The sequence below is a fragment of the Lycium ferocissimum genome, chromosome 2 (genome assembly GCF_029784015.1).
Source record: "Lycium ferocissimum isolate CSIRO_LF1 chromosome 2, AGI_CSIRO_Lferr_CH_V1, whole genome shotgun sequence".
Lineage (NCBI taxonomy): Eukaryota > Viridiplantae > Streptophyta > Magnoliopsida > Solanales > Solanaceae > Lycium > Lycium ferocissimum.
Genome location: NC_081343.1, coordinates 63,609,067 through 63,749,853, shown reverse-complemented (window position 1 = coordinate 63,749,853; position 140,787 = coordinate 63,609,067). Strand labels below are relative to the sequence as shown.

The following is a 140,787-nucleotide window of genomic DNA, read 5'->3' as shown; positions in this document are numbered from 1 at the left end:
TGAAGCGCAAGAATGCTTTCTTGCATAAGGTTGAGTTTGTTTTGTCTGCTTTGAGATTTAGTTTAGTTATAAGTTAATAAGGATTATTCGATGCTTTCAGCCTGTTTGTTTTGTCATGTTTATTTGCTAGTTCTGTTTTAGTTTGTTTTAAGTCAAGAACCAGCTGGTTTGATTTCATGGACAGTTTGATTCTACCTCTACGCAAAGTTGTAAGAATCATGCCTATAAGATATTCATATATGAATATACTCTATTCCATCTCTTGGGCTAATAATGTCCCCTGTCGCTTAGAAACAGCGTGCTAGATTTGGATCTCCCCCCATTTATTTTCAGTTTGTTATTTTGTTTCAAGAGTGAAAATAACCGTTTCGATCGCTACATAATGTCTTAGTTTGATTCAACTCTTCTATTTTGCATAGTTTCAAATTAGGGTAGCATTGTGCTTATAGGTAAAAATTGTCTTCTATTTTTGCTTAAGGAAATTAGCGTAATCGGTGTTGAATCTTTGTTTAACAAAATTAGTTTGTACTCTATTTGGATTATGTATTCGCGTCATGGTATTAACACTAATTTTGCTTTAAAGTAAGTTCGTGCTAGTGCGGCCTATACATATGTTTGAGTACGAGTTGTCATTAGTTTTTCAGCGTTGAGAATTGGATAAAAAAAAAATGTGCATTCGCCATTGGAGAACTCCGCTTTTGTAATTCTCAATTCTGCCTTTACCTCGCTTGCTATATGCTTCTTCTTTCGTTTTTTCTTCGGTTTGATATAGCCTAGATATGTATGCGCTAAGTCAAATTAGGAATCTTAAGCTTGCAATTATTTTCTTTCTTCGATACGCTCAAGTTCTTTGTTAGCAAACACATGTATTCTCTATTTTGAAAGAGAGGAAGTTTATATGGGTTCTTTGGTGTTTAATAAGATCGTATGAGACAGTTTGATACAATACTACTATTAGGTGGTTTTTCCCCTTTTTTAGTTGTTTTAGTCGATTGCTTGCTGTTCCGGATCACATTTCTGTCGACAGTTTAATGACTACACAATGCCATAATCACCTGAGACTAAGGCCCATAATAGATCAATCTAGTTTGATATAGGATGTGTATGCGCATTCATGATGACATTACATGGTCTTAGTAACATTTTGTCTAGATATCATAGTCGGTAAATACGCTTGGGCTATGAATACAATTGGTTTAAATATCCTTAAGGATAGATTTGGCTCCATTTGATTAAGTACTTACTCGTTATTTGTCTCGTCGATTCATTGTGTTCGTAAATGATGTATTACCCGTGATAAGAATGGACGCAATGTACAATTTTCTTTGTTTCCACCGTATCCGCCCATATGATGAAATCAAAATGATCTTGCTCCTATTCCTTCTTTGAATCTAATTTTATGTATTTGGCCTTATTTGTGGATTACATACTAATCTTTCCTTCATTTTTTTTATGCATGACCTTCGCATACGAGTCCTAGGGATTCGTCTTCCGCATTCGATGTTGGGCCGAGGCCCAACGAAATATCTCTTTCCCCTCTCGTCCGTCAAGATTCGCAACAACAAAATAAAGAAAGGAAATTTTGGGCCAAAGCTCCAATATGGCACAGTTGTTATATAATGAAATTCGAGCCCACAATTATATTTTCTCCTCTTTTACTTTTACTTTTAGTTTAACTTGTATTATGTAACTAACATTTTACTCTGTTTTGGGCTTCTTAGCTAGAATGAACCTTAATAGAACTAGTGGCTTAGTATTAGTATAACAGGTAGTTAATCTCACCAACTACAACCTTTCTATTTATATTCTAAACTATTTATAATATCTATGACATTTATTTGGGTAATTGATTTTCAAATAGTATGTCTACATGTCTTTAGGGTTAAAAGAATCACGATTCGCTCTTTACTATCTTAGGAATTTAAAACGTCGACGATACGCAAGTATTAAAAATAGTTCTGTAATTTTTCATATCGCAATAATCATTCAATGCAATTTTTTATCTAAAGTTCGCGTTTGTTGAAACTCCTCTACAAGTATTATTTTAAACAGCACTATTATACTTTCGTCTAAAGTCTTAACGACATTTATGAGTCATATTTCTAATAGCATTGGAAGTACTCTTTTATACAAATTATTATTTTCTATAAGTCTTATTTTAAACAGCATTCTTACATATCTACTTACAACTTTAGTCATATTCACAAAGTTACGTTCTTTTCTATAATACTATATTTACAATTAGTCTAATTAATTAACTCTAAGTCCGGTCGGATTAACCATTATTAATGGAATTTAGAGGGATGCCCATCTTTTCCCTTTCCTAGATTAGTAGAACTTTATTCTAGAATTTTGGTTTAGAGACTTTAAAATAAAATCAACTTTAGGTAATCACTTAATTAACCTTAGGTGTCCTAATTCACCATAAACAATTAGTGGCGACTCCTTAATCCTTTAAATAACCCTTAATTACCGGATGTTGTAAACTATTTGATTTTCGGTTAAAATAAGGTATGACAGTAGATTAATACATTGGGATATGTAGTTCCTATATGTGCGTGTACCTAATATTTCTTGTCGATTTTTATAATATTATTTATATTCTATTGATAAGCAACTTGGAAAAAAAATATCTACTTATTATCTTGAATACAATATTTATTTTGAATGTATAAATCTTTATTATATAGTCTTTTTCCAACAATTATTTTCACTCTCCAACCAAATATTGGAATAAAAATAATTATTTTCAACATAACTTTCGTTATATTAAATGTGTAGTAAATTTAATATGTGATAGTCGTGACACATATGTGATGGCAAAGACTTTTAAGTTAATTAGTTTTGAATTATGCGATGGCAAAGACTTTTAAGTTAATTAGTTTGGGAATCGAAATTCGTGCATAATATTTGTTTAGAACTCTATTTTGAATATGTGATATATTTTTAGTTGACCAAATAGCCAACACAACTACGATAAAATTAGACTAAAAGAGTATATTCGTTGACCACATATTTTCCTACAAACTTTACATTTTTATCGTTAACTTATGTATTTATGAAAAGAAGAACTTTAACTATTCATTTTTAGATAATCTTTTTTTATTTAACATATGTATTCATGCTTTTAAAATAATATAAATTAACAATTCACAATCATTTACAACTTGTTTGGATGGTTGTTACCTATTGTATTATATTGTGTTGTTAGTTTAAATACAATGTTTGCTTTGATTGTTACTTTAATTTTATTGTATCGTATCGTTAAATCCATTGTTGTTATGTAACGTAAAAGGCCCTATTTTACGTAACGACCGATTTGGTCCTATACGGACAACACAATACGATACATTATGAAACAATACATAACAATCATCCAAACAAAGTGTTAACAAAATAATAATTCATTACCAATCAACTTCTTTCAATTCATAAACAATATTTAACAACTAATTAATTCATAATCAATATTTAGCAAATAATCAATTCACAAAATAATAATTCATAAACAATTCATAAACAATTAACAAATTAACAACTCATAAGCATATAACATATTAACAATTCATAAACATTTAACAAATTAACAATTCATAAACATTTAACAAATAATGAATTAAACAAAAAAAAATCGGAATGAGTGGCAAAAGCCACCGCCAGTCTGATCAAGAACAAAAAAAAAAATTGATTTTTTTGGAAAAAATAACAAGGATTAAATGTTAAACATGCTTAGAATATAATGTACATAACAAAATAATAACAAAAGTTCATAGTAGAAAACCTTAATCGAAGATTATTTGTAGAGTTATTTTAATCGAGTTGTACGCCGCTTTTTTCCCAAAAATTTTGTTTTAATCTTTGGCCTTCGAATATACCGAATCTAAACTTTCCTAAAATAAATTTAATTTAAAATGACTTTTTGATGTGGGGACCACCTTCAAATCGCCTCCGATGGCGTTTTTAAAATTTGTTTTTGCCTTTGGAGAATTAACCAATGGTGGGCATTGGATTTTATAATGGGTGATATAGTGCGCTATAGGTAGAGAAAATTTAATTTAAGTAAGATAAGACTAACACCAAATCACTGGTCAAGAATACAGATTTACTACGCTAAAGGTAGTTATGTAACTTTTTTTTTTTTGTGGGGGTATTTTGGTTCAAAATATTTTTTTTTTGGGTCATTTTGGTTCCGGACTCGTAGCCACACATAGTAAAAAGGTACAAAGAGTACCATCTTTCTTGCCTCATCTCTTCTTAAAAGTCCTTTTTTTTTTTTTTGAATTGTGTCCAATTAAAATGCATCACATAAAATAGGATCAAAGCAATTATACTCGTTCGCTCCAAAAATAATAGTACTAATATGATTACTCGGTCATTAAGTTCTTTTTTCAAAAGAAACCTTGACCTCATAATACCCGTTGCCACATATTATGAGGTTTGGACTATTTAACACGTCACAATTGATCACCTTGTTTCTTCGTCCCATATTTCAAAGTTTATAAGTTGAACTTGAAAGAGCACCATCCATTAATGCATTCTAACATATTTTGTTCACTTTTTCGTTTATTTTTTTAACTTTTTAAAATGTTTTTTCGCTTAACATTATTTATTATTGTGTTCAAATAATTTGACTTATATTCTATGATCAGTAGAAACTTACGTTGATGGGAGATCAGCACCCACGAACTTAAAACCCTTGGTTCGCCACTGAGATCATTTATGACTAGCAAGTTTTTGATATTTCTTCGGAATTTTCTAATTAAATAATGAATATTTATCATTACGTATCTTTGAATGAAAGTTACAAGCAGGGGCAACTCAATGATATTTGTGGCGTAAAGCCAAATTTCATTGAGAGGCCTATATATATATATACATATATATATATATATATATATATATATATATATATATATATATATATATATATAGAGAGAGAGAGAGAGAGAGAGAGAGAGAGAGTTAAGAAAATAAATTAATCCGTAAAAGAGTTTGACTGCTATTTTGTTTCAACCCGAAGGTTGTGTGTTCGAGTCACCAAGGGAGCAAAAAGGAGGAACTCATGAGGGAGGGGTAAAAAAAAAAAAGCATGAGCAAGAATGAAATCAATGTGTTTTTAAAATAATTCAATACATTATCTTGTTTTTGAAATATGTAGATGCATAAAAAGAAAAAAAGAGCACAAGCACAAATATAAATTTGGAAGACATGAACTAAAAATGAAAATGTGATTTGCCTATATATTTCCTACACTTAAAGGCTAATTATCTCCACCCTTGAGTAGTCCTTTTCAGTCTACTTCTTTCTTTTTACAAACATTATTTATATATATATATATATATATATATATATATATATATATATATATATATATATATATTTATTTTTTTTACAAGATTCAATATTTATTAACAGAAAACTTTAGACATAAAAAGTACTCCCGTCTCAATTTATGTGATTCACTTTCCTTTTTAGTCCGTCGCAAAAAGATTGATACATTTCTATATTCAGAAATAATTTTACTTAAAAACTTCCCCTTTTACCCTTAATGAAACAATTTACAACTATACAATTTCAGACCATAAGTTTCAATTTTTTTTTTCTTAAACTTCATGTCGAGTCAATGGAACGGAGGGAGTAACAATTTTTGGGCGCCTCAAGCAAGTGCTTCACTTGCTTGCCCCTTGAGCCAGCTCTGGTTACAAGTAGTCCAAGCTCCTGAATAATTTGAACTAGCATGCTGCTCTTCTAAAATACCAACTCCGTTCAGTTATATGTGTAATGGCATCTGATTGATCATAGAACGTAAGACATTAGTCTAATTTGTGAATTATAGAAAAAATTAATTATCCGAAAAAATACAAAAAAAAAAAAAAAAAAAAAAAAACATAGTATTAGTTTGGATGAAGTTATGGATGATATAACAAAAGTATATGATACAATAACAATGACATATTTCAAAAGATTCCTTATTTTTAAAATTTCATGCTCAGTCAAATTATATCGTATAAATTGAAACAGATGAAGAACATTTTAAAAATGTTATAAGTAAAAGATATTACTCATAAATGCTACGTAACAAAAAACTTGCAAAAAAAGGAATTAAATTTTTATAAACATAGTGGCGGTAAGATTCATCTTTTTTTTTTTCTTTTTTTCGGTTGGATGTGTTTGTTTCATGGCAATTATGGCTTAAATTTTAGGAAGGCATAATATCACATTTGGTCTCTTAGTTATTGGTAATTGGTATACTCTGATTTTGGTCCTTGTAATATATAATTCAATATATTTAACTTTAACCTTCAATAAATTATAGTGTGCTTTTGGTCCCTTTAATTATATACAAAATATCTTATATTTGAACTACTTTAAAAGTATAATACCTTTCAAATATGAAGTAACAATACAACTTTAACATAATACATGAGTATTTAAATGGTTGAGCATTAAAATTCTAGAAATATGTGAAATTCATAAGCAAAGGAATCAAAGTGCATATTTCAAGTAATTTAGGGTTTAATATATCTAATTAAATAACACAAAGACTAAAATTAAGTTTTATCAACATTAAGTGACCAAAAAGAAAAACGTTATCAAACTTTTTAGTAAAGGAAAAATTAAAGCAGCTAGATTATATAAAGTAGTATTTTCAATCTCTCTCGCGCAACACGATGGCCGGCAGGTTCTGATTTATTTTTTGAGACTCCAAAAGAACTAAAAAAGAAGTAGAGAAGAGTCAAGATCTGTTGAAGATTGTGATCACCAACTTCCTTTGAACAGGAAAGAGTTGTAGTCTGTTATCTGTAGTATATTTCTAGAACTGAGGCAAGTTTTTGACACCGCAATAAGCCAATAACCATTCATTATCGCAACAATAACTTAAAATTTCTTAATTAATATTCTAAAAAATAATTCAAACCAACCCATTTTTCTCTAGGTTTCTCTCTATCAACATCTAGGTTGCTAAATAATATGTATGAAATTAGATCAACTACAAATCCTACAATTGGTGTCCTATTATTTAACAGGTGGTTTTTACTTCTCTTCCACAATGGCATTCCATAAAGTAATCACGTACTGCTGTTTGTTGATAACTAAAATTAGTGAATTTGACCGCGCTTTCCGTGGTATATTGCGAATTTGAAAATGATCTTTTGTAAGGTAAGTTAAAACAAATGAGAAGCTTATTTTGCTAGACCCGAAACTACTTTCCCCTATTAACAAACGATACCAAAAAACTAAAATGGATCATCACAATAAGTTAAAAGCCGGAGAAAATAATCCAAAGTAAAAATAATTGTCTTGTTGGATTGGATTTGTCCGGTAAAAAAGGAATGTAAAAATTAATTACACTAAAGACTAAACTTAACTAAAATCCTAATTTTGCATCTAGCATTTAGTTAACATGGAAATTTAAATATTCATTCAAATAGAAAAGTTTACATCAGGATAAATTATTGCATATCAAGTGAAAAATAAGACGAACTATTTTACCCCAAAATTATTAGTGCAATCCTATAAATAGAAGAAAATCAAAGGAGAAATAAAGAGAATAAGTGTAAATGTAAAATGCTAAGTGCAAAATAATTTCGGTTTAGTTTAAACATCATGTCTTAGAAAGGAAGATTATGTGTTAAAAGCTAAACGTGAAATTTAAAATCTAATTAAACTATTACAAAAATCAAATCAATTAGTGCACCTATTGGGAGAATTTGAATGAGTTACCATTAATATTATTAGACTAAACAACACTTCTTTCTATATATTAATCTCTTTATCTCACATTTAGAAGCTGTCAGAAAAGTAAGAATTGTTGATCGTTTTTCCTTGGGGACTTTAGATTTCTTATTATCAGATTATATTACTTCGAATTTTCACTTTTGCAAGTCTCCAAAAAAATATTAATAGGAATCCTTACCACAACTACGGCTTATTTTTTCCAATCTCTTCTCGATTACTTAGTTCCCTTTAGTAACATGAAAGAATTAATCCTTCATTTTCGGTTTATCATTGTTGCCGCCTTCTTAGAAGTTAAAAATGAGAGAAACACTGATGTTAATAGAAATTTAAGACTTTGGTACAAATATTTGTCTTTAAGCCATTGTAATAGTTAGGGAAGAGATCAGAGAAAGAAGATGAAGAATAGAAAAGAAAAAAAGAAAAAAAAAAACATATATTCTATTCATAGAGAGTGCCACGACTTAAAGTGTCAAAAGACATGAAAGTGACGGAGATTAACAATTGTTCAACTCATATGATCGAGAAAAAAGAAAAATCAAAAGAAGCACGCACATATACAATTGAAAAACCATAAAGGAATGGTGATATGAATTATATACCTTACGAATGAGAAAAATGTGGAGGAAAAAATCGTTCAACTGAAGGCACAACTGCAAGCAAAGAAAATCCTGTACATAAGGCTTGATACATGAAAAGAAAAAAAAAAAACTTATTAAACAAAGAGAACGTGAAAAAGAGGCACAAACCATTCATTATCGCAACCATAACTTAAAATTTCATAATTAATATTCTAAAAAATAATTCAAACCAACCCATTTTTCTCTAGGTTTCTCTCTATCAACATCTATGTTGCTAAATAATATGTATGAAATTAGAGAAATCCTACAATTGTTGTCCTATTATTTAACAGGTGGTTTTTACTTCACTTCCATAATGGCATTTCATAAAGGAATCACGTACTGCTGTTAGTTGATAACTAAAATGCTTTATTCTGATAACGACCGTTATTTTGTCATTATTTTCTCTAAAATTAAACTCGCTTCATTTATACCTAACGGCTATTTTGTCGTCTTTTTCACTTGGGGTCTAAATCACATTAGTTCGTTAATCCACTAGTTTACTTACCAAAATGGATAAATTTAACTAGTAGAAATATTTTCCATTGCAAATTTCAAACAATAACAAATCTGGATCATATTAATAGAAGTCTCAACAGACATTTGGGGTTTGGAGTTTAACATTTAAGAGAAAATTAATGGAAATATAACTAATAAAGATAGTAGATACTATCTCCGGTCCATTGTATTTGTCATGTTTGATAATTTAATGAAATTACCTTAATTTATTATTTTTAATCTCGATTAATACTATTATTTTCACCACATTTATTAGAGTAAAGTTTAAAAGTATCATTATCTCTTGATTTTCTAAAATGACAAATATTAATTTGGACCAATTATGTTTAGTAACCAAGACAACTAAAATGACCAGAGGAAGTATATAGTGTTTATTTTTAGCTTTCACTAATTTGATATCTACTGCTCCTGTTTTACTGATTGATGACTCTAATTAGTAGTGCCCAATCTTCTTAACTAGCATAGAAATTTTTATCAATATATACGTATATCGGCCGACCTGATATCCGAAATAGACATTTACTAAACAATTGTGTTTCTTAATAAATCAAACTTCCAATCTTGCCAGATATGATGTTTAAATATTTCTATGTTCATTTATTAATTTTTCGGTTATTAGATATGCATTTCATGTCTGAAAGCAACACTTACTCTACAAGTCACCTACATTTCTTGAAGCTAGCACATGAGATCGTAATGACGTTAAGTCCGCCTATTTTTTCTTCTAATTTTTTAATACAACATTTTCTAACATATCGGGTAGTATACTAATTATGTGCACTTTACTTAATTAGGAAATTAAGCTCCTTGCCTATATTTTATACTGTAGATATATTAAGCTGTGCTGACAACTCAACCATTATTGAATGATAAATATAAAGAATAAACAAAGAAAAAAAATATAGTTTAAGGATGGAAAATGACTCTAGAAGGGATGGGTTAGTGGACTTTCAACCACGTGAATTATCCTTTTCCAGTTAACATCATCTTTATAACCAAACGGGAGATAATTTTATTAAATACTTTAATCTTCGACAAGAATAACCAAACGTGATCCAATTCATAAAATATGAAATTTAGTGAAGTATGGCACAGACTATCAGTTGTATTGTACATGGTTTCATAAATTTGACAATTCCTATAGTGATCTTGATGATTATTTGTTACCTAAATTTAAAAACTACCACTGTGCATGACATGTGGTCTTGTTATTCGTTCCAAAATAAATTCATCTCATGTAATTAGTACATGGCTTTTCACACTCTTGCAAAGACATAAATCTATATTCATGAACATCACTTTGCATATTTATTTGTCTATAAATATTAAGCCCAAATTAATGATCATTTTTATTTGCGGTATTATTCTCTTTCAGAAATAGCTAGAGAAGTAAACTTCCAAACTTGCGGGTACAATAGAGTTCTTCGACATTTCAATTTGCAGAACTTATAAGGTTTCATTTATTATTATAACTTGGAGTATTGCAACTAAATGGGGAAAATGAAAACTATAGCTGAAAGCTTGAAACACATAGAAACTTTTTTTTTTTTTTTTGGATCGCTCACCAACTCGGCTGTTGGTCTTTCTCAAAATTTTGAATTGATAGTTCTTTACAAAACAAGCACACCATCTATTAGTAATATTCTACTTGAAAATATTTTATCAATATTTTACGTTATCCGGTTGTCAATTCTACACTCCCTCCGTCTCAATTTATCATTTTTAGTAGGCCCCAAAAAAACAAAAAAAAAAATGATGTTCTTCCATATTAATAACCATTTAACTTCATGCTTTTCATTTTACCCTTAATGAAATGATTTATAATGACAGAAATTTCTATGCTTATTTTAGACCTCAATTTTTATTTTTTTTAAAAAAAAATCATTTTTTTCTTAAGCTCCGTGCCCATTCAAACACTTTTACATAAATTGGGATGGAAGGAGTACATGTTTTTGCGCACATTATTAGTAGGACTAGAAATAAAAGATAAGTTGAAAGTTAGATAAGAAAACTTAATTACCAGATAGGAACAAGGTGTTGGCAGAGGACATAACAACGTGAGAACAGCCTGCAGACAACTTTGGAAAAAATAGCAATTCATTTCTTTCTCCTCCCACAAACCATAATTTTTTCAGTACAGTGATGGCACATCTGTCTTCAAGTTTCCATCAAACTGGCCATGATTTCTGGAGTATTATTGGTTCCCTTAACTAACTTGTTTCAACTTGTTTTTTCTTTAATATATTGTTCTGTAATTAATTATAGAAACATCTTGTTCAGCCAAAGAATTATGAAAAGTAAATACAAAAATTTAGGGGATGAAGAGCGACGAATCCTTATTAATATAGGTCACCAAACAGGTAACCAAGTGGTGAGTTGAAATGATCGGGATAATTTTACTCTTATTTGCCAATGAGTTATATTTAAAGTCAACAAAGTAAAGAAAAAGTCAAAGGTACAATGGCCTGTACTTAATCTTTATCAGAGTTGCTTCAGCCAGCTGGTTTTATAATCGCAATGCCAGAGCATCCTTTTGATTAGATTTTCTATTTAGTTGCATTAGGATATTATGTTTGGGGGAAGAAAAAATTACACCATATTCCAAGGTTTGCGGAATCTTATTGTTCATACCAAAACCTAGTAATATACTGTATGAGTTTGGATAGCAGCTCACTTAAGAAGTATTTTTCAACAAAAAAATTTCTGGCAGAAGTCAAAACGGTACGGTAGAGTAACAAAGAGCTTGGAGTCAAAGTACGCGTAGCGAAGACACTATATATTAAGTTCTCTAGAAACGACGTAGGGCTAAAAGTCCATTTATGTTGGTCTGTCGGTTGGGAATTTGGTTGTTTAATTCCTGTTTTTGATATAGAGTACATGGTTGAAAATTTTGGCATCGGTTAATACTTAATAGGACTGTATCATTAACAGCTGCTACATTTTCTGATTAGAAATTACAGATTCGACTTTTCAAAAGATGCCTACGTCAAAAAGTGAACAAAGGAAAAATAGAAAATGTTTACCCCAAAAAGGTACACTTCAATTTGTTTAGTGGTTGTTTAGTGGTTTAAAGGATACGTGAATTGATTTGTTATAGAAAAGTGTAAGATAGTAACAATCAATAATGAAATCAAGTAAGTATAAAGCAAGAACATAAAAAAATAAGCCTGAGCTATAAGAACTCGGAGGAATCTCTTAATGGGAATAACTCCGGATGAACAATTAAGCCTTGAAGAACACTTTGAATCTCATGCGATAAGTGGAATGAGATCATAGAGGGCTGTTGCTCCCAAACGCACACGCAAGTATACGTGGTCGTACAAGTAATATAGACGGTTAAGTCCAGATATCGATCCCACAGAGACTTAGATTCTACTGTTAAGCTAATTCAAATTCGGATGAAACTATTCAAGAAAGTGAAAATCAAGATGTTTGTTGAACTAAACTACAACTGAAAAGTAAACAATTTGTGATGGGTGTTTGTTGTGACTGGGAATATCTTGACAAAGATTGTAAGAATTATCAGATGAAAGAAAGATCTAGGGTGACGGTTGCTTTCGACAATCCAAGCTTGATCTTAGACAATTTCACCTATTTTATTTCGGGTTACTACTGACGGGTTAATTATGCTTTATGATATTCTCTCGAACTACTCACAAGCCCGTATGTTACTATAACGCCTATATCTCTATGGTCATCGAGGTAACAAGAACGCATTTATTTCTCCATATTCAACTAAGTAGTAATAAATGGTATATCTCTATCCTCGTAGCGAAACGATTAAATCGAACAAACTCTATTTATTCTTATTACGTACGTGAATTTCCTTTCTCAAGTTCAATTCGCGCACCACAGATAGTGTCTAACTATTGGCCAAATAATCAAACAATTAAGATCAAGAATAAATAAGCAACCCAAAATATGGAAAATCAATAGATAATAATTATCATCAAATCAACGTTTAAGTCTTTCGCCACAACCCTAGAATTAAGAAGTTGAGCTACTCATGATTCGATCATAGACAAAAGAATTCATGAATAACCTAGGGTTGAAAAAGATGAAAAAATAAAAGAAACCTAGAGAGAGAAAAGAGAACGGTGGCTTATAAGTCTTTGAAATAATCCAAGCACACCGTTTTCAGCTAATAAAACGTCTATATATAGTCTAGGGTAAAAACAAAAAATAAGGAAACCAAATCCTAGTCGAACCGGGAAAGCTGCGCAGAACCCCGCTTTCCTTCCGCATAGCGGAATAAAAGCGCAATGTTCTGAGGCCTCCCGCTTTCCCTCCGCGATGCGGAAGGATAGTGCAAGCCTGGTTCCGCTTTTCTTCCGCTATGCGGATGAAAAGCGAGACCTTCAGTTCAATTTTTTTCCTTTTAGTTCATCACTTGTGGTCTTTTACTCGTCACCTCGTGTAATCATCATATGCTCCAAAATCAATCACTTTTAGCCCGGTTTTCCATCATTTGTCTTCATCGTACCTATACACATGAAATACAACGACATAAGTTCAGATACGACGATTTCATCGTAGATTAAGCGACAAAAGTCATAAGAATAGGATGTAAAATGACACGAAACATAGATATTTGTGCCAAATATCACCACCCCCCACTTAGACTTTGCTCGCCCTCGAGCGAACACAAACCAACACCAAACTACACTTCTAGCTCAACTCATTCAAACAGGTCTGCAACGGGCTTCGGCTAGTATGGCTATCTCAAAAGAAAGATTTCAAAACCACTACAATGAGCGGAGTTGCGAAAGTCATGCCAAAGATTTAAAAACTTTCAAATTTTAGCACCAAGGACCACCTTCTTAAAAAAAAACACTTCACTTTTAAAACCAATTGACCCAACGATACCACTTTAAAGCATGTAAGCAACCTTATGATCAAGAAATCAACACTTCACCACTCTATTGCTAATTATGTGCCCGCACCAAAAGAAAGTTGTCCATATCTCTCAAGAATCACATATGTTTAAATCAATGGACCTAAAATCAATAAGTACGCTCACTCTCACAAAGAATATCACATGTAAAATACGACATACCATAGACTTGCCCGTAGTGTAATCACTCCACTAATACAAGTAAGACGAACCTAGAATCAAGTAAGACTTCGAGGGTTGTAATGTAGGCTAAGGGACGGGTAGGAATTATTTGGATAATAGTGACTAACCTCCTTAAGCACTTTAATACATATACTTCTATCATTCTTGCACAATTTCTTCATTAGCCCTTATTCAACACCGACCAACCTTTAAATTTCTCCCAATTCACCCATTTTCTTTGTTTAAGCACCACTCTTTTTTTTAAAAAAAGTCGCACAAGTTAGAAGGGAACTTTTTCGCTACTTTTTTTTTCGTTTTTTTTTTCTCAATTCCCAACTAACAAGTGAATTAGTTCTTTTCATTCGGTGCTCCCATTGTCTTCCTAGATTACAATTAACAACCATTTCCCCTCTTTATTTCACATCCCAACTTCCATTATACATGTAAATGATTAAAGTGCTCATAGAGTATTTGGATCAAAAATCAGTTTTATGGAACGAAGGGTAAAGGCTAATTAACTCGCTATCAAAGAAAAGGCTAAAGGCTCAAAAGGGTTAACTAGGGTGCTATTTGCAAGTTGGTGGGATAACTTTTTTAGGCTTTTAGTGACTAATCAAAGAAACGCCTCTATCATTTTCTAGGCTCAGCCGAACTTCATTTCGCTTTGTGAACACACAGGACAAGTTCTAGACGTTAATACCAAACATGGATTCACATGCAAAACCTTACTCACACATGGCACACAATCAACGCAAGAGGGATCCGGTTGTCCTCGAATCAAACAACAATGGAAAACAACAATGCCAAGTGGGTCATACGAGTCAAACAAAACCATTTTCAAGTGTTTTCAAGAAAAGTGATACAATTTCACGGCATGTTTTCACAAAAACTTCAAGATCACTCATATGCTAATACTTCACCTAACTCGTGCACCTAGCCTTTGAATACACCTATCCTAAGGACTAATTTTCCCTCAAGCAGGTTGTCATCCACCCGTCATTAGGAAAAGCCCTTTCTATGACTAAAGAAAAAATCTACCTATGCCCGGTTCAAAGGCCCCCCCTCGGGAAAGAACCGAGGCCATAAGAAAACCAAAGGGGGTGGATGATGAATGCCTACTAATGAGGGACTTGAGAAGTTATCAAAGAAAAATAAGGAAAATAAAATCTTTTTGATTTTTTTTCCAACTTTTTCTATTTTTTTCGACACTAAGATGCAAAACTACTAAAAAAAAATCCTAAGGCATACTAATCATCATCCGCAACCTCAAAACATGTTGATACAAACCAGGAACGTATTTTCCCACCCCACACTTAAAATTATGCAATGCCCTCAATGCATATATATTTGAAAAAAACAAGCGCAAGCAAAGTAAGAAATACTCCCTGGGGCCCACTAGGGCCTAGCTAAAGATGCTTTCTCATCATCAAGTGGGCGAATGACCCCACACTTAAAACTCGGTACGCTCGCCTTTCAACTTTGGGTACTCAGACTTCCCCTAATCGTCATGGCACGACATGAATCAACTTTTTCCTCCACCTCGAACTTATGAATTTCACCCCTAATTTTGCATCTAATTTTCTATCACGCTTCCGGGCGGTGTAAAAAAAAATAAAGGAAATTACAATAGATATCGTTCTCGAACTTCTTGGCCCTTAGTGAGGAATGTCGCTTTGTCTTTTCGGTGTGGCAAATTTTAGGATGTAAGACTCTTGTTCCTTATCTATACACTTCCTCATCGGCGTGGAAGGCTTGATTTCCATGTCGCCAACCACGCATAATGTAGAAAAATGTTTAGAACGAGGACCAACCCGCCCTAACTCTAAAACTGCATTATTTCTGATATCCTCACTTTCGTATACCTCCTCAACAATGACATCATCAACAAAGATCTGATCGAATGGTTCGAGTTCCTCTATCTGCTCCACATGTGGGCCACTATCCAAGGTAATATGTAGTTGGGCATCAGACACCTCAACCTTTTTATTCATTTGTGCCTGCAAGCCATGGATATCTGAGCCAAATTGGTCTATCTCTTGTCCGAGCTCAGTTCTACCTTCTATCAGTTGTGTAGCCATATTTGTAAGACCATCACGGAGAAACCCATGAAATTTCATTTGTTGAGCTTGTTTCGCTAGCCAAGATTGGCTCACTATCTCTCGCTTCTTCAAAGCTATCTAACGTGGGAACTCGCTCTCTTCTTTTCGTTTCGAGGTTCGTCTTGAGTATTGGCTAAGCCTCGTAACTTGTAGATCATTACAAGTTTCGGCCTCGGCCCGTATCTCTCGTGAGTTTGGCATGAATCCTGTTCTATGGCTTTCCACATTTTCGCGTTTTTGCTCTCTCGTTAACGCATCATGCTCCATCATTTGCTCTCCTATTTGCTTCATCATATCGCTAAGCCGAGCAAGACTTTCCGCATCCTCCACTTCGTTACTACTGTCAACATCACAAATAATAGGAGAATCATAATATGGGCTCGGGGATGGGAAGTAAGAGTTAGGACAACCATTCCAATGACCGTCTTGACCACCATATATATTACCAATATTCCACTCAAAAGATTGGGAAGGTGCACACAACCCATTCCCGGAAATATTTTGACACTGTTGCCATAAGTGGGGTCCTCCACAAATCAAACAAGGATCACCATAATAGGAACAACCAATAGTCGACCAATTTTTACTCCAAGATGCCATATCAAGCAAACTAACCAAAATATTAAATTAAAAATAAAATAAAATAATAATAAATAAATAAAAACTTGAATAGAAATTCAAAAATCCAAATTAGAAAAACAGTAATATTGCTAAGTCCTCGGCAGCGGCGCCAATAACTTGTTGCTCCCAAACGCACACGCAAGTATACGTGGTCGTACAAGTAATATAGACGGTTAAGTCCAGATATCGATCCCACAGAGACTTAGATTCTACTGTTAAGCTAATTCAAATTCGGATGAAACTATTCAAGAGAGTGAAAATCAAGATGTTTGTTGAACTAAACTACAACTGAAAAGTAAACAATTTGTGATGGGTGTTTGTTGTGACTGGGAATATCTTGACAAAGATTGTAAGAATTATCAGATGAAAGAAAGATCTAGGGTGATGGCTTTCGACAATCCAGCTGATCTTCAGACAATTTCACCTATTTTATTTCCTGGGTTACTAGTTGACGGGTTAATTATGCTTTATGATATTCTCTCGAACTACTCACAAGCCTGTAGATGTTACTATAACGCCTATATCTCTATGGTCATCAGAGGTAACAAGAACGCATTTATTTCTCCATATTCAACTAAGTAGGGCTAAAGGGTATATCTCTATCCTCAGTAGCGAAACGATTAAATCGAACAAACTCTATTTATTCTTATTACGTACGTGAATTTCCTTTCTCAAGTTCAATTCGCGCACCACAGATAGTGTCTAACTATTGGCCAAATAATCAAACAATTAAGATCAAGAATAAATAAGCAACCCAAAATATGAAAAATTAATAGATAATAATTATCATCAAATCAACGTTCAAGTCTTTCGCCACAACCCTAGAATTAAGAAGTTTAGCTACTCGTGATTCGATCATAGACAAAAGAATTCATGAATAACCTAGGGTTGAAAAAGAAGAAAAAATAAAAGAAACCTAGAGAGAGAAAAGAGAACGGTGGCTTACAAGTCTTTGAAATAATCCCAGCACACCGTTTTCAGCTAATAAAACGTCTATATATAGTCTAGGGTAAAAACAAAAAATAAGGAAACCAAATCCTAGTCGAACCGGGAAAGCTGCGCAGAACCCCGCTTTCCTTCCGCATAGCGGAAGAAAAGCGCAATGTTCTGAGGCCTCCCGCTTTCCCTCCGTGATGCGAAAGGATAGCGCAAGCCTGGTTCCGCTTTTCTTCCGCTATGCGGATGAAAAGCGAGACCTTCAGTTCAATTTTTTCCTTTTAGTTCATCACTTGTGGTCTTCGACTCGTCACCTCGTGTAATCATATGCTCCAAAATCAATCACTTTTAGCCCGGTTTTTCATCGTTTGTCTTCATCGTACCTATACATATGAAATACAACGACATAAGTTCAGATACGATGATTTCATCATAGATTAAGCGACAAAAGTCATAAGAATAGGATGTAAAATGACACGAAACATAGATATTTGTGCCAAATATCAAGGGCATGCCTGAAGATAAGCTCATTTCCAATTCCGATAATGAAGTGAGGAGGAATAACACCATTAGAACTCATACTGTTGAGAGTGCTTCAAATCAAGTTCAACAGAATGTCTCTTACTATAACAATTTGTCCCCTAGAAACCTGTTGATTCATGGTGGCAAGTTGTTCCAAACTGATCCCCTTGAAAGGATCAGCATCCACTCTACAAGTAATCCCTCCCTATAATGTTTCCTATGATTAACACAATATCATGGAACATTACAGGAATAGGGTCCCACGGATCTTTAGAAAGACTTAAAATTCCAATCTCAATATCACGCCCCTCTGATTTTCTTACAAGAACCTCGGGTGAATAGCAACAAACTAGACAAATTCAAAAGCAGATTGGGAATGCAATCTGATTTTCATAACTGCTCTAACAAAATTTAGTTGTTCTGGACTTCTGAGGTTGTGGTTGACATTATTCAAGACAGAGAACAACAAGTCCTCATCAAAATTAGTCATGACAATGATCCTGTATTCTTTCTCACCATAGTCTATGCAAAATTGTACTGAAAAACTAGAAATGAGCTATGGGACGATCTGAGGAACACTGTTGAGACTATCCAAGGGCCATGGAGTGTTACTGGTGACTTCAATGTAATTTTTTGCAACGAGGAAAAGAAAGGAGGTAGAAGACATGGAATGGAAGAGAACTTGGATTTTTTTTATCTTGTCTACATGGTTGTGGGCTCCAAGAAGCAGGATACACTGGTTCTGAGTACACTTGGTGTGATAATAGAGATCCACCTTCCACTATTTGGAAAAGGTTAGATAGAATGGTGTACAACTCTGAGTAGTTTGATTGATTTAATGTTACCTTAGTGACCCATCTTTCAAGAACTAGCTTTGATCATGCACCTTTACTCATCAATATCAATAATGAAGTCACTGATCCTGTCAAATACTTTAAATTCTTGAACGTTTCATTTTGATCATCCTGATTTGCTCCATTCAGTTCAAAACAGTTAGGGTCAAACTATCCATGGGAAACCTTTGTATGTTTTGCATCAGAAACTTAAGATGACCTGTAAAGATCTTAGTAACTGGTCAAGGCAGACTTTTGGGAACATCTTTGAACAACCTAAAAGACTGGAAGCTCACATGAGAACACTAAAGGAAAATTGTGTTGGTAACAATATTGCTAAGAATAGAATGGAACTTTCCAGATGTAGAGCTGAGTACACAAGATTCCTCAAAATTCAAGACTCCATCCTTAGGCAAAGGGCTAGAGTTAAGTGGTTAAAAGAAGGTGATGCCAATACTAGTTACTTCCATAGCATTATCAAGGACAGAAGAAGAACATTGACATTAAAAAAAATTATGGATAAGCAAGACCAATGGATTGAGAGCAATGAACCTATTGTTGAAGTAGCTAAGGCTGGGCATAAATACCAAAAATCGAAAAATTGGATCGAACCGGACCGAACCGAATTAGTTCGGTTTTTCAGTGTTTCAGTTCGATTTCATTTTTTTTTAATAACAAATTCGGTGTTTCGGTTCGGTGTTCGGTTTCGGGTCAACGGTTTTCGGTATTTCGGTTTAACCGAAGATTTACTACTCTTTTTTTTTTTTTGAAGATTTACTAATATTTTTTTTTTACAATGCTCAGTCCACTCTCTCAGGCCCAAATTAATGTATCCAAGCCCATCCCTATAGAGTATAGACCCACCCTAATTTCATTCACGTAACCTAAGCCATAACTTCATTTCGTCACTTCCTCATTCCTCTCTTCTGTCCTTAGTTTAATGAATTGATGAATTGCATTCAGTTTAATGATCAGCTTGATATCCATAATACAAAAGATTACATCACCAGTTTAAATTTTTCAGTATTCATTCTTAAATGTGATGTCTGTCCCGAATATAGCTCATATTGGGGCATCTTCAGTTGTTTGGTTTATGTATATCAGAATTTCAGAGCCTTTGGTAACTGTTCTTCATGTTGGCCTTTGATAGGCTTTATTCATGATCCATTTTATTGTTGCTTCTTAGCTAGTTTATATTATTTTCTGTATGATATCAACTTCTATGTCCTCTTATGTGTATTAAGTTAGGTAATAAAACAATTTGGTATTGGAAGTTAACATAGAAGTCGATATTTTGGTGATGATGTTTACTTATCTATAAGACTTCGTCATCTATATGAAGCATCTCATTTTGAAACAATCAATATAATAAGCATTCAATAATCAGTACTCTGCAGTCTGCGCAGAGCCACCAAATTAAATTGACCTTGTTCGATAAAATAATTATTAACTGATAAAAACGCCCACCCCTAAGTTACAAGCAGAAATTAGCCCATTTTAGGCCCATGCAGAAAAAACCCGAATTAGAAAATTCGAAACCCAACCGAACTTCAAAAAATCGAACCGAATCGAACTAATTCGGTGAGGTGTTCGGTTTCCACTTTCAAAAAACTGAAACCGGAAAATCGAACCTGTCACACCCCTAATGAGGAGTATGACGAGCTCCGACCCGTAGGTCGGAACCACCTGACTTAGTAGTTACTTTGAACATCACATACCATAACTCAGTGAACACCTGCACGCAGAAAAGACCTAACATAGAAATCTCCGATAATTCAACACATATGTACAAACGCGGACCGACAAGGTCGCCACAACATAACGTATATCATAAAGCCAGCAAGGCTATCAGAAAAACATCATGAACCTAAAACATGGCCGATAAGGCCATACATAATATTTACATCTCCCACTATGTCCATGAGCCTCTAAGAGTATACATATGAACATGTATTATACTAACAGAAAAGTACCAAAAGATAGCAAGCCCGGAGTAGTAGCACTTGCTAACACCGTCGAAGCCGGAAAATCCTATGCGGTTGCTCTCGATACCTCGTCGAGCACTCGCGGCAGATGAAATGCAATGTCCCGTGCAATGGGACGTCAATACGGATAAAAGTACTGAGTATGTAAGGCAGGAGGGTAACAACATAATTAGGATATAATGTAACATTAATAAAGGCAAAAGAAAAACCGAACATCTGGAAGTAGCACAAAATACAATGCATGATAAAATCATTGGTATGCTTATATATATATATATATATATATATATATATATATATATATATATATATATATATATATATGTACGTAACGTATAGTATCCATGCGGCCGTAAGACTCGGTGTTATATGTGTAAAAGCATGCCCGACCATTAAGGCTCGGTGTTGTCATCGTCCGCGTCGGGGCAATATTATAACATGCCCACTGCAGTGGTGTGCGCATTTACGCGCCATGCCCAGCCGACTATAGCGCGGCAGGGTGTAGTAAAATAGTGAAATACATTTATTTATATGTATATACCATGTATGAGAAGTCAATGATCTGACCTTGGCCTTTCGGAGTGATATAAGGTCGGTAGCCTCCGAATAGCTTATGGAATTCGTATCGAGTCCAAAGAAGTAATCGATGGTGATAAGTAAAATAATATTTTAAGAATCAATAAAATAAGAAGACATAAGATTTGAAATACAAAACATGGGAATGGAGTGGATTTGTTATGGAACGCTCGTGTTTATATTCTAGTTGGATTCGTGCCAAAGAAAGAGGGAAACGAACACCTTACATACCTTATCCGTCAAGCCACCACTTAAAGAATTCCTTACACCGATGCTTGCCCTTCACCCGAGCGTATATATTGAGAAATATACCTTTAATCATACTTTCATCATATTTCCATCAACTTATAAGCACTAATTATGGAAGACTAATTTGGGTTACGAAAAGTTGGGCAGCATCTCCCCTATATCATCTACTTCCTCCAAGTACCAAAACAACTCCCAAACAATACCAACAATATTAACAACAACATCCTCAATATTCTACAAGATAAATATGTATATTTTCATCCAAACTCTCTTCAAACCTCAACCCATAAGCCAACAACATCAACACAACAAACTATAAATTTTATTCTCGTAAATATTCCTAAATCAATGTTAATAAAGAGAGAGATTCAATAATTCATACCTTATCTTTACTAGAGTAGCAAGATCTTCAATATTTACTTTGTTTCCAAGCCAACTCCAACACAGAATGAAATTATAAACGAGACTACACGTTGTCAGGACCTTGATTAATACGCCGTAACTTGAAATTGACTCAAAATCCTCACCTTTTATGTGATATAAGAGAGTCTTGCTTGCTGAATTTTCTGAAAATTTTTAGAAGTTTTTGATGGAAAAAAAATGGGGTTTTTAACCTTTTTATAGTGGCTCAAAGTCGGCGATCGTAGCTTGGCAAATCTTGTAGCGACACCGTAGCAATCTTTGTTTCTGCTCTGTCAGCCTAAATTGTAACGTCCATAATTCTCTACTCCGATGTCCTATCGATGAGCGGGTTGTTGCGTTGGAAACTAGACTCGACGAACTTCATTTTAGGATTTTGAAACACCTTAAAACTCCTAATATGCATGAAGATATACCCCTCCAAAGTTGACCCAAAATTCTATCCTTGATTCTGCCAACTTTTTTTTTTTCTTTCAATTTTTCGACAAACTTATTTTCTTTGATTTGCTTGGTCCTAGAGTCTTCCATAGCTCATGATATGAACTTAAACCCTCGTAACCATGAGATAGGTGCATACAATCTCCCATATCCTAGTAAATGCTCCACGTCTACACTTAAACAACTAATGCCTAATAGATTTCACGTACAAGACTACGAGGTGTAACAGAACCGAACCGAAGAACCAAATGCCCATCCCTAGAAGCAGCTGCTAGGTTCTACCAGCACATTTTCACTGATGACATTCAGAGCATATCTCAAGAACCTATCAACATTCTACAGAGATACATTGTCAGGTAAGAAATTCCAATATTTTCTCCTTTTATTCCCAATGTCGGACCAACGACTAGGAATTCTTTACCATCGAGTTTTGTATTTTTTTCTTCCTCTCTCATTTAACCTATTTGTTTTATGGTAGTTTATACATAAATGAATTATGTGTCTAAGCATGCGGTGCCTAGAAGAATAACTTGGAGGTCAAGAAGGAGATATACAAATCAAAATGGTGGTGAAGTATGCTAAATTTTTGGTGGAATGGACATGTTCATTCAATTTCTGTGGCTATTTTCAAATGTTATATAGCGTTACATAAATATTGCAATATGTTTAAGATTATAAACTTGAAAAATCTTCCATTTATAAACTTAAATATCGAATCAAATCAACTACGTCTGTCACATGAAATGGAACGAGGAGTTGCAACATTAATTAGTAAAGAGTAAATACTCAGATTTTTCACTAAAATTCACTGAACATGTTCTTATAACACTTCAAAGACAAGAGTACGCATTAAGTAGTGTACACAAAGGACAAACACTAGTAAGTTAAAGCCCAAAAAAGAAGTACAAAAGAAAACAACTTTAAGGAAAACAAGACCACTTAGTTGAATTCCATGACTTGTCAAATAGATAGAGCTAGTCTCAATTGTAGCATATGAGGCAACTGCAAAACGGGGTCCAAATTTTTTAACCCGCAAAAAGCTAATTAAAGCACCTCAGTCCACAATTATGGAAACCATTAACCCTAAACAAAGTCATTATGACACCACTTCCAGATGACCATGATCCGCCAAAAAAGAGATCTGCAGACCTTATACTTATCTTCTAAACAATATTATCACTTAATAGGATATTGAATCGAATATATCCAAAGACCTTAATTAACTTCTAAAAAATCTTGAAAATCTTCTCTATGCTGTAATAGAGCTGGCCTCTTCTTTCATCATAACGGCACGGATTATATTCGAAACATGATTCGGTGTCATACTCAATTCATGATCCATCTGTAAAATTAAACGACAAAATATTAGAAAAATAAAGCATTTAATAGTTTAACAAATTTCAAAGGAGATTCACCTAAATAATCATTCACCAAATCACTTAAACTAAAAATTGCCAGTAAATGTATAATTCATATACAATATATCTGTGTAAGTGTGTATAATCAATGTATAAACTATGTATGTTGGTTAGGAAAAATAAATAATGAATTCGACAAGCTATTTGTGTTACGATCAAAGTTAATTAGTACCTGAGCAATAATGGTCATGTGGGAGGTGTAGTAGCCAAAAGGCATAACACTGCAACTAATGATAGAAAGATGAAGCTTCTCCACTTCGTTGAATATTTCCTTTATTATCCCAGTTTGCTTTTTGCAATAGATACTAATCATAAAATTACCATCTGAAACTCTAACTTCAATATCTGGAAATGATCGGTCTGTGCTAATACTGGAGATTTCGTCAGAAGACGAGGAATCGGCATAAGTGGAGACTAATCGAGGTCTCTTAACTGCAATCACTGGTTCCTCGCTACATTTCTTGGCTTTTCCCTCAAGGGTTTTTACTTGTTCTTCCAGTTGTTTTATATATTGGATAGCATCTCCGAGTACTGATGCTTTGTCCAACTGTTAAGAGAAGCACCCACAATTTGCAATCAGTCATAAGGAGGAAGACAATTTTATAGGGCTTGAGGTTAATCATATATACTATCCATATTAATGGTGGTTTATCATCATCAGAATAAGTTATGGAAACTGCTTATGGAACTAGTTTCTGATAGGATCTACTTTAATTAACTCGAGAATTGCATCTACATGAACTATCACAAAACCTAAAGCAAATTAATTTCAGTTTTTCACCCAAAGGATAAAATCAATAACAATGGAGAAGGGGGGCAAAGGAAGATTATTTTTTTGGTTCAAACGATAATACTGTTAATATTTATTTATGCATCAAAACAAAATACAAGTTCATTGCGGCACATTTGTTCATCCAAAATAGGGTCTTCATCTAATGCCCTAGCACAATTGTTCATCCAAAGAAGAGTCTTCTTCTAGTACCCTAGTGTTATTGCAGATTTATGCATCCTAGAAGAATAATTCCTATTTTCTCTATCATTATAGATTCATAGGTAAATACGAGAGGAACTGCTAGAAGAAAAAAGATTATTATAAAAGAGGTGCGCTTTGTACCTGAAATAGAAATATTAATTCAGGGATATGAAATTCTATTAATAAGTTGAGATAATATAAGATATGAAGCACTGCATCAAATGTTCTTTTATTTTTCAGCACCTGGAAAGATTCATTTGCTTAAAGTAGCGATTAACACAACAAGAAAAAGATTTACCTTTTTTAGGTTAGGAAGGAGGGTGGATAAAGCTATAAAGCGTTGGGTGAGCCGCTCCCTTCGCTTTCGTTCTGCAAGAACGTGGTCTTGAACCTGCAAACCAGTTCTATTGTAAATCTTCTTCTGCGTAGTATCACCAGCTCCTCCAAATCCTAAGACCTGGATTAGCCTTTGATCATCTTCGAAATTATTAGAATCCATAGGAACTGATGATGAAGAGGAGAAGTTAATGGTAGTTCCTGATGGCATCTCAGTTTTGACCAAGGTGCTCAAATTTTCAAAGTTGCTTTTGGCAACAGTATTGGCTGACACTGAACTAGAGTAGCTGTAATTAGAAATGATATTGGAGGAATGAGGAGGAGAAAAAGTGTAGAAGGGCTTATTGAAAGGCATTTCATTAAATGGGCTCATCATCTGGCTGTGATTGACAACAGTACTAGGATCATTCATGCTCCTTGTCTCCTGTAACATTGATTAATTTCAAAGATATTGTCACTATATAGGAACATAAAAACAAATATAATTAGCTCATTACAGACATAAGAGCTTTCGTTGTCGATCATACCATTTCATTCCACCATGTATCCATTCTCGGAATTAAAGTCGATCTGTCTCCTTAGTGATCAGTTGTATCCGAGGCTTAATTAGATCCTGCCGCAACGTTCAAATCACAATCAGCATCATAAATAGATTTGTATTTGGGGAAAATAGATGAGAAAATTAGGTCTCGTAAAATCGGCAAAAGCTTAATTACCTTAGTCAGAGAGCCAAAATGCTTTAGATCTCAACTGGAGGGTACTATGTCAGATGGTCAAGTTTAGGAATTCTTATGTCTTTATAGTTGCTTGAATGATTGCGTTGACTGCCAAAAATTTGAAGCAATATAAAAGAAAACAGGTGGAAACTCTCCTCAATTATTGTGTTCTCACTCTCTATATTACTTTAATGAGGGATATATGCTGCTATCACTACATAAAATAATATTAATATGATATAACAATAAGCACGAGTTAAAAGTTTCGATGGTGGAAACTTCTTCGTTTGATCAGATTGAATCTACTCTACTCTCTGTTGTTGCGTCAGTATTATCTTTTTGACCAGCTGCAGTTTTATGGGAATCATCCACCTTTACGTCACCACTAATTACGTTAGAAATGTCATTTTTAATCACTAAATTCTTAAATTAGTAGCACTTCAATTTTGAGACCAATCTGAATCCGAGTCTTTTGCGCGTCACGGTGGTCTGAATAAATTCGTTGACAATAATTTTGTTGATACTTGATAGCACTCGTTTGCTCTCTAAGGTTATTTGCTTCTTTTACAATATAACTTTGTCCTAATACTGGACCTTACAATTTCTTATACGTTCTCGAGAAAAGATAAAGATTATAGACAATTTCGTTATTACTAATATATTTTCATATCAATTGCATAGATTTTAATCGACTAACTTAACTAGTAAGATGATGTAAAATATTAGAATCCCTAAAATGAAAATTGTCCTATAAGTTGTAGCAAGGAAAATATAATGTTTATGTTCCACTTTATGGGGTCGGTTTAATAGGTAACGCTTTCTGGCATTAAGGGTGTGTTGACTACTGACCAGCCATGAAAGGATAAAGTAAAGAATGATACTCCCCATGTTTTTAAAAAAATGGTGTTTTAGATTTTTTATTTTATTTCAAAATAAGTGGTGCTTTAGGATTTGAAGAAGCAATTGATCTTATTCTTTCAAAATTATCTTTATTTATATAATCAAGAATTTAGCTTTTCTTTTTCTAGACATTTTTTAAAGGGTGTGCATAAGTTAAAAGAACAACTTATTATAAAACATAGGAGTATACAAATAACAGCTGAATGTGTCTTTAAGAAAATACAGAAAAACTTTGCTGTTAATTTAAGCATAAAAGTTTATTAATTCAATCATAATGACAAAGGAAGGGATTAATAGTGACTAGCGAGTACTGTGTTAGTGTGTTCACATGAGCATCGTATTGGGGCAAGCAACGTCATCAGACTAGAATTAAGTACGACCTCGTGAATCATCCTTCTCCAGTTAACATCACAGTTGTTCCAAGTGAAAATAATATTTTATATTCTTGCTTGATCCAAACGTGATTAATTAAATTCATCAACTTGCAAGCATAATACTAACGAAACATCTTCCATTACCCCAAGCACATATATCATTGGATAGAGCTACTAAAAGATATGAAGGAAGATGTGCAACTGATTCCCTCTCATCATTTACACTTTTGCTCCACTCTTTTTCTTTTGTAAGTCGGTCATCAACTTTTCTCGAAAGAAAAATCATGTTGATTAATTGTAGCAATATAAAATAAGCAAAGGGAAATTGGGATTTAAATCACTATTTCATATTAAAACAGGGAAGATTTGCAAAGAGTCCCAAGTCTTCTAGCTCTACTAGTTAATAAAAGAGATGGTGGTTCACCATATTCTTGTTTTCCCATGGTAACCTCCTTTTCGTTATTAGGGGCGTTATGCTTTCTTCTTATATTTGGGACCACGAAAGGAAGTTGAAACCTTTTAAAGTCAAGATAAATGGTCTAAGTTGGAGAGTTTAGTCAAATTGCAAAGGAGTCTACAAAGTTAAAGACACTTTTTGTTTTCCGAGAATTAAACTGCATGAAATTTGACTAACATTTTAAGATGTATTTTTTACCAAATTAATATGAGAAAAATTGCAACTTATAGTACTTTTCATATAGTTTTCATTTATATAAATTTTAATCTTAAAAATATTGAGTTAATCTAATTTAATTCAACTTTAAATTTGAAGTTTCAAGTTTCAATTTCGAAATCTATGGTCGGGAGCCTAAACTCCTAATTTTAGAGTTTTTGACATTTACAGCACATGCGTCTTGCAGCAAGGTTGTTTGTCCTTAAATTTAGGAGCTAGCTGCAAGTTCCTAAGAAGCAAGAGAAATCAAATTAAATGTTAGGCTGCCGATATATTTTCTATCTTTTTGTTTGTATTTAAAACTTGATTTTGGTTCATGATTGTATTTCTAACTTAAGGTCTACTCTTTCAAAGACACTATCAACTTGCTTATTTGTATTTAATGAGAGTGAATAGTCCTTAGCTCGTCAAATAAGACTAATGGAAGATTTTTCTGAATTGTGTCCATAAACTGTTATGCAAGTATTAAAAATGAAGGAATATATTAGTTATGCAGGATTTATTTACATAGAAATTTAGTTTTGTCACGTTTAGTTATTTCATATTTTACCCTATTATTTGGGTTTGTAAAATGACACGCAAACACCATATTTGATGTGTTGAATTTTATGTAAAGCAATAAATAGCTATGCTAATTTTAATACATGAATAACTCCCTTTCTAACCAGCAACAAAAGACCCCTTATATAGCCTAAATAAAAAGTACTTTATATGAATATTAATAAGGAAATATGCTTGATATTCGCTAATAAAATTAACCTATTTTGATTCGTTAAGTTCATCTAATGACTAAAAGAAATTGTGTAAACAAAGGGGAAGGGGGATAAAAGGTGTGAATCTTTTTCTTAAAAGTCAATACTCAATATCACATGGGTGTCTCCGTCAATAAAAAGGTTGTGATGGTTAAAGCTGGCTTTCACTGTATGCTAAGTCTTTTTGGCATAAATTGAGGCTTACCCGCTAATCAACAGGACTCTTGAGTTAGTAAAACGTAATTAGAGACCTTTGACTTCCTCGTAGCTTCACTAATTACGGAAAAACTGATCTTAATTAATTTTGAAGCCAGTACCATCACTAGAAAAAATAATTCTTTGTCTCATTTGCTACAGTCTAGTAGTTTTGTGATACTATACATATATTGCTGGAAGACAAATTATCGTTCACTCTAAAGAGTTGTATGAGTTTGGATAGCAGCTCACTTGAGAAGTACTTTCGAACCTAGCTAACATCCAAACGTTGAGGCTTGGAGTCAAATTAAAGTACGCGTCTAGCAGGTGACACCTATGAAGTGTTCTAGAAACTATAAAACTAAAATGTCCTTTGAATGTAAACACACAAAGAAAATTCTTGGATTTTTTTGTCGGTTGATATTCTGGGACGTTTGCAGTTTCGTCGATAAAATAGGAGTGTTCGAATCAAATACAAATGCCAAACTAAACTGATTAAAAAATTCAAATACATTTGGTTTGATTTGGTTCAGTATCGTTACTTAAGTTCTAGAAATATATGTGATTCTTTTGTAGATGAAGGTTATAGGATAGCAATGTACCCATTTTGTAGAATAGCAATGTACCCATTTTGTAGTTCACAAAAATACTCCTATCAACTAATTAAAGTAGAGACTTTCAGAGGGGTATTTTGGTCTTTTCGTCAAAATCCCCAATTTCCCTCCAAACATTAGACCCCAATCTTTCCTTGGCTCTCCATTGAAAGCTCTGGCGGGAAGCTCTCCAGCAGCTATGATTTTTTTGTCGTTCTATGGGATTTGTCCATCTCTGAAAAAGATTTTAAGGATCTCCTCTTCCATATCTAAAGGTAAGAACTTAAGTGTTCCTTTTCATCTGGTGACCAAATTATGGTGTAAAATGTTTCATTTGCTTGTTTATTTTTTTTGATAGAGCATGATACTATCTAAAAAAGTTAACTTTCGTTCAAAATTTTATTAACGTTCATCTTCTGACTGAAGAACGTAAATTGTAATGCTTTACATTTTAATTTTTCATTTTTGAAGTAATTACTTATTCTCGTCATATTGTTGGACAGAAAAGAGTATAATATATTAAGGTCACACCCCTTAGATTCAAAAATTAGAATAGGATATTTAAAATGCCTCTAGTTTCCCCTGCTATAGTGATTGCTTTATTGACTAACTCTTTCCTATTAATGGTTTTAAATAATGCAGATTCTTAACAAATTTTCATGGATTCTACAGTAGGAGTTTTAAGAAGTCATTGTCCATGTGGTGATAATGGGTGTTATGTTAATGAAGACATAGTTGTGGGAAGTACTGAAATATAATATGAAGAACTTCGGCACAAAAATATTGATATTAGTAACGGTGATTTGCACAAAGGCAAAGTATTTAATAGTGAAAATGAGGCCTGTAATTGCTATGTAAATTTTGCTAAAAAAGTTGGTTTCTCAATCAGACGTGACCGAATATTGGGAAGTGAAGAGCATCCTATGGGAATTTATAAGAGGGTTTATGTTTTTTCATCGAGCCAGTAGTCCTCGTTCTCAAAAGATTGCAGAAAAAGAACGACAACGAGATAGAAAATCCTCCAGATGCAATTGTAATGCCAAGATGTCTATTGCTAAAGATATGATTGATGGTATCCCTCGCTGGGTAGTGGTGCATTTTGATAATGTCCACAACCATCTATTATTGAATAAAAAGGAGGTAAGATTTCTTCCTGCTTATCGAAATATTGACATTATTGATCAAAAGCAGATTACACTTCTTGCAAAAGCTGGTTGTTCAATGAGCTTAATTAGAAGAGTGCTTGAGTTAGAAAAGGGTGTCGATGTAGGCCAATTGCCTTTCACAGAAAAAGATATCAGGAACTTTCTCCAATCAGAAAGTTCTACCAATATTGAATTTGATGCTTTGGAGCTACTAAAAGCATGCAAGAGTTTGAAAGACAAAGATGTTGATTTCCAATATGATTTCACAGTTGATACATGTCAAAGACTTGAGCATATTATTTGGGCATTTGGGGACTCTATTCATGCTTATGAACTTTTTGGAGATGTAGTTGTTGTTGATACTACTTATCGACTGAATCGCTATGAGATGCCACTAGGAGTTTGGATTGGTGTAAACAATCATGTAAATTCTACTTTCTTTGGTTGTGTTCTCTTACGAAATGAGAAAGCATCTTCTTTTTCTTGGGCATTAAAGGTAATACATAATTTTATTCTTCAAAATCTTCTCTTTAATTTTCTTAATTTATTGCTAATGTGTATTTATTTCGCAGAGTTTTGTACGACTTATGAATGGAAAACATCCACAAACCATTTTAACTGATCAAGATCTTGGTTTGACAGAAGCTATTGCTAATGAGTTGCCACATACAAAACATGCCTTTTGTATCTGGCATATTACATCCAAGTTTCCTACTTGATTTTCTTTTATCCTTGGTTCAAGGTATTTGCAATTTAAATCTGACTTCCACAAGCTTTATGAGCTCGGCAGCGTTAAAGAATTTGAACATCAGTGGGACGAATTAATTGCTAAGTTTGATCTTGAATCAGATAGGCATATCAAATTACTATATGCAAATCATGCATCATGGGCATTGCCATATTCGAAGGGATATTTTTTTGCTGGAATGACAACGACTAGCCGCTCTGAATCAATTAATGCTTATTTGAAGAGATTTTTACATGCCCGAACAAGTTTAAAAGAATTTGTTGAGCAAGTTGGGGCTGCTGTCAGCATAAGAAACTATGCTGCTGAAGAGGCAATGATGCGGCAAAAGTATTACAATCCTCAAATTAAGACTTTCATGCCAATGGAGAAACATGCATCAAAAGTCCTACCTTTTGCCTTTAAGTTGTTACAAGATGAGATGATACTTTCTGTGGAGTATGGTCTATTTCCAAATGCTGATGATTCATATATTGTGCGACACTATAGCAAAATGGATGGCGGACAATCCGTCTATTGGAATCAATTAGAGGAAGTTGTTCAGTGTTCTTTTCAAGAGTTTGAATTTTCAGGAATTTTGTGCAGGCATTCTATTCGAGTACTTACCGCTCATAACTATTTCATGTTACCTGAGAAGTACTTGTTGGCTAAATGGAGACAAGAAAATTCCTTGGTTTTAAAGTTTACTCATACGATAAACTCTTGTAGTGACGCTAATGAGTTCCCAAGTTTTCAGTCCGTAATCAAATATTTGGGTCTTGAATCAATGAAGACAAAAGGGCGTCTTGAATGTGCTAAAAGAGAACTAGAAAGAGTCCTACAAATTGTTCAATGTCTTCCTGAGAGTGAACACACCAGTGAAGATCACGAATATGCTATTTCTAGTCAATCCATGAATGACAAGTCTTCAGATGACGATTTTCAGATTGAAAATCCCCAACAATCTCAGACAAAAGGAAGAAAAAAAAAAAGGAAAAAGGCCAGTTGGTGGCATTGAACCAGCTAAACGACCAAGGTATTGCCACGTTCCTAATTGTGGTGGAACAGGTCATGACTCAAGAAACTGTCCACTCAAAAGGAAAACGATTGAAATTTCAGTATCTCAATCTCCCAACAAGTAAGTATTAGTTTCATTATGTCTTATTCTTGCTAAATTACTAGGTATTCATAATGTGTCTGAAAAAAATTAAAAAATAATTTATTTGTTGTAGGATACCAAAAGGATGGAGAAAGAAGCTCTGAGGTGATCCAGCTATCAGAGATCCTTTTGCTTATTGGAACAACAGATACTGTATATCATTTTTTGTTGCTTATGACCTTTTGAGTTATGTAAAGATACAACAATGGAACAAGCCATTATATATCAGATCACAAAATCTTTTTGCACATCAGTCTTTGGAACAAACAATGAATATCCTTTATTACATTGAACACAATTTAGATGAGTACAAGAGGAGGGGGACATCGAGCCTAACCTCAAATAATTTGTTAAAAGAACGTCTATCTTCTTACAAAATTGCCTTCTTACAAAATTGCATGACCATGCTACCTAGTTTCTATAGACAAAATCCTGAAGAAGACTCCTCATTTTACAATTCATAAGTTAAACCATCTTATCATAACTATTGAACAAGGGGATTGCTAGGGCACTTCTTGTGGATCTTTGTAGCAAAGATAGGCTATGTATGAATCTCAACATGTCAATCAGGATATACTAGCTTCAACACCTCTTCTCTTGTTAAAATTCTCATTTTGTCCCAGCTCTTGTGGCCTTTCTGGTAAGCTTATCAGGAGGAACTGGAGCACAAAAAAAGACTCAATATATTAGCACAAGGAAGAATCACAATCTATTGTACAAAATGTAAGTTAATTAATGTCTCAGACTCAGTTAAGTTTATCAGTTAAAGTTAGTTTCGGAAAGAAAAATATGTGTGCCTCAATTCTAATTCTCAAAGTTATGCGAGTAACTAATGGTGTCGAGCCATCGTCCTAGTGTTTGCTTCTACTCATGACCCTAACCTTACATTGTTGTCAGTTTTTAAGAATTCCAGCAAACGAGTGACCAAATCCAAGATGCTTATATCTCAACACCTACCCTTTCATTTCCATTAGATAATGAGGAGCTAATGATATCTGAATTCATCTGAGGTTTATTAACTTGTGCTTCCAGCATTTCATTCTTTTTACTAAGTTCTTCCACTTAAGCTTTCAAAGAACTTAAGTATTCTAGTGTACTCGAAGAACTGATGCTTTGTCTTTCTGCACAAGAAACTAACATGATGAGTTTGGAGATACGCTACAATGTCTTAAGACATAATTACGTAATTAAAATCGTAATTTTTATAACAGCTTAATCTTTTAGATTAGATGGTCGACACATACTCGATTCAAGTTTAGCAATCTATTATGTAAAAGGAATATGCACGTACATGCGATGTGAGGAAGTGCATTATATACGTAAATATCAAATTACTTCAATTTATACCATGAACACAGAAAGATGAATGATGAGTTAGATATATCAACTACTTCAATTAAGTGCAAACAGAGGCTTTATTTTGCTTCAGACAAATTGTGTCTTTAATATCAAATCACTAAACTTTTTTAATTGGATAAGAAAGGGTAAGGGAAAACTAAAAGAAGGCTTAGTTGATAACTCACACTAGGACTCAATAAATCCACAACAAAAATACAAATCTAAAAGTACTGGAAAAGACTTTTTTTCAAAAGATAAAAGAAAATGAAGAGTATTGAAAAATTAAGGGAAAGAGGGGGTGAAAAACTAATAATATATTAAATTTGGCATTCCGATTCCAACATACCATTGTTGGAAGTTAATACCCTTACATGTTTCCAACAAAAACTCCACATACCATTACAATATTTACCGTAGAATAATAATTGAAACTACAGAGTAAAACATGATGCATTCAATAAAGAGAATCACCTGAACATACATATTGAAACTCTCATTGTTTGAGTCGAAAAGACTCGCTTGATTCTGAATTTTTCCCAAGCTTTTCTAGATATTAGAATTTGGGGTGAAACATCGAAGGAAATCGGGGATGGGGGTATGGGAGATTGGGGTCTACGAATTTGGAGGAAAATTAGCAGAGGAAATCGGAGATGGGTATGGAAGAGAAAATCGGGGATGGGGTATATGGAAGATTGGGTCTGCGAATTTAGAAGAGAATTAGGGATTTTGACGGAATTAGGGATAGCAATTACTCATTTGCTAACTATCAATAACCAACAAAATGGGATGGAATTATCAAGATATAAAGTCGAATTGAGTGCTTTATCAGTTCGAATTTTTAGCTTTGATTTGGCCATGGACTATAGAGAAAGGAAGGAAAAAGAAAGAGGATGAGGGAAAAGAAATACATGAGGAAAACTGGGTTTTACTTTGTAGCAGAAAGACAAAAAAGTCCCTTTCATCATTCTTGTTTAATGTATTGACAGGGGTAACTTAGGAAATTAAAAAAATGGGTAGGTTGCTAACCTAAAACTTTCATGTTGTAGGATAGCAAGACTCTCTCTCTCTATATACATATATATATATTTTTTTTTGGGTAACTAACGATTGTTAATTACCAAGTGAGGTACTTACGAAACCATAGCAGATGTCAAACTCTATCTGCTATCTAACAGGAAAAGATACATAGAAATTATGGGTAGATGTTAATAGAGCTATTATCAATTTATCATGCATCAATCATATAATAATTGACTCTATCGTCCACGAGAAGTTGATCCATTAGTTCTCTGATATGGAGATTTCAAATATAGATCATATGGTCGAAAATTCATTGAACTCTTACATCACATAAATTGACCTATAATTTTTTTTTATCCTAACTCTAGTAAAGAGAAGTTGGCTTTTATATTTATGTGATAAGACAAAATTGAAAAAATCACAAAAATCAAGTCGACTAAACCGATATAATTGATTTGATTTTGATTTTGGTAAATTGAACCAAATCGACTCATGACAATTGAACACCCCTAATGAAGACTATTTCAATTTCAACTCGAGAGAAAATGATAAAAAAAATATCGTATGTTTGTAGATAGGTTTAGAATAATTACTTAAATAGACGCTTTTCATATTTTACGTCCTTTAAATTTGCTAAATGTGAATATTATTATTTTTGTTTAATAATAAGTGTAAAAATAAAACTGCAGCAGACACCGATCATGCCTCAACCCTTGCTATTCTCTCTTTTGCCGTAATTGATCGAGTTCGAAATGAATTCTTCATACTTATTTAATAAATTTCTAATATACTTACAGAAGTCGAGCCATAAATATTGAATTTAATTCAGATTTTACTACATGAAGAAAGTGTAAATGTAACAATATAATACATTTTGCACAAAACAAACATTAGTTAGTTAATTAAATCACAGAAACAACAAAAGAGAAGGAAAGATAAAGACGGTCATGGTCTGTAGCAGTCCCCCAAAGGAGAACAAAGTTAAAAAAAGAAGAATCACTTTAGTGGAATTCCATGACTTGTCATACAAGAGGAGCTAGTTTCATTTGTAACACGTGAGGAAATTGTAAAACGTGATCCAACTTGTAGCCCACAAAAATGCAAAGCACCTCATGATGGACCCACACATGACCCACCAAACGATATTGATCCACAAAATGAGATCTGTAGACCCCGACTCTAACCTCTCTTCAAAACAAAAATATAATCAATTCCTAATTTTATTGATGGAAACATATGCAAAGTCATTTGCTTCTAGAAATCTTGAAATTCTCTTCGTTGTATAAGAAAGCTGCTTCTTCCTGGCCGTTGATGATGAGCTTCATTATAGCTCCACCTATTCTATTCGCATCATTTTTTGTTGTCATGCTCAATTGAGTTTGATCATCCATCTGCTCAAAAAATTTGCGTTCAAAATATCAGAAAACATTTTTACTTAATTATATGTAATTACAGTTAAAAGAAAAAAGTAACTAATTATTTGCTTTATTTTCTTACTAAATCAGAATTGCTATAGATAATTTTCTATTATGGTATAAAATTACTTTACACCTTAACTTAAACTCAATGCTAATATAAGATAATTAAATTAATATAATCAGAACAAATTTCAAAGGGTTAAGTTAGTACCTGGGCAGTAATTGTTATGTAGGTGGTGTTGTGGCCAAAAGGCATGACACTGGTGCTAATGATAGAGAGATTGAGCTTCTCTATTTGGCTGAATATTTCCCTTATTATTTCGTTTTGCTTTTTGCAACAAATCCTAATCAGAACATTCCCATTTGAAGCTCTTACTTCAATATCTGGGAATGATTCATCTGTGCTAATGTTGGGAATTTCAGATCCAAAGGATGAGGAATCGCCATTATTGGATATGATACGTGCTCTTTTCACTGCAACAGTTGGTCCTTCGCTATATTTCTTGGCTTCTTCCTCAAGGGTTTTTACTTGTTCTTCCAGCTGTTTTATATACTTGATTGCATCCCCGAGTACTGATGCTTTATTCAACTGTTAAGTTTAACAATCAACCAAAATATACGTGTTAATCTTAATATAGCTATGAAATTTAATTTCTCTCCGAACTGGGGTAAGATTATAAAGCCTTAATACATCATGAACCTTTATCTTTTAATTTCTATACATCCTGAAAGTGATAGTGTACAAAATAATTTACGCAGAGCAGTATCTCACAAGCACTAAAAAGTAGTAATTGTATGCGATTGTCCATAAGAAGTGCAAGACAAGTTCCATATTACAATATGTTATGGTGGTAGTAATTAAAATTATTACTCAATCAATGTTTTGTTAAATCCTTCATTTTAATTAGCCCACATGCATCAAAGAGGCAATAAATTTAATTAATTTTAGTGGCGATTCACATTAAAAGAAAAAAGGATTTTACCTTCTTAAGGTTAGGAATGAGGGTAGATAAAGCTATAAACTTCTGTGTAAGCCTTTCCCTTCGGTTTCTTTCAGCGAGAACGTGGTCTTGAGCCTGTAAACTGCTCCTACTATAAGTTTTCTTCTGAGTATTATCACCAATACCATATCCTAATTCCTGGATTAGCCTTTGACCATCTTCAATATCATCCGACGAGAAGTTTATGGTAGCTTCTGATGATGGCACCTCAGCCTTAACTGAGCTTAGGTTCAAAATTTGAAGGTACTTTTTGGAAGCAATAGTAGTTGCTGATGGCGAGTTGGAGAAAGAAATACTAACAGTAGTACTGGAGGAAGAAGGAAAAAAAGTCTTTTGTTGTGTTTCCTTCACAGAGCTGCAAAACTCAGCCTGAGAAGGTTGAATAGTACCACTGTAGGTGCAAGAGGAGAAAGGCAATTCATCAAATTGGGTCATCATTTGGCAGTGATTGACAAATGTATCATCATTCGTGTATATAGTCTCCTGTATTGATCATTGCAAAAGAAAAATAATCTCACACAAGTACTTAAAATCAAAATCAAAGGGACTTTAAAGCAATAATTAAGAGCTTTTATCTTACCATTTCAGTCCACCACTTAGCCGATGAAATGTCCATCTTGGGTTTAGATTTTGCCGATCTATACATAGATTCCAATCACCATCAGTATCTAATTACATAGATATTTGGAGAACATATATAAAGGGGTTCGATCATAAGCCATAAGGTCTCTTAATTAAAAAGCGGCGGAAGCTTACCTTAATTAGATCAAAAAGTTTTTTCTGTTTCAGTTGGTGTCTGTCAGATCAAGTGCAGGAAATTGTTGTGTCTTTATACTTTTACTTGATTGAATGATCGCGTTGACTGCAAAAATAGGCAGAAACGAAATTAAAGATACGGAGTTTAAGAAATATAAGGAATCTTGCAGTTCTAACTTAAAGATGTTTGTAATGTACTCTGTCTGTTCACTTTACTAGTCCACTTTTGACTTTTCACACATCTTAAGAATTAAAAATGAAGTATGTATTTTAATATAATGCTCATATTAATTAGTATATAGTCTCATTGAACTTAAAGAATGATTTTGAAATGAATAATTAATGTTAAGGGTAAAACAAGAAAAAAAAGTTTGTCTTTACTTGTTATGGTAAAGTGGACAAATAAAAGGGAAAAATTTATTTCTAATATAGTGGACAAGTAAAAGTAAACAGAGTGAGTATTAAAATGTTCTTTGAATTTTGTAATTTTATACTTGTCATGTATGGTATTTGAATTGTCAACTTACTAAATAGAAAAAAGAACTATTTTTGAGATAGACCAAAAAAGAAAAGTAAGACACTCAAATTGAAAAGGATGAAGTAAAAGAGAACAAAAATTGGAATATCCCTCAATTATTGTGTTCTCTCCATCTCAATGTTTATTACAGTACTTGTTTGGAATACTTTCCTTAAACGTACATTATTTCTCTCGGAATACTTTCACAACTTTAAAATAATACTACAAGTAAAAAGCACGTGTGAAAAGTTTCGAGGATTCAAGCATCTTTCTTTCGGATGCCATTGTGGAAAACTTAGGAGTAAAGGTTTCAAATTTGAACCAATCTTAATCCGCGTCTTTTTCGCGTTGCAGTGTGAATATTTTCGTTGCTCCCCAAAACAATATGGACTTAACTTATAGTATAAAGAATTATTATACATTATCAGTGGATTTAAACATGTTGTGTCAAGCGGACTGTCTTATGTTTTTAGGTTAATACTAATCTCGCTTGCTATAAATAGCTTATTTGTTGAAGTGTAGAAACAACCCATCTAAAAGATTAAATTGTTAGAAAGAAAATAATATTATTTATTTGATTATGTTTTCAACATGCCCTATAATAATGTGCAAACATATTCTTTTTTCGTGAGTCAAACAAATAAAAATCCTATTTCATAATAAATAACGTAACAATGAGACTCAAACCCATGACTTCATTCAGTATTTCAGACTTCATATGTCAAAATTTGGAAAGAACAATATTATCAGTCCATATGTTAATCTTTCAAATTATAATTGATTATGTTGCCTATTGTTACTTAAACGAACAAAATAGAAAATCTGACATCTTCAAGAAGCCAAATTATATGTATGCATGTTATGCTGTCAATCTCCTCCAATCATATGGCCGGCTGGTTTTAGATTTGTGCCAACAAACGTATCTTTTGAGGAACTTAATAAGTATTTAGTTTTTCGCAACTTGGTATAAGCAACTGAGCTTTTCAGGGAGACAAAATACAAGAGAACCTTGGCCATGATCTTTTGAAGATCTTCACCACCAACTGCTGTTGAACAGTGTATAGAGCATTATCTGTAATTTATTTCTTAAAATGGGGCAAGTTTAACTAAATATGTTTATGCTCCATTAAGTTTCTTACTATGGCAACCAAATCCAAATTAAGAAGTTGATTAATATGCTAAGTTAGTAATTAATTCACACCAACCATAGGATTCTCTCTAACTACATCCGTTGACACTAGTATGTCGTCAGAGCAAGCAAATGTACTCCCATGATATATATGCTGATAGCTCGAGATGAGTCCGGAGCCAAAATGGCTTATTTTTGCAGCCATTAGACAAAAATGGTATGCTTTTTTTTTTTTTAAGACCAAAATGGGTATTTCGTTGGATAACCAACGAAATACCCACACAGCTTACTGTTCATGGCCGAATTATTTCAATCAATTTTTTTTTTTTTTGCATTTCGTGATATGTCCAACGAAATAGCATTAAATTTTTTTTTTTTTTTTTTTAATTTGGTTCATATAAAAAACGAAATTTAAAAAAAAAAATTGTCCTATTTCGTTGGACATTTCACGAAATAGGATAAATTTTAAAATTTTTTTTATTTCGTTTTTTAAATTCTTTTTTTTTTATTCCGTTTACACAAAAAGGAAATAGGAAAATCAATTTTTTTTTTGCATTTCGTGATACGTCCAACGAAATAGCATTAAAATTTTATTTTTTTTTAATTTGGTTCATATAAAAAACGAAATTAAAAAAAAAATTTGTCCTATTTCGTTGGACATTTCACGAAATAGGACAATTTTTTTTTTTATTTCGTTTTTTAAATTCTTTTTTTTTTATTCCGTTTACACAAAAACGAAATAGGAAAATCAAATTTTTTTTTTTTTTGCATTTCGTGATATGTCCAACGAAATAGCATTAAATTTTTTATTTTTTTTTTAAATTTGGTTCATATAAAAAACGAAATAAAAAAAAAATTTGTCCTATTTCGTTGGACTACCAACGAAATAGGATAAAAAAAAATTTATATATTTTTTATCCTATTTCGTTGGTAGTCCAACGAAATAGGACAAAAATTTTTATTTTTTTAATTTCGTTTTTGTTATGAGCCAAATAAAAAAAAAAAATTAATGCTATTTCGTTAAGCATTTCACGAAATGCAACCAAATTAAAAAAAATTATTATATTTCCCTATTTCATTTTTGTATAAACGAAACAAATTTTTTTTTTTTAATTTCGTTTTTTGTGTAAACGAAATAATTTTTTTTTATTTCGTTTAGCAGAGCAGCAAGGGTGGCCAAATCTTCTTATTTACCATTAGCAGAGCAGCAAGGGCGCTTCTTTTAACAAAATGATCAACAAGATTTTTAAAGGTCAAGCGAACCATGGCAGTAACAGGCAATCCACGGGCTTTCTTCGATAAACCATTGTAAGACTCAGAGACATTTGTCGTCATAGCCCCCACCTATAACCACCGTCCTTATACAATGTCCATTTTTCCTTCGGAAGCTCGCTTAACCACATATGCGCTGCAGGTGACAAAGTTTTGATTTGTTGCATCCTCATTTGTATTTCTTCTTCTGGTGCTCTGTAGCAGCCAACCACATTAGCTTCTCAAGATCAGAGTTAAGAAACTTTTTGTTAAAGTTGCTTTTTAAATGTCGAACACAAAATCTATGATGTGTGGTGGGTGGGTAACCATTCATGTGTCATTACACATTGCAAGATCCCTTGGTGACGGTCGAAATTAGTCCAATGCCTTTTCTATCACAAACAACATGTCTCCATAATAAACCGAGAAACCAAGTCCATGACTCATAGCTCTCACGTGCAACTATAGCATATGCAAGTGGAAAAATATTTCCGTATGCATCAATGCCAACAAGAATCAACAATTTCATCTCATACTTACCATAGACATGGGTGCCATCTATTGAGATGACCGGCCCGCAACTTTTGAATCCATCGATACTTGGTTTAAAGGCCCGGAAAAGATACTTGAAGATGTGTTCGCCTTGCATTGTAGTTGACTCGTGTGTCCACTCAACAATAGTGCCGGATTGAAATGTTCTAGGGCAGCCATGTATCGAGGCAATGCCCTAAAAGAACCTTCGAAATCACCATACACCATCTCAAAAGCTTTCTTACGCCCTTTTTGCGCTTTTCTATAACTAGGAGTATAGTGATGAATGCCTTTTATAGTTTCCGAACAAACTTAATATCGATTTGTGCATTGATCATAACATATGGTATCAACGAAGTAGCAATGATGTTGCTATTCAAATTGAAATGATCCTCCGTATAATCATCCGTATCACAATTATGTGGCTCAATCATTTTTCACGCTTTCCACATACCACTTCCGATCAACGAAAAACGGATCATCCAACTACAACCTTCCTCATGCCGCTTGCAAATAACCTTCCAAAATGTACCTTTGGCTTGATCTGTTTTATATTCTTTTTTGTGGGCTATATTATAGAGTCTCACCGCACCTTTCATTTGTTTCTTGTTGTGAAATAACATACCTATTTGCATGTACAAGAAAAAATATCAATTCTTAATTACACCAATTAAAATCACAAAATTCAAAAATAATATATTATTAAAAAAATTAGTCGCACCAAACTAACCTGATTTGATAACTTTAGGATTACTGGAATTCCAAAGTGCAGCTCGAACAGACCCGTTATCTCTCATGTATGCAAAATCTTCCGGTTCTACTTCTTCTGTATTATCCAAATATGGGATCACATTTGAATGATAATTTACACTAACATTCGGGGGCCGCAACATCTTCATCGAATCGTCACCGTCGGCGCCAGACGATTGATCATCGTCCGTCCCTTCATGATCTAATGGACTATCGCTATCCGACTCATTTATTATATCATTAGCTAAATCGTTATTGCTCACAATTTGTGTGAGCTGAGTCAACGTGGGGTTATCTTCAAAATTGTTATGCCTATAAATAAGAAAAATTCATAGAATTTACAAGTCAAATACAATTATACAATCCATGAATAAAGTGAATAAAATATGATTATATTTACCTATCACTGTCCAATTCGCTTGGGCCAGGATGTGAAGGGTGTCGTACATTACAATTCAAATTATGCAACTGCGTAGTAGTATTATTTGGTCCACCCGTCTCACAATTCTGTCCACTCCAATCAAAGTTATGATTGTGCGTTGAAGCCATACCATCATACTGTGTACCATAATTAGTTGTATCATTTGACTAGCTACCAAATCCTACAATTGTTTGTTGTTGAACTATACCCCTTGAAAAACCAATTTTCAAACTTGGGAGATAGGTAGTATCTCCAAAATCGAACTCATTGTCGGTCGGTACTTCGACTCCGGGTAGAGCGTTGAACTGTAGCATACATGTCAAGCGCCGCTATGCATATGTGATTTTTAAAAATCTCAGGACAACGAAGAAATGACGATAAAGATTCATCGTCCGTAATTGGCATCTCACCATAAATTGGTGAACCATCGGTTGTAAATGAACTTGGACATCGTCCGGTTATAACCACCGATAATTCAGGATCATTTACGAACATTTTACTCCTTAAGACGCGTTGCAGACGATCATATTTTAGGGAAATTGGAAACCTTTGCCCTATTTCAGGACCACGGTTGTATCTAACCGAACCTCGCTTCATACACAACTTCACCACCCCAAAATAAATACACTTTAACATGAGTTTCCGTCATCTTTTATGAAATATATGAGAGAAAAAATAAAAGTTGAAGGATATGAAACGAGATAAGAGAAAAACAATAGATGAAAGATATGAGATGGATAAAAGAAAATTGAAAAACGAAGGATATACCATAGGTAAAGATAGGACAATATTTATAAGCGGAGAAAAGTAAAAAATTTCGCAAATTAAGTCACGAAATGTAAAAGATATTATTTTGACAACTATTCAATGCTCGTCCGAAATCGATTGAACCAATAGAAATGAACAAAAATATTTATTGTGTATCTATGACTATTTAGACTTATATATGACTTATTATAGCGACATATATTCCGTCAATATGAATTATGGTGTTTTTCGACTAATTAGACTTCTATATGAATTGTTTTTTTAATAAATACGAAAATTGCATGTGGGGTTTAGACCTTTCTGCACCATGTATTTTTCTATAAATAGTCTTCCATAATACCTCATTCATCTCACCACGCTAAAACAAACTCTTTCAAAATGTCATCGTGGAATCCATTCTTCTGGCAACGCGGCCCAATGACATATCACCCAGGTGCCATTTTTGAGTCAATGGGTAGGAAATGGGTTTTGGAACGTGAATTTGAGTACTCGCTTAATCCGAGCGAGCGCTACAATAGACAATACATTAGCAATATGAGGAGAGAATGGAACTACCGGATGAAGCTCATAATATTGAGACCGATTTAAGAAGTCGTGGCCTACATCGTCCAAAACGCCGTGCAATAGGCATGCCGCTCACATCACCCCAAGAATTGAATCTTGCTTTGAACCGCATTCGCGAAGAAAATAATAGGATGCGTTTGCGATGGTTGCGTTTGGAGGGACACAGATTGGGGTTATATGTTACCCCTGATTGGAACTCAGACTGCGAAATGTCTGATGAAGATGATTTTCCATAAGCATTTTCTGTTGTTATGTCGGCTAGTTAAGTGTTGTATTTGTACCTTTTTCATTTTTCAATGTTATTTCAATTTGAATTTCAACTAAATAAATCCGACTTCATTAAAAATATAAACGATATCTTATTAATGTAAATATTCTAATCTTCGTCAGTCTCAGGAATGACGCTAATGCTATCGTCTTCATCTTCATCTTCATCTTCCTCTCCATCTCGTCCATCTTCATTATCGAGTGAGCGATTTCCCCCCTCACATCCGAGAGCGTCGTAGTTCAAGCCCCACAGTTCACAGTGTCGTAGTCCAACTCCCCTCTGCTTTATGTTTTTTTTAAAATCATCCGCCGAAAAAAGGTTTTTTAGACATTAATGAAGTTAGTTAGTTTGAGATTTAGATAATCGAATACGATGAATATAAACGAAATGCAAAAAAAAAAATTATTTTCCTATTTCGTTTTTATATAAACAAAATACAAAAAAAATAATAATTATATTTTCCTATTTCGTTTTTGTATAAACGAAATAAAAAAAAATTATTTCGTTTATACAAAAAACGAAATTAAAAAAAATAAAAATTTTGTCCTATTTCGTTGGTAGTCCAACGAAATAGGACAAAATTTTTATTTTTTTTATTTCGTTTTTTGTATGAACCAAATAAAAAAAAAATTTAATGCTATTTCGTTAGTAGTATCACGAAATACAAAAAAAAAAAAAAAAAAAAAAAAAAAAAACGAATATTATTATATTTTCCTATTTCGTTTTTGTGTAAACGAAATAATTTTTTTTTATTTCGTTTAACACAAAAAACGAAATTAAAAAAATAAAATTTTTGTCCTATTTCGTTTTTTATATGAACCAAATTAAAAAAAAAAAAAAAAAAAAAAATTTAATGCTATTTCGTTAGACATATCACGAAATAGTTTAAAAAAAAAAAAAAAAAAAAAAAAATTGATTTTCCTATTTCGTTTTTGTGTAAACGGAATAAAAAAAAAGAATTTAAAAAACGAAATAAAAAAAAATAAAATTTGTCCTATTTCGTGAAATGTCCAACGAAATAGGACAATTTTTTTTTTTTAATTTCGTTTTTTATATTAACCAAATTAAAAAAAAAAAAAATTTAATGCTATTTCGTTGGACATATCAGGAAATGCAATAAAAAAATTTTGATTTTCCTATTTCCTTTTTGTGTAAACGGAATAAAAAAAAAGAATTTAAAAAACGAAATAAAAAAAAATTAAAATTTGTCCTATTTCGTGAAATGTCCAACGAAATAGGACAATTTTTTTTTTTTTTAATTTCGTTTTTTATATGAACCAAATTAAAAAAAAAAAAATTCAATACTATTTCGTTGGACATATCACGAAATGCAAAAAAAAAAAAAATTTGATTGAAATAATTCGGCCATGAACGAGCTGTGTGGGTATTTCGTTGGTTATCCAACGAAATACCCATTTTGGTGTTAAAAAAAAAAAAAGCGTACCATTTTTGTCTAATGGCTGCAAAAATAAGCTATTTTGGCTCCGGACTCAGCTGGAGATGCTGTAAGTTTTTTTTTTTAAATACGTGTAACATATTTTTTTCTTTTCATATCATTAGAAGAAAAACATAGATTTGTGACGGAATATTGTTGACGGCCAACTCCATTACCAAATTGTGATGAATTTATGAGTGTTTAATTTTAAGTAGGAGTTCATCAACACAAAGTGACCAAAATTTGTGACAATTTTGTTTTTTCTTCACAAAATTTTTGCAGAGGTCGAATTAGTGACAGATTGTGATGGATTTCTTCCCTCACAATATATATATATATATATATATATATCTTGTAGTGTTATGTTGGTGAGATATATTTTATTCTTGTGTAACAACTGCTTTTTGCAGCTGCTATAAGATTCCAAATCTGAAATGACTTTGTTAATAATTTGTCTTTATTACCCAAAAAAAGAAATTCTCCTCGTGCAAACGGTTGTTATCATGTCCAACCTTTCCTTTACGGGGCCTCTATCGTAAGTTTATTGACGTCATTTTTAACCAATTTCATGTATCGCATGGTACTAACCCACTTATTTTATACTTCCAAAGAAAAAAGAAAGGACAAAACGTCTTTGTTAATCCACTCGGTTACTTACCTAAATAAATAATTTACTCAAAGACGACTCATTTAATTCCTGAAATGGAGGTTGGTAACGTTTAAATGACCTTTTAATTAAGTGTACTATGAGATGAAAGTGACTGGTGGGAAGAAAGGAAGAAGAAATAACAGAATATGGGACGGATTACAAAGAAGAAAAGTAAGATTATCAGTTGGTTAAGGAGAAGCGAGAGGCAATATATTGTTGATTGGACCAAGATGAAACAAATGGAAATTCAAAATTAAAAAAAATAAAAATAAATAACATCCGGCCATTGAAGAGTCGAGGTAAAGATGGAAAACGATATCCAATTAAAACGGAAGACGTAGTCCCTTGCGTGGAACTAATTTGACTTCAAGGGGCATGAACTTAGGGTAGCAAAATTTGTCCATAAAAATATGATTGCTCAACATGCTCAAATTTGTATGGATTAACGACTCTTCTATTTTTCAACTCAATCGATCTCGACTCGCTAAAATTCAGTTCATCTAAAATTTAGGCGAATTTTGACTAAGTATATAGTCCAAAAGTGACCTATAAAAAACTTTATCAAAATATTTAAATAATTTCCTTTATATGTTATAAGTATATATCTATGACCTATTGTTTAAATAATCTTGAGCTAACTCATCTCAACTTTACTAATTTTTGGGTAAAATTATAATGATCTATTTATTGGTACAACCTATTTTGACCCATTCAAATTCAAGATGCCATCTATTTGCCACCCGCGTATATATTGGTATAGTATTTTATGGCCTATAAAACAGTCATCCAAAAGGAGTGAAGGTGGTGAGTGTATAAGAGGGGTTTTTATCAAACAACAATTCATAAAAAGTTTTGTCATTGAGCCAACTAATTAATTAGAAGAAATCTGTTTATTAGATAGAATTGAAGTTAAGAGTCCTAAGACACGTCCCTAAAAAAACAGATGCGTTCCTCCCCAGTCCCGAATATGCAATTAGCAATTTAGAATGAAAATAGAAGTGCATGATATAGGATAAGAGTTTTTTGGTGACACCTGTAAATTGTAAGTTTCCTTTTTGTTTACATGTTAAATAATCAAATGAATTTGAACTCTCGAATCAAAAAGTTGTATAAAACGTTATTTGTATATAACAAATATTTGAGAGCATTTTACAATAAAAATAAATTTCAAGTAAGAAGTAATGTTATGTTTCACTTATTGGAGTCGGTTTAATCAATTAGTATTGCGGCTTGGGATAAGGGTCTTTTGGTGACACCCCAACAGCCATGAAGGGATAAACAAGAAAAAAAAAATACAACAAATAAAGTATAAGTACTGTATAGTTTAAGCAGAATGACATAGGAAGTGAAGCATATATCTTTTAATAACATCATCCAACTCATAGTTCAATCCACGTGAATTGCCCTGTTTGGGTTAACATCAACGTTGTTCCAGGAGAAAACAATATCTAATTATTAGATTATAATAATACTCCTACTTTTATGACAAAGAACCAATCAAATTCATCAACATTCAACCATGACAACAGCACTTCATTTTAATTACTAGTTCAGCACATTTGTAGCTACAGCGGTTATAAACAAAGCAAAGACGAAAACGAAATGATTATAAAGGATTCTATATATTTCAACATAATAAAAGAATTCATTTCTTTTTGTTTTATTCTTGTCTGTATCATTATTATGGAAAATTATTGACAAAATTTGTTTGACGAATTCGGAATAATTACTAAATATGGCAAAACACCACTATTGAAAAATGTTGTATGACAAATTAAATATACGCGTTGAGATCATAGGTGACCCCATTCAAATTGGACCGTAAATAGTTCTAAATTCTAATGCACCTCTTAATACTAAGAAAGTAATTATCCGAAAATGTTTCTTTAGAGATGGGAGGAGAAATCCAAATTAAATGGCTAGCCTGAAATAATCACCTCGCATCTCTTAGAAACATTTTCTTCAGAAAATTACTACTCCAATATACTCTCAAACAAGTACTGATGGTTTTCTTTATAGACGGCAGAATTAGCCTATTATAATATGATTCGATAATATCATTCATTTATTAACTTAGTATATTTGATTCCGTCTAGTTTATCTTATCTAAAAGTTCTGATTTTGGCTAAACATGTAGTTCAAATCAACTTATGAGAAATTTTGTCAAGATTTTTTTTTTTAATTTTATTTGATGTTTTATATGTAGCCATAACAAAAAAAAAAAGTTTTATTAGATAATTAAATAGATTATAAGAAAATAAATAAAAATTAAACTTTGATAAAAGTTGGGTGGATTAAGCTATAACCTATTGTTTAACCCATTTTAACTCAGCCAATCTCAATCCAAGTAACATTTGGGAGGGCTAATTACCCGCCTATTCATTAGCTCAGTCAATTTTAATCAACTCAATTCAACTACACTCGCTCATTTGATAACCCTAATCTTCCTTCTTTCTATACCCGAAAAGTGGTGTGGAGCACATGCCTGTGACTGTGAACAATTAACAGATACGAGAATTTTTCCACTAACTACTAATTAACTTGCCTCTACATAAGTTGAGTTGTTGTTGACTTTCCATATTCACGGAGATTTCACAATCTGTCCAAGATTTGTCATGCTGTATAAGGCCATTATTAAAAAAAAAAAATTGGTGCAATTGATGTTATGCGCTCTGCCTTCCCTTTTTTGAGTTAGAAAAACAATATAGATAGACACATACATACATATAGTAAAATGGCAACTAGCTAGGATATGAGGTTTTGTCCGGAGAATTGATTGAATGGTTTCGTAAAGTTATAACATGCATTGGCCTTTACTTAGACAGTGGATTTTCAACCAATTAATTAATTATCGGATAGGGGTATACTCAGAACATTATAATCCAATATGAATTTCAATTGTTTTGATAATTGAAGACATTTTATTACCAGTAAAACGTCAGTTCACTTGGTCGGAGGATCTTAGTAGCTAAGTTGATTAGCTGTCTGAACTTTCATCTTATTGGTGAGGGTTCGATTCCTCACCTTGTAATCCCCTCCATTTCTCTTTCCCCTACCCCCTATTTAATAATTTTAAAAAAAAAAAAAAATTAAAAAAACTTGGTCAAAGGTTAAGTTTTAAGACACTAAACAATTTAAGGTATAAACTTGAAGTAACATATGTATGTAGTTGTTTAGCACTTGCGTTAAGGATAATTTAATTTGGATCACGTCAAACGTAGTTGTTGTCCAATTACAGAAAATTTTGCAAACATTACGTCTTGAAGGAGAGGTATAACATAATTGGACAACAACTAGAAAAGGTGAGTATTAAAATTTAAAATATAAGCAAGTGATGCTATATTTGTCCATTTTTTCTCAATAGAGATGATGATTATTGGATGCCAATCTGTCAAAGATCGAGGGGATCTTAACTTATCCTAAATTACCGTGCAATTTTGCAGAAATCAAGAATTTATTCTCCATTTCCCTGACCTAACATAAGGTGCATGACCAACTGCGCAGAACATGGAAAAATGTTATCCAAAGCTCTAATTTTTAATCAATTAGGTTCAACTTAACAAATAAACATTTAGATAATGTAAGACTGGCAATGTTGTCTAAAATATTATTTGAACAACTTATATTTATTGCAGTAACAGTCAGAATAAAATAACTAAAATAGTTTTAAAAATTATTCTCTAGAGAAAACATCACATGTAATAGTTTAAATGAATCTTAAATTTTTCAAATTTTGTAAAAACCGTACCAAGTACAAAATAAAATTACTAATGCATTGGTATCAGACAATTTAGGATGTCTCTCCTGTCATTCGATCCAATATAAGAAGGTCTCTCCTGTGAGGATCCACTTTATTCAGTGAAATAATTGGGCCTTTAAGAATTGTAGTTTTTTGGACGTGAGATATAACCGTGGGCCATGGCAGATATGGGATAATCTTATTTCTGGCCTGTCTCGCCATCTTTACAAGATCCAAAGCTTTCGAAAATTGGGCTTTTCTGGGTGAAATTTGACCCTTTTTTTTGGGGTCATTTGCACGATTGTCCTTTAAAGGCAGTGGTCTTTAATTTTTGTCCCTTAAATTGGTGGTTTTTAATTTTTGTCCTTCTCTTAATATCCCGAGGTCCTGAATTCGAACCCAGGCTTAGTCAAAAACAAACAAAAAAATTCGCAAGGCAGAAGTTGTAGTAAAATTAGGCATATTCGGGCAAAAGTTAGGCCTTAAGACAAACTTTACCCACAATTAGTCCTTAAGAAAAACCTCAAGGCATAACTTTTGCTCAAAATTAGGTCTATTAGGGTAAAAATTAGGCCTTGATGCAGAGGTTTGAAAAATTTCAGTAAAGTAATTTTTTATTTTTTGCCTTAAGGCAGAGTTTGAAAATTTATGCCTTGCGAAACTTTTTAAATTTTTTGACTGAACGGGGGTTCGAACCTGGAACCAAGGGGTTTTTAGTGAAGGATAAAAATTAAAGACCACCGATTTGAGGGGCCAAAATTAAAGACCAATACTTTGAAGGGTATTCCGCACAAAAAAAATGCATTTTTTTTTTTGCGTGGATTATCCTTGAAAGGCGCTGATCTTTAATTTTTTCCCCTCAAATTGCTGTCTTTAATTTTTGTCTTTCACTTAAAAAAGTGGCTGCGAGATTCTGGATTCAATTCCCCGCTCAGTAAAAAAAAAAATTCGCAAGGCAAGACTTCGTGAAAATTCTACAAGGCAGAACTTTTTTTTTTTCATTGTGCTGAATTCTACAAATGTTAGGCCTTACCCAAATAAGCCTAATTTTACTACGAAACTTTGCCTTGCGAATTTTCACTAATTAAGCCAGATTCGAATCCAGAATCTCGGGGTATTTTAGACGAAGGACAAAAATTGAAGACCAGAAATTTGAGGGCCAAAAATTAAAGAACACCCACAAGTAAGGACAATCGTGCAAATTGCCCCACCCAAAATTTTCATATAAGTTTTAGCAATTGGCTGCAAGCCGAGGGTTTTAATATAGTATTAGCTTCGCTTGTGTTTTTAAGCAAAAGCACCTCCTCGAGAGCTTTTGACACATTGATCCAATTGGCCCATGAGCAACCTAGTTTCAAGAAAGGAATTTTTACGTGTTATAGCTACTTCTAATACATAATTAGTGATAATAACTACCTTTTATTTTAATTACTAATAATAATTAAATACTTTTCTAATTTAACTATTATAGCTACACGATTGTAATTTTTGAATTACCATTTCACAAATACACCTAAAAATTAGCACCCCCAATCCCATATCCCTTTTAATGGTAATAATATTAATCACTTAATATACATTACCATTCTCTCTCTTTTTCATAACTTCTTACCTTTTATGATCGTCTTCTTCCTCTCTTCCCTTTCCAAAAATTTCACTTCCATTCTCACCAATAAAGAAGATTCGTCGTATTCTTTCTTTTTCTTTTTCAAAAAAAAGGAAAAAGAAGCCTTAAAAGTACTCACGTTCTATCCCATCTCCTTTGTTTCGTGAAATTTTCGCTATTTGTGTTATTATTCTTCCACAAAATCAACTTGGTGGAAGTGATTGTTTTTGCTTGAGCCATGATGGTGGTTATGGCGCACACGAGAGAAGGGAGAGAGAAAGTTTTTAGGGTTTTGAGAAGACGAAAAATATATGTATTTGTGTATGTTCTATGATATAACTACCAATTGTTGTGGTTGGTGGTGTATTTTTGTAAGTTTTTCTATATATTTGTGTATTTTGTTCAAATTAATTCCATCGGTTCATCTAGTTTTAAATACACGGGTGTACGCAAATACATGGTAAGTTTCTATATATTTATGTATTTTGTTCAAATTAATCCCATAAAATACATGGGTGATGCAAATTGTTACTCACACAAATACATGAGATTTAATTTAAAATACATGAGGTTTGATTGGAAACTTCAAATACATTAGTTATGCTATCAAATACATGGGTAAATAAAAAAACGAAATCAATATTGAAAACTTCAAATACATTACCACTAAATACATGGGTGATGCAAATTGTTACTCACACAACTACATGATATTTAATATAAAATACATGGAGTTTGATTGGAAACGTTAAATACATTAGTTATGTTATCAAATACATGGGTAAATAAAAAATGAAATCAATATTGAAAACTTCAAATACATTGGCTGTTGATTGATCGTGTTTGTTTTGTCAATGTATTTTCAGAGGTGTTGAAGATTTAATTTGAAATTTAAATTTTTACGTTTGAATGTTGAAGAATGCATGGAAGAAGAGAAACGTGTAAGGAAAGGGAATATTACAGGAGATTTTGCGGAAAAGAAGATAAAAAATATCTTAATTACTCATTTAATACCACCACCATTACAGCCTAAAATAAAGGAGCCTGTTCCTTTTTCTTGCATGCTCATGTATTTTGGCAACAAATACATGCGAAAACATACACAAATCAGCTGATTTTTAGCTACGAATGGTAATATTAAAAAGAGTAGCTACAAATGGTAGGAAGCTACAATAAGGTAGTCATTTGAGAAATTTTCAAGAAATGTGGAAATGGGTCAATTGGATTCTTCAGAATTTGAATCGAAGAAAATGATCCTGCAAATATTTCTGGTATTATTCTTTTCATACTTGCAGTCGCAGTATGGCTCTATAGTTTCTTTTTCCTTGATTTCTGTTACTATGTTTGTTTCTTGTACTTTGATTATCTTATTTATATGTGGTAGCTACTGCTCCTTTTTTCAGACTGCTTTATTTTGGCTGTTTCGCTTTTGTTATTTTCATATTCATACTGCTTTGAATTGCTTGTCCTTATCTGACTTTTTTTTGTCATGCTTTCTTTTGAGCTGAGAGTCTTTCGGAAATAGCTTCTCTACCTCCCACGATAAGATTTGCATACACTCTATCCCCCACCCCCAACCCACACGTTGCGGAATTTCGTTGGATATGTTATTGTTGTTGTATTATTCTTAGATCTTACGTGCAAAATATTATAAAATTAAAAGTAAATTTGTAAAATGCCACAAAACCAATTGTTGTATGAATAGAAAGGAACTGCCGATCCAAAAATTTGGAGAAGTAACCATCATATGTTAGAGATGATTTTTGACTCATACATGTCAACTTACTAGTTTAATTAACGACTCGTCATAGTTTTAGACAGGCGCGAATTTGTGTGTAACTTTTGGGTCACGTGAACACATGGTCACTCGACTAATCTCAATATATTATGTGTATAATTCTAAAAATATATCTAATATTAACTAAGTGAATACATGGTCATAATAGGTTGAGTGAAGCATTAGTCAAAAGTTCAATTTGTATTCTCAAGGTCACGGGTTCAATCCCTAGCTCGGGCAGCTTTTTTAATTTTGGCTATTATCTTCTAATGCTACCTTTTTACCTTCTTTTTTATATTATTACTCAAGTAAAAAAGTGTTTTTACTTCATATTGCATCATATACTTTTCTTTTCTTTATTTCTAATCATTTCTTTCGACGGAGAGGGGGTCCACCTTCTTCTATTTCTACATCTAGGATTCGACTTGTATCATGGATACTAATAGGAATTCAACCATTATGGCAAGGAAAATTTTGATTCAGAGGGAGAAGAAGAGGCAAAAATTGGAACAGAAATATCATTCGATTCGTCGATCTTCTATTTAAAATAGAAAACTATTGATACGTCTTATGGCCTTATGGCAGTGAAGAAAAAAGATCTCTGAGAGTTGTTTCCTGAATCCGAAAGAGAGTACTTGGGTTCTCTCAATAACTAAAAAGTGTAGCATGCCTGAATCTAACTGGGGTTTATACCAAGTCCCAAAAAGTTTTTTTTTTTTAAAAAAAAATCCATGGCTGCATTGCAACGATGAACTCATGAGTCATGACAATCAAAGAACTTAGAAACCCATAGTTGATAGCTAAGCTGCAAGCCAGGAATGACCCACCAAAATTGATCAAGTAAAATTAAAGTCCCAAGTTTCAAAAGGCAAAATCTATTCTCCATTCCCATATTTATTCTCTATTATAATATTATTCTCTAATCCCAAAACAAAATATCTCAGAACAACAAGGTGTCCGGTAAGTCTTGAATTCGAATTTCGAACACCCTTTTGGTCTTTTTATTGATTTTTGAATTTGGGTTTCTGAATTTTATTGTTTTTTTTTTTTTGAGTTTTTGAATTTTGGAGTTTATGGGTTTTGACTTTTGAAAGCTTATTTTCTTGATTCTTTTGAATTTTGGGGTTTATGGGTTTTAAGGAATTTGACAAATTTTCATTTTTTGGTTGGAGTCATCATTTTGTTTCGAAGGAGAAGTACCATTTGCACTGCGGCCGTAAAGTTTTGGACCTCTTGAATCGTATTTGCACTAAATTTCGAGCTCGATAAACGGTAATGAAAATTTCTTTATAATTTTGAATGCGAAAGAGGTGTGATTCCTCTAATTTATTATAAATGTGGAAGAGTGTGATTCCCTTATATTTGAATGCTAAAGGGGTGTATTCCTCTAATTTATTATAAATGTGGAAGGGTGTGATTCCCTTATTTTTGAATGTGAAAGGGGTGTGATTCCTCTATGTATTACAAATTTGGAAGGGATACCCTTATATTTTTAATGTGAAATATCCCCATAAAAATTTATATCTTATCTTAAAGCAATGGTGAACCATCCTCATGAAATCCTGGATTCGCCTCTGGTTTTAGAAGTAACCAATATAATGAGAAAATATACATGTGATGCTGGGTGAAAACTCTGGGGAAAACTGATCGTTATTTTCAGCTCTAATGTCTAGCTACCAAAACTTAACCAACTTAGGCAGACAACTTGTTCACTTTTTGAGATGTTATCTAAAGGAATAAAAGGACTATAATTAGCACTTTAGGTTTGAGAATTCGAGCCTAAGAAGATTTTGGTGTTGGTTGTTGACCCGCTGGCTGGTCACTATTCATTTCATTTGTTAGCTGGATAGTTTTGAAATGTATTTCGAGTCAATATTTCAAGGTTCATTGCATTTAAGAGGGGTAAAAGGAAATGATATTTACATGAAATTTTCTCAGCTGTTGAAACTTTAGTCGCATAAGAAGTGGCTTAAGCTCGATCTGAAATCTGCATATATTGTTGTTTTATATTGAAAAGTTAATATATACCACCACTTCACTACGTATTTTATCACCATATGAGAACATCTTACTTTCCTGTTTTTTCAGTTTGGTTTGGTGTTTCTTGTCGTTTTTGTTAAGAGTTGTTGATAAGTAATTTTCATGATGATTTGACTTATGAAGACGAAACAAATCAAAAATCAAAAACCTGAATGTGGAAACATTACACATAAACAAGAAAATTACAATAGGGATATATATTTCCAATGAAGTAATTTTACTGTATGATACATTACTAGTATAGTAGAATTTTTAATGTGAAGATGCTCACATAACTAAATTAGAAGTTTAGAACTTCTTGGAACAAGCGCGACACTCTTGCTCTCTTTTTTATTACTATATCATATATTTTAAAATGGGACATTAAGTTATGTGAACACTCTCGCATAGCTACCTTTACATAATGTAGGAAATATTTACTTTAATAAATATCATCTCACAAACCAAATAAGGGGGTCGTAGCAAAATAAACCAAACAAAATATGTGAAGGAAAACCCCAAACTATCTTTCTTCTCCAAGATTATCTGATTGTTCAGATACATTACAAATTTTACGTTTTCTTCAGAGAAAAGGCTATTCTTGGGTCATCAGCCTTCCCGTAACCATTCGGACATGCTTAGCAATATCTTTTAGTGTCATACAGAAACTGTCATCCATCTGCAATGAATTAAAAATAGATTATGTATAATGACTTCTTATTAATTACTACTACATATGCTGTTTATAATTGTTGCTATTTTTTTTAATCATATTACTGATTGATGTATATTTATAATTTAATTCTAATTACTTTATAATAGTTTTACTGTGCAAATATCTTATAAAGTGTCAGTGCATTAAACTTAAACTCATTAGAAATTAGATTTAAGTTATATATGCTAACAATATAGAGAAATAATATACAATCGATGTTGGTTAAAATTCTGGCCGTAAATTTGAAATATTTTACCTGAGCGACAATAGTGACATCAATGGCATATTTTCCAAAAGGCATCATACAGCTTTGAACAATGGTAAGATGAAGCTTCTCTATTTCGTTATGGATATTCAGCACGAAAGCATTGCGCCTCTCACAGGTTATTCTGATCAATACATCATTATCTGAGAATCTTACTTCAATGTCTGCCGGTAAATCGCCACCGGAGGAACCATGATTGTTTTCTTCAGATGAAGAGTACTCATCTTCTTCCACTTTCAGCTGAGCTTTATTCACAAACATAACTGATTCCTGCTGGGACATACTCTTTTTCTGTTCTTCCAGTAGTTGTACCTTTTCTTTAAGCTCTTTCACATGTTTGATTGCTTGCTCAAGAATTGAAGCTTTGTCCACCTACCAATATTGTTTACAAATCTATTGTTAATTTTTTAGTCTCCTTTTTCAAATTCTTCCTTTTCTTTTCGTTCCTTTTAATTACTCTAGTTTAGTGTTTAAGTTCTATGTATTGAAGGCGTAAGTAATTTTTATTCAATCAGATCGATTATAAGATGTTTATAGGTAAATCTCTATTATAAATACTATCTTCAATAACTTCGTAAAAATGATACTTAATTAACATGCTATCACAATTTAAGCTACATTAATGGTATAAAAAAATCGTCATAACAACGAGAGTGCATTTATTACAACCTTAATATTATTATTGGATTTAAATCATATTCACCGGTAATATAAAATTTCCTTACACGAACATCGTAGTTTAACCTATTGGAGTAGATTAATTGATTACCAATTTTTATCAAGTTAACAAGCCATGTGATTGTGTACTTACAAGTGATAGGAGTACATGATTATTTTAACAACATAAATGCATAGAACTTAAACAATTTTATAATAGTTATACAAAAACAATAGAATAATTACTAATGTACTGATTAGCAACCTAATCAATCAACATTATGAAGTAACTTAATTACTCCTAGCAGCTGCCAGCAACTAATTTTTATGTGAATAAAATCGAATTTGAGGAGAAAAATGATTTACCTTTTTAAGACCTGGAAGAATGGTTGAAAGTGCCACGAACCTCTGGCTGAGTTTTTCTCGGCGTTTCCTCTCAGCAATAATGTGTTCTTGATCTACTGAAGGAATTTTTTTCCTGGCTGTACTGCTATGCTTCTGATCATAGCAAGTATTAGAATTGAGATAGGGAAAAAAATTCTGTTCTGAAGAATCACACAAGTACATCTCATCCTCAGCTTCTATTTTACAGCCTTGATGACTAGGAAATGAATCCATATTATTATTAAAAGAAAGAAAACGAGGTGAAGATGAAGAATTGATGTAATTGTTCAATTTGGGCTGATGATCAATTGCAGGTCTCTTGGAACCAATTGGATAATTTTCCAAAGGTGTGATGATTGAAAAATCAATCTTTGAGACTTTACTTTTGCTAGTTTCTTGATGGAAATAAGAACGAGAATTAGCATGAGTACTGTCTGGAGATAGAGATAGTTCTCTAGTTTCTCGATCTTCAGAAATTGTGGATTTTTGAGCGGTGAAATCGTCGATGGACTTGTTTCCATTCGAGTAATAGGCGCTTTCTCCCTGCAAATTGTAAAAACAAATTAAGATATCTCGTATAATATGATCGAAAAATTAATATGTCTGTCTAATACGCATACCATTCTTGAAAACCATCTTAGCGGTGAATTGTCCATCAATTGGTGCAGTTGATGATTTGAAACTTGGGACAATGTATTAGTCGCGATGCTAGTGTATTATATTTGCACCTTATTAGGAGTAGGAGGAGAATCTTTGATTGACAAGAAGTTATAGGGGTACTTGTCTTCAACAAAAGTGAAAAGGTAGTTACACTTTTATATTGAATATATTATATTCCACGAGTGAAATGTATTAATTTTTCATGTTGAAGTGAGCATTTTCAGCTCTTGTTTAGCACCAGGCAGGCCCGTGATAGTTTCCTAATTGCATAAACTAAAGCAAAATCAACTTTAGATAATATGACAAATCGCTAAAATCATAATGAAAGTTTCGGTTGTACGATTTTTTCATTTTTTTCTCTTGAATATTTTATGCAACAGACGGTGCTAAACTTATTAAATTTTTAGCCATCCTTATGTATCAATAATTTTTAAAATTGACTAGCCAATATGGCATAATAAAATAATGTTTCAGTAGCTGTAGATTCCGTGAATAATTTTCCTACTCTATAAACTAGTTGACCGGTCCACAGTCCACACGGGCCACATGCTGACTATATTATCGACTAGTCGTACACATCGAGAAAATTATGTGGCATATTTTCACCAACTGAGACTAATCCATAAGCTCCGTTTGGCCATTTGAAAACAAATCTTCAAATTCTCAAATTCTGGTTCAAATCTGTTTTTGGATCAAAATTTATGTTTTGGCCTTTTCAAAACTTTTAAAAACTACCCCAATTTTTTGTATTTTATTAAAAAAAAAAAAAAAAAAAAACTAATTTTATCTACCATGTTCCTCGATTAAAGTCGTATCTATCATATTTTCACAATTAAAGCAATTTCTTGGGCCCAAGACTTTTGTAACACAAAAATAAATTTTTGGAACAAAAATAACCCATTAAAAAAAAAAAAAAAAAATAGCCTTTATTTTGTAGTTTTACACTTAACTTCTTTTACGCGTAAAAGCCTTGAAATAAAACGACCCCTCCCTTCTTCCCCATCACTGGTCCCCCAATTCAAAAAAAAAAAAAAAAAAAAAAAAAATCAGCCATTAAAGGTCGCTTTCCGAGGTTTGCGATCAAAAACATCGTTTTCTTGTTGATTTCCGACCCAAAAGTCAATATTTTTGGTATATTTCTTACAAAACTTGCTTCGCAATAAAGCGTATAATCTAATTCAAAAACTCAAAATCAAAGCTTCAATCTAGGTATTTTACTACGATTTTTCTATTACATTATTAACCTAAGCATTACTATTGTGTATATTTGTGGATATGGACAAAAAAAAACCTTTTACACACTTTTTTTGTGAGCAAAAGGGCTGTTTCTGCCCGTTTTTTCATTTTTTTTTTTGTGCGCAAAAGGGCTGTTTCTGCCCCTTTTTTCATTTTTTTTAATTTTTTTTATTTGTTTATTTGTTGTTAATTTATTAATTTTTTATTTAGTATTTGTTAATTGTTAGATTAGTTATTTCAATTGTTAGACTAGCTAATTATTTATTTAGTTTTTATTAAGCCAATTGTCTATTTGTTAATAATTTGTTAATTATTTGATTAGTTAGTTAATTGTTTATTTATTAATTATATGCTAATAATTTTTTAATTATTTGATTAGTTAGTTAATTGTTTATTTATTAATTATATGCTAATTGTTAATTTTTTGATTTGTTAATTATTAATTTTTATATCTTTAATTGTTAATTTATTTATTTATTAATTAGAAATTGAAAATCCTTAGTTTAGGATTCAATCCTTTGTATAATTTCTCGGTAGAACGATTACATAACTAATACTACGTATTAGAGATTAATTAAAAAAATAATGATTAATTTAAAATGCGTAAAAAATATACCACTTTAATCCTTACTTCATGTATTAATGGTTAATTTAAAATGCCTAAAATAGATAGGACACCTCGAGCCGGCCCTTCGACAATGCGCGGTACTTTATCTACAACATGAGCATAGGTCCCGGTATGTATGGGACCGGTATCCTCTAAAGAGTGGTCTGTACCCGTTCGGGGGAGTCAGCATGGGATATTCTAGAGGTTATTCCCCCACATCCTCGTGTCATAGATATACTACCGATGCATCGAGGTTGGTCGGCTTGTGCACGATAGGGCTCTAGTGACAGCCATGATTGAGCGCTGGCGACCGGAGACCCGTACATTTCATCTCCGCACTGGCGAGGCTACCATCACCCTGCAGGATGTCGAGGTGATTTTTGGTCTACATATTGATGGACAGGCATTGTATAGAGTGGAGCCTCCACATCTGTCGTATCCCCAGGAGTTGACTAGGCTCACTGGTTTCGTGCCACATCAGAGGGATATGCGTGGACGGAGTTGATTGTTGCAATCCTCCCTCCATGCTCACATGCGCCTCGTACATCTGCAGCATCCGATTGGCGAGGTGACGCCTCAGGTTGATGTTAACCGACGTGCTCGCTTATATCTTCTCATCATATTCAGGAGCATCATGTTCCCGAACACGTCGGGTATATATGAGCATGAGGTATCCGCTCTTTATTGAGGATCTAAATGCGGGATGTTACGGTTGGGCGCCGGCTCCCGGCTTACATGTACGGAAGATTTAATCGAGCCTCATGGGCGAGAGGCTTGACGCATTTAGCCCTCTTCTTCGTGTATATATATTTAAGTGTGTGTAATAAAACACTAAATATATTTTTTAACCGATAAATAATTTTTTTGATGAATATGACGGATATGGGTGTGGACTAGGTTGAGACCTTTTCAGCCCATAGCTGCTCATCCTCCCGATGACTATGTTGCTAATGATATGCCATGCGCGCGGAGATGGTCGTGAGGCCGTACCAGAGGTGTAGAGACGCACCATGTCATTCTCCAGTTTAGGGATCAGTTAGACCGCATGACGGCGCCGAGGTAAGTTTTTTTTTTTATTTAACATTAGTTTGTTATTTTTGTTAGTCTTTTCGTTAACTAGTTGAATTCTTTTTATAGGCTTTCATATGGATGCCGTATGATCGAGATTTTGGGTGTAGGCGTTTTTTGGGGTGGTGAGCACACGGATGGCACGGTGTCCATTGATCCATATGGACATCGTTGCGCATCACGCACCCAACCGCATGTTACGGCGGTTTGATCATGTACAGAACATACCCGCGGCTACACGTTGGGAGCACACCCACTATACCAGGAACGAGCGTTCGATCGACAATGCGGCATGACGGGCGCGTATGCACCAGGAAGTCGATGCATGGAACGCGAGGATGACGACTCTAGCGGTGGTCGGACATGACACTTCGATCCATGAGTACATGACGTGGTACATGCATATCATTTCGAGAACCTCGACGCCTAGTCGACGGCCAAGGATATGCATCACTCTCAGGAGCGTATGAGGCGCTGGTAAGTTTTATTAGTCTTAAACTTAATCCATCGTCTTATTATGTATTACTTTACGAATTTATTCAATTCTTAAAATTTGCAAATATATGCAGCTACGGATGACTCTGATGATACGCCATGAGAGCATTCCCCTACGAGTCCACCGACCCCCGGATAGCGGCATATGCGGCACGGATAGTTCGGCCACCGGGAAATCGATATAACACGAGCACAAGAGTGGAATCGTGTCGATGAGGATGTTTGAAGTAGGCCGGTCGGCCGATAGAGGTGGTCGGGCTGGCAGAGGTCTAGTAGATAAGCCTGACGATATAGCTTGTCACGTTCCGTCGGCTACAGATATCCCGTCGACTTCTTCTTCCGGCCGTCGACTTCACAAAGACACGGATATACGCGTAGATGTTCCCACATTATGATCTTTGGTCATCATTTCCACGGTGCCGATTAGTGATCTACATATGGGAGACGGAGATAAGGACATAAACTTGGATATTATTTTCGATGACTACTTTCTTCGTTCTACAGCCAGGCCTACGGCACCATCTGCATCTCCGACTCCGCGGGCCGCTAAGGAGCCCTCTCACATGCCATCTCAGGAGCCCATCGACACACAGGTTTGTTTTTTTACAATAAAATAATGTATTAATTAATTATTTTATTAATCTAAACTAAATTATTTACATGTATTATAGGTTCATTCTTCTGCGCCTGTGGACCCGTCTCCTCTTGTTCAGATTGACCCGTCTCCACCTCCAGCTACAGCTCGGGTAGCGCTCAGGAGACCGTTGAGGAGCCAGCTAAGGAGCCCTCCGATGTACCATCTCGTGAGGCCATTTGTGTTTGTTTTTTTACAAAGAAATAATTTATTAAATAATTGTTTATATGTTATTTCATGTTTAGTTTATAAAACATTAAATTGTTTATATGTTATTTAGTTCATTCATTCTCGCTCCCGTGGTCCGGTCTCCTTCGATTGAGTCATCTCCCGAGGCATCTAATGAGGCTACTCGTGGAGACCGCCGCCGTCTCCCACAGAAGCATATTTTCACCCAAGCTCGAAGAGGAAGAAAGGATGATCATGCCATAAATCATCTTGTCATTAAAGAGGAGGAGAGAGGATCCGATGATAGTGAGGGTGGTGGCGTTAGGAGGATCCTTAGGCCTTAGGAGATTGTGTATTTGTAAATAAAATGTACATTTTATGTTAATATTATATATATTTTTGGATATTATTTTTTTAATGATAATTAGTTATTTTAGTATTTATTGTCGATTAATAATAACTCGTGCGACGTCCTATATTAAGTAGAACCCTATAACGACTATCTAAATGTATATGTATAACAAGTTTTCAAACTTACTTGAGCACTTTACAACTCCTAAAACAACGATCTAAATATATATGTATACTTGATGTAATGAGTCGATATTATTGTATACTAAAAAAAATATTAAGTTCTATATAAAATATTTATATTCCGGTGTTTTGAAACGTGACTAATTTTCGGTCAAAGTATGGAAAAAAGCTTAATTTTGAGTTTAATTTCCAAAGAAAGGCTGGGGTGCCCCGGGAGAGGGTTTCACGCACAGATTCTGTGCGTGAAGCCTACTTTGGTTCTTTTTTTTTTTTTTTTTTTTTTTTTAACGGGTTAGTTTGGTTCCAAAAATTTATTTTTGGGTTAGAAAAGTCTTGGGCTCCAATTTCTTCTATAAAGTGAAAATTGTTCGTACAATATGGGAAAATTATATTAACGAATAGCTACTTACTACCGTCGTTTTTTTCCTTGCATTGACGGATCTTTGTATTGTAATTTGATTTGTAATAGCTAGTAAGTGTGTTATTAGCAATTGTTATTAAAATAGCATGTTCTGCATAATTTGGGATTAGCAAGTATGTATGTTTTGTATGGTTGGGTATTGTTGATAGTTTTTAAAACTTAAGGGTATAAGTAATGTTTTATGTTTTCCAAAGCAAAAAGTGAAATATGTTTTGAAAAACTATGGCCAAACACATTTTCAAAACTTGAAAAACTTCACCAAATCAAAATTTTCAAATTTTTGGCCAAACGCTAGCTAAGTTAACAGTAAGAGCATGCCAAAGTTCTTCGATCCGCTCCTAATATTAAAAATATATAAAATAAAAAAGCACTCATAGAATGGGTACTAATAGCCAGTATAAGTAGAATTATTAAAATATTTCGACAATGTAAAATGTGGCAAACGACTTCCAACAATGTGGAGATCGGCCAACCATTAAAGGGAGGAGAAAGAGAACCATTTTAGTACATGCAATAGCAATTCTTTTATGTTTTAAAGTTTTCTTCTTCCTACACTTAATTTGACACTGCTACTTGCTCCTCCTTTCATCTAATTTATGTAACCGTGTTTAATTGGCATGAAATTTGAGAAAAACAGACGTTTAAAGCTTATTACGTAAAATATGATATAGACATTTAGCGGTAAATGAGAAGTTTAATGAGAAATTATTTTTAAGCATAGAAATATTTCATTCTTTGAAGTATTAGGTTACAGCATTATGTTCCAATATTTATAACCTGGAAAGATTTAGCAACTCAAGATGATTTTTTTTTACATTATCAGCATGCATAAATTAAAGTTTAAATAATTCACAGGTTGTCATCTTATTGTGACGGAGTTGCTCCTATTAATCTGATTTTTATTTTTATTTTTAATCTTCAGCAGACTTACCTTTTGACATGCTTCTCACAATGAAATGGATAGCCTTTGTTTTGGACTTTCTTCAGTAAATATGTTAGAGCTCATGCGTATCTGTAGGCACACCATCAATCACTTCTGTTATTCCACCATAAAGTCATGAAGTATTCCCAACTCTTACGTCTAAATAAAGCAACATGGAGCCTTTGTAAAAGTTACTGTCGACAACGAAAATTCTCATCACAGAGCATTAGTTTTAAGGAAACTATAAAATTGGATCTAGTTTGCATCAATCTTAGCCCTTAGGTATTGACTATTGAAAATATCACTATTTTTTAAAGTTTTGTTACATGAGGCGTAATTATATAGAGAGTTTGCTCCAATGTGTTTTCATTAGTCTCATACTCCTTGGTTTATTTTTATGAGTTGTGTGCCAGCTTTCATAGTGCGCACTTTCTTATTGTCTGATTTATTTCAGGATCTCTCGTCATCAGATCTCTCCATTGACAGATAAGAGTGAAGAATCCATTAGTTTAAGATTTAGATCTCTCTCCATTTTGGTTGAATCTCTGTGCATTTCATGGGAACAGCTCATAATTCAAATTTCAAACACAACCTCCATGAAGTTTAAAAAAAATAGTATCATCATTTATTGCCTAGCGCTATCAGCATCGACAACTAACCTAATCAGGATTCTGGTCAAATCAAATCCCAGGATTTGTATTTCGTTGAAGTCTATGTCACATGAAATTGCAATGACCAAAAAGTTATAGAAAGAACCCAAGGAAAATGTCAAGCGATGAAATTCAGCTTGTAAAAATTCAATCACAACATCTAATCTCTAGACTCGATAATAGTATGTGCTTTGAACTGAAAGGTTTATCTTATATGTTCACCTCTCCGGTAGAGGTAGAGAATTCAAATGATAATAAATTGGAGTTGTTATCACTAAAGTGCAAATCACAGACTCAACTGAACCTAAACCGCGTTATTGTTGGATGAAGCTGGTAGAGAACATCACTTACCCCTTCTATCCCGATTAATCGAGAGGATGGATCACCAAACAGGTCATTTGTAGACCCCGCTTGCAACTTTTACAAAAAGAGGCATAGCTACATGATTTTAACTAAAATGAAGGCGCACGCCACGACTTGTTCACTGAGTTCTTGTTAAGATTAATATGAGTTTTAACAACCAGAAAGATTTCCACATCATTTAGAAAATCATAATCCCAGAGACAGACAGCATCAAGCCTAAGCGCATCTGATCCATAGTGCGAACTAGCAAACGTCAAAAAAGTTTCTTTTTCTTCTCTTTTCTTTTGGGGGCGGGGGTTTGGGACAGGAATGGAGAGGGGTGAGCCACAAAGTGAAAGTTTCAACTTGAAACAATTTCCATAAATCTGATACGCCTATTCATCTTGTTAAGCAAATTCCAGGAATACAATAACTAAAATGACAACTGCCAGGATCTAAAAGATACAAAGTTTTTACCTCATGGAGAGACTGACAATAACTCATTCTCACAAGCAAGGCAAGTAAGATGGATGCAGCAAATCTGCTATATCACCTAATTCAACTGCACAAATGTCTTGGAGTAAATAAAAGAATAATTAGTCTTCCCCCTGAGTCCATATCTTCACAGTCTTGTCATTCCCAAGAGAACCAGAAGCAATCATGTTCTGAGTGGGGTGGCATGATACCGAAATTACAGTATCAGTATGACCTTCCAATTTTTGAACTATCTTCCTTGACTGAAGCTCCCACATATATATGCAATTATCCTCAGAACCACTAACGATATATTTCCCATTTGTTATGGAAAATGTTGATGAAACGCAGTACTTCGAGTTGACATGGCCTGAGTAAGTTTTCAGAACTTTACCAGTCGAGAAGTTCCAAAGCCTCTGCAAAACAAGGGAAAGAAAAGTGTACATAGGTCAGCGAGCACATTAAATAGCAGTCTCCTCTTCGTTATTTTATTTTATTTTATTGAGGTAAAGGTAACTAGTCTCCTCTTCGTTATTTTTTTGAATAAGTCGTTAAGCAGCAGTTTTTAGGCAATGGAAATTTTGCAGAGGCATTACTCTCGACACAAACATGTATTCACACATTCGCAAACCAATCTCACTTGTAAAACAGTACACATACTTCTGTGAAAATTAAGCAATACTAAAATGTGCAATCAGCTTAGCTTGAAAATAGCATTGCTATTTGAAAACTGCATGGAACACATCTGCCAAGATGTAATAGCTCACTACTAGAGGAAACTGAACTTTGAAAAGAAACAAATTGAGGGACAATTTTTTTCCTGAGAGGGAACTGTTAAAACTTAAGAGGAATGATGAACAATTCTCGAAGCACGTGCCAATTTTGCACAACGAATTCACTGTTAAGGGTTTGCTTTACTGAAAATACACATTGCAAACAGGTGAATTCACAGATCAGATACTAGCCTTCTCTTGGAAGTTGCATGCAGACCAACAGAAAAAACCACAGCTTGAGATATATCTGAGGGCCTGAGGGCCAAAACATATATCTACTGCAGTTTGATAAAAACTTGAGATGGATTCTCATATCATAGAGATATCAGAACAGTGTTCTGGAAAGCGAGAAGCGAAAAAAAAAAAAAAGTGATGAGGGGCGTGAAGTGGGCATACATTTTTCAACTGAAACGCAATTTAAGACAAAAATAAAAAATATTAAATTTGCATAGAATAAATAGCCACGAACACAATATAAATAACATATTAAGCAAATCTTTCAATTCTAAAATTAAAAATAAATCATAGATACTAGAACTAGATAGTCAATAGTCTTCATAACATATTAAGCAAGTTCAAAACCAAATCATAAAGAGTCTTCAAGAATTCCAAACTCTTGAAGTGTCAAACCGTCATTATTATATTTCTCAGAAAGAGGAGAAGATAAGAAGAGAAAATCAAAGACGAAGAGTAGAACATTTCCGGCTTTGGTTTCATGAAAAATCGAAGGAAGAGGAGAGGAGATAAGAAAGAGTACGGGGAGAAGAGAAGAAGATAAGAAGAGAAAAAGAAGAAGAGAAGAACTTACCTTGAAACCCTAGAATTTGAGGAGAAGAGGAGCAGCAACTTCGAGTAGCAGCAGCAGGACGAAGATGTGTAATTCCATGTTGCAATTGTTTTAAGATTAGAACTAAAATTAACCCTTATTTCAATTAAATTTCCAAAAGTCCCGCTTTTTTTGCTTAAACGACGTTTCATGCCTGTATTTTCTCACTTCTTCTACTGAAGTGCACGCTTTTCTATTCTCGCCTCGCTTTGGGACATAAAAGCGTTGGACCCAAGGCCTCACCTCGCTTCACACTTAGCGCTGAAGCGAGCGCTTTTAATAACACCAGAACCAGACAAAGCTTGACTATATAACTCCAACCCAGCATTTCCTAGATGACTAGAAAGGCAGGGTGGCGAAAAGGTCAACTGTTGTCTTCTCTTATTCAAAAATCTATAGGCATAGCATCTTTACAAAGGATAAATAGATCTTACAATAAATTCAATCCCCGATTTCCATTTTAGAATTATGTAATTAAGGGACACTCGTTTCATTTAAGACATGAAATTGAAATATTTTCCATTTTATTTCATCAATTTTCGCTAAGAACTCAGAAGTCAAGTTTCATTTAGTGAATAATTAATCGTTTTGACGTACAGTTTTTACGTATACGATAAGTAGAAAAGCAATAGGAACTAGAATAAATAGTGCAATAGCAATAAATGCAAGAGTATTTACTTCCATAATGTCATCGATTTTTTACTTCGCAATAACTCGGGATTTAGTAGATATCCGGACAAGGTAGGAGTGGCCACCGTAGATGATAAGATGCCGGAAGTGAGGTTGAGATGGTTCGAGCATGTGAGAAGGAGGGATGCAGATGCCCCAGTAAGGAGGTGTGAGAGGTTGGCCGTTATAGGCTTGTGGAGGGGAAGAGGCAGGCCGAAGAAGTATTGGGGGGGAGGTGATTAGGCAGAACATGGCGCAACTTCAGCTCACGGAGGACATGACCCCTAATAGGAAGGTGTGGAGGTCGAGAAATAGGGTAGAAGGGTAGTGGGTAATCGGGCGCTTTTCATTTCCGTTTCCGGAGTTTTAGCATTATTCTTGTATTTTTCTATTTTTAGATTTCTATTACTATCGTTATTTCTTTAGCCATGGTTATCTTATTATCTTGCTATTGTTTCTGCTTGTTGCTAATGCCTATTTTTCGTCCTTCTATGAGCCGAGGGTCTCCCGGAAATAGCCTCTCTACCTTCCTAAGGTAGGGTCTGCGTACATACTACCCTCCCCAGACCCCACTTGTGGGATTATACTGGGTATGTTGTTGTTGTAATAACTCGGGATTTAATCCCATAGAGATGATGAATCCCTGGCTTGTAAATTCAATTAATGCATACCTCCTCGTGATCTTGAATCGATATCTGAATACTAACCACAACAAAAGCAACTCTATCGAGATAAACGGTTCAGGGGATCGACCAGAAAAGGAACGCACCTTAAAGGACACCGCTATATCTTTTTTGGCTTATTCAGAATAAATGAAATAGGAGATTGTTTCGTAATAGCAAGAACGAGGTTAGGAGTACCTAATGGTAGCTCTTATTTTCATTTTTTAATTTCGGTAAAAAGCGAAATTCTCATCCGTATGAGTAGGCAGGGAATATACATGCTTCTGATACCATCTTACCCAAAGGTGGATGCAATGTTGCGGCACCGGCATCATCTGAACCCAATACTTCAGACGTGGAGCATAAATTCATATGTAAAAGTTCATTAAAATAGGAACAAACAGTAGGTCTGAATCCATAACTTTAAGAACATAATGGGTTACAATACTAAGAACCTTAAAGGTCGAACCCATTGAGCTTAATTCCTAGATTCGCCTCTGATCTTACCTTGATATGATAATAATGAAGTATTACTTTATTTATTAAGATAGAGAAACTTCCACCGCATTTCCTGAAAGATGCAATGGAATCTCATCTTCATTTTCATCAACTTTTTCCACTAATAAGTGAGCTTTTGCCTATAAAATTTTGCTTAAAGAACCATACTGGAACAAAGTTATGAATGTGCATAAAGTTCATCTGTCTTGATTTGTGTCTTCTCGACTTACTTACTTGGCTCAGCAGTTAATTTTATCCATATTGATATAAAATATGACATACAAACAAATCAGATGATATAGACTAACATGCTTTGCAGAAAATGAAAAAGAAAAGTCTCAACTAATTCTACAGGATTTGAGCTCGAGACCTCAGGGTTCTTTACCCACTTTATTGACCAATAAGCCACATCCTTGAGTGCAAAATAATTATTCCTTTCCTTGGTACCCAAATCCCCAAAAATCCATTCAAAATCAAGAAACAAGACAAAAGTCGACATTTAAAGCAGTTCTTCTTTTCGTTTAATAAATACGTTTGCAGCTTTTTCCACTCTAAAGAAACTGATTGTTGTTTTCTGCTAGGTGAATAAAAGTTCATTATTCAATGAGAGAAAAGAAGAGGCCTCCGACATGCAAAAAATCATTATCCTGCTAAGGTTTTGATGTCGGATTTGTTCACACACCAAGCCGTTTCCAGAAAAGGAAATCATACAATAGATCCCACATGCTTTTTGGTACGAGTAGGGCATCCCTTATCCCTTCCTTTTACTAAAGGGGAAAGAAAAAAAGAAACAGAAGCATAAATGAAGGTCTTGAATATACATGGACGCATATACTGGTATAAAGAAATTAAGAACTCTTTTGATACTCAAGGATATGTCTTGGGCCTTGGGTTAAAATATTTGATGGGGGAGAGCCAAAAGCATGAAGAAACATAGAATATAACAATTGATAAAGAGTCCTCCAACCAAGCTCCCTTTTGGAGGAGTAATTAGAATGGAACAATTGATGAACCTGTTGGTGGTTCCCAATAAGTAGACAATGAAGCTTGTATAGCGAAACCTTGCGTGAAGTTCTAGACATACCAGCTTCATTCTATATATTGACTTGGGGTGTGATTGGGGGGTTTGGGGGTGGGGGGTTACGGGGGGGTCAAGGTCTGGTAGCACTTTCATAGTCGTGCGGAATGAAAAGTTCATCAATATAATCCAGTGAAGTATCCCTTCATGCTACTTTCGGAATCTTTCTTAGATAAATCCAAAGAACTTAAAACCAATTCCAACAGATCAAAGTAGTATTAAGAACCTTCAAAATGGTCCCCCAAAGTTGGACCAAAGCATAACTACGAAGAGGTATCCAATCCAGTTTACTATAACTTCTAAATTCACAGTATTGGTCAAATTCCAGGGAAGTTAACAGATCAAAATTGATCAAAAACACATGAAAAGGCAAAACCAGCTGGGAATAGCATTGGGTTGACTGACGCGTTACCAAAAAATCCAATTTTAATGTTTCATATTTGGATCAAATTTTGCCTGCTAAATGAAGTAATGAACATGATTAGATACATGATGCATACAAAACTCTAGGCTTGCCCCTAACAGCAGTTCCAATTCCACAGAAAACCAAACAAAAAACAATATGCTGCGCCTGCAACTGAAGCACTTGTTCAACATATGCATCTTAAGCTTTCTTGTCATCAAAACTTAATCTCGCCACAGCATAAAACTTCAGAGCTCTTTTGACTTAATCAGCTCAAAACAGCAAAGACACCAACTTTGATAATTAAATTGAGTAGCAAGAAACATAATCATATTATGACGAATCCTATAGAACGAGCTTTACAATGTTCCAGAACTCCTACATTGATGTAAAACCACCTTCTAACTCCACATACAATAGGAAAAGAAAACAGCTATCTGAAGAAGACAAAGCACTTGTACAATGCACCTCAGAAGAAGCTACTTTGAAATTACTTCACCGAAAAAGCTACCTTTTTCCAAACAAAATGTACCAAAACTTAACCTTTACATCTCATTCAACTGAATAGAAAAAAGGAAGCTCTGCATTCGCAACTCGCAGCCAAAATTCAGTATGTAGAAGCAATCTGAATATAAATTGCCACTGGGGAAAGAACATAGAAACAAACCAAAAAAAAAAAAAAAAAAACTTACCAGAGTATTATCCAAAGAGCCAACGAGTATAAACTTCCCATTAGGCGAAAACTTAACAAAACTAACAGGTGGATTTTCATCATCAATAAGAGTCTTCATACAATGCCCAGTAGAAGCATCCCAAATTCTACACAATCCATCATAACTACTCGAAACAATCAACGACCCATCCCTATTAAAATTCACAGCAGTAACAGGATCCGAATGTGCAGGCAACACCTTTAAACACTTGCCAGTCTTAACATCCCATAACCTAACAGTCTCATCAAATGAACCCGAAACAAGCATATTACTCTGAGGATTATAATTAACACAGAAAACATAATTCGTATGACCTGTTAGGGTTTTAACATGGGAACCAGTTGAAACATCCCATAATCGAACAGTTTTGTCATCAGAAGCAGTAGCTAAGTGACGATTATCGGATGAGAATGCCACGTCGGATATGCCCTGTTCGTGACCTAGGAATTCGTGAAGAAGAGAGCCGTCGGTGACGGACCATGTTCGGGCTGTTTTGTCGGCGGAGGAGGTGGCGATGAGGTTGCCGTCATCGGAGAATTTGACGGAGGATATGGCGCGTTTGTGGCCGGAGAGTGTGTGTTTTAGGGTGTAGGGTTTGAAAGAAGAATCTGATGAAGGCTCGTTTGTTGAAGACATGGGGTGGAAATTATGGAGTAGGGTTTTTGAGAGGTTTAAGGAATTGGAATGTTAAACAATTCAGGGAACTGATGTTTGTCGCCGTGGACAACCTCAATCTTGCATAAATCCGGGCAAAACTCTAGTTGTCCGTCTTCTTTTTCCTTTGAATCTTTTCTTTCTTTTTTTGTCATACATGTGTCTCGCCAAAAATATGATGGTTGCGAATAGCTTATTAAACCTGCTACCTTTTTGTCTCAGAATCGTTACTCTTGTTAATTTATGTGATCAACGAGATATTTTAGGGGCTTAGTTAGTTAGGCTTCTAATCGATTACCCTTATTCAGGTTGGGTAGGGGAAAGCCTTTCAATTCATATTTGAATGCAAAGGGAGAATGGCATATCCGAACCAAGAATGGAAAGAGCTTCATCCAAAACATGATGATGAATTTCGCGTCACGGAACGAGTCAAGGAACTAAAGATGTTTCCAATACTAATAGCAGTTCCCGCTGAAGTAATTGTAGCAACTCCTATATCCATTGAATTTGCCTTTCCGAAATAGCCGTCCTACCTTGGTAGGAGTAAGGTCTGCGTACACTCTACCCTCTCCAGACCCCACGTTGTGAGATTTCACTGGGTTGTTGTTGTAACATCTTGAGTTTGCTCACCCAATAAAAGATATAGTTGGTACACAGGCTATTGATTGTGCATCTCGAGTAGGTTGAAAGAATTGCAAAGAAGAAGGGGAGAGTGTCACAACCAACTCAAAAGAACCCAATTTTCTGACCAAGACAATCAAAGATAGCGGTGGGGGCGTGACTATCACCACTAATCCTAGGTTACCAGGGGACGACTAATACCAATTCAAGCCATTTCATGAATAAAATGTGACCAATTAAACAATCAAGAATCAAGAAAATTACTTGTGACTTCCTCCCTTCATTATTCTATTCAAGTGGAAGGCTTTTATTTTTAACAAAGTTTATTTGTCACTTGGTTTTTTTTTTTGCAAACTTCAAACAGCTCAGTCGACAGCAATGCCAACCATGCGAGAGTAGTGATTGAAATTTCAAATTTTACGTTGAGTACCTCAAATAAGTCATCAATATCCAATAGTAGCAAATTGCCTTGCTAGAACACATTACTTCTACTTGCGATTATATATGAGAGCATTATAAAAAATTTAAAGGAAAAAGCAAAGTGAAAGGAGAACTATACGTGCATATTTAAAAAGACATCTAATTGTCGACAATTTGAAACATTACTTTGCTAATGAGTTTTGGTACTATAACACACCCTGGAGCATATATTAAGCACGTTACCAAGTTCCAGGAAATGGAAATCCCAGTAGGCGACCAGGATTTGTGTACGTCATCATGGTCTCAATAGAAAATACTTGTGCTTTCATAGAGTGAAACACACACAGTTTTTCTTTGTTGTGATAATAGTTGGATCAATATTAAAAGGAAATTGGATCGCATGTCATCACGGAAGTACCAGAAAATATTACAACTAAACTAGCAAACTAGATCTAATGACAGACTTACAAGTCAAGTGGTCTATTAACTAATAGACGATATCTTAGACTTTGGTGATCCAACATGCATTAACAAAATCTTTTTTTCAGGCTATCATCTGCAGAGCAGGACTTTTCAAGTTTCAATGACCAAGGATGCAGATGAACCAACACTTCCATAACACCTTTTTGTGATATATGAGCAATAGCAGAACCCAAAAACAGCAACTGTTTAGCAAATTATAGTTAGTTCTACAAGAGCCTCACAGGAAATTTGGACTCTGCCACTCACTTTCAACTCCTAGCAACTTCCATATACTCACATTACGGCATTATGCACAGCAGAACCACAAATACATTCTTTACTTCGTTAAAAGACGAATTAACTGAATGATCTATGCCAACTACTGGATCCACTAAATTGCTATAAAACCTCTAATACTACCTATATTATGTACATTTGGAGGGACAAATTAAACAAGGAATCAAATGAAAGAATAGAAGGTTTAAACAAATCTTGGTGGCTGAGCTTCAAGACTATTGGAACTAAATGAAACTTTCTTGGTTGTATCATAGGAAGGAAGCGTCTGCATATCTTGCAGGTTAAATTGCCCAAGTTTTGGGAGCACATTATTAGAGTTAAGCGAGGCAAAGTTCTGGGTTAAGGGGCTACTGTGAAACCGACCTTGCCTTGATACCCTATGAACCATCCTCCTCCCATGGTGAAAGTAATCGGTGCTACTAATTTCAGCATGGCAGCTTGGCTGTATTTGCTGCCTGGTAGAACTTGACCAGACATCCTACAAGCAAGATAAACGAGTTTAGTAAATGTATAAACCATAAATTGAACAGGAGAAAAGACATTGAGAGGCACAGTCGCTAAAATACACAGAGGGAGGAAGTGTGTGAATAAAAATAGATGTAGTCGTCAATACAGGGTTATTCAGAATGATTAGTTTGAATGATTACCGGTGGCTGCTGATCCTGTTGCTGCCTGAAGTCCTCATGGGAAGGTGTCATAGACATACCACTTTCACTGCATGAAGAAAATTGGTTTCTTGTTGGTGGATATGAACTACAAAATTCAGGAGGATCCCTATTAGGAACTTCATGAAGTGAAGTCCCATCTTTGTAACAACTTTCGTCTTCATTCAGTGGCATATTTTCTGATGGAGAGTAATCATGCACATAATACGAACGGTGGCCTTCGTCCCTGCAATGGATATGTGGTGGTCTCCGATTTGTCAAGGAAATTGGTGTAGAACAGAAGTATTGATCAAGTGGCACGTTGGCACCAAGTTGAAAAGTTGGCGGAGAGAAAGATAAAGTAGTATATGTTCCACTTCCGGTGTTTGGTGACTGTCTTCTATCAGATAATTGAATTTGGGCAGTCATTGTCCAGTCTTCAATAGTTATTCCTTGTTTAAGGGCAAGATCTGTTATCTGCTTTTCATCAAGGCCTAAACTTAAGAGTAAATTCCACAGATTCTTTTGTGCTTCCCTTTGATTGTGGATTATCTGATCTCTCATCGCTATTTCAAACTGAAGTTCAGTATTACCAATTCCCTACATTTATTGCAGAAAACAAGTGAGGTTCAAATAATACACCAATGTTTAGAATATTTATCATAAGCAATTCTGCATATTTTCATTTGGGTTTCGCAGTATTAGAGGTAGCAAACCAATATGAGTGGAAACATGGACGGGAAAATGCAGAACATAACGTATCTTGTGGTAGAAAGGGAACTGGAGAGTTGATAAATCTTCTTTGGTGGGATTAAACTAAATGAATAAAGCAAGAGTAAGCATTACCAGGAGCCTGTATTGACTCAGAACTCCCAAGTAAGTCTTATTTCCATTGTTGCTAATGGCTTCATCAATCATAGCTTGGAGTTCACACCTTCGCTTCTCATTTGCTTCAATTTCCTGCACAATTTACAACTCCTGATATGTTAAAAGAAAAACAGAGATTAGGATAATATAACCTACACCAGTAGTACTTAGCCACCTTCAGATAATTATTACTGAGCTCATCGTTGTCGCGAATATTATCAAGGATGACTTGGCGCCTTGCTCTAAGAGCCCGCACGACTGCCCCATCATTTTCAACAGCCTGAAAAATTACTGAAATATCTAATAAGAAAAACATTCTTGAACAACTTAATATGATAATAGATCTTCAAGAGAGTTAGAAGTCATACAGAAGGAGAATGACAGTATTAGTATTATGATCCTTAGGGATTGAAGAACAAAATTCCGAAGCACATTGGATCAGGCAAGAAATAAAGGGATGAAATAGAAGCAAATGACTAAGCCCTCCACTTTCAAAATCAGAGTAGACCCGACCTTAGGGAAGTGACTCTCCAAACAGTTGTAGTGAATACATATCATAGGGAGCACTAGACATATCATAGAAACTTGAGAAGAAATTGAAGCTACTGATCTACCAAATATACAAATATTTGTGTGCAATATAGGTATATGTTTGGTTAACACACGTTAAGTGCCAGACAGAAGCATATAGATGTTTGGCAAATAGGTGGTCCTTATATTATGATCAAGTTAAGAACATAATGATACTTAACCTGTTGTTTTGCAATTGCATCATCAAGATTCTGGAGTTCATTACGGTTGCTAATGTTCATCTCCTCTATCTCAAACAAAGCCTTCTGTAAATTTATCCTCTCGTGGACATTTTCACTGGTTTCATGGCTCAACGTGTCCAACCAAGAAAGCTCGTCATCTGAGGCTTTTTCAGTAGGCTTGGCAATTAGTTGTGTTTCTTTGTCGGCTAATTCCTTCCTCAGCTGGCTGACCTCATTCTATAAGGAAAAGCAGCTCTCCTAAACATGCATGATTTTGTAACGTCCAGATAAAAAAAATGTCAGCTGCTTACTTGAAGGCTATCGATCATCCGCTGGTAGTCTGAAACATGAGTATTGATTGTGCCAATGTTTTTCTGAAAAGCATAACAATGCAGATCAGAACAGATGAGCAACACCTACTGGAATTTTGTATAAACTCGTGAAGATAACTCAAACAGAATGACAGATCAATATCCAAAGGCAATGAAACAGGCAACCGCTGCAGATTAAAGGACATAAGTTGGAAAGGCAACACAAATCACATAGCATAGAAAATTTATGAGCAAAGCTAAAGTATAAATTAGTATATGGAATTTGTGGATTTATCCCAAAGAAATTCCAAGTTGATACCAAACTGAATCAAGTACTACGCATCCTGAATTGCATTCTAGAATCCCAATATAGTTTCAGCATTGTGATCAGCAATAGGCTCATTAATGAAACAATTCAGTATCATCCTGAGTAATTCTGGGGGAAAAAGGCAAATAGAAGACTTTCAATTGGATGTCAATGCTTTAACCATAAGTCACACAGAGAGGATTGGGCCGTACCAGTAAGCAAATGTAAATGATCTTACCAAACGATCACAAAGAACAAAGTAGAACTAAAGGGAAGTCAATCACGTGCAACCTCTATAGTCTATACCTTACCACAACCTTGAGATGACCCTTCACCAGAAGGATAGCTCCCTGAATCTGGTAAGGCAGTTAACTTTTGTAGTGCCAGGCGACCAAAATTTAATTTATCCTTCTAAAACTTTTCTTATCAGCTTCATCATTCTTCCTCCATTATTCTTCTTAGTAACTGCAATTAGTATCATTCCCTTGCAATAATGGAATACAAGGCCATCTTAATGCACTCACGCCATCTTAGTGTATTTATTCCATTGGATAAACCTCAGACTAGTCACCTATTGAATTTTACTTTTCTTCTTACACCACCTTCCATCCATCCATTCTCTATCCCAAGGGTAACCATAGATATTACTTCTTTATTGCAAATTGCTAATCTCTGCACCTTAAAGCATAATTAATAAATGAAGAATATGTTCCCTTCAACCATGAGGAGATCATTATCATAAAAGATCGGTTCGACTTTGACTATGTAATGAATTGTACACTCACAACGAAACCTGTTGATCTTTGAAGTATGACTCTAGTGACCTTTGTTAGACTAGTATATTATACTGGATTCTAACCTGAATGTGTGTCTTAATTTCTTTTGCTCTGTCAGCATACTTTAAGGTATTCACAGTATGGTGATACTGATTGACAGCTGGTGATATGGTGGCAATCATTATTGTTTGAGAATTACCACTCAGCCCATCTTTCAGAATCCGTGTCAATTTGCTGCAAGAAGAATCAACTAAATTAGTTAACATTAGGTAAAAGACTTCACACCACAATAACCCATTCAAGTACCTGTTGCGGTAAGGAACATAAGCTAGACCCTTCTTCTGTTGTTTCCCCAGAGCATTTATGCAGTTTGCCAAAGCAAGAAGAGATCGGTTAATGTTAGCACCATCTCTCAATTTTTGACCTCCACTATTTGTTTCAGAAGCTCGTTCACTGTATCAAAAGTTTTGCAAATAACTATCACCTACCTTTTTCTAATGCAGGAAAAGAAGAAGAAAGAAGGAATTTTTTTTTATTTTTTTGGAAAATAAGAAAGAAGGAAATATTGCGCAAACCTTCCAGCAAGATCCACAAGTGCCAATTTTCCTCTTATAACCTGATTAGAGTATTTGTCTCTCTGTTTCCTAGTCACAGTAATCTCCAATACTGCATGAGAGCTGCTCAGAAAATATCAGTATTTCCATACCATTACCGAGGTGATATGATCAACAAAAGGCAGAACTATCAAGAACCACCCCCCCTTTCTTTTAGCTGTAATTACTGTCAGTGACTCATGTCTGATAAAGAATGGTAAGCTTCACTTTTTATGAACTATAGAGGATGTAAGAAGTCTGTGTCTAAGTCTTTTTAATCAACGAATCATGAAAAAGGAGAAGAAAAAAAAAATCAGTTTTCTGTAGAATGCTAACCAAAATTTGAGGGAAAATAGGAAATAAACATTAACAGAAAGTGAAGGTTACTCACCGTGATGAAGTTTCATTCACCTCTGTATTTTCTGTTTTTCGTCTGCTGTTCCCCAAATTTAAAAGCTCAAGGATTCTATCAGCTGAATTAACCTAATATAAGTCACAGGGTTAAAACAACAGGCAGAGATCTTGTATCACTGGAGCAAAAGCAATCGAAAAGTAATAGTCATTATCTAAAGAAACGATGAGGCCAAAGAAAATGTGATACACATGAAGAAAGAATCACAACTGCAGGAAGTACATCTTTTCATGTCAGACCTAAACATAACTGGAAAACTAGGAAACTTGTGTTAAGAAGTATGAAGCAAATTGTTGTAACATACTTTCATCGTGTAGGTATTAAAAGACTTGGTGGACAGCATTTCGAAGGCACCAAGAAAAGAATATCATGATTATGCAGTAACACTTTAAGATCTGAAACTAGACCCACTGGACTTGATAAAGCTATTGATTTTGAGGAAGCTCTTTCATTGAACAAGAAAAAACCTTTGTATCAGACGCTAAGTCCGATGATCTAAAATGTGGCAGTCCCTGGAAAAGATGAAGTATTAAAAAAATAACAACGGGACAAACCTTGATACATCTAAGGCCAGCAACCATTATTCCTTGCTCTGGATCCTCTCTGAGCTCCAAGTGACCTGCTGACTTCTCAAGTAAGTCATATATTACCTGCTTTCACCATATTTAGATATCAAAAGGCATTGCCTACATCACTTCAAGCTAGAACTGCTTATACCATGCAAAAGACATCAGACCTCATTGTAGACTTCAAGATAGGAGCAAGTAACTTGAAACACATCAGAGCTTTGGTCATTCTTGATAAGATCAAATATCGTGTTAAGACTTAGAACCATAAGTCCAGGGTCATCTTTAGTTCCAACCATTGTATATGTTTTTCCACTGAAAATACAAACATTTGTTTATTATTAAGATTACCTTACAGAAGCACTCACAGCTCTCCAACTAGAATAGGAAAAATAAAAATATAAACTATATGAAGAAAATAAATCAAAAAAGGCGAGCTAATAACTTCCCCATGTTTAAGGAAACGCCAGAAGCGACGCTCTTATTAGCCCAGCTAGAATTCAATAAGCTGTGTCTTTCCATAAAATCAGTAAAAGATTAATGTTTATTAGCAGATAAGCACCAACTAGATGCAGGAATAACACGCTAAGTTTTTATATGACAAGATCATTGATATGGCGGCTTAGAAGTAACTCATGTCTATAATTTCTATTCAAATTCAACATAAACCTTTATTAACCAATCTGACAATCTCTGCATTTCATTTAATTTATTTTCTCTGCACCAATCATCCAGTGCCACTAAATATCGAGTTTCTCATTGTATTCAAAATGATCATTGCTGTAGCATTTTGCATCAACTTTATCCACTCACCATATTGTTTATGGAAGATCAGACCAGTGGTACATGATGCTAACACATAGTAAGCAGTCAATTTTAAGAAACTTCATCCCACAATGAGGTAGTTGGCCTATATCCTGACCCCAGGAAAATTCAAAAATGTACGAAAACCGTAGAGAGGTCAGATGTTCTTTATCCAATGTTGTATATACCTGCCTGTTGAACCATAAGCAAAGACAGTTGCATTCAGTCCTTGAATGACCCCAGCAATTGTAGACTGAATACTTGTCTCATAGACGCCCTGATTTTTATAGCATCAAAGTTTAATTAGCTACATCAAATGCAAAGGCATATACTGGCATCATGCATTAGTATGAAGGGGATGATAAAAACTCAAGGGAAGCCAAAATCTGGAAAAGAGAAACAAAGATAACACGAAACACTTGCCAAATTTGTGGATTTAGGTCCAAATGCATAATCAAAAGCATATCTTCGTTCTTTACTACGATTCTGTATACGATCTAAGTAATCCTTTGACAAGTCAGGATCCAGAATAACAACCTCCTACATTCATCATAGTTGTCGTGAATTATAAAAGATAACACTCACAATAGTGTCAATCAAATCAACAATGAATAAATATACAACATTGAAATCACTAGAATAATCGTGTTTGAAGAAAAAAACAAAATGGTTTTCAAATAAATATGTACCTTATCATTGTTTACTCTAACGATATCACGACCGCCTTCTCTATCAGTCAATGGCCTACATTTCACTGCTACCTACATCCACCATAACAATACAGAATACACATATCAACAGTTGGCTAAACATTAAAATCATATTAATGCTAAAGCAATCCTTAATAGAAAACGTTACCGTAAGAGTAGTGGCTTTCCTTGCTGCCGGTGCTCTAATGCTTGGCATAATTGACTAACATTTGCCTCAAATATTCACAAGAATTTTATTCAATCCTATTTTCTAATTTGAATTCTAACAAGGAACTAGTACTTCTAGTACACAGAAATTACTGACAATAAAATGCTTTGGTTATTAATCAACAAATACAGTTAGCACGAAAATCGGTAACCGCCGCAAACCGTTAGATTTCAGCAAAGAGAAATGAAAATATCTCGAGTGTTGAATGGAAAAATGTGAGAAATATATGGAGATGATTTGGGAAAATAGGAGGGGGTTTCGTTGAGATTATTAAAGAAATGAAATTGAAGCACCGCTATTTGCATTTGATATCAATGTTTGTTTTCGTTACATATTTCTTTCTTCGACACAGTAAATTTATTTCTGAGGGAACTGAAGGTGACCACCACACCGAATTTAAATGAGAATTTTAAATCAGTAAAATAGTAACGTGTGTCAATACATAACGTTATCAAAATAAATACTCTCTTTGTCTATTAACTTGACGCACCTCTTAAACAATTATTCCGTACATTTATTTTTATTTATCTATTATATTAAAAAAATTATTTTTCTCGTTTTACTCTTAACAGTCATTTAATCTTAACATTCATACTGGACGAAAGGGACCAAAAAGCCATTTTTCAAATTTATTGAGACTATACTCCAATTAATATATGTATTATGCTAAAAATATATATTTCATTTAAATTTTTAAGGGACGTGTAAAGTCAAAAGTAGACAAGTAAAAATGAATGGAAGGAGTAATTAATAAAATGATAAGTTTACTATATCAAACAAAATAGATTTAATATTTTCGGAAATGCATTAAGAAATCATTATAGTTAATAAGAATAAATTAGAAAATAAATGATAAATTTTATCTTGATTTTTCAGACTGAACAAGTAAAATTAAAAGTAGACATTTTTTTAGTATAATGGACAAGTAGGACGGAGGAGTTATAAATATATACGTGTAAAAGTATTCAATTACAAATGCATAGTTTAGTGGAATGCAGTAAAAGATTTTTTAAAATGTTGTTTTCATTAAATATGGTTATGGGATTTATCTCCAGGTGGATGGGGGAGGAAAACTCCCAACCTCCAATTTAGTTAATGATGGTGACCCCAGATCGTTATATCGGTGTTATGTTTGGACTTTGATTTGAGACAGATAGGGTATTTTTGGATTTTTGTGGGACTGGAAAGACAATATAAAAAAGTTCTACATTGCTTCTTTTACAGGGAATTTACTTTTTGGAATTATATGTGGGGACATAGACCTTTTTGAGGTTGGCAAGGAAAACTTTTGATTATAAAATGATGAAAACTTTTTTGAAGCTTGAGAATATTTGAATTCAGACCTACAAGCCTTTATTAGTTTCAAGTTTTGAATCCACACAGATTTCTTTAAATATAAAAAAGAAAGGCGTGCGAGTCACAACTGCACATCGACGTTGCATTACACGCAAACATTGAAAGGGACGAAAAATTAGACTGAAAATCCAATGGTTAGACGAGTAATCCAATAGATCATAGTTCTTGGACAATTCTAGAGCTCGTTTGGTAGGAGCCTAGGAGGTCTTAGCTTAAATAGTCATGGTATTAAATGTGTTATTTTTTTAGATCATATTTAGTTGATATTTTGGGGCATGTATAACTAATACTTTAATACACCAAAGGTTGTACTCCCTTCGTCCCATAATAAGTGTCACCTTAGCCAAAAACACGCATATTAAGAAACTAATAATGCAATGTGAAGTTTACCAAATTACTCCTATATAATAAAAATAAATTACTTTTACCTTTTGATTAGAGCATGCACAAAAAGTAAACCTTTTGACATTGGGAATCCACAATACCAAGTTACTATGTGATTTTTTTCAATTATCATTTAGATATTACTTTATTATCTAAGGGTAGAATTGAAAAAAACTAGTCAATTTATGTCTTAGTTTTCTAAAGTGACACTTATTATGAGACCAAAAAAATTGGCTAAAGTGACACTTATTATTGGACGAAGGGAGTATTATCTTATCCCACCCCCAACATGGGATAACTTATCCATGAATAGCTTATCCATGGATAAAAAACTAAAATGAAAAAATTAGCCTTGTTTTGTTTCAAGAAACCTATAAAGGCCAAGCATCCAAGGGTATAATTGTAACAAATAAATTTTAAAAATAAATAACTATTCAAATGGTAAATGGTATCTTTTGTGTAATTTTAGTGCGATGAACCAAACACCCAACAAAAATAATCCCTGTATTACTAATCCATGTATTACTAATTCCTACATTACTAATCCCTGCCTTATTAATCCATGTATAACTTGTCTTTGAACCAAACAATCCCTGACACATTTTTCTTTTTACATCGGAAAGAGTGTTGTTTTGATTGCGATATATGTAACCCTCAGTTTCAAAATATGTGCTTTTTTAAAAAAAAAAATTTAGAGTAAATTTGATTAAGTATTTGAAACTAAATTAGATTAGAACTCAATATTTAAAAGTTAAAAATTTAAATATTCAAAATCACATGATTTAATCAAAGTTCACACAATTTGAATTTTAAAAAATGAAAAGCGACACAGAATTTGAGACGGAGGGAGTCCCTTCCTTTTTTTTTTTTTTTTTTTTTACTCCACATAGTTATCAGATATTACTTGTACATTGTGCAGCATTCTACAGAAAGCAGTAGATTGCTTGCTCGCATTTCTAATTTATCAAAATGTAAAAGTTGGTTATTTTTTACCATAGAGAAGAAGATGCAAGTGTAATGAAGAAGTAGGGTCGGAAGGTACGTCTTTAATGAGGATCACTGACTCACTGGTCCCAACACAAGGAGAGACAAAACAAGAGGGACAATGAAGAGATAATTTTGGATCTAACTGCTCTTACTTAGTTGTACATCATCTGCAAACATGATGACTAAGTAGTACATCTAGCTAGCCAAGTGTAGAGGCATATACATGTACCGATATACATACTTTGAAACACCTCAAATGCAGCCATCCTCTTGTTTGATCTCTAAAGGAAAGTATTCTGTAAAATTTTGGGTGTATAGATAGAGGCACAAAACCCACCTATGTTAGAACATTACAAATATCTCCCTCCGTTTCAATTGTTTTGATACTTCATCCGCTTGAAAAAGAATGACCTATTTCTATTTTTTAAAACAGTTAACTTTAAAGTTCCTCTTTAACTTTTAATAAAAGACTTTTGTGGTCACATAAATATTATGACATATTTAAGATCATAAATTTCAAATTATTATAGCCACACAAATGTTACTACACGTGTGAGACTACATATTTTAGAAGTCTTCATTTTTTGTACAAGAGTCAAAGCAAACAAATTGGAGAGGAGGGGACCAAGAGACACATCTCTGAAGTTTTACAGTTCTGCAAGTATTTCGGTCTGTGTCTTCCCTTAAGTGATATATTTAGCACATGACCAACCCAACAAACTCGAACCAAGATGTGAATCTCATGAGCCTTAGACTCACTACTCTTTTCCTAGATGTTTAAAAGGGTAAAAAAGGGTTATATTCGCTTGGTGGGTCGTTTGTTAGCGGATAATAATTTCAATGTTGACGACACAGAGAATGGCTGCTCTACTGACGCTTTCCATGTTGGGCCTACCAAGATTTATTTCAGTCCACCAACTTCACTATCAGTGCTGAAACTTGAAATGGCTAGCTAAAGTAAACACTAACACGGGCATCTCTGCAGAATTGCAGAAATAAAGACGCAACGTGATTATATAGCAGCAACAAAGATTTACTATGTACAGGTACACCAGCTAAGCTCTTAAATATACTCTACAAATTTGAAATGCATCTACAGAGTTAGCGACCTCAAATTTCAAAAACTCTTTTTTAACTTTTTTTTTTTTTTTTTTTTTTGCTGGAATATATGGTGTTACTAATCGGTTCATATAGATGGTACTACTTATCCTTGTAACTTAGTACCCCATCCGTCGCATTTTATGTGAAGATGTTACTATTTGGGGAGTCAAATAGTCCTCCTTTTACTATAATTTTCTTAAACTTTTTAAAAATGTATTGAACCATTAGCTATGCTGACTTATGGTACTTTTTTATTTTATAGTTTTCAAATATGTAAATTTAATTTTAAAATAATTGAAGAATCTATGTCAAAATTAAGTGTTTTTGACCCTCATTCTCTGAATCCTCCATATAAATTGGGACAGAGGGAGTAACATGTTATCCCATAACAAATCGCATGGCATGAATTGCATCAAGAATCACAACAAATGCAGATCAACATTCCAATCCATTGTCAAGCCAGCAAAAGAGTGAATTCTTACCAAATTGATAACATAACATATAGCATATAATTAAAAGGGCACAATGTTCCAGTGTTCCCCCAAAACCTAACTTAAACCAAATAAGAATTCACGAAGAAACTTCCTGCTCTAATGATAACAAGCTTGAAAATAAGATTAATCATCAAGTAAATGCTGCAGGTTTAAAATTCAGAAGAAGCTTATATGAAAATCAGCTGGTACAAAATCTGTTCAGACTGAAATGACAGATTTGCACTATCAGTTGTTGACACAAATGAGAGGGGGAAGAGCGAGTTTTGTCACACACCAACTAACATTATAAAAAATAAAAAAAGCAAGTTGTGAGCTCTGATTAGATGCAACAACTTAGCAAACTGACTCTGAATATCAACTTAGCTAACCAGCGGAAAAAGAATGCCTCTAGTCTAGCTTAGACTTCTATTCATCCCAAAGAACGATGACATAAGTTGTCCTATACGCATAAAGAAGGGTTATAAGGCAAAGTAAAGGAAAATGTTCAACAACATTAACCTTCTCTCATTTCATTTTTTTATTCGTTTAATGTTTTCTGATTTTCTCTTTTAGGTGGGAGGGCTGGGGAACAGGGGATGGGTGTCATAGAAGAGGGGAAAGAGAGAGAAACCTATGTTTTTTCAGATATACTCCATATCAATTATTCATTAGAGAGAACATTCAATTATTTGTTAGAATGGGCAATGCCCTCACTTATGTCCGTCCTAATCTGTTGACTAAAACAATGACTCTAAAAGAACAGGCATTCTAATCATTTTTTCTCAAGTTAAAAAATAAAAATAAAAAAAACCATCCTCTAGACTATATGCAATAGGCACCCACATGGCATGGACAAAGATATAAATACATGACTGTACAGAAAATCTACTTTACAAGTTCTTTATTGCCGCATATGCGGAGATATGAATGTCACAGCACTCTGCATCCCACGAAAAATCCTTTGTCATGGCATCGACAATCTTCTTGTCCCATTTTGATGGGTTGTTCTTCTGTAATAACATGAAATAAAGCAAGATTAAAAAGCCTGCTCTTTTTGGGAAGAGAAGTATTTACCAGGAGCAGGCAGCTGAATAAGAGTGAAGTTTTCTCATATTCATCAAGTCTTTCGGGCCCATGGGAAAGGGAAGGGGTGGAGAGGCTAGAACGACTTTCACAAGACTCAAGTACGTACAAGTTCATCAATTGCTTGGCTCAGGGGAATATTGGTGAAGTTATCTTTGACATAACCAGAGAATTTGCTGCCCTCAAGATCACGATCCACAAAGTGCCTGTTCATCCAGTAATTTGATGAAAGACGTGAACTTTCTCAGCAGGCAAGGAAATAACAAACCTTAGAGAAAGATGTTTTTATTTTGCATTCATTGTTAACTAACCCGGATTTTCTGTCAGTAGAATTCAGTAGAATAGGCATAGCTCCATATCTCATGGCCTTGAGCTACAGACATATATAACAGATAAACATCAGGAGCATAAAAATTTCAGGATCTAAGAAAAAATGCAGACAGATTAAAATCTAATGACTCTAAAGAGAAGCAAATATGATGTCAATTTAAGTGTGTCATTAACAAGGTTCATCGATTAATTGTGGAAAGCAAAGAATGATGCATCTGTCAAGGGTGCTCATGTAATGATAGTATGTTTTCACATTTTGAGAACCCTTCTTCACTAGTCCAACCATGCATCATACTGAAGCAAAATGTGCGGCCAATGTCTTCCATGGTAAATAATAATTCTTCAGCTTGCAGTCCTTAAGATAATGCCTTATATGAAACGGCTGAAACTAAAACTTGTGGTTCTTCGACGGGCAATGCGACCAATGAGAGTACAGTTGGTGGTAAATGCGAATCAAGTGAGAAACTGTCAGAAGCAACAAATATTTCTTCTTTTCATAATAGAAGGTTTCAGTATTTCTCAAGGCAGATATATACACTAATGTGTTGACAGAAACCTAATCAGTGAACCAACATGAATGCAAGAACATAATCAGCATGCAGATTATTTAATGAAATTCAGGTCTGTTCCAAGAGGTGCAATTGCAATTCATCCCATCGTGTGCCTGGAACAAAGGATCATTTCGATAAACTGGAAGTTGGTAATAAGCCTTCCTAGTATTTAAGGATGTCTTCTACTATGTAATATTGCGTTAGGCTTTTGTTTTTAGCTTTCAGTCTCTCTTTGTAACTTGAAGACAAGGCTTCAGGCTTTCATATCACTCCTATTTACTCCTTTGAATCATTAATAAGAAGGTAGGTCCGGCATAAGTCATACCCCCATGGGAAGTTGGTAATAAGCCTTCTTAGTATTTAAGGATGTCTTCTACCATGGAATATTAGGTTAGGCTTTTGTTTTTAGCTTCCAGTGTCTCTTTGTAACTTGAAGACAAGCCTGCTTTAGGATTCCATATCACTTCTATTTACTCCTGTGAATCATTAGTAAGAAGGTAGGTCCGGCATAAGTCATACCCCCATGGTACATGGTAGTCTCTTTTTCTCTTTTAATTATGTTATTTATATTTCCAGATTAGTCCACAAAAGATTGCAAAAAGTTTTTGGGGAGCACCACTTACCGGTACTTGGAGTACTGTATCATCAAAAGAAGGGCATAGCATGATGTCAGATCCCGCAAGTACTAAATGTGCTAAAGCTTCATCATATTTGTTAAGGAATCTTGTGTTTTCATCCTGTGGTATTAAAAGATTCAACATTAATTTCAGTTCCAAAATCTTGTGTAATTATACTTTGCAATGAAGGTAATCATGTACACTGCATCTTTGGTCTAGTGTGGGAATGTCCATATTAGGATAACTTCAACATTGCAATGCTGCACATAAAAGTACCAAAAACATAGATGTCATCTCGTTTCCAGTATTAGGAAGAAGAATCGCTTTAAGAGATAAGAATTCTGATGCAATTTGTTTCCAACTATGGATTTTGACTTCACAATTTAATTATTCCAAACAACAGTTTCATCACATCTGCGGTTCCCAATTACAGGCCAAGCGACAAACTGGTCTCTGACCAGTAGCGGCTAAAATGGATCAGGTGAACTTAACAAGTACTCCATTGGTCCCAAGATTTCAGTCCAGTTTGTCTTCTCAAGAGTGAACAAAATAGATCTTTGACTAAGGGTTTCAAATCTATTATGCTGTCAAATTTATGTGGAAAAAGTTGCAACCTATAGTACATTTCATGTAGTTTCTGATATCTAAATTTCATTTTCCAAGGAGTAAATTAATGTATGTCCAATTCATGATCACAAGAAGGTCGAATGACCCCTGAAAAGCAAAAACAGACCCCAAGATTTAGGGATAAGGGAGTAAGTAAACATTTTGCTTCTCCAGAGGGAAAATACTGTAAAAAACATAAAGAAAATGTAAGAAACTCTCAAACATGAGGAAGTACGAACTTAGGGCACAGTGGATACATGCAAGAAGAGGCATAACATGGCTAGTAGAAAATAATCAAAATATGGTATGTAAGAAATACTATTGGATAACTACACCAGCAAGCTAACTCCAGTTTTATTTGTCAGAGAACTACACGAGAACACATAAAAAGAGAGGAAAATGGAGCATCCAGCAGCAACAGAGGACTCCTTATGGTTACATAACACAAACATAACCCCTCCCAACATTTGGATCCATGGCATGAGCTAAACAGACAGCAACATTTGAACACGCTTTAACCGAACCCAAAAGCTTTTGACTCCAAACTTTCTTTATTCCTGTGAGTGAAGACCTCACGAAGACATTAGCCACAACCTTAGTACAACGACACTGACAAGGTTTCGTTGAGATAAAGCTTACGTGGTCGATCAGGAGTTGAATCATGGCTGAGACTTGGGCCACTGGACTACCTAATTGTCTCATTCTACCAACAGTAGCTAGCTAAGTTCTTTTAAGTTTTCCTGTCACAATTACTGATATAACTAAATGACATAGGTGTTACAGGCAAGGTGAGGCACAAATATACCCCGATAAAAGAAGGAATGCAATTACCTTGAGTTCCTCCTCAAAATACTCCATTGCCGTATTTAAACCAGGAGTTTGACCAGAGCCCATGAAGACAAACTGCACGCCGGCAATTAAAATTCTCATTGGTTAACAAACTCCGAAAGAAGACCAAAATAACAGGTACAAAAATTTTGGAGTAATTAGTGCTTTCTATATGGAAGTGTAAAACTCCATGAAAACATCATCAGCAAAGCTACGACATCCAGAGACGGACATAATAGAACCATGACTTATTTGAGAAAAGCAACAACGACGACGCCTCAATCCCAAACAAATTGGGGTCGTCTATATGTTTCTCCATTTAAATTCATCTTAGGTCAAATGTACTACAATAAATAAGAAGTACTAGAATTTATTTTATTTGAGAAAAGCCACCAAGCTTATTCAGAAGAACGACCTGAACACCTCTCCTTGAAGCCATCCAAATAAGTGTCTTGAGGTTCTCCAGTTCAATATCAGAGATATATGAGAAGATGCATCCTACCTGAAGATACATCATTAATAAACTAAACATATGCTGATACATTTATTGAATACAATACTAAATATGAACAACAGCAATGATGTCCTCATCTGGACACACAACAGATGGATGCCTTAAAACAAAGCAAGTTATAATCAAGAATCTATAATGGATTTCAGATAGAGCAAAAGACGCGCGCATCAAATTGCATGTCACCAATCTTCCATGGAATAGTACCTAGCGAAAATTACCAAGAGGAACCATAACGTTCAGAAAGAAAATTTGGTTTAGAAGTTCCTAAAAGGCATCCAATAGAGTAAGGGATATAAAATTTACCAGCAATGCAGACATTTTACCGAGTTCTATTAAGGACACCTCGGTTTTCCTTATGAAAAGCACAGTTCAATGTCATTCATACTACATGAAACTAAAAGCTCAGTATAAAGTGAAGAAAATGTCTGTTCTCAAATTTCCAGAAACTCCCCCCCTCAGCTACTTCGTTCTTCTAACTTCAGTGGTATTTCTCATATAGTACAATATTTTGTCCCTTGATTAGTGGCAGTATATCATCAGGCAGACTGACCTAGACAATCTCATAAAGAAGAAGCTAAAAGAAGAGATAATCTTTGAGAAATCCCTATCCATAGTGTTTGGTTATAGACTTTTGCAGGTAAATCTTCAACCAGAGTAAAACCTACGAGAATAATGGATGCTTGCTCCTGCAACCCCAGATGCTGCTGCAACGAGACTTTGCAGGCAGATTTCCCCTTCATATTATCTGCACTGTAGTTTTGTGGAAGAAACTTATCCACTGAAGGATCCCAAGCTGAACTGTCAAATCCAGGAGGAGCAACTACTAACTTGTCCCTACAATCAAACTGTATTAGCAAATGAAAACCTAATAAACACCAGAGAAGAAACAAACCTAAGAGACTACTGATCTGTTGCAGCAAAGCAAAAGCATCTCTAGAGCCTCTAGCAAAGAATAAAACTTGCCAACGAATCAGAAATTCATACTAGTCCTAATTGTAAAATGTTGAAGAGGAACACATACTTGTGTATGGTTAAGGTGGGCTCCAGACCATGAATCGTAGCATTAATTATCTGCCCTTTTGTTTGCATGGATGACATTATAATAACTTTATTGGAGTAAACAACTCCAGCCTGGACGAAGACAAAGGAGCAAAATGTTACATGATGCCCACTAAACGAGCTCAACTTTATCTAAACATAATCCATTTAACGAGGAAACCAAAAGGCAAAAGAAAACAAGAATTTTATATCTATAGACAAATATAAATGAAAAGCGTGGACGGAGTTGTCATGTGCCTGTTTTCAAGTTCAAAATCTCTCCAATTATCATGTGCAGTAAAATATGGAGTAGGAATCCCTTCTAATGGACAGATATTCCACTTATGTGACCCTACGGCATCCGGTAACTGTGCAGTCAAGCATCCAATGGCGGCAAACAGTTAAGAGGTCAGAAAGCATCAAATACCTTCAAAACATTGACAAGATGGGACTTGTGGTTATCTTGCAGACGGTCAGAACGATGTAGTCCGTGAGGATCAAGCCCACATAGGGCTAACTTTTCAGGTTGCTCTACACACTGTCACATATGACCTTTAGAGATTGTCAAGAGGCTTGGTACATTTCAAAGCCATTCTAAGAGAAATAGTCAAGAACACATAATGGGGCTCTTGCCTGAGACTCCAAGCTTTGGCATGTCAACATTATCCTGGTACCTTCAAGTCCCTGCACATTTGAGAAGGACGAAAGCATCAACCACAATGCAGAGAGAAAGGTAATTTTGACAGAAACATCAATCGTCATAGTTTTTGCCTAAGAAATAGGGAAAAGGGTCAAAAATACCCCTCTACTCTGGAAAAAGGGCTAAAAATACCCTCCGAACTTATTTTGGGTCAAAATCCTCCAATCCCCTTATTCCCCCATTGGGGGAATAAGGGGATCTTATGGGTTATTATTTAGTTGGGTCGGATTTAAATGATGGAGCGGGTTTAAAAAATGATTTCGGGTTATTTTGGGGGATAATTTCCGTCAAGACAGGGGTATATTTGAAAACTTTAAGGATGGGAGGGGTATTTTTGACCCAAAATAAGTTCGGAGGATAATTTTTAGCCCTTTTTCCAGAGTAGAGGGGTATTTTTGACCCTTTTCCCTAAGAAATACAACAAAAAAGTGCATCATTCAGAGGAAGCAGGACTAGTCGACCAAACCATGTAAGAATAAAATTCAGTTGCATTGTATGTGGGTAACACTTTTTGTTGACAACCGCAGAAGAAATAGAAAACCAGACCCATCAAAATTACCAGAAAGATGCTCTGTAGTTTTTTCATGTCAATGGCCCTTATGAAAAATAAGGTCAAGAGGACATTCAGCAAAGAACAAAGCAATCAAATGCACATCTCCTAAAAAGTGGGGAGGGCTTGGAGTTAAAGATTTAAGGGTCTTTAACAAAGCGTTGTTGGGTAAGTGGCTATGGAGATTTGTGGTGGAGGTACAAGCTTTTTGGAGAAGGGTGATAGTAGATAAATATGGAGTGATGGAAGGGGATGGAGAACAAATGATGTCACTATGCCTTATGGGTGTGGATTGTGGAGGAATATCATGAAGGATGGGTAGAATTTAGTGGCAGTATATCATTCAGGATTGGAGACGGCAGGAGAGTTTTTTGGGGACATAAGTGGTGTGGGGATAACTTGTTGAAAGATGAATTCTCGAGCACTTATGGGGTATCATGCCCAAATTCGGGGGATACAAAGTGAAGAGATTTTTTGGGACTTGAGATTCAGAATAGATTTCCATGATTGGGAGGTGACTGAGTTTCAACGATTGCTGGATTTGCTTCATAAGCAAGGCATGCCAGTTGATAGCCTCGATGGTATGAGGTGGGGTTTAGAGAATAACAGAGTATTCTTTGTTAAGTCCTTTTATGAGAATTTTGGTTAGGGAGGAGGACGTCTTTTCATATAATTCGCTATGGATACTAAGATGCCGGGGGAGGTGTGTTTTTTCACTTGGTTAGCCACTAGAGGGGTGATCTTGAAGGTGGAAAATCTTAGAAAGTAGAAGGTTGTTTGCATCAGTTTGGCGTTACATGTGCAAGGAGGCGGGCGAGGATGTGCATATTGTTCTACATTATGGTCTAGCCACGAGATTATGGTGGGATATTTTTAGTTGGTTTAGTATCTCATGGGCGATGCCAGGAACCGTAAAAGAATTTATGGTCAGCTGGAAGAGTGGGAGAAGACGCATTAATGTGGGTTGTTGGGAGAGAGAGAGAGAAACGGGGGAGCTTTTGAAGGGGTAGAGATGAGTTTTACTCAGGTCTCAGTTGAGGAGTAGTCTCTGATCCCTTATTTTCTCTTGGAGCACCCATGTAGTTGCTTGTTGTATAGAAGATTGAGTGTCATTTTTAAAGAATCATATCTTTTGTAGACTCTCTACTTTTTGGGTATACATCTTGTATACAGCCGATTTTGGCCAATTTATTAATGAAAAAAATATTTACTTCATAAAAAAACGGCAATCAAATGGCTCCACGTTGAGAAGAAACAGAGTGATGCCAGATCTATACAACTAATAGTAAACATGAAGTAAGAAGTTTATCATTGTTGAATGCAAATGCTACGAAGTGAACCTGATTTACAAAAACATCCCAAAACAGTGGACCAACAATAGATGTTTCCCAGTTGTGTATATGAAGCACATCCGGCTGCTTTCCTGCTTTAACTATATAATCCAATGAAGCGCGAGAGAAGTAGGAGAATCTGCCATCAAATGATAATTCAGAGGAAATCATGAAAATACATGTCACTACTTGACAACTGAAGAATTAAAGTAAACCACCCAAAATTTAAGCGCATGCAGGAAGAATAGATCACAAAACACCACTAAATACAAGTGACTTAGTAACTTCTTCAAACAGCTGGCCGGCTGCATTGCAGAAAGATTGGGGTGGGAAAGAGGGAGGGGTCGAGGTGTACACAAATGCACTTCCCCGCTAGTAGCTGTTTTTTTCTAATTAGACTATCAGATCTACAGAAATACACCTATGCTTGACAAGCAACCATCCAAACAGTACTTTATTCTCAATAACATGGTCCCCAAGTCTTCTATTGCCATACAACCTGGACAATTCTGTGATGAACGGAGTATGTTCAAAGTCTTGATACCTTTATTTGCAGTTTTTGGCGTCATTTACTCCAAAAAATATCATAAGGATTAGCCAGAGAACAATTTAAGCAATTTTCCAGGAATTATACCTTGTTGATAAAGAGGGATTCAGTAGAGATAGTTGAATCTAATCTAAGTTTACCATGATACAGCCCCAACACATCCAGTCTAGTCAAACAGAAAAGTATTCAAAAGCTAGCCTCAAGCAATTAGGAGTTTGTTTGGGGTAGAAATATAAAGAAGTTCAGCAAAATTAAACAACTTTGCAGAGAAGTCATTCTCTACCTGACTTCAGCTCTAAACAACAAAAGAATACTAGCATTTTTCTATCATTGCTACAACTTAAAAGGAGCTAACTTATTTAGCATTAACATATCACATAGGATCTTGACCACATTTCACAGCACATTCTATCAGTATGGATGTTACTATTCTTTAGAAGTTTCTTAGATTCCATAGATGTTAGGTAAGCAGATATAAAGCAAATAAATCAAGTCTTTAGCATGATCAACTGATTCCTGCCCTCTTCTAGTCAATAAGCTGTCAAGCTTTGGTTAACGAGGAATAGTGTAACCATTCTTCTCAACATTAGTCCAATATGAATTTCCCTTACTTTTTTCATATCTGTGTGGTTAGACAAGTGGGAAGAAAGAGAAAATGCAAATGCAACCAACTGAGATTCATACAACATATTAGGAGGAACTCACTGCATTTGAAGCGAACTTTAGAATGCTGGAAATATTATGTTCAAATTATTATTAGATATTAAACAAACAACTGGTGCCTGGAGTACGTTGTTTATTAAAGTCCTTTCCAGTTAGAGTCAAGCATGAAGCAACCTTAACCAAAATAAATAGCTCATAATAAGAGTTGACCAACAACATCATGAAGTAATCCAGCTTAAAGGCTGCATTCTGAGAAGCTTTCGAGTTCTAATCACATTTGATATCAAGAGAGTGTTCCAAAACAGACATATACTTAAATAAGATATAAAGACAATGCATAAGAACATATTAAGTCGAAGACATGCATAAATAAGCGCCTTCAGTCTTTAAAAAGGTAAGCGCCTTCAGTCTTTAAAAAGGAAGAAAGAAAAAAAGCAAGAAATAGGGAATAGTTGAGCATCAAATGGTCGGGGAAGTACATCTTAAGCAATCAATCTAATACACATCAAACCAAACCAGTTGGGATCAGCTTGAGAATAATGGGGAAAGTAAAAAATTAGAAGAAAAGTTTTAGGAAGCTAAGAGTTTGAGGGGAACAATAAGAAGTATGAAATTCTTATCCTACTTCATTCAATTGTGAGGTAATCTGAATAGTTACAAACCGTTCAAAATCATTTGAGTAGCCATATATGTTCTCACGGCTGAAAAATGATGAATAGTACAGAGGTTCTATGAAAGTCACTCCAATGCCATAGACAACCCTGTGTAACAATGAATGCAAGGTTTACTGCAGTTAGCGTCAGGATAAAGTTTGATATAAACAGTGTGATGTAGTTTAGACACCAACTCCCCACTCTCCAACTGTAATTATCCATGTTCTTCCAGTTCCCTGACAATCAGCCTCACCCCAGAAAGGAAAATAGATCAAAATTTTTTTTTTTTTTGAACTAATAACACACTAAGCAGAAACTCACCCAGTCCAGATTCTGTTTCCATGCAGTTGACCATTAAAGTATGAATGGAACTCCGCATCAACTTCTCGTAATCCATGAACTTCATTTAAATTTAGGCTAGCATACCTGTATTAAATTTATTCAGCAGAATCCATGACTAAAACAGAGTAAACATGAAGAGGCAGCAGGCACAAGTAGTATATGAATGAGAACGCCACCTATGCATAGATACATAGTTCATAGAAGCTGATGAGTGCTAAACTAATATATGTCTAGAAAATTGGTGTAACGAGATCAATATGAATACAGGTGTTGGTTCTCCTAGAACTTAGCAGAGAGAACCTTTCAGTAACTTACGTAACAAGTTAAATTGCCTTTTAAAAAAGAAGATAATTGAAATAGATCTTTAGTTCCTTTACATAGAGTATACATCCCATCTCTTTTCATCTACATCTGAATCTAAATTGCTTTTTATAATGGCTCTTGAGATGGTAGTTCAAGAAAAGCATAAATAAAGAAGTCGCAAGTGCAACCTGTAACCCAACCAAAAATGAGAGTGGCAAAAATATTCTTGATTACTTGGGTAAGATAACCTCGACCAGATGTCCCTTTCTTTGCAAGGCGCGAGATAAGCCGGTCACATATAGTGCCAAAGATCCAACTGAGACCACTGGTGCCATTTCAGTACAAACGTGGATTACGTGGTAACCCGACCTGAACATCAGTATAAAAAGAAGAACAGATGAAGTCCAGAAAACTCAATTGTAATAAATTATCTAGCACTAATGCATCAGCATATTGCTGTTAAAAGCAAAACAAGCTGATTGAAAATTTCAGGTCAGTTTCACCTTCATGATTAAGACATTTTAACAAAAAATAGATCACTAGAACTAAGTTTAATCCAAAGAGAAAATCAAGCAATAAAGTATTTGGGTGAAAATTGTTAAATAAATACTTCTGGAGCAATTAAACTTCTGCCCAAAGTTTGCTTCTAAAGTCATACCTTCCGAATTAGTCAACAGATTGGAGAAACACATTGTTGAAAACTTACTTTCTACTTTTCCCAGAGAAGTGACGCAGTTCTACCAGAAGCTCCGTATCCTGTTTATGCATTATCTCAGAGAAATAATCAGCTATACTAACATTTGAATCCATGATCAGCCTTCTAAACTCTGATGCCTCCTTGCTGCCAATCAAACTGGTAAGAACCATAGCGTCTATCCTTAATAGTAACTCGGCGCTGATTGAGAACTTATCTGTTTCATGAAACCACCAATGAGCTCTTGGTTTTATCACATGCAAACTCTCCGGAACATGTGCCAAGAGTCATCAAATGGACTAGGAAGACAGAACGAGAAGATACAAAACGTACAAGAAATTGGATTAGAAAATGCATACTAAGTCGGAGAATCTGACCATTATATCTGCAACCTAGAGCATGTTACGGGAATCACTTTATACGTCCTAAATGGAATTTGGACAGTCCCTTTTTTTTTTTTTTTTTTTTTAACTATCAGACACTAGTGTTGTGTTGAAAATTGAACAGGATAACAACACACAAACTTTTAAAAGTTGGGGACATACGACATAAGATTTCACATCCTGCATAACCTAAACCTAGCACTTGTAAAGTATCAAAAAAGAACAAAATGTACTTCATCAATTTCACATATTTTCTAAAGATGGAATACTACTTTCTTTTCCTAAAGAGTGGGAAACTAGAATATTTAGTGTCTTTTGGTGTCGAGTTGAGGGAGTTGCCTGCCTTTTTACTACCATATAGAAGTATGCATTCAAGGCCCTTTTTGGGTCATCTATCTGAGGCTAAATGCTGAAGACAAACTTTTGGGGATAATCTCATTGGTCAATTGATGGTTCTACTGGAGGTGAAAATTTTGGGTAATAGATTGACTGAATTTTCTATATTTTTTGTGGTAAACCCTTTTGGTCTCAGTTGACTGAGATTGCCCCTCTTATTGTGGGTTTCTTTGACTGTTCACGTGCAGGATATTGTGTTTTTCATTGAAGGAAACTCTGTGATAGGTCCTGCAAAAGATAAAAGGAGAATGGAAGTAGTACCACTACCTTTTCTTGTATTAATCAGCTTTGTTCTCTCTAGTTGCTCGATTCGATCAAGCAATGAAATTTTCTCTCTTTTTACTCTATCAAGCTCTTCCTTCGCCATGATGCGTTGCTTGTTCAAGTACAAGATATCTAGATAAAAGCCATTCAGTAAAACACAATAAGAGGATGTATAACACAGGTACTACGTAAACTCGGACGGACAAATTGCATCAACAATAACTTACTCTGTTGAGCTTCTCTGAAAAGTTTCCAAATATCAGTGCCTTTCTCTTCTAACTCACCACTCCTCATTTGTGGAGTATTCTATAAAAAATAAAAAATAAAAACACGAAAATATTGTAGTAGATGAAAACACGTAGTAAAGCAAGATTGAAGCCACTGAAGGAAAAACACTGCAGTACCTCATCCCTATTGTGGTTTCCCAACCTAGGTTGCAAAACAATGTAGTATTTTAGTTACAATAAACGGAAAAAAAATTTGTCACATAAAAAAATTAACTTAGATGGTAGGGGAGAAGGATGGATTCGTGCTCACTCCAACTGGAAAGGTCCACTAGATGAGCCATTACTCTCTGCATTCTTCCTGAAATAAGTCAAACAAAACAATTTTCAGCCCATTAAATAAAGATACTTTGTGTATTGAAGTGGACGAACAGTCTCTCTTTTTGCCCATCTTTTAACTTAATATTTAGATGACACATGCCGCAACACCAAGGCAACTCAAAAAGGCTCAGAGAACCAGCCACCATATAGGGCCGGAACCCAACAAAAGTTGAGTTATTACATGGGGTAACTGGGACGCATTTCCTTTTGCCCATTATACAATATGTACCAGATGAACAAGGATGAGGGCATGGAACGTGTACTCAGCATTTAATTAGAACACAATTTCTATCTCTTCCGCTCATAGAAAGTTTAAATTCTCCAGGAGTTTGCAACAAATGAGATTATGGTCACTGGCTTACAGGGTTAGCTATAACGTGGAGCTCTTTCTGCACCCATTGAAATTCTAAGATCTACCATAAGTTTTTGACAACAAAATAAACATAAGGGTTCTTACATGGCGGAACTAAAATAATTAATCTTCAGCGAACTATCATTGAACATAAATACTGAGGCCAGATGAGACTGGAACTAAAGTTGTCTGGAGCAATATAATAACTCTCGGGCACCAACTATATCATTGAATATAGAAAAATATTTCCCTGTTATGAATGCAATTCCACTTACAATTTGGAGACAAGCAAAGGTATTAATGGCTTAAAAGCAACCTAAATGAGAAATAGAATCAGAAGGGAGTCTAATGAGTAAAAACCAATAATTCACGCAAGAAACAAGCCGAAAAGGTTTGCCATTAAGCGGAGAGAAGTAGCTGAATTGAGGATCGAGCTTCAAAGATCTTCGGAATCCAATTTGCGTTTTCTTGACTAGAGAAGCTTGATAATAAAGGGGTCAGTGCGAGATCAGAGAGTGAATCCTGATTTTACTAAAACAATTTCCTCTTGTAAAATGACCAAAGAGCTTCATTTCTTAACTGCTTAAAGCGCCTTCTCACCTGCAAAGAGCAATTCTACCGGGCACCAAGGCCATTTTGAATCATACAGGTGACTAAAAAAGCAACTTTTTCCTAATTTTCATGCTAGAAAAATATTTCCCTGTTATGAATAGCACAATTCCTCTTACAATTTGGAGACAAGCAAGTAAATTATTAATGGCTTAAACAGGCAACAATAAAGAGAAAGAAATAGAATCAGAAGGGAGTCTAATGAGTAAAAAAAAATCATTACCTTCTTCCTCTTCTTTATACTGCTTTTATTTTTCAAAAGGTTTGCCATTCACCGGAGAGAAGTATTTGAATTGTCCATCAGGATGAGCATGAGGAGCTTTCATTCATCATCAAACTATGAAAGCATCACTCTTGTCCGTTTCTTGTCACAGAGATACGTCAAAGTCGCTATGATAATTCAAAATCCTCATTTTATCACAAAGATTTTGTTTTGTTTTTAGAAAGTCAAGTGTCACATGATTTTGCTCAAACTTAGTAGATGACGTTAGTAAAATGACCAAAAGTTCTTGTGAATGTTTGTGTTAAAATATCTGAAAAGATTGTACCATGTTTAATTTAGAGTGAAAACGGGCCAGGGTGGGTTTGGGTTTTAAAAAACGGGTGAGTTTTAATTATTCTGAAATTAAAAAAAAATGGGCCAATTTGCCCAAACTTGATCTGTTAGGTTGAGGGGTATTTTTAAACCAAAAAAAATACATTTTTCACAAGTCAAAAGTAGTACTAACTTATAATATTTCTATATATTTTTAAATTTTTAAAAAGACAAAAATTATATTGATCTAAATATTTCTATATAGTAGAATATAACTTAAATATTTTAAAGATTAGTCAAATTAATTTTGGGAGGGAATACTAGTGGGTGGTTTGATGTCACATAACTAGTCTCCATCCAAAGCGTTCCAGCTGTTTCACATCTTCCTTTTCACACAATTACATCCGCGATTCCGTAGGAGGAGAATCCAAGTGGATAAGCAATAGTCCAATTCAAATCCATTACACCATCGTTCAAATTTTGACAACTCGACCCAACCATCCAATGGAACAAGCTTGTCAAAATTTGAAAACAAATCAGGAACGAACTTCGGCCCCCTGACGAAGCACTGTTTTCCAAAACCAAAACTAAAGTGCGTACTATAGAATATATCTAAATCAATGATTTATGACCTCAGAATCCAACTTAAGTCTCTATTAATGCAAAAAATAATAGTTAAAGTATAAAACTTACATGCTTTTTATAATACATAACTATTGAATATTCACAAACCAATGCTTGAATTAACATGAGGAGAACGTAAATAATCCAAATCAGCACATAGTAGGTTATGGCATATATATTGTAGCAAATAACTCAATGGGTACCCATGGACTTGAGAATTTTCTCAGATTTGGCTTGGTAAACAGGGACATTAAATTATCACAGCTGCAAAATGATTGAAAAATTTCAGTTACAACTGCATGGGCAATGAGTGCCAACGCTCAATACAACCAATAGATACAAATCAACTGGTAAATTAAGGGGGGACTCAGATATTCCTGTACAAACTCCCCACAGCCCCCTTTACTTGCCAAGAAAATGTGAAAACCTCTATAGCTCTATCTATTAAGCAAGGGAAAACATCTTTGCCGTCATTGATGGCTCAACTTGCGCTTCTTTGCCTGTTTTCTCAGGCGCTCCCTCCTTTCTTCTTCTTCTATCTTCCACAGTTCTTCTTCGTCTTCTTCCTTTGCTATCTTCGCACTGGAGAACAAATTAAAATGAGGTCAGCATTCGGCGTCCTTCTCTTGCTTGCGCAGGAGACTATTGAAGCACGTTATCTTGACAAGAGGTACCAGGAAAAAAAATTGCAGACATACAATACATATCCTAAAAACCAAGTATAGAAAAATTGCTGGTTCTCATCAAAATTAAGCAGGCTGTCAAAAGAAGCATTGTTTTAAGTTTTCAAACTCGTATAGAAAAAATCCAAAAAAAAAAAAAAATCTCATTTTAGAGCCAAACACAAAGAAGGTTAAACTATAGTTCTCAAACTACTGTTTACAGGTTTTTGTGTGTCTTGAAATCACAGTAAAAAAATGAAAATGCCAAATGGATAGCATCTCCTTTCAACTTCACCCATGTAGTCAATAAGATTTTTTTTTTTTTTTTTTGAAATCTATGAAACAAATGCCTAATCTAGGAGAAGCCTTGAATTTGAACTTCTAGCCCATGAATTAAGGTGCATGTTTATGCCTTACACTAGTAGCAGATCCAGTGAACTTGGAGCTCAGCATGAACAAACAAATGTTGAAAATAAGTTTGGAAATAGAGACAATTTCACCAACCTTAGTTTTTCTTCCCTCAGTATGTCATCAAAATTAGCCTCCATATCACTAGTATCATCATCATCCCGATATCTGTTGGGATTATACCTGCAAAACAAGATGATACTTTCTCAGCCAACAAAACTAGATGAAATTCATCATTACGCATTATTGAAGCTAGAAGTACTCTTCAGTTATCAGAGATCTTAACTTAACCATATCAAGTAAAGAACCGTGAAACAAGTTTTATCTCAATCAACTGTATCAGAGAATGTAAATATTTAACTTGACCCATTTCCACTAGGAAGTTTATCCACTTATGCAAAAAAGTTCTTAAAGGCTATAAAGTTTTCCAGTCTCACGAACCCTCACAGCAATGTTCTTCTAAAGCTAGAGCTTCAAAAATAATTATTGCAAACAAAACTTCCCAAAAGGATAATGAATCAACTAAAAGAAACTGATAAGGAAGGAATAAATTGGAAAAAAAATAAGAAATAATAAGTTTTTCTCAGAAAAAAAAAAAGGAAGGAAGAATAAGTACCCAAACATCCTCCTAATCATACTAATAGCTTCTGCTCCATCACCTTCTTCATCAGGTCTCACTGGTTTTCTTGCTGGGCGCCTATCTTCCAAAGAACGAGTTGCATTTTTTGGAGGCAGTTTGGACAATGGCCCTGCCTGTTTCTGCAAAATCGGCTTAGGTCTGTCTGAAGGCTCAGCTTGTTTTGGCATCACCTTTGACTTTCCAGATTGTAGTATTTCCTTTTTCTGTACCAAGGGTTGCCTTGGAATAGAAGGTTGCAACTTTGAAAGTGTTGGCTTATGCAAAGCAGGCACAGTGCTCTTGACACCTGGTGTCAAAACCCTCTTGCCGTTTGGCCCACCTATAACTTTGGGAGGCACTGCTTTTAGCCCCAAAGGCCTGCCAGACCCACTCCCTTTACTGCTACCCAGTTGTTTCCTGGAATCTAATGCTAGTTGAGTTTGCTTACTAACAGAAACTGCTTTCCGATTCAACAGTTTCGGTTGCATTTGGCTGCTTCCAGGTATAGGCTTCCGCACTTCACGATCATTTAGCAGCTTTCTCCCTGTATTTCTTGAAGAATGATTGCTGCTTGGTGGTAACGCTACTCGCGCGTCTTCAATATCACCCAAAAAAAAAAAAAACGAATAAGATATCTCAATAATAGATTACTCCCTGGGCCACTAAATAAACAGCCAGATTAGCTATGACAGAAAGCACACCAGAATTAGTGGCAGAGGCTTTATGAGGTAAGGAACCTCTTGATGGAGCAGGAAGTTCAGTATCATCAGATAATAAAAATGAGTAATCTCTTGTACTTTTTAATATCTGCACCTTTGTTTTCAACTGCAGAAATTCATATGGCAAAAAAGTATTTAAAAAAGAAGGCATAGCAAAAGACAGAGAGGAAATCGGTAATAAAACACAATTAAGAGTAGTACAATTAATTCAGTACCTTATTAGTGATTTTTGGTGCATTGCTGCTGGTACCAGATTTTGATCCTGCGTGTTTTGTTGCAGAGCTCTGATCGTTCTGCAGGATCAGAAAAGCTGTGTTACAAATATAATGTATGCCACTGACATCCATGGAAAGGTTCGTATGTGCCATTTAATGCCCATTGGCTCCAATCTAGATAACAATAATTAACCATGCAATATTGGCATGTCATACGTGACATTACAAATTTTTCATAGTGGAAAAGTGGAAGCTAAAGCTGCTGTCTCAGTATTACACTACTACAGTGGACTTCACTAATACCGTATGATGCCTTACAAACCTTCAAGAAATGTATAATTACAAAACTAAACTGAAGCACATGCATCTTCATGTGAATTAAAACTTGATACATACATCATGGTTTGATGTCATGACTTTCGCTGCCAAGTTTGGATTCTCCAACAGCGACTTGCTTTCTTGGATTACTCTTTGAGCGATTACAGGCTCTGAAGGCCCAAAGAAGGAACCATAACTGCAAGTGCCGAGAAAGAAAAAGCAAGTAAGACCAACACCTTAAGCTTCAAAACTGAAATCAATGACTTTATTCTGGATGTATAACCCAATAAATCTTTATAGGGTAAGAGATATTTTTTCATGCAACTATGCATTGAAAATTTAAAACACAGAATATTAGAATTAGAGCTTTCAAATCTGGAAATCACAATTTTTGCAGAAGTTCCATTTATCGATCTCCATTTGTGAACAACTTCAAAGGAAACTCCAGCAGAGGGAAGACAAGCATATATTCCAAAGAAGATGCATAAATAGGAAACCAAAAAAATCCACTTGACATATGGGATTGGAAAATACATCACAATTCCATGCATGAGACGGAACAATAGCTATCATTCAGATATTAGCAACAGAGTGGGTGAGGGTATAATTCATTAAACAGAATTGATAAATTCAAAATCAAGGAGCCATATTGACAAACAAACAAGGGTGTTCAAAATCTGAAACACACTAGTGGCACTCACTTGTCCCTTGGCAACGCCTTCTTAATTTCACGAGAAAGGCCATTAGCAGAACCTAATTCTTTCTGCCTCTGCTTCCTGATATCTTCTTTCAGTCGTTGTCTCAGCTCCAGGTACTCCAACAACTCTTCTGGAGGCTGCTGAATTTCTTCCTCCTCGTATTCCTCTTCACCACCCTCGTATTGTTCTTGCTCTTCACCTTCCTCCTCATATTCATCCAAATCTTCATGCTCTTCATACTCCTGAATGAACACAATAAAGCTGTCATATCAAAGAAGAAGATAAAAATTCAAAAGAATAGCGCAGATTTGAAAAATAAGAATGAAATTACATCTCTTTCATATCCGCGCATAGCTGTTCTGGGTCAGCCAACCAAATTCTCAGTAACTCACAAGAAGACCAACAATCAGAGTCCTGAAAAGAGAGAAATATAGTTACAACCACAGAGATAGGCACACAATGGTAACCATAGAACTCTTTCCACCATAACATAATAATAGCAAGGGAAATTCCCCAAATACAGAAAAATTATTCCATTTCGACAACCGTGCTCACCAAATTCGGTTAATCAGCGGAAGCCTAAAATCAAACAACTTCTACCAAAGATCAGATATTGAACCAAGTCAGACCTAATTATATAAACTTCGAATTGATTAAGAATTTGAACATTTCATAACCTTCTCTTTTTCTCAACTTCTTCTCCTCCTCCCTAACAAAGCAATTGAATCATTCGTGACACCGAAATTTTAGAGTCTCTCAGTCCGTACTCAGAAATTTTTTAAAAAGGTTGAATGCAATCGAACCAAGATAGTTCATGTATTAATTAAGATTATTGAAGATACTCAAACACGTAAACGGATAAAATTTCTCAGACTCTCATCCACAAGAGCGCAAAGGACCTTGAATGATAAAAAAAAAAAGACCATTATTTTATTTTTGATTGTTAGAAACCCTAGCTTTTTAAGGAAGAATAAGAAGCCCCAAATTCATATAAACTTTGAATTGATAGAGAATTTGAACCAAAGGAACTTGAATGATAAAAAATAAAACTAAAAGACCTTTATTTTATTTTTGATTGTTCGAAACCCTAGTTTTTTAATGAAGAACAAGAAGCCCCAAATTGTCGGTAATTAATATCCATGAACCCTACAAATCCAAAATATTTGACGAAGTTTTACATGAATCGATCTGGAATAACGAAAAACACCAGCTATTCATTCAAAACTCAATATTTTTCGTGAAAACAGTAACACATAGTCCAAAGGACTTTGAATGGGAAAAAAAAAATCTTTTTTCACTTTTTATTGTTAGAAACCTTAGTCTTTAATAAGGAATAAAAGGCCCCAAATTGATATCCAAAAAGCCTATAGATCCAAAATATTTGTAAAAAAAGTTTTGCCAAAATCGATCTGGAATACCAAAAAAACACTAGTGAATCATTCAAAAAGCATTAATTTTGGTGAAAACTTAGTAATGAATTGTCTAAATAGATCTTCCATACCTGAAAAAACCTAGCAGATCCAATGAAGAATACCGAAAAGGGCGTTGGATGCAAAGCGAAATGATTCTCGATCTGAAAAAACGGATGATATAGAAAAGAGAGAACGGGAGGAAGGACCCAGAACAAACGAGGCCAAGTGCTATTGTGCGCCGGGCGTATATAGCCCGAACCCGAATTCGGTTTCAACATACTTGTTGGCTTTTACACAGGATGGTAAGAGCAAAACGCATTGCAATAAGGGGTTTGGTTGCCTTGGATGGATCTACTTATTACTATATTCTTTACTTGTTGGTTTCTTTTCCTTTTCCGTTTTACCCATGGCTTGTAAAACAGTTTTGACCAGGTCAGTTTTAGGTTTTGTTTGGGATGAGAAATACTCTAGAATTCACCTAAAAGAAAGAAAATTAGATCCAACCTTATCCATCTATCCTACATGCATATATCTAAAATGTATGATCTTGGGTTAATTCTTTAACATTGACTGGAGTAAATATATTTAGCATGTTTTATGATAAATTTTTGTAATTGAATATTTTATTAAAAAAAGGTCGATTTGATGATATTTTAACTTAATATGATATAAAATATATTTAACAACCATGATTTTCTATACTAACAAAAAATGTTATGCACGTGAAATAAAAAGTTACTCGCGATAATTTGAGTTGATTATTTTTTTCATGGCCAAGCACGTGAAAATTATTTTTGACAATGAGTTTTTGACTATTTTTTTCATGGACCAAGAACGATCCCAGAACCTTTGGCCTGCTCTGATACCATATTGAAGTATGTGACTATCTCATCTAAAAGCTTAAGCTGTTAGAGAGAGCACATTTTTTAATATTTAATTATATTCTCAACATATGTTAACCTCTATGCTATTAGGATTGTGATTTTGCATTTTCACTAACCCTTTTAATTGATATAAAAACACATATTAAATGATGCGATGAATCATTGGTCCATTTTTTTGAAAGTCTCATTACTCATATTGGAAAACGTCAATGTACGTTCAGTAAATATAAAAGGTTTAAAATTACAAAATGTAGAAGCAATGACATCAAATAACAATTTATTAATCAAGCAAATATGATCACAATCACAACTATCATACTCTCAATGTAATTTTAATCAATAATGTGTTTTAATCCCAATTTAATAAAACTTATTGACCATATTGATTGTGATGTTCAGTTCATCGAAATTTCAATTATTGATAAATGAGTAATCGGAAAGGCATCTTCTCTAACACCTTTTACTTTCTTTTAAGGTTTTGACGTATGAATCTCATGATCAACAAGAGTTGTAGTATAGTGGCTGGTACTAATCCATCTTTAATCAAGAGATCTCGAGTTCGAGCCTCCTAGGTATGGAGTCACCCTTGTTAGGGAGCGCTTTGCCCCCCAATGTCGGACTACCCGTCACGAATTCGGATTAGTCGGGCCCCAATATGAGTATCGGACACCGGATAGAAAAAACAAAAAAAAACAAAAAAAGACGTATGAATCTCATGGTTGTGAGAGTATCGATCCTTTGGATGTTACAAGATTTGTTTGCGTAATTATAGTCTATTGATGATTATCTTAACATACAAAAAATTGATCTTTCTCAAAAAAAATTATTTCTCCTAAAAAACTTTTAAAATGTCAAAGTACCACACGAAAGATATCAATAAGAAGCAATCAGTGAATGACAGTTGTGTGATGGATGTTGTTAGATGAAACTCGAGAACATGATTAGCACTTGAAAGACAGTCATACTATAGTATTCCGCTAACATACATTTCAAGAAGATTTTGAATAAACAAACTCAATATATTAGTCGTTTACCCCTCAGTTATATAAACATATCGATAGCGTGAAAAATATCATCACATCTAGTATGTAATAATACACGAGATGCCCCATAAAATATGCATTTTAAGGTATAAGTCCTTCTTTTGGTATTGTTTGGGTGATATTTTGATAATGCAATTTTTCAATTGTACATCGTACATATATAATTTACAGTAAATCATAATTTTATCTCATCCGAACCAAGGACATACTCAATACAAGCAAGGAGTTCAGCCAAAATCTCCTAAGTTATATGTAATCTTATATTGAAGTTAGTGTTATATGATATTATGGTTACGCAGCAACAAGAAAGCAAAAGCTTAGTGGACCCAGTGCAATTTAATGGCTGATAAAGTTGGAAGAAAAATAATGATGATTGATTCGAATTAAACTAAGCGCAAATAGAAAGTAATTTATTCCAATATTTACGTTATGCTGAATAGAATTATTTAACTTTTTGTGTTAGTGAAAAATGCAGGTATTTAATTGGATAGTTGGGACTTGGGATGCTTTGAAGTGCCTATTTTGGATATTAAAAAAAAATAGGAAAATAAATCATTACTTTGGAACCCAAAAATAAATAGTAAAAAATCATAACCCTGACAAAGGATAATTCCCAATTTTCCTTTTGCAGCCACTAATCAGTAGTACAGTATATTTCATTTTTAACCAGACAAATAAAACATAGCAGCCAAGAGAGGAAAGGAAACCCTACCCAACTTCTCGTTTCCATCCCCTTCATCCTCCTCCTCACTCCATCGCCCGCCACGTGTTGTCTGTTTAAACACGATTTAGTGTTTGACTCCAGATCTCTGTTACAATTCTCGCATCTCATTGACCGTTTGGGATCATATTCGGATTTGGCTATCGGGTGAGTGTTTATACAATTGTTGTTGGTTGATTGATGGCTATTATAGTAATAAATTTGTTATTCATTCTGAAGATATAGCAGTTATTTTTTCAGATCTACGGCTCTTTCCTGAGGTAGAAACATGTAAATTTGTAACGTGCGGATGTACTTATGTACTGGGTGTTGGAGGTTCTAATTTTACCGTCTTCGTTTCTAGCTCTGTGCTTATTTGTTGAGAATTTGAGGATGGGATGCCTGTAAAATTAATTCATTTCCGTTGGAATCAAATTGGGATTGAATGAAATTTCAGGCTCTTTAGTTAGTACTCCCTCTGTCCCAATTTATGCGACACTTCCTTTTCAATCAGTCCATGACACCTTTCTATATTTAGTAACAATTTGACTTTAAACTTCCCATTTTACCCTTAATGAGATGATTTATGTTCACACTTAGCTATGGCTTGTTTTAGACAACAAGTTTCAAGAGTCTTCCCATAGTTATTAAACACCGTGTCCAGTCAAACACCTTCACATAAATTGGGACAGAGGGAGTAATTATTTGGAGCTCAGTTAATTGGAAAATTTTCTGATGATCGAAGGTGCCTATATTAGATTGGATTTGAGCAGTAATTGTTGTGAAGTAGGATCGTATGAGCTCAACTCTTGGATGGTTGTTCGATTTTAGGTTGGTGGGTGCACAATTGCACCCGTTTCTCAGAGTGTGACAAAGCATAATATATATATATATATATTTGGAAAAAATAGTTCAATCAGAAGTTCATTTAATTCTAGTTACAGACCTGTATGTTTTATTTTGCCTGTTAGAAAGAAAAAAAAAAAGAAGAAGAGGAGATTTGTGTGTCTGTGTAGGAATAAATGTGTGATCTAGAGTTAATCAGGTTTTAGAGAACATCTAAGTTGTTGCCCCTAGGGCTCTAGTCTAGTGGTAAGAGCGTACCAGTGATGTGTGGATTAAGAGAAGGTCACACGTTCGGACCCTGTCGTAAACAAAAGCCTGGAATTTAAGTTGAGAAGGGTAGAGAGGTGGACAAGTTTCGAACCATGCGCCACTGATCCTTGAGAATTTCTCGATTATAAGAAAAAGGGAGAATATAGAGGTGGACAAGTTTCGAACCATGCGCCACTGATCCTTGAGAATTTCTCGATTATAAGAAAAAGGGAGAATATCTAAGTGAAAATATAAAGTATTTTGTTTTGGGATGATATGCGCCTAAATATAACTGTAGGATAACAAAGGAGTCGTATATGTATTTTCTTGATATGTTGGTATCCTTGGCCCACAACTAATCCACTGAAGTTTAGACTGGATGAAAGGGGTGATCTCATAGTTCTTGGTCTGTGAAGATGCGTTGTTAGGTGCTCCATTTTATTTTCCCAAGGGGAATCTGTGTTCCAATAGAAGCAGAAGTGATGTGGATTATTCAAGAATCGAAGTCGATTTGCTTTATAAAAAGAAGATATCTTTCATTCCTTGTCTGCTTTGTCTTTCCAGTATTTTGATTATGATTATTTTTTAGTATTCTATTTTAGCGTCACAGCAATTCGGAATTGAGAATCTATATCTTTACATCAAAGAAGGGTCTAGCTGTTTAATGGTAGCCATTGCTATTTGAGCCCTTGTTGTTAGTAAAATTGGTGAATTAAGCGAAAGTACGGAAAGAGAGGGATTCGAACCCTCGGTAAACAAAAGCCTACATCTTGGAATCAGCTTAAGTATTCCTCCTTTTTTTTTTTCAACTCATTTTATCTAATTTATATCTAATCTATTTTTTTGGCTTGGCTAGGTGGGATAGCCGAGCCATTCCCTTTTCTTTCGGATAGCAGATTGGGCAAAACTACTAATGAAAAAACCCCTGTATAGCTTCTTCGATTTCTCGATAAAGAGCAATATGACCAACAGTGGTTCGAATGTATATAAAAAGGATTTGTTTTTTTAGGCTACTTACTATTAGATAGTGTCCATAAATCTCATAAAAAGTACCTTAAGTTTCTACTTGTGGACATGTACTTTTCTTGAATTCCTCCTTCCGAACATAAAAGAAGTCTTTCATGTATTTCCAGTCAGAAATGGTTAGACACCCAAGCATTAAGTGTAGATATTCCAATCTCATTGAGATCTGCATCTATAGTTAACCTTCCATGAAATGGATTATGTGCAAGTCATTAAGAAAAAACTATTTACTTTGAAGATAAGTACCTCATTCTTGAGATTGATGCATTTGGACGAGTGTGGTCTAAATGCAGCATCTGAACCAATCTTGCGATGTCACTTCTTATCTCTTCTACCAATTTATGTACTTTTTGCAGATTAATTGATCAGGCTAAATTGTTTTACTCATCTTGTAGTCTTAATCATGCGCATACAGGCCCTCCGGGATTTCTCGGTTATAAAAGGAAAATTAAAATGATGACTAATTTCTTCAGACTATTGGGTGAACAATGGATGTGTTATCTGATTTGATACCTCAGTTTGTGTCTCTGTTTTTGCTTCTTTTCAAAATTATAATGCAAAATTATGCTTGAGCTAGGGATAGTAATTCCACTTAACCTCCAAACGACCCGTGAACGAACTTTATACGTAGGACAATAAGCATTAGCAAATTTAATCAAAACAAATAACATGCCGAAGCGTGTACAAAGCCGTATTCCACCCGTTCAAAAACTCTCATATTTCTTTTGCTCCAAAGTACCACATAAGTGAGTGGGGCTGCATTTCAAGCTCTACATCTTGTTCTTCTCTCCTGAATACTGTCAACTATGCATCACATGCTTCACTATCTCCGATATTGCCTATTTTTATTGATGCAAATATGCAGTAAGTTGATGGATTAATGGCTGACTTGGTAAAAGACTCAAGGTCAACTTGAAGTGTTTATGGCGGCCTTATTCCTTTTTTTTTTTTTCTCCCAATTTCCTGTAATAATTGTGCTGTTCAGGTCACTTTCGTGCACCTCAAATATTCCACTAATACTTGATACCTCCCATCATTAGAGGTATCGAGTAACTCTGACCAGTAAGACTTAGGTAGTAGATTGAAGATGACACCTAGCATATTTTTTCTTAACCCGGGTATAAGAGAGCTTTGCACCGCGTTGTTGCACTTGCTAGGAGGGCAAACTTCTTATTATCAAGGTTATGTTTTACAAAAAATAAGGATTTGCTGGGTTTACCCTGTGCCCACCCGAAGGGTAGTAGCTGCGGGTTCCCATGTCATCAAAAAAAAAAAAAAAAAAACAAGGATTTCGTAGGCTTGATGGAGTACCAAGTTAATTGATTGTGGGGAATGGTTTCAAAGGACAGAGGATAGTGAAAGTAGTACATATTATTATATCGGTGGAGAGTCGAGTGTAATTTATTATGGCAGGTTGAATATCGAGATACGACAATACAATTTGGACCAGTCCTTCGTGGTGGCGGGTGAAATTGCTCAGCCACTGACATCAAAATGCAATATCTATTATATGCAATAGTTTCAAAGGGCTTTTCTTATGATAGTTTTGAAAGTCCATAGGGAAAGTAGAATAAGCAAAATTTTGAAGAGAACGAGCTCCTAACTAAAAGAACCATGAGTTTAATAGTACCAGTTTCACAAAAAAAAAAAAAAAAAAAAAAACCATGAGTACCTGGTCAGTTATCTGCTAGGTTTGGGCCATCTAGTTGAACCTTTTTTTTTTTTTTTCAAAATTTTTGATGCTAGAAACCGATCTAAACCTCTTCAAAAATGACCTATTCAAAATATTGGTTTCTGTAACTTTTGATTGGCATTCTTCGTGGATTGTATTTGCTACTGAGCACCAATCTATGGACATCCAAAATGCAAAGTTCACTCGGAACATGCTCTTAGTCCTTGTCTCCCTTATGATTCACATAGAGGAGTGATATGTCAAGCACCTTCCTTGCAGTTATCCCGGGTTGCCATTGTTTAGTTGTTGTGATTATATTTAGGTCAGGTTCCCAAGATGTGGCCTAGTGGTCAATGAAGTTGGTTAAGAACCATGAGGTGTCAGGTTCAGAATATTACTCCCTTTGTTTCAATTTGTTTGTCTTACTCGTCCTTTTTGTTGGTTTCAAGAAGAATGTCACTTTCTATATATATTAAGTGAACCTCTTTATACCCAACATCCTACGTGACATACTTAAGACCACAAAATTCAAAGGGAATTTTGGTACATTACACACAGCTTAGTTAATACTACAAGATTCAAAAGTTTCTTTATTTTCTCGAACTTCATGTCGAGTCAAACTAAGACAAAAAAATTGAAATAGAGGGAGTAGGTGATTTCTGCCCATCTGTCCAAGCCTTGGTGAATAGAGTTACTAGTACCTATCTTTGGTGGGAGGTAGCAGGTACCTCGTGGAATTAGTCGAGGTGTGCGCAAACTAGCATGAACACTATGGTTATAAACAAATGATTTTATTTAAGTCAAGACACATGGTACAAAGTGGTCAAGTCAAAGCTCTATCCTAGTTGCATACGAAGTCGCAAACCAGTCGCTAGGGAGAGATTGGCACTAGAACCGTACCAAAAAGATGAATGGTGTTTGAAAGATCCCAGAGAGTATTGGTGCCGAAACAGTTTGAAAGATCCCAGAGAGTATTGGTGCCGAAACAGTTGCCAGAAAGGAGCGATGCATGAATGGTTGTTGTATATGAGTGATGCCTGAATGATCGTTCCGAGAGGAGTGACATTGATTGCTGGAGACAGGAATGGCAGCAACATCAAAAGGCGGGTGTCACATGTTAGCCAACACCGCCCATCGGCAACATAAGCTATCTGAGTCTTTACCAAGATTGTGGAGGTTCTGATACCATATGATTAAATAACTATGTACAAGAGGTTCCACTTGTATAGGAGTCTTGGACTACATACAGCATGGTAGGGAATTAGTATCTATATGCTAATAAGGTAAGTAAATATTCTATAAGTAAATATAGAGTATCTTAAGGAATCTTATTGAATATTCTATAAGATTTTTCTATAATAATTTTTTTCTAATGAATCTAATTCTAACATGGTAGGGAATTAGTATCTATATGCTAATAAGGTAAGTAAATATTCTATAAGTAAATATAGAGTATCTTAAGGAATCTTAACTTTAATTAGACATGCATGAATCTGGATGCATACGCGTGATATTCTAACTTTGGAATGCACTGTTGTCTCCTTATGTCGTCCACGCTCTAGATGTCCAAGCATGGGCTTGCAAGGGGTGTTAGAGTCCCACATTAGTTGAGAGAATGCGTTGTTGTCTCCTTATATGATTTTGAGCAATCTTCGTCTCATAAGCTAGCTTTTGTGGTTGATTTAGGCTCAAAAACCATTTTCTTAACATTCGCCATATTTTTTCTCAGATTTCAAAATTTTACAACTTTAATGTGGTGGTTTTCCTTACTAAAAACAACTTCATATTCAAACTCCAGCAACTCTGTTAATTTTTCCTTAAGCATCATATATTAGTCAAAGACGCTTATCTTTTGGTCTATTCATGTCACTTAAGATGGGATGGAGAAAAGGATATATTTGGGTATGAAGTTCTAAAGCATTGATGCAAGGTAGATACTATGTGAGGGGGAAAACGTGTGTGTTTTCTCTACTGGCGAGACAAACTAGCAGCAGGTAAAGGTATAAAATGAAGCAATATAAATTTTTCGTCTTATTAGTTACTAGTAATCTACCTCCCAAGGTCGGGGTAAGGCCCCACTTGTGGAATTACACCGGGTATGTTGTTGTTGTATTAGTTACTAGTAACTTTTAACGATCCTTTCTCCTTTCAGGTTTTTTAAGGATCTTAAACTTTCTTCTGCTGTAGCTTATTAGGATCTTGTGTTTCAAAATGAATTAAAGGCTTAAAGCTAGGTAGTTCGTAGGAGTAAAAATATTTTATTTGCAGGCACAGGCACACAAGTCAAGCTGGTGGTGAGGCACTGATTGATTCTTCAATTTCTTTTCTTATCTACTACTGGTTGAGCCGACGTGTACATGCATAATAACGTTGTATCCTTTTTATATAGGGGATTGTCAATTTTACACCGAGAAAGTTCTAGCAGGAATTCGAGAAATTAGAAAATGGAGCTGAGTACCATTAAAGATGCCTTTGATCGTGTCACAAAGAAGCAAAAGGTTGCATCATCAAAATCTCAAGAAGTGATAGAGCAGATCGGTCAAGAAATAGAACAGGCACTGTTGAGAATGCAATCAACAAGTGATACTGCATCTTTGAGTGAGCACAAAGCGATTCTTAGTGAACTAAAAGCCAAGTTGAAGGAAGTTGCTCCACTCAGTCAGTTGGAAGGAACACAAAGAGAACTAAATGTTGCACTAAGCAAGTACCCGAAGCTCCTTGAAAAGTCTCTCAATCCTGATATATCAAAGGCTTACAGGAATGTTGGTTCTGATATCCATACCGTTAACCAGATAATTGCCAGCCATTTCTACCGGGAAGGCCACTTTGATCTTGGTGATTGTTTCATAAATGAGGCCAGAGAACCTGAAGCTGCAGGCCAAAAATCTCCTTTTCTGCAAATGTATCAAATACTTGAAGCCATGAAGTCTAGGAACCTGGAGCCTGCTCTGAGTTGGGCCACCACCAATAGTGAGAAACTTAAGCTGAGTGGATCTGATATTGAAATGAAGTTACATAAGCAGCAGTTTGTGGAAATTCTGCAGAAAAGGGGTAGAGATGGAGCTTTAAATTATGCTAGAACTTACTTCCCTCCTTTTGCCACCAAATATTTGACAGAGATCCAGAGGCTCATGGCCTCTATATTGTGGGCTGGAAAGCTGGATTCCTCACCTTACTCGGATCTACTATCACCTTTCCACTGGGATAAATTGGCTGAAGAGCTTGCTCGGCAGTTCTGCAATCTCATGGGTCAATCCTATGAGAGTCCATTGAGCGTGACCATTGCGGCTGGTGTCCAGGGGTTGCCAACCCTTCTGAAGCTGATGAATGTGATGACTGGGAAAAAACAGGAATGGCAATCCATGAAACAATTACCTGTGCCTGTGGACTTGGACCGAGAATTTCAATTCCACTCTATCTTTGTCTGTCCAGTGAGTCGGGATCAGGCAACTGAGGAGAATCCGCCTATGCTGATGTCTTGTGGGCATGTGCTATGCAAGCAATCTATTACAAAACTGTCAAAGAATAACAGCACACGGCCTTTCAAGTGTCCTTACTGCCCCACGGAGGTTGAGGTCGGTCAGTGTAGACAATTGTTCTTCTAGTATGAATTGATCATCTCAGCGTTTGTATTAAAATCTTCTCGCTACCCCTCTTTATCTCTATGCTCTGTGAACTCAATTCACGTTCTTTCATTACATGGTTGATGGTACCTCTGACCATAGTGTTAATTGTGCTTAAAGCTGTTCTTGTCTATGTACTATGGTAAATTGGATGTAAATAGGAATTCTTTACCATTTCATGCAAATAATTTAAAATGCTCGTACAATCAGATGTTGGCCTTGAGTCTTTCAGTTCATATACCTACCTTGGTCAAGAAGGGTTGAGGAGGAAATAAGGTAAGTAGTAACTAATCCGAGATTGATTGATATACTGGATGAGATGAATTCTGTTTCTTTAACCGCACCCCCCCCCCCCCAAAAACCCCACCCCCTTCCCCTTTTCTTTTTCTTTGTGATATATTTTCTGGCGCAATGCGTTCTTTTTCCACTTCAGCGCTTAGTCTGTTGTTATATGCTAGTTTACATGGTGGAGTAAACCAAATGTGATATGGACTTGAAGGAATGCCTGTGATATTGGTCGAAATATTTTTTAACAAGGCAAGCTGTTGATCGCTTGACTCAGTTGACTGGATTGAGCAGTCAGAATGGGTGTTTGGACAACTTGTGGTTATAACACCATTTGGTTTCTCCTCACTGATATGTTTTTGGTTTGAATAACCAAAACAACCTTGGTCAGTTTATCCTATGTCTTTCGGCTGTCTTTCTCAAGATACGATATCATGGATAATTGTTCTTAGGAAGGTAATGATTTTTCTGGATAAACTTTCCATCTAAGCACATGACTTTTCAATGAGGTTTTAAATTGGAATATTTCCGTGATGATCTCTATTTCTAGGTTAGTAAGAGACAATTGTCTAATAACCCATCCTCCTCTTGTCTTTTCTGAGGAGACGATTCTTCAAAATAATCGAACACTTGCGAAGACATGATATTTCAGGAATAAATTTCCCTTTCAGGTATAAATTCCCCTCATATGAGTAATGAAATATCTGTTTATTGGGACACGTCTCTTTAATGGTGTCAACTAGCTATCTATAAATAGCAGGACTCATCGTCATAAATTGTACTCCCTCAGTCTCAAAATATTTGTTATTCTTACTAAAAATATTTGTATCAAAATATGTCGCTTTATTTAATCAAAGACAAAATCAAGTAACTTTTTACTATTTTACCCTTGTATTAAGTAGCAACATTTAAGAGGTTCTCACCATTGATGGAGTATATATTTATTGAGGAGAAATTACATGAAATATGTTTAGAGGATAAAATAGTTAAAATGCTACCTTATAAATGCTTTCTTAAAGAGCGTGTAAATGAAAAATGCGACAAATATTTATTTGAGACGGAGGGAGAAAATTTTAAAGAGTAAGTTAATCTCAGATATTTGTTGCCTAGATCTATCATCGAACTTATTCTCTAGAACATGAAGAAATTGATTCATCATTACTTGAAGTGCAACTTTTTTAATGTCGTTTGTCCGCCCATTTATATTTCCATTCACTTGCTCATATTAAGTGTTCTCTATTTATTGGGACACGTCTCTTTGGATTCCAGATCTTAGAGATCTGGTGAAGGATACAGTGTTAAATTGGTTAAAAAAATGTGACAGCCCCACAAATAGAGAACATGATATGAGTATGAAGACATAAAGTACAGCATCAACGAACCATATAGTATTTGTTTTAGGTATAAGTATTTGTTTTAGGTATAACCTTTCCCATTGGCTACTTTATCATATTTTATAATGACATATAAAGAAGTAAAAGTTGGTGTCTTTTCGATTCCAATGGAATTGTTTGGTTTGGATTGGTAAGAATTTGCCTAAAAGGGAGCAGATAAAATGTACCAACTCCTATAACCCCTTTTGATATTATAGTACTTACTTCTCAAAAAGCTCTAACAAAGGTACGCAATTTCAGGGGAAGAGCACCAAAAAAGTAAAAGAAGTACTACAGTAATAAGCTTTTAGTCTCTTTTCCTACTTTATTAATGTAATTATTTACGTTCTTCTTAAACCTTTTTCTCATCTCTTCCTTTCATGCATACTTTCATTTGCAAAAAAGCTCTCTATCTTTTTTCCTTAGTTTTCACAAACGTATAGCTAAAGTCACGCTAACGTGGAATTTCATTAAAGTGCATAAATAGATCACTTTTTCTTGCTAATTTCTTGGGATTTTCAAGAACAGACGATTTATCTGGAAACTAAGTGGATTTGATGATTATGTGTGGTCCACGACTCTAAGCATGTGATTAAGCCTCCCCAGTTTTGCCTTTTGCTATTGGGATTAGAGAGCGGATATTTTAATAATCCTCCTCTTTGTTGGGTCATTATCTTTCAATTTTTTTCTACCAATTGATATTTGATGATGACTCTAAAATAGGGATGTACATCATGTCCTGTGTTTTCATATTTGGCAGCAGTGTAGAATTCCTTTGTCTCGTTCCACTTCTCACATATTTTGACCAATAAGTTCGGCAATGGGCTAGTGAATCCCCTTTATACAAGTTGCTAAATTATAGTACTCCCTCACTTCCTTTATTGGTGATATAATTTGACTCAGACTAAAAATTCTAAAAAAAAATATGAAGACATTTGAAATTTATAATTTTAAGCATGTCATAATTATAAAGAGTTATGATTCAACCCATATTATAACATTTGCGTGGCTACGGAAATATCTAACCAAAGATAAAATGAGAAGTTAAACATCAAATTATTTTTTAGATATAAAATTTTTATGGCTTGAAAAAGAATAATTGCACTTGGTATTATTCACCAAGAGGGAAATTGTATTTATTTGCCCATTAAATTAGTCCTGGAGTTTAGTGCAATGATTCAGCAGATGTGACGCCAAGATCAATAAAGAATCGTTGTGATTTGGGTATTCTGTGGAGTTATGTGATGAGCAACCAGGCTCCATGCATTGCTGCGTACTTCAATCAATACATATTGTCCTTCATCAAAAACTAAAGTACAAGAACAGTTGTTTTGCATTTATCATATTTACCATATAGTATTAAAGAGAAATTAAATGAATTGAATATAACACCCACCTTTCCAGTCCCTATTCTTGACTAATCCATCAGCAGCTATTTTGTTTGATGCAAGACCAAAAGCGAGAAAAATCCTTTCATCGCGTCAGCTAAAAAATTATGCAGCCACATCAGTTAGCAAATTAAATCCTCTAATTAGGTTTTTCCAGTTATTTAGGCACAGTAGCAATAAACAATACATAGCCCATTATTGTGCAATGGCTATTCCTTGAATTTCCAAAACCTATAAACTTTAAGGGAACAAAACAAAAAGATTAGAGAGACAATCACTGACACAAATTGAAGAAAGATTATTCTGTTCATCTCCATTTAAACATCATTAAAATCTCTACATAAGAAGAAGTTAAAAGAAAAGATTATAAAATTTTTTGGGAGATAAATAAAAGACAAAAACATATAGGACATAGCTCCTCTAATACCCACTGCCTTAATCAATCAATCACCCAACTGTGGGGTACCCACTTTGCCCCTTTCACTATCTGTTGTGTTCCTCTGCAGAAAGCGCCGAGCCGTCGGGTACCCTTTGTCGTTTTTTTACTTTTATTTTTTTCTTCATAATGGATAGATAGGCCCCTATATTTTAACCTATCTCTATAATAACAAAAAAACAAAAAAAGGATTTACCAAAAAAAAGAAAAAAAAGGAAAACCTAAACTAAAATCTTGCATCTTCGAAGCCGTGTAAATCACTGACTCTATTCAACGATTTTCTCATGATAGCCACTTTAGCTAGCCTTTCAGCGGCTCTCCAAGCTGATGTAGGTGTAAGCGGCTCGGCTTTATCGTCCTCTCTTTGTTGTACGTTTATTCTACGCCGATGCGGCTGCTGAGATTGAGTTTGAGCTTGAGTTTGCCTTTTGTGATGCAGCTCGGACAGCTCGGTTTCCAAGCCATGAACGAATTCACCAGCCGAGCTAGAATTCGACTGAACCAACAAAGCTCGAGCGGAAGACAACATGTGGTGGGCGCCGGTTAAGTCATTTCGCTCAATCATTCGCCGAGACTCAGCCACGGCTCGAGTCGAAATGAAGAGATCTCTAAGCCGTTGGATATTAGGTGTTGATGATCTAACGGCATGTGGACGTGGGACCAATAGAGCTTGTTCTTTGCAATTGATGAGCTCTTGAGTTGATGGGTCTTTGTAAGAACATTTAACGGACAAAACGTGGTGGGTCCCAATTGCTGACGTGGGAACTTTTAGTTCCACCAATAACTTCCTTTCTTCCTCAGCGTAGAAATCACCGAGCCGAACTGAACCGGAACCGAGAGCTGATGGCCGGTTCGTGTATGAATAAACCGCTGCTACTTCAGCTGGTGCTGAACCGGAAACAAACCCTAGCTGAACTCGAACATCTCGAACGACGACGTTTATGAATTTTGTGAAAACTTCGTCGTTTGATTGGTTTACTCCGATTGAATGTACCGGATAGGTAGAGATGGTGGTGGTGGAGCGTTCACTTGGAGTGTCTGATAAGAGCATGATACTAGCAACGGGGTTACGCTCTCTACGATCTTCTAGAACCTTCGCAGCCTTTTTAAGCGCGTCGCTAGCACTGGTCCCTGTTCCATCTAGAGGCACAATAGCATCCACAATGCGACGTGCTGATCGCTTTCCGTTACTTGTCATTCTCCGTAACGGTAAAAGCCGTTTGGATGTTGTGGAGAAGGCAACAATGGAAAGCCGATCGGATGAGGATAGTGATGATGTTAATAACCTCATTGCACGTTTCATCATTTGGATATTTTGAGGTTTCATTTTTCCACTAACATCAAGTACCATAACAAGATCAATAGGTGCTCTTCGTGCTGTTGTTGTTAACGCTGGTGGAGATTTAAGTTTCAATATTATCACATATGTTTCGTAACTCCGGCCAACTGATACAACTGCAGCTTCAGGCAATAACCTCGCCTCGAAGTTGGTTAAATTTACCGAACTACCCTTAACCTTTGCATCAACGAAAAAACCTTGAAATTCTTCAACCACATTATCTTCATCGTACTCATCGGATTCAGGGATCGGATTGAACCGAGCACCAGAAGTAGGTGACATGAGTGGCTCATCATCATTGTACACCTTCAAAATAGGCCTTTCGTTTGTAAATTTAATATCTCTTTTTGCTTTGGGTGATGGAGATATAGATACTTCTCTAATGGTTTTCTCTTCAACTTTTAGTGGCTTTTGAGTATTATCGTGTATCGACAATAGAGGCAGCTCCTTCCATTCAGAGTTGCAAACAGGACATACAAGAGCAGTTTGTTTCCTTAACAGAGCTGCGATACATGGGAAGTGAAAACTATGAGAGCATTCAGCTGTGAAAATAGCAGTGCCTTGCCCAGTTCTCACCGTTTGTAAACATACGCCGCACTTTGTCTGCTATACAGGAAAAAAAAACAAGTTAGAAAGGAAAAAAAAAGGAACTTTTTGGCACACATAATTGTATTCTACTATGCAGAAATGTGTACAGAAAAGTGAACAGTATTAATCAGTTATTGGCATTACCTTAGGAAAGCGAAAGCTGGATTTGATAAGCGAAAAAGTGGAAGGTGAACGTGGGGAAGAAGGTGTAGAGCGGTTAAAAAACCGAGGGCTATTTTTGGTAATTTTGCATTGAAGCTTTGGACTTCCTGGAGCTGACGCCGCCGTCACAGTGGCGGTGGACGGCGGAGCAGTGGTGGTCCGGCAACGGAGTAATGAACTGGAAACCGGTGGTGACTGTAAACGTGGGGTTGAAGGGTTAGAGAAAAACCCAAATTTGGAACTGAGCCTTGGACTTGGAGTACTTGGGTTTGTGTTTGTGTTGTCTTGCTTTTTTTGATCTCTGGGGATTGATGTACAAAAAGCTCTTCGCCATCCCAAAACCATTGTGAGTGCTCTGATTCTTTTCTTTTTCTGTTTTTTGTTTTTTGGTTGATGTGATGATGATGATGGTAATGGAGAAAAAAGAGGGTTGGGTTGGTTTTATGAAATGGGATTTGGTATTAACAAACCAAACAGAGGAAAAGACGTAGTAGTAAAGGAGAATTAAGATAAAGAAGAAGACAAAAACAAACAAACTTATGTTTCCTCTCCCTTTCTTTGAATATAAATCCTTTCTCCTTCTTCCTTTTTGCTCTTTCTGCAATGTTGCTTTCTCTTTCCTTTTTTCTCTCTTTGTATCAATCAGTATACACAAAAAGATCACTGCAAATGCTACCAAAAATACTTTAATGTGAAACTTAAAATCCCAGTGAGTCTCTTTTATTGGATTGCAGAGGCTTTTTTCGAGGTGGGAATATCTTATCTTAAAAAATAGGGAAGGATGGGGACCAATTTTTAAAATTGTTTACAGAGTGGGATAATGGGGTTACCGGCAAATGGAGGTTTGCTTGAATATGGGTATAGGCAAGTCAACGTATTGGCTTTTACACTAATCTGCAGACTATTTCTATTTTCACGATTAAATAGGACTCTGTATGAAACCATCTCTGTCATGAAATATCTCTCATTACTATTAGCCAACTTGCATCTTATTAATTCTTTCCATTGTTAGCTTTCTTTTTCCTACCTTTTCCCCTACAATAGTTTTCACCTTTACATCTTTTTTGCTCTTACCCACGTGACTCGCTTGAGTACAATTACAACATCTTTTTTACAGTATCTAAGATGGTAATTATAATTTGCGGCCTCCCATGAGTTGGAATAATTCTTACAGTGTCAATATGGATATTAAGTAGGCATGGGCCATAAGTTGGTTGATATTTGAGAAAGAAATAAAATAAAATTAAGTCAAAGATGATGTTTGAAATTGAAATTATGTTCGACGTGACAATATAATTGACGTTTTGTGAGTTAAAAACATTACAATTGCCTAGAAAATTCAACTTTCATATATCAAATTGAAGTAATAGGTCAGTTTGATAAACACACTTATGAACAAACGACTCTAAAACCTCATTTGTTTTCATTAAAATTAAGTCGTCTGAATCTGAATGAATTAGGTGTTGACTTTAGATCTGAACAATGAATGATTATGACTGTTTGTTTTTTCTTCAACATCTGAATGTGCATAATATGTTTATTTAAACATAATAAATATACAATTCAAATAATAAAGTAACTAAATATTAGAAAATAATACAAATTTAATAAAAAAAAAAAAAAACATTTATGTTTGTTAGCGGAGATGCTTTCTAGTGGCGGTGGGTGGGGTACGTGCGTGGTAGTGAGCGGGATGGGTAGGTAGGGGTGGGTGGTGGTGATGTCATGGGTCTGGGAGTAGGTGGTTGGGGGTAAGGCAGGTGGGTGGTGAATGGGGCGGGCGAGGTGTGGATAGGTGGGGAGTTAGGGTGGTGTTGGTGGTAGCGGTGAGTGGGGCGGTAGGGTTTGGGGTGGGTGGTGGGTGGTTTGGTATAGGGTGTGGGGTAGTGGAGGGTTGGGGTGGGTGGTGGGAGTGGGGGTGGGGTGGAGCTGGTGTTAAAAATTATCTATATAAAGTACCTCTTAATGATATTAAGACTTTATTCAACAACTTAATGATTAAGACTTATTCCGACCAAATAAGTGCTTAGATCTTAATGTAAACAAATGCACTTAATGACCTAAGGTCTGAACCATTCAGATTCAGACCTCCATTATGTGCAAACAAATGAGGCCTAACATACTCTATTCTTCTCCATGAATGGTAAACTTTGGAATTTTATAAACTATTTTAACTTAGTGAGTACAGGTATCACCTTATTCACTTTCTTAACAATATGTATATACTTAATTAACTAGTGAATTTATTCGCGCTTCGCGCGGTTATAAAAACCTGATGATTTTATGATTCAATCTCTTGATGGTAGTCAAATATAAAAAATAACAAAAAGTGTGTTCTGCGAACACTAAAAGCTATTTTATATTTTTGTTGCAACAAATAATAATTCAAACGTACAAAGTTTAAAATTTTAACGTCACTTGTATTTTGCGAATCTTAAATTTTTAAACATTGAGTTAAATCAACATATTACCTGCAATTAGATAAATTTCTACAATTTGATGAAATTTTAACTTGTAAGTGCATCTGAATATCTAAATTTCGAACCTCTTACATATGCACTAACAACTGTCTTTTGTCTAAGAAATCAGGTCAACACTATCAGGAGAAAAACAAAGTTTAAATAAGGCTTTATTTTAAACTAAAGATATATAAGCTTCAAACACACATGAAATGAAGGAAATTACCTGATATCACATGGAACAATTACAGAAGACAATTTTTTTCTTTCTAAAATCATAATACAATGCTCTAAAATATTTTATTAATACTTTGAACATTCAACAATTATTATTTACTTTGTCACCTGTTAGTTGACACGTGGTCTTAGAAAATCTTTATATAGAGAAAATCCTGCTTAATTAAATTCAATTCTATGTAAAATAAAAAAAATCAGCACCCAATTAATGAGAAAAAAGCTCATTAGAATTTGTCCTCAAATGATTAACTTAATTCATGAGTTAAGCAATCAACTTTCTCCTCATTCAAATGGCCAAAATCAAGCCAAACCAAAGTACCAAACTGTCAATCTACACTCATACCTTTGTCTCTCCTCATCCAAATAGCCAAAATCAAATCAAATCGGACTTTCAATGCAGTCTCCTGTTTTTGTCACTAATAATGTGAATATTAAAATAAAGGAAAGTGGAGGAAGAATTTGAGTAGATTTTGGAATCTTATAGAAAAAAAGAAGCAAAACAATGTGTATAAATGAAATATGCAGGTTCCAAACAAAATTACTAAAATGTGCAAAAGAAAATCGAAAACGAAAAAAAGACGAAGCGATCGATATTATAGCTGAAAGAATCTGATTTTGTGTGTGTGTGTGTAAATTTAAAATCGACACTTTCCTTGAAGTTCAATTGACTATTCAATCTAAAACTTTAAAGCAATAAATGGAATCGCCATGCTATATTATAAAACCCTTTTAGAAAATGTTTACAAAATATGGACGTATTCTATCATGATGGAGAAAATTTACAATCTTAAATGACTAAAGAATCTCAATAAGCAACATCATAAAAGATCCATTTGCAATTATACAGTAGAGTAGTTCTATAAAATAACTACAATAATGAGTAATCGAACTGATAACTCTATGGATATATTGAAGGAAAAGACTGAAAATTAAATCTTAGTAATTATATCTTCAGAGAGGGCACGATGGTTTCCACTCTACTAGTAGCTTTAGAAAATCAAAAATGAAAAGAGATACGAAACAATAGGTCAGCTTAAAGAATTTGGTTGCGTGTGTAAATTTAAACAGAAGGTAGAGTAAAATTTTTTAATGAGAATTAGAGGTATTATAAATGTGGACCTTCCATATTTTACCATTTCCAAGCTTATCCTATTCAAAACTCTACATAAATAAATAATTATGGAGGAGAGGAAAAATTAAGTAATAAAAAAATGGATTGTGATGAAAAACGGCTTAGGACTTTAGTGCAAATAAATTTAATGTATCAATTAATATTACTATAACGTGGGCTGAAGCAGAAGACTAATTGTACTTTATTGCTACGTGGGTTAAACTATTGTAAAGGGATATTTTAATTTATGAGGCTTTTGCTAATCTAATTAGTTAATAAATTATGTAGATAAATGAAGGAAAAAATATCAAAAAAAAGGAGAAAAAAGATAAATAAGAATGGTAGCCATAGAGAGGTGCCACATCACTTTATCTATGTCTAGCTTTATATTATATATAGATATTAACCTACATTGAACCACGACCATCAGTCCTAATTATTGTCTACATATCATGTAAAATGCTGTACACTTTAGAGGTAGATGGAGTAATGGCCATAATGGGCAATAATAATTTTGTTTAGTAAAGATGAATTAGTGGAATTATTTATACACCCCACTGTAATTATTAATCCATAGACGCTTGAGGCGCAATAGTAACTAGTACAGTCGACCAACAAAAAGCTAGTAATAAATTAGTAGTACTAATATAGCCTGCAAAATAAAGACCCTACATTGTACCAATCTGACCCAGCTCACTGGTGCATCAATTTCTCCCGAATATACTGTGTAAATAGAATTTTAAATTAACTTTTTCATATAAATAAACAGTATAAATAGAATCCTCAAAATATTCAGTAAGCTTTGAGGTAAATCATTTTTACATTTTTCTGAATCTCCTGTTAGGATTCTGACTTTGCTATCAACTCTATGGTTGGTTTGGAGGCTTTACTTTCCAGCTTTGACAAATGAGATTGACCCAACCTTTTGTTATGTCTCATTATTGATGATCTGTGTTTGTTGTGGACCCTGTGGTGAGATCAGACCTTTCCAACTTAGTATATAAAGTTCTTTCATCATAAAACATTTCAAAAATATTTGACATAATTTTATTAACCTAGGATGCAATCCAATCATTAAGACAAAAGGCAAAATATATCAAATCACAATTAAATTATAACCAAATATCAAATTATACAGCGGCCTATTATACACTCGACATTTTAAAATGTTCGAGGAGGTGTTACACACTCGCCGCCACGTTGGAAATCTACTAAATTTTGATTTTATATTCTTTTCTTTTTCTTTATTCATTTGATTTTTCTTTTGTTAATTATATTTACACTAATTAATCCCTTAAAATCCTCCAATAATTATATCCTTCATCACTAAACCATCCCACCGTTAAACCACAATTGCTGGCAGCCCGCCACCAACCAAATCCATCACCGGGATCATGCCACAACCATTGCCACCATAGCCAAATTCATCATCAATAGGTGAATTCACCACCAAAATCACATCACCACTACAATCAAAACCGCTAAATCACCACCAGCGAGTTGACAACCCACCACCAAACCCACAACTTACCACCACAAAAAATCACAATTACTCATAAATTTCACCATCTACCACCAAATCAACCAAAAATCAAACACCACGGTACACCACCATAATGGCTCGAAACCATTCATGGTCATGAATCTCGTTCAAAGAATGAAGAAGGCGAAGGGTTTGGGGGTTGTGTGGTGTGAAGGTGAGGAGAAGTGCAGGGGCGGCATGGCGGTGGAGGTAGCGTGAGGGTGGAAGAGAAGATGGGGGTTGGGGTGTGGTAGTTAAATGAAAAATAAGAAGGGTTTGGCTGATGGGGGTTGACATTTTTTTTTTTTTGGAGAAGAATAGTTGAAAAAAATAATTTTTATTAATTTTTTTTTTTACTACTTCACTCGCCTATTTATTAATTATATTTTTTTTGCCACATCAACTTTTAGGGTGGTATTAAATTCACTTTTAAGATGTTTAGGTGTGTAATAGGTCTCATGCATAGTTTGAGTGTGAACTCAGCATTTTAATTTAAGTGTGATTTGATGTATTTTGCCAAAATCAAACTATCTTAATGCATCTTAGGGTGAATTTAAGTCTTTATGTGATGTTTTCAGATCAAAATATGTCGTTTAGCTATTATATTAATACAATTTTTTAATAGAGATAAAAGGATCACAAATACTCCTAAACTATTCAAAATAGAATAACTTTTCCATCCATTCTGTTTTTCGGAAGAAAAATTCTCTCCCCATGAGTCAATTAGCTAAACATGCCCTCTCCACAAGCCTAGTAGCTCAAAAATACCTTCCGGGTGGAAGAGTATAGTTAGTTGCATCCTTACGAATAAAGCAATTCACTTCGAAGATAATAGAGCGAGGGATTGGGATTTGTCGGGGGGGGGGGGATTTTTAAACAAATCTTTACCTCGAGAGGTGGAAACCATTTCCGATAGACCCTTAGCTCAAGAAAAAACATTTCAAAGCAGTTTGAGAAAAGAAATAATAGAAGTGAAGATGTCACGACAAGATACTAAAAATAGAATGACAAAAAATTTCGAAAAAAATAAAATAACGGTTACAATAAATAATACGATAATCAAACTACAAGAAACAACATATGGTAACAAAAATCGAACAACAAGGATTTACAAGATCAAGTAATACTACGACTACTAGTATGGAAGGATAAGCGAGACAATGTTCAACTACCTGTATTGTTACGTAGCCTCTTATTTAAGAAAATAATCACCTTTTCTCGAAACCATTCATGGTCATCCTCTCTTACATCCGCAACAATAAGTTGACATTTTTTTTTTTTTTTTTTTTTAATTTGACAATTTAAGCATCTTACATGGCAAGTTTAAAACCATGAGATTCAAATGATATTTTTTTCTTTTTCCTTCAATTTTTTATCTAGTCAAACTAAGACACTTATAGCCTGTTTGGTCAAGCTTCTAAAAATGACTTATTTTAAAAAGTACTTTTTTTAAAAGTACTTTTGACTAAAAGCAGTTTGTGTTTTGTCAATTAATTTAAAAAATACTTTTGAGCAGCAATTAGTGTTTGGCCAAGCTTTTAAAAAGTGTTTTTATGTGTATTTTTCTCAAAAGTACTTTTCAAAAAAGTGCTTTTCGGCAAAAGCTGTTTTTTTTTTTTTTTAACTTCAAAAACTATGCTTACTCCCTAAAAAAGACTTATTTTCTCTTAAAAGCTTGGTCAAACACCTCACTTTTTTAAAAATAAGCACTTATTGAAAAGATAAGTACTTTTGGAAAAAATAATTTGGCCAAACAGGCTATTAAATTGGGAGAGAAAAAGTAGTATTAAATTATTCAAAAGAGAATTATCCATGAATATATGTATATATATATATATACACACACATATACATGTTGTAAATACAACTAGTAATAAATGGATAAATTAAAGTGGGAGACATAGACAAAGGTAACCTCTGAAGGTGTACGAATAGTGTAGTAGGGGTATAATAAAGGAGGTAGGAACCTTTTCCAAAATGCCAAAAGAATCACAGATAGTTTGGTTGATGGATTTGACGATTAAGCAATAAGCAGTGCCTACAGTATACAGTATTTTGGACCCTCTATATGTCAGTGATAGTTCTGTTCCTCTATCACGTGTTCTTCTTCCCTCCCCCTGACCTTCCCAAAATTTCATTTTTAACGCCGTTAGCTCCGACTGACGGTCGGCTTGTCGATCAATTGCCCTTCTCATGCATGGGGAATTGCACCTTCTTATTATGGTCAAATTAATCCCCTCATCATCGTAGAATATTTGCCTTTTGAGGAGGGAATTGGCTTAGTGGGTAAACTATCTTTATTTTAATGTACTTAATTACTACTCCTCCCAGTCTACTTTACTTGTTATATTTGTCTATTATATGCTCCTTAAAAGAATAATTTAACCTAATTATCTTTACTTATTCTTTGATCTTTATTAACATTACTATTTTATTTTCACTACATTAAAATCTCTCCACATTTATTAGAGTAAGGATAAAAGTGAACGAAATAATTAAATTTATCTTAATGATAAAATTAATCATCCACAGAAATATTTTTAAATTTCAAACAAGTTGTGTCCTAATACAACCTACATACAAAACCGTTATTAGTACAATTAAAGTTACTATTTGTCTCATGTGAGACTAATTAAAGCAAGTCAAAATTAATCAGCTTCTAAATATTAAATTAGTCCATATTTGATAAGAAAAAAGTCTCCAATTATAAAACGGAGGATGTAAAAATATTATTACTCCTAAGAGTAGCTAGCTTTTCTTGGAACTCCGCATTATTAGTGAAAAAATAAGGATGAGGTCAGGGAGTAATTAGTGTCAAATAATTTTACCCTCAGCCTTTTTCTAATTTACTGCAATGTTGACTACGTGCATGGGTTCTGGGGTTGGGAACATAAGTGCATCACTTATGCCACCTTCTCCCGGTTTAATTATGTCGCTGGCTTCATTTTCTTCATAGCTCATTCGTGAATTCAGTGCAATCTTACCGGTTACCTGGGTCACCCACCCACTAGGTCTTCTTCAAATTCTTTTTAAAATAAAAAAATAAAAAAATAAAAAAAATTTAAGAAAAGAGTGATTGTCCATGTGGCACGTGATTCGCTCCTCGTCGAAAGGCTAATGCATTGGGTGGTGGTCCGTTTTAGGGGCGGAGATGGGACACTAAATGCGCGTCAGAACCCATCGTCGTGACTGCTATTTCACTTTAATATTATACTTCCTCCGTCCCATATAAATACTTATCATCTTAATCAAAGTCACGCATATTAAAAAATTAATAATGCAATATAAAATTTATCAAATTAGCTCTATATAAAAAAATAAATTACTTTAACCTCTTGATTAGAGCTGACACAAGAAGTAAACCTTTTGACATTGTGAATCCAACAATATCAAGTTACTATGTGGCTTTTTCAATCACCATTTAGATTTTACTTTATTGTTCAGGATAGAATTGAAAAAAACTAGCAAATTTATATTTTGATTTCCTAAAGTAACACTCAGAGGCGGACTCACCCTATTAGGAAGGGGTCACGTGCCAGCTCTAACCTCGAAAAAGTATTGTATATGCACGGTGTATACATCGTAAAATCGTATGTATATTTAAAAGGACCCCTGAGATATATCCACTACTTTGGTGGAATTAGTTGTTGGGCTTCTTATGTCCTTGCATGAAACCTAGGTTCGAGTCTAGCTACAGCAATTTAGTTTCTACTTTTTGTTGAATTTGTTTTGTAGATTCTCTACAAATAAATTAATAAACCCACATACTTTTTTTATTTTTTTAATTTTTTATTCTTTAGTCCTCCCTTCAACACCCCCCCTCCCCCCCCCCCCCCCCCCCCCCCCCCCCCCCCCAACCACACACACACACAAAAAAAAAAGGAGAAGAAGCCCCAAATTAAATCTTTTCCCGTTCTAAATACATTCTCCTTCTTCCAATATTGAAATTTATACTTTATATTATTTTACTAATACCTTATCATAATTATTAAGTTTTCAAAAAGTTGCACGCAAAACTTTGATAGTAACAATTGACCATTAGCGCCCCCCTCTATGTCAAAATCATGGGCCCGCCTCTGATGACACTTATTATGAGACAAATTTTTTTGACTAAAGTGATACTTATTATGGGACGGAGGGAGTACCTCCATGAATGCGTTTGACTTGACTCGAAGTTTAAGTAATAATCGAAGATTTTTGAAACTTATGATCTAAAACAAATCATAAAAAATTATGTGGCTAGAAATTATTTCATAAAGTTCAGTTGTTACTAAATATAGAAATGTATCATTTTTTTTAATTAACTAAAAAGAAAAAAGATCATATAAATTGAGATGAACGGAGTAATAAAGAAAATAATACTCGGATCTAGTCTTCATCTCATCGCGTTTGACTGGACACAATTTGAAGTAGTGATCTAATTTACGTACACATTAATTACTGATAGTAGAAAAATGACAAATAATTATTGAAAAGGTATGGATCATATACAAATTAATAATGCATAGTTATTATTTACGGTGAATAACAACACAATACTACAAATTAAGTTTTATGTATTGCCTACTTTATGATATTTTGTCTTTATAGCTGCATTTCTTCGAGTAGTCACACCGTGTGAATCCAGTTTGACTGGTAACTGTGAGAACTCACAAGAGGATCTAAAATTCACAAAACCATAATCATATAATACGCGTAGAAATGTCAACAGTAAACTTTTGAATAATATTGCATGTGGAACAGTAGCCTTCCCTATACATACTTTGTGCTTTTCTTAAGCTGTTATATTGCATGTGGAACAGTAGCCTTCCTTATACATACTTTGTGCTTTTGCCTTAAGCTGTTTCTTTTAGACGCGGTAAAATGCAACTGTAAGTTGCTTCACTTCTTTTAGCCATATTGCATGTGAAAGTCACTTTACCAAAACATAGAATAAACAAGCAATTTTCAATCGCTAATTTTATCAGCAAAATTTTTTCAAGATCTACACATTTGTGTGGCCTAGCTATCTGAATTTGATGTATGCCCAAAATAAAATCTGCAAAAGTAAAGCCTATATGTAAAGATGCCTAAGTAATTTTGTTTTCAGCAAAAATGCACATTCTAATAATTACAAAATCGACAAAAGAAGATGGGAGTGTAGAATCCTAGGAAAATAAACCATTTCTAAATCTTCATTAACAAATTGCAGCGCTTCCCTCAACATATATGTCTATATTTGTTAAATTAGACAAACACATGGAGCTGCCTTTGACCATACTCCATTGATGGACAAGTTGAAAATGTATCATTGATACAAAAATAAACAATCCCCTTCTTTAGAATCTCTTTGTTAATTAATGAGGCTATTGTATACTACAATTAAATAAAGGTTTTACTACAATTAAATAAAGGAGAGTAATATGGCCTACCAGACTACCCCATTTTCTGTTGACTTACTCCTAATTAAAAAATTAGACTGGTTTAGAATAAGATCAATCCACTGCCTTATTTTAATCGCTCTGAGAATTTATATCCAAATGCACCTGTTCTAGACACAAGGAAAGAGCATCTGGTATGGACAATTGGCCGATCTTTTTATTGTTTTGAGTATTTTCTAAAACGGCTTTATTTCTTTCTCCCCCCAAGATCATGAAAAAGTGAAAGGACAGACAGAATAAATCACTTTTGTTGGAGTTATGTATATTCATTCCATAAATCAATTATTAGTGAAACTTTATGATCTATACGAACAGAAATTCGGAGCATGTTATTGGTTGGAAGACTTCATATCAAAGAACAAGACCGATATATTCAACTCCAAAAAGATTTTGCTTCATAATTGAAGTTGAATCTATTCGAATCTCACATATTGACTATATGCCATAAGTAACCTTGTAGAATTGAAGACGAGCGTCTTGTACATATCACCTTATAAAACAATGAAATTATATTTTTCTTTTCCTTTTTTCTCTTCTTGGGAAAGCGGAGGGGGATGCAAAGAAAGAAGAGAAAAAGTTAAACTTGTGGGCACAAAAAAATATGACGACTTTGATAGAGTAATTTCTGTTCATAAGGAATTTAAGCCTCCACTTATATTGCTTCTGGGTTTATGGTAGAATTCCCCCAGAATTTTGCAAAGTTAATATGAAATTCAAGTTCATTAGTAACTCGAACTTTTACAAGATCACGATGTGAATATTTTGACAGGCAGAAGAGAAGTTAACTGTTAGGCAAATATTAGTTGTGTATGTTTGGAAGCCAAAAACAGTTACATTATTTATAATACGTTTGTTTATCTATTAAGGGGTCGTTTGGTGCATGGTATAGGCTGGGATATCCCAGCACTAATTTTTTGTACCGTGTTTGGTAGGAGGTATAAATTTATCCTAGGATAAATTTATACCTCCTACCAAACTATGCACAAAATGAAGCATAATCCCAAGGGTGGGATATCCCACCTTATCCCACTTATCCTGGGATTATTTTATACCATCTTTTAGATGGTATAAAATAATCCCAAAAGGTGGGATAAATTAGTCCCGGGATTTTAATCCCGGGATAATTTTGGCTACCTACTAAAATTCTTCTTAGAAGCGGGTTATCAGATAATAAGCACCCTCCACCTCCGACGAATCATCAAGGGAGAAAAAAGGGCGAGGGTTAAAAAAGCACTCTAAATGTATTTCTTCTGATTCGATACAAAACTCCTCAAAGTAGTAGAAATAGAAGATAAGTGAAGAAGAGACATCATAATGGTAGTCTTTGACATGTAAAATTATTAGGTCCTGAAAGGCAGAAGCAAAATTATGCCTTACTTTTTTTTCAGATGATAAAAAGGACCAATTCTTAACATTCATTTCGTCCAGCTATTGGAAGAGCACAAAATTATGTTGGAGGCGCCGATTATCAACGCTTTAATCCACACATTTATTGTAATTTTCCTTTGGGGACCTCTAGCTTAAGTGCGCCACTTAATTAATAAATTGCAGACTCATTAGAGCTCTTTTAATCATTTGTAGCAAATACAAGAATAGCTTTTTGGTTCGTGTCACTTTTTTATCTTAGTTTTTCCTTCTTTTTCTTAATATAAACAAAAAGAATTGGAAAAAAAAGCACAAACCAGTGAAGGGGTTTCTCTTTTTCTGGTGCAAATGTGACATGACAAGCCCTTAATTCTGTGGAGAATTATAAAAAAGAGACATCCCACTCTCACCATTAATATGAATGTGCTCGCAAAAGTTCATTACATCTTGAAATAAAAATGTAATACTACTACTAATTTTTTTCCCCACCCGGTATACGAGATATTACACTTCCTAGCAAAGGCGATTTTGGATTCAACATGGCTCGAATCCTAGATTTTTAATTAAAAATGAAGAAAAACTTACTGCTCACCACAATTGTCGCTGGTATATATTACCATTACTTCTATTACTACAATATCTTTTGTAACTTAATTATGAAGATTGTTGGTGGGGATAGTAGAAGTTAATGAGTTGATGACATGTGCCCCAATAATGGCAACATTTCAACAACCACCCAACTAGAAAGACTGCCATTTTCATCACATTCTATGATTATTATTGGCCTTCTCTTTCATTTTTTTAATAATTATGGATCCATCCTTGCCCTTCCTTATCCATGTGACTCCTCACCTTCCCCTAATGACCTAATGGTAGTACGAAACATATACTTTATTATAATCAACTTTGCAAATTATCTACGACTGCCACCCACCATAGGTACAAAAAATGAACAAATTAACCTGCACTATAAGAAAAATGCAAAGAAAAGTAGCTATATACAATGCCAAAAGGAACAATAATGGTGAATTAGCAAGGAACTAGGAAATATTTTTATTAAACAAATTAGAAATTACTTTTGTTAGACAAGTTTCGGCCAGAGAGGAATTCAGGAATTTTAGTTTTTATTACGTACTGCACTCTTTTTTGCTTACTGGGTTCTGGATAGATTAGTTAGACATATTTAGGTCTCTGCCGGAAACGGTAGATATAAACGGTGCCGAAACCGTAACTATAAACGGTGACTCTGCCCTTTACTTCGGCTAACACTCGTTTAATAGGGAACTCTTCTATTTTGCTGGGACATGATGTCCGGACTTACCTGTAATTGGTTATGATGCATATTTAGTTTTAACTAATAATATATTAGCATAATGGTAACATTTTCGTACAAAAAAAGAAAAAAAAATTAGCAAGGAACTGGCTAGGGTTATTGGAATCGATATTTCGAATTTTACTACTCTTAGGCAGCCAAATTCTTTTATCAAGGAAATTAAATTACTTGCTGAGCACTTTAGGGTTGATAGTGGAGATTGTAGTTGATCAAAGATCTCGAGGCAATTGAACATTCGACTAGAGCCTGTTTGGATTGGCTTAGGTGCTCTTTTAAGCACTTTTGTAGTATTTGGGTAAAATAAAAAACTGCTTTTAAGCACTTGTTTTTAAGTCAAAACAACAAAAATAAGCCAAAAGCAATAAGTTAGCTTTTGACTTATAAGTTAAAAGACATAAGCCCGTCCAAATGGGCTCTAACACTGATTTTCAAATAAAGTGAAAAATTATTATCAAAAAATAGTAAACAATTTTTATTGTCAAACGGATCCTAAGTCTATTGGTCTCTGTCAAGCCATCCTGTATTTCTTTTCAAATTGACTTCCACGTGCATCTCTAGTTGTCATGAAGAACACCCTAATAATCGTTTTGATACATTAATTTGAAAACTTCATCTAACGAAATTTTTGAGAAATGTAGGTACTAACAAAGGACCACTTTTCTGATGCATATTATACCCTAAACATATAATGAATCTTTGAATGGCTTTGCGTGTTATGTTAAAATCATGAAGACAAATTGAGGATGTGTATGCCCTCGCATATATTGAGAACTCACTTGAAGTTTTTAGATTGATGAGTTGGATAACATTATATGTAGTTAAATGGGGTGGAGGAAGAAACGCCTGGGCAGTAGTACCTCTTTGCAGGAAAATGAAATTGAAAGTTTTGAAATCCATTGACAGTTTTGAAATCCATTGACAGATAAGTTTATTTTTTTTAATTTTTTTTGCCGTTGAACAATCGGTATAGAAGCATGAAATGTGGCAGCTTAGGGTGCATATACGAAGCAATCTTGACATTAATTTCTTGTCATAGTACTCAGTAAATGCAGTGTGGGGATTGTATATAATATGTTTCTCCAATTATGAGAGTATACTGATGTAAAGTGTACCCGCAAAAAATAAAAATTTATGAGGGTATACTACTACTGGATGAAGAGTCACATTCTTTTTGGAGTATCCAAATAAAATATCAACGAATGGAGAAAAGCTCTGTCGATAATCCTCTCAATATACGTATGGTAGGTTAACAATAATAAGTTGATATAATCTAGTGTATGCATGCGGTACCGTTAAACTTTTACCTATAGAGTGAATAACATCACATGCTGTAATATTTCTAAAACAGATAGTTCGTTCCTAATCAATCTGCTTCAAAAATCTTCTATAAAACAAACAGAGGATCTTTTAACAAAGCCTCCAAATTACTTGCTAAACTAGCCTCTTCTCATTTGAAGCCCATACTTCAAATGTCTGTATCTGGGAACCGGTTACTTGTCGGCAATTTTAAGGCCAATTATAAGTGCACTGGACAGCCGTCACTAAATTATCATCAACTTGAAATCTTCTGCTAAAATACCCTATGATATGATTAATCTTAGGTGTGATACTGTCAGTATTTTGCTAAGGACATCGTAGTGCTAACACTTCCAATTGACCAATTAGCTAAACTTATATGCCCATTTTCAACTAAAGTTCACTATATGTTTCGCTACCTAACTTATGTTGTGCCTCTATCAAGTCTATAACCAAGAACGTTAATTTATTTTGGTGTTGTATTCTTCAAATTAGCTAATAAGCATATTTGACTCAGCGTTGATCAACACAAGTCTCAAAATTGCCTAATTTGTCAGTAAAACAGTTTCGAGCAGAGATTAGGGGTTATGAAATTTCTAGTTTACGAGTTTCATTCATTATAAAAACCATATTTGTTTTATCTCAGCCAAACATCACAAACTTGTAATATAGAAAAAAGAAATTGAAATGGATAATTTGACTAAGTCCTGCTACTAAATAATATCTGGTTTAATTTTAAAAAATCTGAAGAATTGATTTTTAAAAAAATCATTTTCATCAATTCAAAGTCAGCCAGTAGATGCAGCACTAAGCTAATATTTTCCTATTCGTTGCCAAATTAAGTGGTTCAAATGCTATTTCGATTTCAATTTTCAATGATTGAATACAAGAAAATCAGATATTCTGTAGATTCACAGGATTCGGGATTCTATTTTTTATAACTTTGGTAGAGTTGGTAATGATTAGGTAGTGCACTAATTCGAGAATGATTAATTAGCCGCAATAACTTAGTCTCTGTTCAATGAGAGATTAAAGCAGAGTGCAAATCCCATAACAGGAATTTCAGTTCTAGCCAAAATACCATTAGTTGAAACCAACTTTACAAGATAAATAAGTCAAAAAGCACCATTATCAAATTTTCTTAGCACTTCCATAAAGGAGATTGTGCACTTAGCTTGGTTACATTGCCCATTGAGTGGGAGGTTTACCATAGCCATCAAAACCAGCTGGCAAAGAAAGAAACAGCACTAATGTAATATGCTAATGAAGTTGACGGAAGCAACAAATCTCAAGACTTTTAGAACCAAGATCTTGGGTTCATTTTTGGTACAGAAATGTGACAAGTAAATCGTAGTAGGTGTAATTTGCTTGGCTATGACTTGTATCAACAAAACTAGCCTAAAATTTAAATTTGTTGGAGTCAACTATACATATCCTATATATCCATTCATCTACATATGCACCATACACGAATTGAGGATTTAAGTCATATGAGTTCAATCGTTAAGGTTCATAGCATATATCGTCATTATATTTTTGAAACTATAGATTCAAACCTAATTTGTTGAAATTTTATTGGATTTTTTACACATACATTTATGTCCAACGTTGAAAGTATTGGATACATATGAACCCGGTGCCATAGCACTGCACTCACCGCTAATGGAAGCACCACATCCGGGTACTACACCATGGTGCTCAGCGACGGATTTAGGATTTTATGTTTATGGGTCCTGCAACGACCTCAAATTAATATACTATAATAATTTGATTAGATTCAAATATTTATAGATATTTAATGAATTTCTTTATCGAAGTAGAGGATCTGTCCAAAAGCTATTGGTTTCCACGACCCCATAAGTTAAACTATTATATATCAGATATCAAGCTACTTCAGTACTCCTCAATCATTTGATTTTTTGTGAAAACTCAGATGGACGAAATTTTGGTCACTAGAAATTTTTGCCTCTCAAGATAACTCTAATCCCAAGAATTCGACAAAGAAAAAATGACATACTTAGAAAAGAAAATGAAGTATAACAATGCAAACGATCTTAATTATTGATAACCCACTCGTTATTCCAGCTTCAATACAGAAATAAGGAAGCTGCTGGTCAAGACATTAAACGGCAAGTGGTCAAGTCAAATCGCTGTCTAAAACACTGGGGGCTCGTGTGGGTTCCAAACTTCTTTAAATTTCTTCGTACTACCAGAATTTTCTTTTCCTAATTTAAGATTGAAAACAGAGTGAACGGTAATCAATATGCTCAACAATGGACACGAAATTTTTAACCCCATTATTTTTGACTGCAGGTCATTGCTAATGAAGCTGAGGAAGTCGCTGGTGCAGCACATATACCAGGAACGAAGTAGAGTGGCAGATGCCTTAGCAAAACAAAAAACAAGGAATGAAGGAAGAAGTTTTTGATCGTTCCTCCAGTGTTTGCAAATGAAGTATCTTGGACAGACATTCTAGGAACTACTTCTAAACGATTTATTCCGAGTTGAAATATTTTTGAGAAACTTGTAAACTCTGATGCTACCTAGTGTAGCACATGCAATCTGCACTAACTTTGCTAACTAGATTATATATATAAGTATCGTTTATTGACCCAAAACAAAGGTAATGGAGAAATCTATCCCACTTAAGTAGAATCAGCCATTTCAAAGTAGAATTATGAAGAAATTAAATAAGCTAATGGACCAATTAACACGTCTACTCGCACGATTTTGCATAGCCAGCCCTCAAATTCAAGTTGTAGACGGCAGTTCAAACCTCTAATACCAAATTGGACAGGGACATGAGGAAAATCATCTCGTTCAATTGTTTGATCCAGTAAGCTCAAGGCAGACCAACTTTATGATAATAGACATTATACTGACAAAATTATCTGACTCTTTAGTTTTTCCCAAAATTAAATATAACATTATACTGACAAAAGCCAGTGACCAATATTTTAGGAGCTTCTGTTGTCTAAGTAATTTTGTAGCAGAGTAATATCTTAACTAAAACTATAGCAATAAATGGGCAGATTAACAATTTCGGTTTTAAAAAAAAATAATGCATCTGAAAATCAGGAAGGAGTTTGAACTTTTGTTTTACTATACTTCGCCATCATAATAGATAATTATTGCTCTTTATTTTTAAAAATTAAACCACTTGCCATTTTGAAATTAGTAGCAGACACTGAGAAAGAGGTTTTAAAAATGTTTTCCCATACACTTAATATAATATATACTAGTGTTTTTTTTTTAAAAAAATTGTTTCCTGTATAAAGAAGGGAAAAGTGTCAAAAATACCCCTCTACTTTGGAAAAAGAATTTAAAAAATATTAACTTATTTTGGGTCAAAAAAATACCCTCATTCTTAAAGTTTTCAAAATTTCATACGTTTGACGGAAATATCCTCAAAATAACCCAAAATTATTTTTAAACCATTTCATCATTTAAACCTGACCCAACTAAATAATAACCCATAAGATCCCCTTATTCCCCCAATTCCCTCAAACTTCAAACTTACATATTGGGGGAATAAGGGGATCTTATGGGTTATTATATAGTTGGGTCGGGTTTAAATGATGGAGCGGGTTTAAAAACTGATTTCGGGTTATTTTGGGGGATAATTTTCACAAGATAGTGGGTATATTTGAAAACTTTAAGGATGTGGGGTATTTTTGACCCAAAATAAGTCGTGATGATATTTTTAATTTCCTTTTTCCAAAGTAGAGGGGTATTTTTGACCCATTTCCCTATAAAGAATCATCTTTGACCATGGATATTGAGATAGAATGATACTATCGAACGACTCTCATCAATCATTGCTCAAACTTTAAAAGCCTAACGATAAGGTTAAAATAATATATTGATATCATATATTAGGAATGATGCATTATTTCCACATGAAACACGCATAGAAACCACTCTAAGCCTATCCAACAAACAGGAATTCGTATTAAACACAAAATTTGGTGGCTTACCATATGTGTTTAGCCAAATTATGCCAAATGCAATCACTTTACTTAAATACGCTTTAATGTAACTTGTAAGAGATTAGTGTTGAAGTTTCTATTTGCAGAGGTAAAGTTTAGAACAGAGGATTAAAGCATTAGAATCTATATATAATATAAAGCTAGGCATAAGAGAAGTGATGTGGCACCTCTCTTTGTCCGGCATTAATATTTATCTTTTTTGTCAATTTTTTGAATTTTTATCTCATTTCTTTGATCAATAATTTAATATAGTATTCACAAATTAATGGAGAAATAGTGTCATCAATGGTTGTTACCGTTACAACCTTTGATAATCCATATTTATGGACCATTACTACCTTTCATAATGATTCATATTTATGAAGGATAAAGAACTCTGCAATCTTTACAAATCACTGAAGCTATAAACATTTCATATTTACAGAGATGCAATGATGGAAAACCTAAAAGAAGAGTTTGTAGGTAGTACTATATATTGTTTTTTTTCTAGGTTGAAGGATATTCATCTTAAAGCCACCAATAGATAACTTTGGAAGGTATGCATTTTGTTATTCTCTTTGTTTCCTGTTTTAATACCTTTCTCTGTTTCATATAACTTTGGAAGGTGTGTTTTTTCTTATCTTCTTTATTTTCTGTTTTAATACCTTTCTCTGCTTCATTTGGATTTTCATTAGTGATGATATTCTAAAAAATGCAATTCTTTTTCACATAGATCAAATACTAATATGTGAATATTAGTAAGTAGCTACTTTCATTGACGAAGTGAGTTTATCATTTGCTTCGTATTTGCAAGGAATTTTAGAAAAAAAAAAAAAAAGATCATCTACACTGCAACATAATTTTTATGTCGAGCCTTCCGATGCAATTTACGAACCGCACCATTAGAAATAGTGGTAATCTTCTGCTTATTTCTTTTAAAGGACTTGCTTTATGTTTAGCAGATTATTTTCAGGACAAAACCAGCCACAAGGGATGAAATCCCAGAGCAAAAGTTGCAATAGAACTGAAAATTGTAATTTATGAACTTATAACTTATGTCATCCTATAATGGTCTAATCTCATTTTTTTCGTTTTGTTGGCATGCTTCTGTTGTCACCCAAACATTGTGGTATTTGAAAATAGATAGTTATATAGGGGCTATTTGGTTCACAGATGAGTTACAATAGATGGATTAAAATATTAATTTTAAT

At 34.4% G+C, this 140,787-nt stretch overlaps 10 protein-coding genes across 19 annotated transcripts; 2 read left to right on the top strand and 8 right to left on the bottom strand.

The window, feature by feature from the left end:
• Nucleotides 1-23,369: 23,369 nt before the first annotated feature.
• On the bottom strand, nt 23,370-26,174 carry LOC132048307 (transcription factor bHLH18-like). The gene is made up of 5 exons (XM_059439214.1): nt 26,055-26,174; nt 25,866-25,951; nt 25,301-25,762; nt 24,202-24,576; nt 23,370-23,953 (listed from the first exon to the last, which is right to left on the bottom strand). Exons 2-5 carry the CDS (start codon nt 25,887-25,889, stop codon nt 23,861-23,863), a joined length of 954 nt encoding a protein of 317 aa, XP_059295197.1. The 5' UTR covers nt 25,890-25,951; nt 26,055-26,174; the 3' UTR covers nt 23,370-23,860.
• Nucleotides 26,175-30,585: 4,411 nt separating this feature from the next.
• LOC132047867 (protein FAR1-RELATED SEQUENCE 11-like) lies at nt 30,586-32,428 on the top strand. Its single transcript, XM_059438846.1, has 3 exons — nt 30,586-31,182; nt 31,259-31,344; nt 31,429-32,428. Exons 1-3 carry the CDS (start codon nt 30,586-30,588, stop codon nt 32,426-32,428), a joined length of 1,683 nt encoding a protein of 560 aa, XP_059294829.1.
• Nucleotides 32,429-35,702: 3,274 nt separating this feature from the next.
• On the bottom strand, nt 35,703-38,339 carry LOC132048306 (transcription factor bHLH18-like). Its single transcript, XM_059439213.1, has 5 exons — nt 38,103-38,339; nt 37,927-37,984; nt 37,329-37,829; nt 36,557-36,934; nt 35,703-36,318 (listed from the first exon to the last, which is right to left on the bottom strand). Exons 2-5 carry the CDS (start codon nt 37,960-37,962, stop codon nt 36,172-36,174), a joined length of 1,062 nt encoding a protein of 353 aa, XP_059295196.1. The 5' UTR covers nt 37,963-37,984; nt 38,103-38,339; the 3' UTR covers nt 35,703-36,171.
• Nucleotides 38,340-55,915: 17,576 nt separating this feature from the next.
• On the bottom strand, nt 55,916-58,343 carry LOC132048305 (transcription factor bHLH18-like). The gene is made up of 4 exons (XM_059439212.1): nt 58,168-58,343; nt 57,530-58,090; nt 56,498-56,878; nt 55,916-56,205 (listed from the first exon to the last, which is right to left on the bottom strand). The coding sequence occupies exons 1-4, from the start codon at nt 58,201-58,203 to the stop codon at nt 56,122-56,124; spliced, it is 1,062 nt and encodes a 353-aa protein (XP_059295195.1). The 5' UTR covers nt 58,204-58,343; the 3' UTR covers nt 55,916-56,121.
• A 7,296-nt stretch (nt 58,344-65,639) lies between these two features.
• Nucleotides 65,640-72,319, bottom strand: LOC132046734 (COMPASS-like H3K4 histone methylase component WDR5A). Its single transcript, XM_059437474.1, has 2 exons — nt 71,360-72,319; nt 65,640-66,174 (listed from the first exon to the last, which is right to left on the bottom strand). Exons 1-2 carry the CDS (start codon nt 72,014-72,016, stop codon nt 65,881-65,883), a joined length of 951 nt encoding a protein of 316 aa, XP_059293457.1. The 5' UTR covers nt 72,017-72,319; the 3' UTR covers nt 65,640-65,880.
• Nucleotides 72,320-73,686: 1,367 nt separating this feature from the next.
• LOC132046733 (kinesin-like protein KIN-8B) lies at nt 73,687-81,158 on the bottom strand. 4 transcript variants are annotated; one of them, XM_059437470.1, is made up of 16 exons: nt 80,725-81,158; nt 80,556-80,627; nt 80,290-80,406; nt 80,055-80,143; nt 79,233-79,377; nt 79,051-79,146; nt 78,476-78,567; nt 78,067-78,168; nt 77,798-77,944; nt 77,575-77,725; nt 76,409-76,471; nt 76,098-76,334; nt 75,521-75,625; nt 75,325-75,438; nt 74,482-75,078; nt 73,687-74,312 (listed from the first exon to the last, which is right to left on the bottom strand). In XM_059437470.1, exons 1-16 carry the CDS (start codon nt 80,770-80,772, stop codon nt 74,019-74,021), a joined length of 2,469 nt encoding a protein of 822 aa, XP_059293453.1. In that variant the 5' UTR covers nt 80,773-81,158; the 3' UTR covers nt 73,687-74,018. The 4 variants fall into 4 exon arrangements, with proteins under 4 accessions (XP_059293453.1, XP_059293456.1, XP_059293454.1 ...); XM_059437473.1 differs by lacking the exon at nt 79,233-79,377 and having other exon boundaries at nt 79,051-79,115; nt 80,556-81,156; XM_059437471.1 differs by lacking the exons at nt 80,055-80,143; nt 80,290-80,406 and having other exon boundaries at nt 80,556-81,157.
• Nucleotides 81,159-85,746: 4,588 nt separating this feature from the next.
• Nucleotides 85,747-98,126, bottom strand: LOC132046732 (probable starch synthase 4, chloroplastic/amyloplastic). 5 transcript variants are annotated; one of them, XM_059437464.1, is made up of 19 exons: nt 98,016-98,126; nt 97,883-97,907; nt 97,706-97,784; nt 97,482-97,610; nt 96,448-96,652; nt 95,976-96,110; nt 95,418-95,522; nt 95,106-95,204; nt 93,243-93,372; nt 91,286-91,336; nt 91,080-91,190; nt 90,636-90,745; nt 90,280-90,448; nt 89,516-89,602; nt 89,104-89,175; nt 87,673-87,786; nt 86,480-86,541; nt 86,278-86,374; nt 85,747-86,095 (listed from the first exon to the last, which is right to left on the bottom strand). In XM_059437464.1, exons 3-19 carry the CDS (start codon nt 97,770-97,772, stop codon nt 85,976-85,978), a joined length of 1,863 nt encoding a protein of 620 aa, XP_059293447.1. In that variant the 5' UTR covers nt 97,773-97,784; nt 97,883-97,907; nt 98,016-98,126; the 3' UTR covers nt 85,747-85,975. The 5 variants fall into 5 exon arrangements, with proteins under 5 accessions (XP_059293447.1, XP_059293450.1, XP_059293448.1 ...); XM_059437467.1 differs by lacking the exon at nt 87,673-87,786; XM_059437465.1 differs by lacking the exon at nt 89,516-89,602.
• A 2,217-nt stretch (nt 98,127-100,343) lies between these two features.
• LOC132046731 (uncharacterized) lies at nt 100,344-104,329 on the bottom strand. The gene is made up of 8 exons (XM_059437463.1): nt 104,174-104,329; nt 103,846-104,084; nt 103,223-103,340; nt 102,827-102,904; nt 102,594-102,717; nt 101,890-102,487; nt 101,370-101,456; nt 100,344-100,785 (listed from the first exon to the last, which is right to left on the bottom strand). Exons 1-8 carry the CDS (start codon nt 104,192-104,194, stop codon nt 100,674-100,676), a joined length of 1,377 nt encoding a protein of 458 aa, XP_059293446.1. The 5' UTR covers nt 104,195-104,329; the 3' UTR covers nt 100,344-100,673.
• Nucleotides 104,330-107,808: 3,479 nt separating this feature from the next.
• LOC132046730 (protein RMD5 homolog) lies at nt 107,809-115,503 on the top strand. Of its 2 annotated transcripts, XM_059437462.1 has the most exons (3): nt 107,809-108,049; nt 108,143-108,217; nt 114,061-115,503. In XM_059437462.1, the coding sequence occupies exon 3, from the start codon at nt 114,116-114,118 to the stop codon at nt 115,274-115,276; it is 1,161 nt and encodes a 386-aa protein (XP_059293445.1). In that variant the 5' UTR covers nt 107,809-108,049; nt 108,143-108,217; nt 114,061-114,115; the 3' UTR covers nt 115,277-115,503. The 2 variants fall into 2 exon arrangements, with proteins under 2 accessions (XP_059293445.1, XP_059293444.1); XM_059437461.1 differs by lacking the exon at nt 108,143-108,217 and having other exon boundaries at nt 107,810-108,049.
• A 3,124-nt stretch (nt 115,504-118,627) lies between these two features.
• LOC132046729 (E3 ubiquitin-protein ligase WAV3-like) lies at nt 118,628-121,737 on the bottom strand. 2 transcript variants are annotated; one of them, XM_059437458.1, is made up of 2 exons: nt 120,848-121,737; nt 118,628-120,721 (listed from the first exon to the last, which is right to left on the bottom strand). In XM_059437458.1, exons 1-2 carry the CDS (start codon nt 121,208-121,210, stop codon nt 119,003-119,005), a joined length of 2,082 nt encoding a protein of 693 aa, XP_059293441.1. In that variant the 5' UTR covers nt 121,211-121,737; the 3' UTR covers nt 118,628-119,002. The 2 variants fall into 2 exon arrangements, with proteins under 2 accessions (XP_059293441.1, XP_059293442.1); XM_059437459.1 differs by having other exon boundaries at nt 118,628-120,718.
• Between the last annotated feature and the right edge of the window lie 19,050 nt (nt 121,738-140,787).

Bases quoted from the DNA above. Each gene is read 5' to 3' on its own strand.
- LOC132046731 (XM_059437463.1), bottom strand. From the start codon at position 104,194: ATGCGCGGATATGAAAGAGAT. The intron at 104,085-104,173 runs GTAATTTCATTC...GTGTTCATTCAG, and splicing joins TGCGCGGATATGAAAGAGAT to GAGTATGAAGAGCATGAAGA. The intron at 102,905-103,222 runs GTATGTATCAAG...CTGATCCTGCAG, and splicing joins TCATGACATCAAACCATGAT to AACGATCAGAGCTCTGCAAC.
- LOC132046733 (XM_059437470.1), bottom strand. From the start codon at position 80,772: ATGCCAAGCATTAGAGCACCGGCAGCAAGGAAAGCCACTACTCTTACG. The intron at 77,945-78,066 runs GTTTGCGCAATA...CTTTTGATACAG, and splicing joins CTTGTGGATCTTGCTGGAAG to TGAACGAGCTTCTGAAACAA. The intron at 77,726-77,797 runs GTACTTGAATGG...TTCTTCTTGCAG, and splicing joins TATGTTCCTTACCGCAACAG to CAAATTGACACGGATTCTGA.
- LOC132047867 (XM_059438846.1), top strand. From the start codon at position 30,586: ATGTCTATTGCTAAAGATATGATTGATGGTATCCCTCGCTGGGTAGTG. The intron at 31,183-31,258 runs GTAATACATAAT...TTTATTTCGCAG, and splicing joins CTTTTTCTTGGGCATTAAAG to AGTTTTGTACGACTTATGAA. The intron at 31,345-31,428 runs GTTGCCACATAC...CCTTGGTTCAAG, and splicing joins ACAGAAGCTATTGCTAATGA to GTATTTGCAATTTAAATCTG.
- LOC132046734 (XM_059437474.1), bottom strand. From the start codon at position 72,016: ATGTCTTCAACAAACGAGCCTTCATCAGATTCTTCTTTCAAACCCTAC. The intron at 66,175-71,359 runs GTAAGTTTTTTT...CTTGTTTTGCAG, and splicing joins GCTCTTTGGATAATACTCTG to AGGCTTTGGAACTTCTCGAC.
- LOC132046732 (XM_059437464.1), bottom strand. From the start codon at position 97,772: ATGAGGAGTGGTGAGTTAGAAGAGAAAGGCACTGATATTTGGAAACTT. The intron at 89,603-90,279 runs GTAGGTTTTACT...ATGTATCTTCAG, and splicing joins AGCAAGCATCCATTATTCTC to GTAGGATGCATCTTCTCATA. The intron at 87,787-89,103 runs GTAATTGCATTC...TTAATACCACAG, and splicing joins ATTTTGAGGAGGAACTCAAG to GATGAAAACACAAGATTCCT.
- LOC132048305 (XM_059439212.1), bottom strand. From the start codon at position 58,203: ATGGACAATTCACCGCTAAGATGGTTTTCAAGAATG. The intron at 58,091-58,167 runs GTATGCGTATTA...TACAATTTGCAG, and splicing joins TAAGATGGTTTTCAAGAATG to GGAGAAAGCGCCTATTACTC. The intron at 56,879-57,529 runs GTAAATCATTTT...CAATATTGGTAG, and splicing joins TTCTTCCAGGTCTTAAAAAG to GTGGACAAAGCTTCAATTCT.
- LOC132048306 (XM_059439213.1), bottom strand. From the start codon at position 37,962: ATGGACATTTCATCGGCTAAGTGGTGGACTGAAATG. The intron at 37,830-37,926 runs GTAAGATAAAAG...TGATCAATACAG, and splicing joins CTAAGTGGTGGACTGAAATG to GAGACTATATACACGAATGA. The intron at 36,935-37,328 runs GTAAAATCCTTT...TAAACTTAACAG, and splicing joins TCATTCCTAACCTTAAGAAG to TTGAATAAAGCATCAGTACT.
- LOC132046730 (XM_059437462.1), top strand. From the start codon at position 114,116: ATGGAGCTGAGTACCATTAAAGATGCCTTTGATCGTGTCACAAAGAAG.
- LOC132048307 (XM_059439214.1), bottom strand. From the start codon at position 25,889: ATGGATACATGGTGGAATGAAATG. The intron at 25,763-25,865 runs GTATGATCGACA...TCAATGTTACAG, and splicing joins ATACATGGTGGAATGAAATG to GAGACAAGGAGCATGAATGA. The intron at 23,954-24,201 runs GTACTAATTAAC...TTAATTTTACAG, and splicing joins ACATGACCATTATTGCTCAG to ATGGATCATGAATTGAGTAT.
- LOC132046729 (XM_059437458.1), bottom strand. From the start codon at position 121,210: ATGGTTTTGGGATGGCGAAGAGCTTTTTGTACATCAATCCCCAGAGAT. The intron at 120,722-120,847 runs GTAATGCCAATA...TTTCCTGTATAG, and splicing joins CCAGCTTTCGCTTTCCTAAG to CAGACAAAGTGCGGCGTATG.